Source organism: Haliotis asinina, chromosome 8, assembly GCF_037392515.1.
Source record: "Haliotis asinina isolate JCU_RB_2024 chromosome 8, JCU_Hal_asi_v2, whole genome shotgun sequence".
NCBI lineage: Eukaryota > Metazoa > Mollusca > Gastropoda > Lepetellida > Haliotidae > Haliotis > Haliotis asinina.
This window is the reverse complement of record NC_090287.1, coordinates 55,682,349-55,798,602: the sequence shown is the minus strand read 5'-3', so window position 1 is coordinate 55,798,602 and position 116,254 is coordinate 55,682,349. Positions and strand designations below refer to the sequence as shown.

The window sequence follows — 116,254 nt, the reverse complement described above, 5'->3', positions numbered from 1 at the left end:
GCAAAGACAGCCTCTAAACCCATGGCCATCATTTATATACATGCTATATCCTTGTGTCATGGGTTTTTGGATGGCTTACTTTGTACTTATATTTTAGTGGGGTCAGTCACATTGTACATGTTTCTCCATAAAAATCATCATGTCATCACCACCCCCTTAGCCATAAATAATGAACGGTCCCTTATTCCTTCACCATCCTCCCTAACTCATACAAATGTAAAGTGTATGTTTGCAATACAAGGTATGTACCAATTTGTTCATACTGGGAAGAAGAGTATTCATATGTCCAGTTTAATATGTTGCCTTTTCAGATATGGTAACTTAGGAGAGAAACAATGTCGTTTCCACAAGCAAGCAGACTTTTGTTTGCTGGCAATATGCAGAAATGGCGTTTCATGTCAACATGGCAGCAAATTAAGCATTCACAAAGGGTTGCAAGAGTGTTGATACAGAAGCAGATACAAACTACCAGACCATGCCAGTGGTGCCAGTCAGTTTACTTACATGAGTCCTCGGCTCTCCATGCTGCAAGGAAAGATAACTCTAAGAAAAAACTGGTGAGTAGAGCCCTTGTTGTATGTATGCCATATAGCTGGAATATTGCCGAGTGCGGCATAAAACTAGTTGCTACCTTGCTGTATGTTCAGCTTTGTTTTGTAGATTTAATCAATCTGCTTTTGACCATTTGTTTCGTCAATAAATATGCCTCCCAGAGGTGATCTTTGTGAGAGTTGGCTCTCATTGACCTATGTTTGTTGTCAGAAGCTTCTGAAAGAATCTAACTGCAAAGATGATATTCATTATATCAGTCACTGTTTGGCTGGTTCAGACTAAATCATTTACATTCTGCCGCCATATCGTTGAAATGTGCCATGCCAAAAACAATAAATAAACAAATAAGTGAAACAACCATTGGCAACCTTGTTTGTTGCACATTGGAAGTGAGAGAAATTTGTTTATTAGCATGTTTTGTTATAACTAAAATAGCATTTGAAATAGCATCTGTTGTGATGAACTGCCTTAAAATGATCATGTTGATTCAGTAATGTGTAATACTCATGTAACACGTGGGAAATCACCATTCACAGGTTAAAAGGTTCAAAGTGAACAACAAAGGTGTAAAGTTAAAGGTCGTAACGGTCTTTGAAAGCATGACGGTGGAGGAGCTCGCCCAGGCCATGGACAGAGATTGTGGTGAGTTGTGGGTAATTTCATCAAGATCTGGGGGCTCATTATATTTGGTGTCATGCAGCAACATTTTGGTTGGTCCTCGATGGCTTTCACACCTGACTCTACATTGATTTCTTTGTTCCTGTATAACATATTTCAAGTCATGTTTTGCAACTTTGTGCTTATTATCAAAGGTCACATGCAACGTAAACACAGTTTTGAATATTCTGATATCTTTTTGTATGCACTTACTGAAACAAATCATCAAAAAAGCCAATTCAACTTGTAAAGTTGAAAAAAAATGCGATGAAAAATAGTCTGTGAAATCAGAGTTAAAACGATTCACTACTTTCCCTCTGATCAGGCTTATAAGCCAGCTAAGCGTATTGGAAATGAATCTGTGGTCAATGAAAAGGTTTCGTTACATTTGAGTGCACACCCACCGATTCTGACTGGGTTTGGTATCGCAGCTACTTCATTCGAGGGAGGTAACCCAACTACAAAATATTGCATTTTTGATGTGCGATTAGATGCTTATGATTTTTTTATTTGTTTTTTCTTAATCAGTACTGCACTTTATATGTCATGAATAAGTGATAACTATGTTTTAATAATGTTTGAGTTTTGGGTTGCATGTGACCTTTAAGTTTTAATTCAATACTATTATTGTTATATTTTGACATGTCCCCTATTCCCACTGAGGCTATGTTAATCTCTCTTATCATGCACTCACTGACTTTTTCATTGCTATTTTGAGTGGCATGTCTGTTGTATGTGATCGCTATGGTGGTGATTATTATAATAGATTGGAAATATAATCCAGAGGAGTCAGGTGAATAATATGCTACACAATGTTCTGGAATTTATGACTAACAAAATTAAATTTTTAGGTGGGTACTGTGGATTTGTGTGATTGTCAGAGAATAGTTTCATTTGATTTATAGGGTTGTGTTATTCTAACTAGCCTAAAAGGCTAAGGTTGGTAATAATGAAGGAAAATATTACGGTTGAACTGAGGTATGATTCTCAGGAAAATGAAGGCAGGTTTATGACATTGTTCAGGATGTAACCATGGTAACTGCTGTGCCTGAGAGTCTGTTTTCTGTCCTCAGACCATGTGTTTGAAGTGCTGCTTTACACAAAAGGAGGTGATCGATATGATCAAGAAACATCAGGTTTGTTGTCACCAGCTGTCAAATGCTGTTAGGTGCGGTCAGTCATACATTAGCAAGGGTGTATGTCTGAAAGTCCACATCATGTAATGAAGATCTGTTTTAAAACTGATTTTCAGCAAATGATATTGGACTGAACATTTTCTATTAGTCATAGCCCCAATAAAATTCTACTTTAGATTTGGTGCAACAGGTGCGATGCAAATGTGAATGTAAGTCCCCACATTAATTCTAACATCTACATAAGATGATGTCGTAATACCATGGGTGGATCCAGGAATTTTGGAAGGGAGATGTGGGGAGTTCAGGAGGTTTGAACCCTCCCTGCATCCATAGTGAAAAGATGTTTTGAGTGCTGCTTCAACTGAAAAAAACCTGAAAGTAACTCTCTTTTTTTCCATTTTTGTGTTTGGATTTAAATACATATGGTGTACATTAACTCTTGTGTACAGTACACACGATAAAAACTCTTGCTTGTCACAACAGTCAGTGAGGGTCCAGGACCTCTTCCACAAAGAAATTTTAGTGATCGTATACTTCCTATTTGAACATAGGCTCACACATCACAGTGCTAAGTTGGCTTTGTTCAGCAGGAGAGAGGTGTAGAAATGTTTGATTCATGATGCAGACTGATGGTGAATGCATTTTTGACCAGTCTGTTCCTGTTTACTCTTAGCCAGTTCTTGTTCCAGTTATTGATGACCTTGACATCATTAAAGACATCATTAAGAGATCTGGGATGAAGTATCAGATGGGCAGCAAGGAGAAGAGGCTGAAGGCTAACATGAACAAGGATGTCATCCGACAGTAAGTTCAGTGACCATCATCGATACAGGATTCAGTTACTTCTTATTTATAATGTTTATAATCTATCACTGCAACATTTCGTTGTATATATATGGTACCTTTTATTCTAAAAGAAGATATCAGATGTGAAATGCAATTTAAGTTCTAACCCAAGGATTCTTTTTCTCCTTTTTATCGCAAATGAGTGAGTAGGTGAGTGAGTGAGTGAGTGAGTGAGTGAGTGAGTGAGTGAGTGAGTGGGTCAGATAAGGTGCAAGCATCTAGACTGAAACTTCATACTGAAAGAATTGAAGGAGATACATGCATATAAAGGGGTTTGAAATGTCTGAGGAATGTGGTTTACTTTACTTGTAAACTGAATGGAAAGCCTGAGCAGTTGTATGTTTTTAAACATTGATTTCCATGAAATTCAGGAAACAGACTTAAAATATCTCTTGCTGGTGTACATCTACTTGAAAGTGAGGTTCTTAAAAATATTGTGGTTTATCAGCACATATTCAGCCTTGTTTTCACTCACAAGTGTACAGATCTGAAGGACTGTGCTGGTGATATATAAACTCATTTGTGTTGTGTGTGTGGAGTTAAATATACGGAAAGGCAAAAGAAATGTCGCTGGAGATTATGTAGACGTCCAATGGCTTGTTGTCGTTGATCTGTCGTTAACCTAGCCATAGCTGCAGTGTTCAGAATTGAACCATTGCGATTTGAGCTGGCCTTTATCCCTCAATGCCCACATGATGCATGCACATGCATCTTGATTTCAATGCTGTGTTTGTGCGAACACCTAAAAAAACCAACATTTCTAGCCTCAATCTCAAATGAAATGTTTTTTGCAAAAAGGCTGAACGACCACAGTTCATATTTTCCTCCAACTTGACTTCAAGTTATAGAGAGCATCTAAGAAAACTAAACCTTCCTTGATTTAACCAAGTCTTACATATGTAGTTGTGATGTCCAGGCCGCCTCCGGATCCTGCTGAGATGGTCAGTCGACATCCTGTGGTGACTATCATGGGCCACGTGGATCATGGAAAGACAACTTTGCTGGACTCACTGCGCAACTCGAAAATTGTGGACCAGGAGTTTGGAGGGATCACTCAACACATTGGAGCCTTCACAGGTGAGATTACATGGATTGTAATAATGTTGCAGAGATTCTTGAAATGTTCTTGGTTTTGCTTTTGCATTGCAGAGTTGTGTCCCTTTGTGTACTGTATTTGGTGTTACCAGAGGCCAAGAGCACAAATGACCTCATTTTCTGTTTCACTGTAATTGTGCAATTTTCCAGTTTAGTAATTCCTAAATATAATTTTGATTAATAAATGATAATAATACATCCACATATGTATAATATTCACTAGTAATATAGTAAGGCTCATGTTCTTTTCAGTGAAACTTTCATCAGGTGAGTCCATCACATTCCTGGATACCCCTGGACATGCTGCCTTCTCCTCGATGCGAGCTAGGGGAGCAAAAGTGACGGACATCATCATCCTTGTGGTCGCTGCAGACGATGGAGTCATGAACCAGACCAAGGAATCCATACAACATGCCAAAGAGGCAGATGGTACATCATGTGTTCATCAGTTTTTATCACAAGAAAAACTTAAAGATAGAAAAGAATTCTTTTGATAAATGTTTAAAACTAAGTTCAAACCAAAAATGTAATGATATTCCAATATTTCTAATCAAATTCAGAATTTGAAAGTAAGAGATCTTGTCACTTTTGCGAAGTTATGATATTACCTTTACTGAGGTAATAAGATGTGTTAATAAGTTTGGAAAATCTGTTTTTGTCAAATGTTATAACTTCACAGATGTATGAACTTGTTTCAGTTCCAATTATTGTGGCAATAAACAAGGTGGACAAGCCTGAAGCTGACATTGTAAGTAAAGTTAGAGGCGATCTCTGTGTTAGGACATTGTAGGGGTTGGTTTGCTGTTTAACACCACACTCAGCTGTTGTCAAGATATATGATAGCGGTCTGTGAATGTTTGAATATTGACAAGACAATCCAGTGATCAAGAGCATGAGCATCAATCTATTGACATGTGTCAACCAAGTCAGCGAGCCTGACCACCCCATCCCGTTAGTCGCCTCTTACGACAAGCATGGGTTACTAAAACAGACCAATTCTAACCCATATTGTCATGGGTCCGCAATTTAGGACATGTGTACCCTGAAACATTGGGTAGACTGCACTTTATGGGTTGCCAGAATTGAGGGTTAGGGAATTTAGGATTAGGATAGGATTAAGTTGGGATAGGATTAGGTTAAGGTTAGGGTTAACTGCTGAAAGCAAGGACCGGTAAAGTACAGTTGTCCTGAAACATTAAATATTTCTTGTATTTTTCCACAACATGAAAGCAGGTAGATGATATTGATGGGTTCTGTGTGACAGGAAAGGACAAAGAACATGTTGCTGGAGCAACAGTTGGTTCTGGAGGACTTCCAGGGGGAAGTACAAGCAATCCCCATCTCAGCACTGAAGGTATGTAACTGTGGTGCAGTGATTAACAGAACCAGATCCTACAGTGTATAGTGATGTTTCATTCCCGCTTGGAATGCACAATGAACATTGTTACACTTTGACTCCCAAGTTGAAACACAAAGTTAACCAAAATTCTACATGTAAATGACTTTTTTAGGATTATGAAAGACAAAGAAATGTGATATAATTAGCAGTTGAAAAATTATCAAGTTTCTAAATCAGTGTGATATGATATATGGCTGTAAACACAGTGAGAATAATATTCATCTCTGCATTAGTGTTCCAACATAGGCCAAGGAGTATGAGTATCCATGGTGACCTTCACTGCTGTAATGTGAGATGACCAAGGCAGAGTTGGGCCCTTTATATTAACTATTCTTTCCAGAAGTACTACCTTGGTCAGACTACCCTAGAATATTCTAGACGCTGTCAATCCTTCAAGTCTTGTAGTCTGACTAGACAGACTTACAACCAACCACCGAATCAAAACAGAAACAGTGTAACTCAGTTACAGCACTATTCTACAATGAGTAACACAGCCTCAAAACCATGTACATGGAATTTGTATGATTCCGGGATGAGTTTTTAAATGATTGAAGATAGTTGGAAAGGTCTGATGGTCATGGTCTTGATCATTTTAGGGAACTAACTTGGACTTACTGCAAGAAGCTATTGTAACACAAGCTGAAGTGATGGAATTGAAGGCTGACCCGAAGGGGCTTGTGGAAGGAAGTGTCATCGAAGCCATGACAGATCCAGGCAGGGGGTGAGTGACCTGGGGTCTAGGTGTAGGCAGAAACTATGCAGAAACGACAGACTATCAGAGTCTGTTCCTCTCTGGGTCTGAAGAATTGAGGTAGTTGATGCCATGACAGATCCAGGCAGGGGGTGAGTGATCTGGGGTCTAGTTGTAGGCAGAAACTATGCATTGACTGAGTAACTTACAGACTATCAGAGTCTGTTGCCCTCTGGGCCTGAAGAAGTGAGGTAGCTGAAGCCATGATGCATCACAAAAGCAATGACAGAAGGTGTAGCAAGTGAGTTTAGTTTCGTCTTGCTTGTAGCAATATTCCAGCAATAACAGGGCAGGGGGCACCAGAAATGGGTTTCACACATTTCACCCATATGGAGATTCAAACCCAGTGTCTTTCAGTGACAAGTGAACACTTTGACCACAAGGCTACCTGTGGCTTGAAGGTGTAGAATGTGGGGTTGACTCTATGGTCTGTATGTGTGGAGCCTACTTCAAAGTATTGTGTAGGATGACCTTCATGTCTCATGTCAGATTTCTGTTTGAAGGATAAAAGTTATCAAACCAGGTCATATCTTTTTGCATCTGTAACTGAAACTCTCACTATGTTTCCTTTTCAGGAAACTTGCCACAGTTGTCATACAGCGGGGGACGCTGAAGAGGGGAGACCTACTGTTAGCTGGTACTACCTGGGCCAAGGTGAGACTAGAGCAGACATTCTGCTTCTGCTGCCAAGTCCTGTTAACCTACTCCACTACTTGTGTCTGCATCATTTAATACATATTGGAGTTGTGTGCATGTGTTTGTGTTTTCACCTGTAAAGTGGATTGTATTGAGGCATTTTGGAGCTGTCAAAAGTCAAATGGTTGTTTCCAAGTTTCATAACATTTATAAGGTCTGTCACTTTGGGGAAGTTTCATGTTCAAGAGGACAAACAAAGATTTTTATCACACTTTGACCATTATGATTTCGAGTGATATTATTTAGATATTATTCATTAGGTTTTCATACTGTTTATGTAAAGATGTTCCCAAGATGGGCACCATCCATGCTTACCTACAAAACATTGTCCCTGGTCCAAATCAGTGTTTTTTTATGAGGAAATGCAGATTTCATATCAAATAACAAACTGGAAGTGCTGTTTCATATCCGAATAAATTGATACCTCTTTACTGTACAGGTGCGAGGTATGTTTGACGACCAAGGCCGACCCCTGCAGGAAGCACCTCCTTCTACTCCAGCTCAGATCATTGGTTGGAAGGATCTGCCTTCAGCTGGAGATGAGGTTCTTCAAGTAGAGAGCATGGTATCCACATTAGGCATTTGGTTGCCTCATTCTAGCTATTTTCTTTAGGAGAATTTCAGAACTCTGTATGCTTGTTTTATTTTAAATTTTCCTATTTCTTCACCAAACATTGTACATAGCTTGGTAAGGTGGTGTACTGGTGCCTTTTGGATATCTGAATAAAATATCTTGGCATTTCCATGGCAACAAGTTTAACAGACTGAAATTTCTGGTTGTGATCCTTTCGGGAGTAGAACTTTTAAAACCTTTCATTACTCTCCTTCCACTTTTCTATATACTCACCAAAACATTTTGCATAATCATAACTTGTAGACATACTCATGAAGGATATTTTGCCAGGGGATATTGATGACTTTTTCTTCTTGTTCTGTGTCTCATCCTCTAGGATCAACGGCCCAATAATTTTATTACCTCCCTTTACTGGGTAAGCCCTCTCACAAGAGCCAATCTGATACGCCCTTACAACCAAGCTTGCCAGTGTCAACAAAGATAGTGGTTGCAGCTGCAAAGGTTTGCATGCTGGCTGATTCAGATTTAGGGAAAAATCATACAGACAAGTTGACAGGTCTGAAAAACAAATGTATGCAAGAACTTGTGTTGCCAATTTTAATGGGTTAGATAAAAGAAGTGAAAATGAGTTATTATGGAAGCCTTGTGAAGCCAGTGTAGACACCTGATTGGATAAAAGCAAGCAAAGGGAGCTAATAAAATTGGTGGGCTGAGCCACAGATGCATCCAGGGTACTAGTGGAGATTTACTGGAACACATACCTTGGAAATTATTGAGGATGTGCTATCTGTGTATGAGTAATGAGTGTATGAGTGCACTATTAGATAGGATATCAGAAACATCTTCTTTATGGATGTAGTCGACGCCTCGTCCATCCTTCCATAATCATTTTGCTTCCGGAGCATAACTCATAACCCATTCAATATTTTTAGACCAAACTTAGCAGATATAATAATCTCAGCCTATGGTTGTGCCTTTGGCTATTTACAGAGTTTGGGCATTTTTTTGTTTGTTTTTCCATGGAACATTTTGGCGTTAGTCTAATGGTGGGGTGGGCTTTGTTTTCGGAGCATAACTCAAAATATGTTCAATATTTTGCTGCAAAACTTGGTAGATATATCAATCAGAACCTAAAGTGGTGCCTTTTGCTATTTACAGGTTTTTATGATTTATTATTTTCTCAGTTTTCATGGAAACCTTTCGGACATAGTCTCAAAACTGAGAGGTGTATTTCATTTCCGAAGTAGAACTCAAAACTGTTCAGTAGCTTTGTGCAAAATTTGGCAGATATATTAATCAGAATCTGAAGTGGTACCTTTTGCTATTTACAGGTTTTTATGATTTTTCATTTTCTCGGTTTCCATGGAAATGTTTCGGCCTTGGTTTCAAACGTGAGAGGTGTATTTCATTTCCGAAGCAGAACTCAAAAACCATTCAATAGTTTTGTGCAAAACTTGGCAGATATATCAGTCAGAATCTGAAGTGGTGCCTTTTGCTATTTACAGGTTTTTGTGATTTATTATTTTCTCAGTTTCCATGGAAATATTTCGGCCTTAGTCTCAAATATGAGAGGTGTATTTCATTTCCGGAGCACAGCTCAAAAACTTCCCAATATCTGTCAACAAAACTGGGTAGATATGTGTGGCACACCCTACAGTGGTGCCTTTTGGTATTTACAGATTTTTGTGATTTATCATTTTCTGGGTTTCCATGGAAACGTTTCGGACTTAGTCTCAAATTGGAGGGATGGGCTTCGTTTCCAGAGCGGAACTAAAAAATGTGAGGAGACCCTAAAGTGGTGCAATTAGCTATTTACAGATTTTGGTGATTTATCATTTTCCCATTTTCCATGGCAATGATTCTGACTTAGTCTCACCATGGAGGGATGGGCTTCGTTTCCAGAGCACAACACGAAAACCATTTCATATCTTCCAACAGATCTTGGCAGATATATGAGACAGATCTTGAAGTGGTGCCTTTTGTTGTTTACAGATATATGGCATTTACATTTTTCATGATTGGGGGCCAGGGGGATATGTCATCTTCTGATGACTCTTGTTTTGTCAAGTCAAATATCCCTGTTTTGTGGAGTAGCATGCTCATGGGTGTGGGAGTCACCAAGGGGTAAATGTCTACATGTCTACAGACTGTCCCTTTAGACTCTTCTCACATTATGGTAACAAGCTTTGATGCAACCAAAGTAATAATCAGAGTGGTACAAATGAGACCACACTAGTGGTTTAGGCACAAATGACACCACACCAGTGGTTTAGGACTGTAAGATCGGAAGAAATCACTTTGAAATGTATCCACAACAAAGATATTGTTTTGTGTTGTCAGTTGTATTGCAGAAGTATCAGTAGTAACCTATAAACTCTATCTACTGCTGCAGCAAGTTTTGAAGGATGCATTAGAGTGGAGAATACAACAGGAGACTCTGAAGAAGATTGATGAGAACCAGGTTGTGATTGATGAGAAGAGATCTCAGCATGATGTTGTGTACAAGCAGGCGGTTCAGCAGAGGAGGGAGAGTGGACGCAAGTATGGCATGAGCTCCCAGAAACAGAAGGAAGCAGTCATTGGATATGAGGGACCACAGCTGCCACTAGTCCTTAAAGGTGAGTAACATGGTACATAGGGACCACAGCTGTCACTAGTCCTTAAAGGTGAGTAACATGGTACATAGGGACCACAGTTGTCACTAGTCCTTAAAGGTGAGTAACATGGTACGTAGGGACCACAGCTGTCACTAGTCCTTAAAGGTGAGTAACATGGTACATAGGGACCACAGTTGTCACTAGTCCTTAAAGGTGAGTAACATGGTACATAGGGACCACAGTTGTCACTAGTCCTTAAAGGTGAGTAACATGGTACGTAGAGACCACAGCTGTCACTAGCTTTAAAGATGAGTAACATGGTAGATGGGGACCACAGCTGTCACAAGTTATCCCCCTGGCATGTAATGTAGGTGTGTTTCGTTGCCGGAGCACATCTCAAAAAGTTCCTAATATCTGTCAGCAAACCTTGGTAGATACATGTGGCAGACCCCAATGTGGTGACTTTTGCTATTTACAGGTTTTTGTGATTTAGAATTTTCTGGGTTTCCATGGAAATGTTTCGGACTAGTCCCAGAATGGAGGGATGAGCTTCTTTTCTGGAGCACAACTCAAAACCTTCTTAATATCTTTCTGCAAAACTTGGAAGATATGTAGGGGAGACCCTAAAGTGGTGCCTTTTGCTATTTTCAGATTTTTGTGATTTATCATTTTCCCATTTTCCATGGAAATTTTTTGGACTTAGTCACAAAATGCTCGTTTCCTGAGCAGAACTCAAAAACAGTTCAATACTTTTGTGCAGAACTTGGTAGATATATCAATCAGAATCTAAAGTGGTGCCTTTTGCTATTTACTGTTTTTTGTGATTTATTATTGTCTTGGGTTCCATGGAAATGTTTTGGACTCTCCAAAATGGAGGGATGGGCTTCGTTTCCGGAGCAGAACTCAAAAACTGTTCAATATTTTTCTGCAAAACTTGGCAGATATTTGAGGCAGACTACAAAGTCATGCCTTTTGCTATTTATAAAGTTTTGGCATATTTAATTTTTAACTTACCTTACCATAGGTCTTATGCATATTACCTCTAGCTTCGCTAAACGAGATCAGACAGTCGTTGATTCGCCATCCCCTCGATGGCTACCTCATGTAATCTACGAATGTAGTCACGGAAGTGACGTGATCTCTCCACTCGCGTGAGAGCGCAGAATCCAAAATTCACTTTTACCTTTAGCGTTCGTGCGAACGGACGTGTTGGTTTGCAGTTTTTTCCTACTGTGTGTAGTTTCAATAAAGTTGCTACTCCTTGGTAGGTATGGTTTGTATCCCCTCATTATGTATCAAAGTCAAGTCATACAAGCATTTAATGTGCTTACCTTGCTACCTCGTGCTGTTCTTTTCTCACTCAGGCAGGGCTTGTCCGTGTCGTAGGTGAGAATGGTATGGCGTCCATGGGGGTAATTCATCTTGTTGGTTGTTTGCCCGTCATGTTTCTGCCCATGCTTGGTCATTTTCACTTGTGTTTTCGGTATTTATCATACCATTTTCTGCCATGAATTTCAGCGTAGCGAAGGCAGCCATTGTGGTTGTTGTTTTTCGCTGCCCCGCATTTACGGGTGTGTCTATTTTTTACGTAGGGGTGCAACTACTTTCTACATTTTTATGTAGGGGTTTTTTTCTCCTAGTATTGTATCAACATATCGTCAAGTCTTGGTTTCTTGTCTGTTACAGTTTCTGTGTATGACTCAACACTATTGTACTGTCTGCAAGGGGCAGAAGTCAGCCAAGGACCCACATCCCTGGTGTCCGGATTGTGCGTCCGCTGTTTGCTCCAGCGATAATCGGTGCCTACACTGTCAAGCGTTATCTCTCGCCGATTTCAAGACCTTTTTGGCGGTTCGGAGGAAACGTTTTACACAACGTAAGAGAAGAATGTCGTCGCCAATCCTTCTCTCGGATGTAATCGCCAAGATCAGACTGACGCGGAACCTCCGACTGCTTTTGGTCGCACCCTGGTGGCCAGCCAGATCGTGGTTTCCCGATCTTCGACGGCTCGCCAGCGGAGACCCTTACAAACTTCCAGAGTGGTTGCATCTGCTTCGACATCCACACAGTCGACAGCTGCATCCGGATCCACGGCGATTCCATCTTCACGCATGGGTCATCTGCAGAGAGCATTAAAGGCTAAGGGCTACTCTGCGCACGTGGCGAACGTTATAGCTCGCGCGCATAGAGTTTCTACCCGTTTTTTATATGACGACAAATGGCGCTCTTTTGAGAATTTTTGCGCACGAAGATCTCAAGATCCCATGGCAGCATCTCCTCAGTTTGTGGCACAGTTCCTTCTCTACCTACGGAACTCTAGACATCTCAAAGGCAGTACCTTAGGCACCTATTTGTCAGCTTTGAATTCTGTCCTTGCTATCAAGTCAGATACACAGATCTCCAAGATACCAGAACTTATTGCGCTTCTCAAAGCTTTCAAGCTGGAAGACCAGAAGGCCAAGTTCCGTCCTCCAGCTTGGGATCTTAATGTTGTCCTTCAACATCTCAGAGGGCCGCCGTACGAGCCATTAGAAGAAGCCTCCTTTGAACATCTTTCCAAGAAGATGGTTTTCTTACTATCATTGGCAACAGCGGCTAGAGTCAGCGAGATCCATGCTCTTGACGTTACTCAGATCCGGTTTGAACAGTCAAGACACGGACGTGTTCATTTGGGTTTGCTTTGGGATTTTGTGGCTAAGAACCAGCTTCCCGGGCAGCCTAACAGGCTATTTTCCATCCCTCCTTTGTCTACGATCCTGGGTCATCATGACTTGGAGGAGGAGCTACTATGTCCAGTCAGGGCTCTCAGATGCTATATTAAAAGGTCAGCCTCTAGGAGACGATCCCGCAAAAGATTATTCATTCCCGTTGCCGTGTCCTGCAAAGGCGAAGTAAACAGAAATACTATTGCCCTCTGACTCAGATCGACTATCTTGGCGGCCTATGACGACAAGCACCTGCCTCATCCGGTAGCAAGTAACCCGCACGAGATCAGGGCCTTGGCGTCTACGATGGCCCTCCATCGGAACGGCACAGTACCGCAGATCATGGAGGGCTGTTTCTGGAGGTCATCAACTGTCTTCGGATCCCACTACTTGAGGGACTTGGCAGTTGAAGACGTGGAGGGGTTACAGTCATTTGGTCCATTGGTGGTTGCTCAGCAACTTACCCGACCATCCGCCCATTAGGTAACTACACTTCTACTTACCTTTGGTCTTAAGATTAACCTCACCCCCAGGGTGCGTCGGTTTTTCTTTGGAGTTCTATTGGGTTGCTCTTTGTCCTGTTCCAGGTATTATCCTGAGACCGTTGACATTGGCTTTCCCGTGTTCTCCTGATGCATGTGCACTGTTTGCTGAGGGATGGTCCTCCGGAGTCCACACCACCATCCATCTGTCGAAGCCATATGCATAAGACCTATGGTAAGGTAAGTTAAAAATTTATTAAAATCTAAATATTTTAGATATTTAAATACTTACCTTACCATAGGGCGATGACTCCCTCCCAACGCTGGATGCTCCTCCCCACTTTGGACTCTTCGGACCTTCCGGTTGACGGTAAAAGTGAATTTTGGATTCTGCCTTCTCGCGTGAGTGGAGAGATCACGTCACTTCCGTGACTACATTCGTAGATTACATGAGGTAGCCATCGAGGGGATGGCGAATCAACGACTGTCTGATCTCGTTTAGCGAAGCTAGAGGTAATATGCATAAGACCTATGGTAAGGTAAGTATTTAAATATCTAAAATATTTAGATTTTAATAATTTTTCCTGGTTTCCATGGAAACAATTCGGACTTAGTCTCAAAATGGATGGTTAGGTTTCGTTTCTAAAAAGACATTAAGTAACTGTCAGATGATTTGCCCTTTCAAATATGTGGGGGCTGGGGGGATATATCGTCTCCTGATGACTTGTCTTTAAAGGTGAGTAACACGGTACATAGGGACCACAGCTGTCCTTGGTCCTTGAGGATGGTTGGTACATGAGGACCAACATCTGTCACTGGTCCTTAAATGGTATTGGTATATTTTAGGGACTGTGTTGCTGTGATTCAGTAAGTATGAATATAAATACACCAGACGTTAATCCTGAATGAATCAGAGTGTCATGGTTACAACATCATATCATGGAGATTGGTTGCTGATTAGTGAGTCTTGAAAAAATGGTGCAGCAAAAGTTGTGGGTACAAAATACCAACTGTGTGTGTGTTGGGGTGGGGGGGACAAAACAGTCCTAAGACTGATTCCATTGCTCTACACCTTTCGCCTCCATTACCCCATCTGAAGACATGTAAATTAACTGAAGCAAATATTCATCAATCACAGCTGATGTGGATGGTTCTTTGGAAGCCATACTGGACACCCTGGACACCTTCCACTCCAAGAAATGTCGTCTTGACCTGATTCATTATGGTGTTGGGAACGTCACAGAGACAGATGTTCAGCTGGCTGAAAACTTCGGGGGTAAGTAAACCAGCTCAGCACAGAGACAAGGTGGCATCAATCTGGGCAACTTTAGTTGATTTTCTGACAACTTTAATGAAAAATCTAACACTTTCAGTACTCTTTGCCTGTACTTTGCCAGCGTGGTTCAGACTCAATGTTTTAATGAACTGTAGGCTATGATGGGGTAGTCTGAAGGTTAAAGCATTTGATTGTCACGACAAAGACCCAGGTTTGATTCCCCAGATGGGTACAATGTGTCAATACTCATTCTGGTGTAACCCAGGTGATATTGCTGTAGTATTGCTGTAAACTAACTCACTCAGAAATTCAATTTGACAATTCATTGGTTAATCGAAAGTTTCAGCAAGCAGTTGCTCAACACAAGGACTGATACAGGGGTAAATTGTGTAATAATATTAGACCTGGGGTGATATATCGTAGTTTCAATAATTGTGATACTTAAATTGGCCGATAAATATATTGACACTTTTATTGTATAGTGATACATGTCGTTGACTTAAAATTTTTAGTTTTCATTAGAAATTGACGGAGATATCAAAAAATACATTTTTAAGGAAAATAATTAAAGATAGCATGTCTTGAATCGAATCATATCGTATCGTTCAAAGATATTGTGATAAGTATTGTATCGTGAATTTTCTGTATTGTCACACTTCTAAAAAATATTTATTTAAAATTTAGTAAAAACTTTAACTGTATTTTGGTTTTTAGTTTTTCTTTTAGTTTGGTATGTTTCCTGTCTTTGCTGCAGTGATTAAACAGGTCTAGATTGGTTCCTGAAACTAGAATGGAAGTTATAATATAGTCTGTCTCACAGTCCCTGAACCACGTTAGTTTGCCTACTGCCAAGTCTTGTCTTCAGTGCTAAAGCCTTAAATGAAGCAAGTCTAGATTTCCTCATGTTCAGGGATATCTGGTCTCCCTAGGTCTCCTTTTCAATTAAAATGGGTTTGTTAGTTACTATGAAATTATATATACTCAGACACTAAGCCTTAATATAATTATGACGCTACATTTGTACACATCATTTTGCAGGGGAGATATTTTGTTTCAATGTCAAGACACCTCAGGCAGTTGCCAAGTTGGCGCGGTCCAAGTCGGTGCCAATCAAAACGCACAATGTCATCTACAGCCTGTTTGACAACCTGTTGGACAGTCTTTCCACAAGACTCCCTCATGTAGAAGAGGAGGAGGTTTTAGGTAACACACTTCTATGTATTACAGTATTCTCCAAAGGAAATATTTACTGATACTCAGCAAACCATGCTTGTTATAAGAGGTCACTTATGAGATAGATTGGTCAGACTTGCTAATTATACAGTATTATACAGTAATGTTACATATCATAAAACCTGGCTCAGTGTAACTGAACTGTTTCAGGGGAAGCTGAGGTTAAGAGTGTGTTCGAGGTGACAGCCAGGAAGAAAAAGATACCTGTTGCAGGGTGTCGCTGTATAAAAGGATCTCTCCACAGAAAACAAGGGTTCAAGGTCCTACGCAGAGATGAAGTGATTTACAGTGGTAAGTTATCTTCATAATGGTTCATTTGATTAGACTTTCATTTGTTTAATTCACTTCCTAGTCACTGTATGGGAGGCTTTTTCTAGATATTCCAGTACTAATATTACAAAAGCAGCACATTTGGGAGATAATCCTACGTGATTTGAAACTTCTAGAGTCTAACTCTAGATTAGCTGTCCTTTATTTTAAATTGGTATCAAGAGCTTTGGCTAGTCTTATATGACTGATAATTGTGTGGTCCTGACCTAGTGGTTTTGTGTTTTTCATAATTGTGTGTGCTCTGAAACACATTTGTTAAGTTTAGCACGGATATCGAAAGTACACAGTTCTTATGGGTTATCGCCAGCTGCTGTTGTATGTATTTATACAAAGACTCTCAGTTGTTATCAATGGTTTGTTTGAGAGGGCATATTAATGTTCAGGTGTCAAATGGAATTAGACTCCTGAGTTTAATATTTATTCTTCTGGTCAATCAGAATCAGTAAATTCTGAAAGTTCTTTGATATTGCTAAAATTACAGTTTTACTAGGTGTATTAATTGTATTAATGATTATGAATAATAATGATATTAATATAAACATCAACAACAACTAATAATACTCATAATTGTTAGAACATTATATATATATTTTGTGTCCTTTTGTGATCTCAAAAATGCAGACGTTTGTCTGAAATAAGCTTAAATTTTGCTCCCATAGAAGTCCTAGTTTAGAGAGATTCAACTGTTGCGTGATTTAGCAGCCCTGTCAAATTTGTTTGATCAAAAGGTCCTTTCTAGAGAACTTACCATGATGTCATGATGCTTATTCCAGGAGAAATTGCCAGCTTGAAGCATTTCAAGGAGGAGGTAGATAATGTGAAGACGGACATGATGTGCGGGATAAGTCTAGAAGACCCATCCCTAAACTTCCAAGCTGGTGACGTCATTCAGTGTGTACAGATCAAACATGTACAACAGGACATTGACTGGCAACCAGAATTTTGACGACAAACAGGCTATAGACATTATATTTTTTCACATTATTTAGAAATGCATCCTTCAATATTTGGAATTTGGAATTATGCAATTTCTGATGATTTGTTTTTGTTGTCATAGTTTCTGTACATATGATGTATTGAGGTGAAAGTTTGCTGACAGCTCTGTTTGTGTGTGCAGGGAAAATGGTGTGAATCTGAAAGGATTGCAGCAGTAGTGGGATTGTGGGATTATTAGCAGATTGTGTATCTGGCTGTCCTGCTGAAAGTTTGGTGCAAACCTGATGGTCTGGAATCTTGTGAATATGTAGCATATTCAGTTATGTCAAAGCCACATTTGTGTGTTGCATCAGTTGTTACAACAGACTTGTCCACTGGTGCCTTGTCCTCTCCTTTTCGTTATCCATAACATTCAGCCTTGATGTTTTTGTACATTTCATGCAATAGAAATATATTAGCGTAATATTGGCCATTTGTGGTCTGACATTTTCAGGATTTTTTATTTGGTAACCCACTGAAACATAGCTGAAACATAAAGTCTCATTAACTCTTATGTAGGAGATACTATCTCATACTTAGAACATAGTATCTGCGATGTAGGACTTATTACTTGTCTCCTAGCCATCTTGGGAAGCTGCGGAACCACGGTGAAACTTTTTTAAAAGTCTCATTAACTCTCATGTAGGAGATACTATCGTTACTTTACACTATCTCCTATGTAGGACTTTATGTATCCCATCTAAGGTTCGGATTATGAAGTATGGTTATTAAGCTGAGAAATGTTTGGTTGAGCAGGACGTTAAATAGTAGAAATGCAAGTCAGTGAATATTCATCACATTAACGCATTGTTACTATACAGTGTTATTGTGGGGTTTGGGGTAGTGTATAGAACTGATAGGGAATTCTGGTTTTAACACATCTTCATTTTAGTTTTTGCTTGTCTTAGATGGGGCTAGGCGGGATTTGGATACAACGCTTGTTTGCGGTTTGTTTTTTGTGATTGATTACAAGTTGACGTGTGTGGGGTGGAAAAGTGTGGCATTAAACAATATGAAATTCAAAAAGGCAATAGATAGTTGTTCATTTAAGAATAAGGGAATAAGTATGCATACTTTGCTACCAATATCTAAGACATGTCTGTGCAGGCAGATATGACTCATGTGCAACTCTAATCGTAAATGTAAGAAATAACTGTAGACCCTTAACAGTGACTGAAACAGTGAAAACAGAGATTGTTTGCATGTCTGGGGATTTTAGTCGGCCATTTCAGATTAATGCATATTGACATACATCAATCATCTGCAAAGTCCAACGTAGGAGATAATGAGACTAAAAAAAATTTCACCCTGACTCTACTACGTCTCCGTAGGAAGCTGACTTCCTACTTGATCATGAAGCTTTCACTGCTCTGATTATTGTTTGTATCTGCATGATAGTGGTTAAGGTATTGTTCAAGTATTGTTGATAGTATTGTTCAAGAGAGATAAGGAACCTGGTGCTTTTGTGATCAGGACTAAGATGCCCCAAAACTTAGTATGTTAACACTGATGTCCAGCTCTTATCATTCCTCACAATGTTCTTTCAGTTGGTTATTCTGGTTTCAGAGTGATAGCTAATGGTGTCTTTTTTCAGTGACTGAGTCATACTGATACAGAAATATCCTTCCTGGTTTTATAATTGCGTTAAATGTGGTCTGGATGCATAGACAGGGATAATATATAGAAACTGTTGCGAGTTTACAATACATCCTTTAAGCTCAGAATGTTTCATTGCTCCCATGGATGATGTAACATTGTGTTTTGAGATGTAATATAGACCAGATGGATTTTCTTTTGTACTCATTACTGAGTGTCGTGACATACACTGATAAAAAACAATAGTGAATTTGCAATGAACTTTGCAGATGCGTTTGTTAAAGATGGAAAATGGTGAATATTATGAATGATGATATTTCTTTTGTTTTGGGAAATCTTTGGTTGGCCTCCGTTAAAAAAACCTTAAGCAGCAGTTTTCTTGTTGCATTCATCACAAAGTCATTTAGATTTTAGTTTATTGATTTAAGAGGAAAAATACAGGTTTTGTTATTTTAATAATATTCCCTAATATACATGGAACTATTTTATGGATAACAACTATTATTACTTCTTTTATTCGCTAATACAACACAATGTCTGATGCAACATAAAGATTTATCATTAAAAACTGACATTCACATTGAAAGGAAGATCTAAATAACATGAACTGTCTTGTGTCTACTTTACCGCCTTTTTGTAATGATGTTGAAAGGCCTTCCAGTATTTCCTTGACGTTGCCTCCTTTGTCCTTTGTGGTTGACACATCATCTGTTCCCAGTTGTGCAGGTCAGTGCTCATGCTGTTGACCACTGGATTCTGGTCCAGACTTGGTTACTTACAGACCTCCACCATATAGCTGGAATATTGCTAAGAGCAACCCACTCCTTTGACAAGACGCCATCTGGAGAATAACTCTCAATGGCAATCGTTTTCTGTTTGCATCAGGCAATGCATATCATGACAAAATGAAGCTCAAAGAAAAAACGGTCACAGGTACTGTTTTGATGTGACCTCATCGTAGACTGTGACATCAGTAATGTCAGGTATGGCGTGACTAATGACACAACTGTTTTAGTCAAGATCTGCATGTAACTGACAAGAGATCCATGGTGAACCTACATCACTAGGAATGTCCCACGGCCAACTACATGGTACGAGATGGACAAAGCTGGCATTTGCAGCTTAATTATGAAGAAGGATTCTCCAACACTGATAAGACACAAATTTAGAAAGAACTGTCAGGGTATTTTGAAAGTGCAAGGCAACAAGGCAGCTGATATCATTTAATCAAATAACCCTGTTCCGATCATGAACCATACCTTACCTTCCTATGTAGAATGATAGACCTACGATGTATGTGACACAAACATTGTGTACACTGTCTATCACATTATACCTCAAAAAAGCTCAGTTTGAACGTGTGAAAAGCTATAGGGTTGTGGTTGATTGCCTGAAGGTCATCCGGAAACACAGACACTGTAACTCACCACACGCACCACAGGCAGATGTCATCTGCCCTGAAAGACGGTGTGGATGCAATCTGTGCCCCTTTAAGGCACCTCTCTTTCTGTCATATTTGTATTCAGCTTTAGATGTGAATAAAGCAGGGCGACAAGCAAGGTATGAACAGTGCCATTGTTGTTAGAGGACTCATAGTTTCACTTACAGAGCTGCATCAAGCATCGCATGATTCTGGACTTCTGCAGTCATTGTGCCACGGCGGTTCTGTGCCACTATGGCCCGCGACCTGTTACGGCTGACTGAATACACGGTCCATTCTGGGAGTTGGTATAACGAGGTGGCCCAATCTGGGAGTTGGTATAACGAGGTGGCCCAATCTGGGAGTTGGTATAACGAGGTGGCCCAATCTGGGAGGTATGACACTAACTAATTCAGGAGAGCCAATTGAGCTGGAGAAGCAATGACGAGGAGAGATCGTTCCAGGTAGAAAACAAGGACAAGACATCATACTTGATGGATTTAAGTATAACAAGAAGAGAACTAATAAGGATGGCAGTGTAAATTGGAAGGAGAGCCGCAAAGTCACATTTGAACATTTTTGAGTTGATCTTGCTTATTAGGAATGAACAGTCTAATAAGGAGACTTATCTTTTGCAGTTGTCAGGTGGACATCAGCCTTCAAAACGCAGAAGAGTAGAATCAACTGATGCCGTGTTGTACCGGTTGGGACTAGAATTCATGATATGCGGGAGGAGCATTGCCTCATATCTTTCAGGTTGTGGTGCCGTTGTTGGCCAATTTACTTCTTGATGATAGCAAACCAACACCTTTACTAACATTTGGACAGAGCTTCAGTCGTATTCATGAATCACAACGCAGGTGTCTTCATCACTTCAGTCTACGAAAGGCGGCTCAGGCTATCTTGAACTGGAGCAGGAGGAAGAAGTAGGTCATGAACAGGCCACCCAGCTGAAATGGGAAACAGACAGAAGTAACAAGTATTTCAACCAGATCATGACGAACATGATATAAATGCCCTTTCAAACATTGACAGTAGAATAGCTAGAATATACAGATTTATATTTAAAACAAGCATGGAACCCTAAAACGACGGACCGTGGCGGTTCGGGGTAGAATAGGCCTTCAGAAACCCATGGTTGCCACAAAAGGCGACTGTGCTTGTCGTAAGAGGCGACTAACGGGATCGGGTGGTCAGACTCGCTGACTTGATTTACACGTCATCGGTTCCCAATAGCTTATGTTGTTGATCACTGGATTGTGTGGTCCAGACTCGATTATTTACAGACCGCCGCCATGTAGCTGGGATATTGCTGAGTGCGGCGTAAAACGCAACTCACTCAGCCGAAAACGACATGTTTGTACAGGATACGATGTAAAAGCGGGCAACTGAAGACATACTGAAAACAAAATATTGATGGCTTTTCTGCACCCTGAAAATGTCCTTTGTTCATTACTCTGCCATGTTTGTTGTTACTTGCGGATGTCGATAATTTGTTCCTGGTGTTTACATGTTCCATAAAATAGATTTTCGTAAGCTCTAACAAACATAAGTGCAATAGAGCTATTTTTGTGATATCGACTTGATCCACTATGCAGGTATTCCCGAACACATTATGTATACCTTGCGTAGACACATTGCAAAATGTTTTTTATTGATTAAACTGCTTTATGACATATACGATAGGAAAATGAAACCAGGGAACCACTGACATTTACACGAAAACTATTGGAATTTACGGACTATTTATCACCACATTTAGTCTTCCAATCTGACATGCCAAGGTTTGGTAGAACCCCAGACTGTCGACAGTTGCATGTTTTGCTGTGTGGAGATGCTTTGAATTAGTCACCGTCCCGCCGGCCCGCTAGCCCGTGGCCGGTGCAAATCCAGTCGGGCCAGTAAATCTTTTCAGCCACTGGCCTGACTGGCTAGTGAATTTTCATGGGGTTATTTTTGCAAATATATCACTTCCTCCGACTTCTTGACTTATAATACACTTTCCAATCATTCAGTATTGTGGTCCAAAATGATCATCATATTAACAGCTTAATGATGACATATTTAAGTTATTTCAGCTTATCAGACCTATGTTTTTTTATTTGTTTTGGTGTTTTTCTACCTTTTTGTAATCCTTTGCTTAGTTTCGACATTGAGATTTTGGGCTAATTGATGATTTTATGGGTTAGTAACTTTTAGGCATACCTAGCGTATTATATCCGATAGTCCATAGGTGGTCAGGTGGATACGTCCACGTCGATGAATTTAGTCACTATTTCTTTCAGGCTACATGCTACATACTAGCTTTATGGGATTCGGGCAGAACACTTTTTAGTCAGGTGAATGTGACCTGTTGCCCGGCCCTATCACTCTGCAATATCATTATGAGCTGACTTTACGCATGAGCAATGTTCACAGAGTTGTCAAGCAATACCTACAGTCAGGAGGAACTCTTTAGTGATGACAAAGAAGTCAATAGCTGTGAACCCAATGGATGTGCCTGTCATCTTGGCCAGGAATAGATTAAGCTGCAAAGAAAGAAGAAACAAAATAAATATAGTTGCGCCAAGTGTATAATTACAACTATGGATGATAACGGATCTTTTCAAATGTGTCTCTGCATACAGTTTAAGGTCACAAGATATAACATCGTAGTTTGAAACGAGCCATAGACGTGTTCAAAGTTATGATATGTTTTGATTATTTCAGATAACTGGCACATATTAAAATGTGTATTTCTGTCTTGTAGGCTTCGTGCTTCTTCCTCTAGAAAGGCATTTTGAAATAAAACCCTAAGAAACTGGGCCCTTATTCTCGAAACGTTCGTAGCCCTATGAATTCTTAAATTTGGTCGTAGCCAGTGTGTTAAGAATGGGCTTAAGAACCTCGTAGGGCTACGAACGTTTCGAGAATAGCTAACCAGTGTACGATTTCTAATATATTGTTAGCATTTATGCTTCATGTTAAAATAGCAGTGATGCCAGATGTTCACGATATTGTATAATCTGCCCAAATGGTGGCACAAGTCAAAAACGCCTTCACATACAAATCACAAGTTCACAGGAAGAACACGGGAATATGCGGAACATGCCATTCTGTATTAATGGCATACTGCATACATATTTAGCATCATTGGACATGTTTTTCATCACACAAGCTCTTGAAAACATTGCTTGAATGTTGTAACCCAAATCAGAAGGTACCTGTGCCAACTGCTCCACGGTCACATTTTGTGTCCCGATACTGAATATGTCATCCAAAAGGGAATGAGCCTGAAAATATAACTTTCACATGAAAGAACAACTTCATACTCCAAAGAATACTAGGAAAACGTATTCAATACGTACAAGACACTCACTTTCCTTTCTGCTGGATGAGAAGCCAAATATGTATCTTTTGATAACATTTCTTAACATTTACTAGTACATTCTCTGCAAAACCTCAAATACGTCTCTTTCAATAACTTTTCTTAACATTTACAAGTACATTCTCTAGAAAAAGTGGGCCACTCGAATTTCATCACCGCTTCTCGGCTTCACCCACTATCAAGTACCACTGTAACTGGAACAACTAGTAACAGTTCATTTCATTATGTTTGAGAATGTTCCAGGCCTGCCAGCTCATTCTGTTGCATAATCTATCTCTCGAGATCTACATTGTTGGCCCATTAAATCACACTGATCGATCAGCATTATTATATACAGAATAGGGAGAACATGGATGCCTGATGCTTTGAATTTCTGTGGGTTAAAACATGCTACTAAGAATTCTTACAATCAAAGGATAATTCTGCACTGTGATGATCTTTGATTGGTTATTAGAAATCTGTTAGGGCACGTTTTGTCCATATACTGATGCCATTCCGAGAGTTAATTGTTAAGAGTTATTCATCACAAATCAGCGTTAGTAGTTTGAAGGAATGTCATTGGATGACGCACTCGGCAATATCAACCTACAGCATGGTGACCACACACAAATCTCACTCAATCGTCGTTTAGGGAAATGGGAAATCTGAGCAGACTACAGTTCTCTTCGGTTCGGGGGTTCTTGACGTCAAATGGTTTTCAGAATATTGAACCACGGGGAGAAAGATAACTACCCTCATGGACAAGATGACAAAGATTGGCGGTTAGACTCTTCACACTCACCAGCACCTGATGGTGTTGATAAAACAAGAAATGTGACCAGGGTGAATATTAAATCATACCAACTATTTTCTTGCTTGCGACTCAACACACTGACATTAATCACCACAGAGGGGACTGAAACCCTACCTCACCGCCAAAACACCTATTCGAACCATATTCAACCATCTATTAAATCGTATCTTCATTTAAAACGGCTGTCCCAAACCCTCAAAATTGCACGCCACTTACTGCATCGTGAACATCAGAGCTGCATAATGCTGACACGATGATGCACAAAACACCCCCTCCGAGCCAGAAAACATCAACTGCGATGACAAATGTGTCCGATGATCCGTTAATAATTTGATACGCGGCAAAACAGGCCAGAAACATGTCAAAAATGACACGCACTCCAAGAAGCCATTTGAAGCTTCTGTTCACGATGTCCACAGCCTGGCACAGTTGGGTGTAGTGAAATCTGAGTTCTGGCAGTTGACAGGGGAAGTGTCCATCAGCTTCATCAATCTTCTTTGATAAGATCTTTCCTAACTGTATGAACTGTCCTCGTAGGATTCGAGCAAATATAGCAATAAAGACAACCGGGAAAATCCAAGCCCCCGATTGAAAGACGTGCAGGACCATGTTGAAGATGATCATCCATGCGGACGCTGGGAATGGTCGAGTTAAAGCTTGGATGTAAGCAGGAGAGACTGGTAAGTCGCCAAACAAGAGGACATAGACAGCAGCTATGTTAACTAGAGTAAGCAGCCAGCCAGCTGCGGACCCAGGTCTCACACACTGACACTGTAGAGGAAATATATAACCAGAGGCCATGCTACCTTTTGAAGAATACAGGGAATCCCAATGCTTGTAGAAGGAACGAAGGTGTGTAAATTTCTGACATGCAGCGATTATGATGGTAGCATTAAGAGCACAGTGCAACATCCATGACGTTGTGATAATCCGTAGTGGCAAACTCCCGTCATGAGGGAACAATCCAACTGCACATCGGCCAAAGTTGAACCACAGTAAGAGGAGAACGGTGTAACAGTACAGACGGTTGACGGAGCGCCACCACCCAGGTGGGTTGGCCTTGGAGGCATATGTTTCCGATGGTTCCACTTTGTTTTTCGCTTGTGTTGGGTCGAAGTAAATTCCCAGTATTTTCATGGACACTAATAGCGGTTTCAGTTTGTCCTCTATGGAAGGGAAATGTGTCTTTTTAGTTTGATTCCTGTGGATGCCAACGCCAGATTTTGTAATGGTTTCCACTTCCATCCTTGACTCGTGCAGGCAAGACAAGCCAGTAATGTTCCGATCAAATGTGAATATGCCACTCCTACGTGTAATCAGTATTCATTTCATAATTGCACTTAGTTTCACCCGCCTGCAAGGGTTATTGCCATCAACAGAACACTGCCCCAAACCGTCGCGTCACGTTTGTATAGTTTTAGTTGACTTTTTCTAAACCTGATTAGTCGGTAATTTTCAATATCTATATGCGAATAGAGACAGTCATGGTCTCTCAACACCGCAAAAGAGGCTCAGAAATACGTCCAAGTGTAAAACAAATCGAAGCCCAGCCACAATACATACTGGTGAATATTGCAATCAACATCGATCTCCATTGAGACAATATTGACCATTCTTGTTGGCACACTGAATCTATTAAATGTTTTAGAACATTGAGTTTTGGGATAAATAATGTTTAAAAAGACGATGTAAACGCCCAAATCATCAATTATTCTGCACAGGGAAATCTCATTTGACTTTTTAGTAATGGATAGTAGGTGTTCGTCCCTTGAGTGTTTGGTGACCATATTTTTCTTACTTTAATTATAAGACTCTGACAGTATTATTATCCATCACCACTACACGGGGTGGGGGATAATGGAAATATTGGAAGGCAGTTCATCTGTTTGTCCGAGGTATTGGGAGAGGCAAATATTAGTGAGTGAGATAGAGTCAGTGAGTCAGTGAGTCAGTGAGATAATATTTAACGTCACATCAGTATTTCGGTCATATCGCGACGAGATCATGTTTGATATAGAAAAGGAAGATGTGTCGTCAAAAGACAGCAAAAGAACTAGAGTGAGTGAGTGGGTTTGGTTTTACGCCGCTTTTAGCAATATTCCAGCGATATCACGGCGGGGGACACCAGAAAATGGGCCTCACACACTGTACCCATGTGGGGAATCGAACACGGGTCTTCGGCGTGACGAGCGAACGCTTTAACCACTAGGCTACCCCACCGCCCCAAAAGAACTAGAATACAACAAATACAATTAAAACTAGTGCGTAAAGTTAAAACTAATAGCACTATTAGGGCAAAACAGTATAAAACACGGGCTTATACAGCGCCAATGACTGAAGGTAGATCACCATAGTAGGGACCATGGGGACTTACAGTGCCTTTGCTACCTGCATGGACAGAGGCAAATATTAAAAAAAATAACTGTTGGAAATATCGACAAAATGATGTACTGGTGATGCCTCCAACATTGCCACCTGAGTGGACAGAGGCAAATATTTAAAAAAAAGTTGGAAATATCGACATACTGATGTACTGGTGAGGCCTCCAACATTATCATGGCTTTATTTCCTGCTTGTCATCACAGATCAAACTATGGGGAACTGGGAAGGGATCTGCTCAGAAACTGCTGAAAGTTACATGAAGTTATTCAACCATGTACGCACACATATATTGGACCTGTCTTGTGTATGTCATTCACCTCTCCAATGACATTAAGTGCCGCTTATGCCCTTGACTCTTGACAGATATTTACTGTTGCACGTTGGTTAGGTTTGTCGTTTACTATCTTACTCAACGATATTCCAGCTTTATCCGTTCTGTAAATAGTAAATAGTCCCCGATCAGACAATCCAATCTGTAATTGACGCCTTCCTTTATCGCTGACCAGGAGGTGCGGTCGTAATTCATGACATTTGTTTGTAAGGTGTTTACGTTTGCACACAAGGATGCACGTTTACACACGGGTATGCTTATTTGTACACAGGTATTTACGTTTGTTCACAGGTCACAGTATGCATATTTGTACACAGGTATTTGCGTTTTTACACAGGTATTTGCGTTTTTACACAGGTATTTACGTTTGCACACAAGGATGCACGTTTACACACGGGTATGCTTATTTGTACACAGGTATTTACGTTTGTTCACAGGTCACAGTATGCATATTTGTACACAGGTATTTGCGTTTTTACACAGGTATTTACGTTTGCACACAAGGATGCACGTTTACACACGGGTATGCTTATTTGTACACAGGTATTTACGTTTGTTCACAGGTCACAGTATGCATATTTGTACACAGGTATTTGCGTTTTTACACAGGTATTTACGTTTGCACACAAGGATGCACGTTTACACACGGGTATGCTTATTTGTACACAGGTATTTACGTTTGTTCACAGGTCACAGTATGCATATTTGTACACAGGTATTTGCGTTTTTACACAGGTATTTGCGTTTTTACACAGGTATTTACGTTTGCACACAAGGATGCACGTTTACACACGGGTATGCTTATTTGTACACAGGTATTTACGTTTGTTCACAGGTCACAGTATGCATATTTGTACACAGGTATTTGCGTTTTTACACAGGTATTTACGTTTGCACACAAGGATGCACGTTTACACACGGGTATGCTTATTTGTACACAGGTATTTACGTTTGTTCACAGGTCACAGTATGCATATTTGTACACAGGTATTTGCGTTTTTACACAGGTATTTACGTTTGCACACAAGGATGCACGTTTACACACGGGTATGCTTATTTGTACACAGGTATGCATATTTGTACACAGGTATTTACGTTTTTACACAGGTATTTATGTTTGTACACAAGGATGCACTTTTGTACTCAGGTATGCATATTTGTACACAGGTATTTGCGTTTTTACACAGGTAATGGCGCTTGTACACAAGGATGCACGTTTGTACACAGGCATGCACGATTCTACACAAGGATGCCCGTTTGTACACAGGTATGCACGTTTGTAACACATTTAGGCACGTTTGTTGACAGCTATGCACATAGTTTGCACATAAGCATGCACGTTTAGATCGTCACTGTCTCAACAAACAGAAAAAAATCCCAAACTGATGGAATTAATAAATATCAAACACGACATGACCTGTCCAAAGCACTTGCAGCCGTGAGAATATCCTAGGTACGAGGAGTCAAGCTTTCTATTCCTGATTCAGCTATTGTTGTTCTGGAAGTTACATACCTGGTCCTGCTAAAACCCAGAGTCTGCTTACCAACAGCCACAAAATTGTTCAACAGAAATTCTGTGAAAGCACAGTTTCAGGCACGATGGCATGACCAAGTCTTACATTTCCAGTGCCTGAATTGAGAGTATCTCCCATTATCTTATTCACCACTTGCCGAATGTTCATCCTTTCGTCCATTAGTGTCTCACCTTAAGAATGGCCCAGCGATACACGTTCATGTTACGTTAAAATGCATGTAGTAGGGCGAACACATATTTGTCATTCTTTCTGACAGATTTGGTATGTTCCGAACCTAAGGGTGTATTATTTTCAATCCTACACTGAACTTTGAAACTGGTCCCTAAGGGTGCCCAGTCCATAGCCCCAGTAGCAATGTTAGTTAGTTTTGCAGTTGCTTCATAGAACAAGTCTTATATTTGTAGAACTCGTAACCTGTCGAACATGAATCGGTTAGCTGAAGACGATATACCAACAAGACATCACATTTATGTGGGTTTTGTTTGACATTACTGCCGCCAGGGGAAATGGGAAAAAAGATAATATAATTGATGACAACTGATTTAATGTTGTGTATATCGTCCGTAGTCTGTCAAAACAACAAATGAAGAGAAACAAATCAAGTGTCATAATGAAGCACATTTAATTAACATCTTGGAGTATTTATACAAAGCGTCATGTGAAATACAGTCTGTATCGTATGGAACAACTGGGTGAATCTCAGCGGTATGCGGCGCTTATAGTGAACACGCCAATAGACCTCCGAAACAATGAGAGAGAGAGAGAGAGAGAGAGAGAGAGAGAGAGAGAGAGAGAGAGAGAGAGAGAGAGAGAGAGAGTGAGAGAGAGAGAGAGAGAGAGAGAGAGAGAGAGAGAGAGAGAGAGAGATATTATTTTAGGTCTGTCTTGTGAATTATTTCCGTTTGTTTAACACATGTTCAGCAACTTCAGTAAATTATCAATACTGAAATAGACAAACTGTATGCGAAATGGTTTCTTGCTTGTGACCTGAGATACTGAATTTCATTGCAACAGTAGACAAGGACCTCAAACGTCATCCCACCCCTAAAACACTCTCCATACACCCACTGGAACCATCTCCACCATAACCCACTTACCCGACCCCTCATCTGCTTAATGATAAAACGACTCAGTCCCTCAATGCTCAGTATGTCATATTACTTACTGCTTCGTGAACATCAGCGCTGCACATTGCTGGCACAAGGATGCCAACAACATCACCTGCGAGCCAGAATACATTGACTGCAATGACAAATGTGTCCGATGGTCCGTTGATAATTTGATAGGAGACAAAACAGGCCAGAAATATGTCAAGAATGAAACGCACTCCCAGAAGCCATTTGAAGCTTCTGTTCACGATCTCCACAGCCTGGCACAGTTGGGTGTAGTGAAATCTGAGTTCTGGAAGTTGATCGGGGAAGTGTCCATCAGCTTCATCAATCTTCTTTGATAAGATCTTTCCTAAATGTATGAACTGTGCTCGCAGGATTCGAGCGAAAACAGCAATTAAAACAACCGGAAAAAGCCAGGCCCCCGACTGAAAGACGTGCAGAATCACGTGGAAGATGGCTACCCATATGGACGCTGGGAATGGTCGGACCATCGCTTGGATGTAAGCAGGAGAGACTGGTAAGTCGCCAAACATGAAGATGTAGATAGCAGCGATGTTAATAAGACTGAGAAACCAGCCAGTGGCTGTACCAAATCTCACAATCTGACGCTGATCAGGAACTTTAAAAGCAGACGTCATGTAATATGTTAAATGGCACTGGGACATGGAATTCCAGTGCTTGTAGAAAGAACGAAGGTGTGTAAGCTTCTGACATGAAGCGACTATAATTGTAGCGTTAAGAACACAAAGCAACATCCACGACGTTGTGATAATCCGCAGTGGCAAACCTTCATCAAGAGGGAACAGCCCAACTGCACATCGACCAAAGTTGAACCACAGTAAGATGAGAACGGTGTAACAGTACAGACGGTTGACGGAGCGCCACCATCCAGGTGGTCTGGCCGGTGAAGGATATGTTTCCGATGGTTCCACTTTGTTTTTCGCTTGTGTTGGATCAAAATATATCCCAAATATTTTCATAGAAACTAAAAGCGGTTTCAGTTTATCCTCAATGGAAGGGAAAGACTCCTCTTCCAACTCGATATTACGATTGAATCCAACACTAGATTTTGTAATGGTTTCTACTTTCATCTTTGACTTCTGTGCAGAAAAGTCAATAATGTTCCAAATGCAGATTGTCGACAACTCCAACCAGCCAGCCAGCCAGCCAGCGACACTTCACTTCAGGAATGCACTCAGCTAGACCTACAGGCAAGCATCATCGACATGAGCAGAACACTCCACCAATAAAGCAGAGAACCGTTTGATATATTTGTGTTGACTTTGACCTGACCCACTAGCTTGAATTCATTATCTATATTGTTGGACGGACACAGTCCAGCAAGCCATACATTCTGGTGAATAATGGAGCCTAAAACAATCCCTGTAAAGTAAATATCGACCACTTGTGTTGGCGTATGAAATCTATAGAAAGTTTTATAACATAATGTTTTGACAAAGATTGAAAAGATGTAAAGAACCGGAATATCAATTAATCTGCACAGTGATCATCTCATTTGGGTTTATGGACATGGACAATGGACTTCAGGTTCCGGATATTGATATTGATGATATTAAGTATTATTCGCAGTGAGATGGCGCGGGCGTTGGAAATGTGGGTGTCAGTAACATTTGTCGGGAGGTGTTCCTTGTGGATGGAAGATAAGTTTCCAAAATACCATGGAGAAGAGAACCTTTACCCGCTGATGACAGCTGATATGAAACGAGTCTGACTGATGGGATAGAAGTACATTCTATACTGTTCAGGCCATTGCATAATATTTTGGCTTTGGGAATGTTGTGTGAAACAGCACAAGTTTTCTCAAAGTCTGTACAACGTAGTAATGTTCCTGAAGCTCGAAAATACGTTGAACAGTGAGTGAGATAATACATAACGTAACATCGGCAATACTCTAGCCATATCGTAACGACAAAAGGTATGTAATAAGAAGAATTGTATTTATACTTATTTTCGACTAGATTAACACAAATTGATTAAAACTAGTTGTAGTCCGGTATTAAATGTTAAATTATTTCAAAACAACACAATACAAAATAGGTTTATAGATCGCAAACAGATAGATTACCTTACTTGGGACCATACCACGTTTTGTAGAGTTATGGCCCTTGCGTCATGATTCTAAAGTTAGACTGTTAAAGATAAACTGTGTGAGTTTTCTCGGACACGACTGAACTCACATGACATTTGCATCCTTACTGAAAAGATAAGTATCAATGCCGAGTGCAGAGAGATGTCCCCGAATTATTTCCTGAGTTACACGTGCTTTTTTGTTACACGTATTTTCTTTGTTACGTGTCCCTCTAAGCTGTGCATACACAGTGTTCGCAGAATCTACTGACGTTACATGAAATTACCCAAGAATAACTTAAAAAAACTGGTGCCAGAAATTGATCTTTCCTACCAGTCAGAACTGACTTTGAAATTCTGTTGTATTGAAGTCATGATTATGAATGTGCTGTGTTTCGTGAGGTAAGTGATTTCGGAATGTGCGCGTGTTCGCGTGTGTATGTGAATACCAAAACCTGCACATAAATAGCAATAGCTTAATTGTTTGACGGCTGATAGTATCAAGATTTATACCGCCAAAACACACGCATCTGACCATAAATTCTTGAGTCTAATGAAATGTATACAATGCACAGTATCTTTTTTAGGAAAGTATAGGTTCCGAGAGGGTACTGTCACCATTACTGAATATTCTGCACGCATATTTGTAACACACGCGTATCCGATCCTGTGAAACATTGCACAGTTCTTTCTGACTGGCTCACTGTCAAAGCTGACTGCATAAAATACAGTGTAATCATTATGAGGAAATAGGTCGTTATTAGGCTTTCCTAAATGGGGATCCTGTTGATAGTGTTTACCATGAACCGGTAGGTTCCGTGGAAACAGAACCTTTTGTCGTGATTTCAATATCATTTTTGCATGAAGTGTCGTATGTCAGCGTTCACTAATGGCCTCGCTGCAGGAGATATTTAGTTTCCACTTTAACTCTTGTTCCAGCTCAAAAGTTGTTTGATCAGAGTTGCAATGAACATAGTAGGAGCCATGTCCCTTTTCATTTGTATGAAGGCTCTACGTGTAATGAATATAATGAAAAGCTGCAAACGAAATATCTGAATAAAGTTACATATTCTTTTTATGACAATTACATGTGATGCATTTAATTGGCTTTGGATTATGGAAACATCCCGTGAAGAGAAGTAAGTTGCAGGCAAATGTTACGGTGGTCTGTGTCTTCCTTTTGCGATGTGAGTGTCGAAGTTCGTGACATTGCTACCCATAGCAGTGCCACTCTCGTGCAAGGACTCAAATGATTATGTCACTGTCTTGCTTATTCATATGTTTTCGTAAAGGGTCTTGTGACGTTTCTCACGATATTGAGCTCCTCATGATTTGCCATGACAAACCAACAACCCCTCGAACATTTGGGCGCTCCTTCCAATCATCCACATTTAGATGGTTTCCATCACTTCAGTCTACACAAGGCGACTCAGGCTATCTTGAACTGGAGCAGGAGGAAGAAGTAGGTCATGAAGAGTCCACCTAGCTGAAACAGGAAACAGACAGAAATAACAAGGACAACTGTGAACCGAATACTGACGTTTTTTCCCTCTGAAAATGTTGCTTGTTCATTAGTCTCAGTCAGTTTGTTGATACAGGAATAGAAGTCGATAAATCGTTGTGTTTGTATAAAACCTTTTTTCCTAAGTTTTGACTGACACGAGATGAATGAAACTAGATTCTGATGTTTACTCTTGCATCTCATGGCATGCGAGAACCTCTGACAGTTGGTTCGAATGCCAAATTCCTCCTGATCACGTTCCTGCTTGGTGAGCTCCAGAATCAGGCTGAGTAGGCCAAAGTTAGAACCAACCGTCAATACGACCAGGCACCTTTGTCCAGGTTATACAATCGATTAAACATGGCACGCATAGTACACGTCTAAGGTTTGCATCTCCCTGGGATTTTATCGATGGTCGCACTGTTTGATCTTTATAGCCTCTGGTTTACAAGCTGATACCAAGATAGCAGGCTGACTGTGCCAATACGCAATATTTACCGTGTTATCAAGTCATACTTACAGTGAGAATGAACTCTTTAGTGATGACAAAGAAGTCAATAGTAGTGAATCCAACGGACGTGCCTGTCAACTTGGACAGAAACAGGTTAAGCTGCAAGGAGAACACAAACAAAATAGACATAGCTGTTCCATGTGTATACAGTTACAGCTATGAATGACAGTCCAAGATCATTAGATTTCATTTTGAATGATGAAACGAGACATACCAATGTCCAAATTCTACACAAATTATTGTCTCATTCAGTATGTTGTTCTCAATGACTGTTGTTTGGGTGGGTGTAATGTAAGTGAAATGTTCCCAGTAAGAGATACACGTTTGAAGCACATTCCTAAAAGTACTTTGTTCAATTCCTACTATACTACCCATCAGAAGTTCAGATTCACTTAACACTGTTTGTATGTGGCTACAACGAAGAATTGTTGAAAATCATGGTCAAATACCGTGCCTGTGAACACCTGCGTTTTGGTGTAAACAAGAATTTGATAAAAAGTTTCATCGTTTATTGAACGCATGACAATAATTTTTTCAGCGGTACAAATTAGTTTTACAGGACATCAGTTCATGTATAAGCAGTACCCTTAAACAGTATGGATTAGTTTGCAAAATCTAGTTTAGAACAGTTGACTGAAAGAAGTGGCTACATGTACACTAATGACTGTAAACTTTTGATGGATAGTATATATTGTGGGGTTTAATAAATCATCATGAAACTGTGATGATACAAGATGTTCACGAAAAGAAGGTACCAAACGGTGGTACATGTCAAAATGAAAATGTTCATCTAGAAATACATATGAATATATGACACCGGTAACATGTCTTTGGACATTAACTGGCATTGTCGGTAATCGTCAGTGGCACATCCAATTCAGACGTGACCTCGTCCATCTCAAAAGCTCATAAAAACGTTACTTGAATGTTGTAACCAAAATCAGAAGGTACCTGTGCCAGCTGCTCCACGGTCACATCTTGTGTTCCGATACTGAATATGTCATCCAACAGGGAATGAGCCTGAAAATATAACAACCTGGTACATGACAGAACACCATTTGTATGTATTACAAAACATCCATCACTTGAAGATCTAGTACCTGCTCATTTCTAAATAAATATTAATAATTATTTGGCAGGAAACAAAGCAGGCCAGGAACATCTGTAGAATACGTCATGCTCCAAGAAACCATTAGAATCAGTTCGCTAGAAATACTTAGGGTTTCATCAAAACTGGTGACAATGCTCAAAACCTGCCCAGTCTAAGTAAACTTATCCTCAGTACTTTCTGTTACACTCCACTAATGAGTCTAACAAAACCTTATGGGAGGTCGCGTCAGGTAACCTTTGAGATTGACCAATCAGAACACAGCTTACCAAATCGCGAAAGTGCACATTCGCATATACCTTTTGAACCTTTTATCTCGAAAAAGGTTCGTACCCGAACGATTCCGAATGCTATTTAGCGTACGCTCGCTTCCGGGGGATGCACACAACCATGACAACGGTGAGTAAACAGTCGCTGAAAATAGTGTTTTGGCTATTTTCAAGGATGTCATCTTGCGGAAATATTAGGTAATGTTAACCATGTCAGCAGAAACCCCAAAGCGTATATACCGCAGGTCAAATACCTGTGTTATATGCGGATAGATCTGTGTGGAGAGATCTGTGTCAGTGACCTGAATATTTTGTCTCTCCGATCCCTAAATAGTAGCTGTTGTCTGATTGTTTAAGTCTATTTAAGCATCTCACGTTTGATGTGACGGTCATTGGTGGCTCATAGGTTACCTGACGCGACCTTCTACTAGGTTTTGTTAGACTCAGTGGTGGAGTGTAACGAAAAGTACTGAGGATAAAGTTACTTAGGCTGAAAAGCAGCCCACTCTTTGTGGTGCATAATGGAATCAAATCAGCTATCTACAGTAACTTGCTGTTCATTCTTAATATTCGTTTCAAGTAGATTCTGTTAGAAAGGTACGAAGCTTTTAAGAAAATACATCAGGTTGAATCTGACTCTTTGGATCTATATACACCGAAGCATGCTACTGTGAATTCTATCAGTGAGTGGGTGAGCTTAGTTTTATGCCGTCTGAATTCGGTCAAGACATGGACACCAAGTTTACCCTATCCTACTGTTCAGCTTCCGGTCTACTTAACCTTTTTGAAATAATGTTAGATTCTAACTTCGAAAAAGTATGTATATTTGAAACTTCTGACTGTTCGTGTTAATGCATGAAGTGTTATATATGACTGTGTAGTTTGACTTACTGATATCATCGAGCTGGGGCTTAGTATTTTTACCTGGAAATGCAATGTGTTAAGATTTTGGAGATATGTCGCCATGTCGCCTTGGCGGTTTTAATTTGGGTCTGGAATTGTCCATTACCACTGGAGATTTTTAAGGGAAAGTTGAAAGCAGTTGCTTTTCAACTAGAAAGACAGTACCATGTATCTCTGTATCATAATCACGATTGTCTTTGATTTGAATACAAGAGAGAGATTCCGGGAAGGAATCCTTTGAACCAATATCATGCGATGTTTTACCGGCTCCACACCAGACGCCCCCAACTAGTACCTTCCTATCTGAACCGCACTACCCCCTCTGGTACCCACTGATTGCAGGTCACCCCTCCAACTTTCAACCAGCTCATAACCTTCATCCAACTGGCTCATAACCCCCATCACCCTTTAATCTCATTGTTCATAGATATATGTTTGCAGGGGTGGATGCAGCTTTATGAGAAAGGGGTGTGGGGTTGGGGGATGCACACTTCAATTTCACCAATAGTTATCAATAGTTATTTCACAAAATAAGACAAACCATGGTCATTTTGAAGAATTCTTAGCGAAACAATTTTGCCAAAGCAATTGGTAATTCTCTGTGAATACCATAAGTTATCCATGTATTTTTTAATGTTTAATGAGTTTTATATGTTCCCAATTTCTCATACTTCACTTGGCTTGTTTGCTGTTTTTTTCCTTTATTGCTATTATGTACAAGACATGATGATTTGTAATACAACCGTCCTGTATCAGATTTCCTATGCGATTAGGTATGACGTATTTATAAACTTTTGCAACGTAATTGTTTGACAATATGTGCAGCAATTTGATTAATGTGAAAAGACCTCAAACTCCAAAACACCCTCAGCTTAACCACTGGTACTATATCCAATCTATCTATCGAAATCACCTATGCATCAATTCATGAACCATTATGGCCTTCTCAATGACACATCACTTACTGCATCGTGAACGTCAGAGCTGCACATCGCTGACACAAAGATGCACATCATACTACCTCCGAGCCAGAATACATTGACTGCGGTGACAAATGTGTCCGATGGTCCGTTGATTATTTGATACGCGGCAAAACAGGCCAGAAACATGTCAAGAATGAAACGCACTCCAAGAAGCCATTTGAAGCTTCTATTTACGATCTCCACAGCCTGGCAAAGTTGCATGTAGCCCAATCTCAATCTTGGCAGTTGTTCAGGTAAGTGCCCGTCCGCTTCCTCGATCTTCTTTGATAAGACTTTTCCTAACTGTATGAACTGTCCTCGTAGGATTCGAGCAAATATAGCAATAAAAACAACCGGAAAAAGCCATGCCGCCGTTTGAAAGACATGCAGAACCATGTTGCAGATAATCACCCATTTGGACCGTGGGAATGGTCGAGTTAAAGCTTGGATGTAAACAGGAGAGACTGCTAAGTCGCCAAACAAGAGGACCCCGAGAGCAGCAACGTTAACAAAACTCAGCAACCAGCCAGTTCCTGTGCCAAGTCTTACACATTGATACTGAAGGGGAGATTCAAAACCAAAAGTCATGTTATCTAATAAAGGGCATTGGGACATAGAATCCCAATGCTTGTAGAAGGAACGAAGGTGTGTAAGCTTCTGACATGAAGCGATTATAATAGTAGCGTTAAGAGCACAATGCAACATCCATGTCGTTACAATAATCCGCAGTGGCAAACCATCATCAAGAGGGAACAATCCAACTGCACATCGGCCAAAGTTGAACCACAGTAAGATGAGAATGGTGTAACAGTAAAGACGGTTGACGGAGCGCCACCATCCAGGTGGGTTGGCCTCAGTGACATATGTTTCCGATGGTTCCACTTTGTTTTTCGCTTGTGTTGGATCGAAGTAAAGCCCCAATATTTTCATTGAGACTAAAAGCGGTTTCAGTCTGTCCTCAATGAAAGGGAAAGGATCTCTTGCCATTTCTTTAGGGTCCTTTTCCAACTTGTTATTAGCATCGATGCCAACATCAGATCGTGTAATGTTTTCGACTTTCATCTTGGATTTCTGTGCAGAAAAACAAGGTGGGCCAGTTATAGTCCTATCAAATGCAGATGTGCGACACTTTCAGTCAATCCTTAATCACTTCAACAATACCACTTAGCTTCCCAACCTGCAAGAAATATCGCCATCAGCACAACACTCCACCAATACGGACGCATCACGTTTATTACGTTTTAGTTGACACTGCCAAAATCTGACCAATCAGCAAGTATTCAATATCTACGGCCGGACGGACACAGTCCTTGTCTGTTAGCTCTAGAAAAGTGGCCGAGAAACACGACCATGTGTAAAACAAATCGAAGCCAAGCAGGCAATACATTCTGGTGTGTAATGCAATCAACATTGATCTCCTTAAAGTCAATATTGACCATTCGTTGTTGCACATTATCACTATTAAGTGTTTTAGAACTATATGTTTGGAAATAAATAATGTCTTAAAAACGATGTAAGTGACCATCAGTCTGTTCACTCATAACCTGATACATAATGGGTGTCCGTCCACTAAATACTTTTATGTTATACACTTATGTAATCAGATCAGGGACACTCACACAATGAAGTTGGCCAGGTTGGAACGGTTGTTCCACTCCTCGTGCTCGGTTGTCCAATTGCCTCCAAAACAATGCAGGCAAAAAGTATAAAACACACACACACAAAATATTGAAATTCAATGAGTGAATGAGGTAAAATGTGAAGTCACTTTGGTAATATTTCAGCCATATCGTGACTAAAACAATGTATAGAATAACTATAATGAGAGATATACCATCCTGTCAACGAAGGACATTAAAATAACTAGAATATCACAGATATATAGGTGAAACTAGTAATGAAATCTAAAACATTTTAGCTGTAAGGGACAACGCAATATACAAATAGGCTATACATCTATAGATCATACTAGGGACCATGGGGACTTACTGTACCTTTGCTACCTTCATGGACCCTAGCTGGATTTACACCATCCCTTTAGCCGGTGTCGATTGTACGAAATGTTAGCCAAATTAAAACAACAAGAATACTACGTTTAAGAAGCCTGGTGTGTTTACATTGACTTTGAACTTTCTTCGACTTACGTGCCCTCTCAGGAGGACATTAACTTTACAATAATTCAACCCCCTTTGAGGGTACATCCACTAACAGTTCAATTTCCTAATCTAAACTACCAATCGTTAAAATACATCTATCTACATAACATATTACTCAAACTTCAACAATTAAATCAATTTCCTTTAAGAAACCAATAATTAAATCAATTTCCTTTAAGAAACCAATAATTAAATGAGAACTGTGTTAAAAAGATCCTGAACTGTTTTAACAGTAACATATTTATCCCTTGTGATGGAGAATCAACATTGTCAAGCAGTGTATGCTTGACCGTGAATGAAATTCAGTATGTCGAGTCACGAGTATGAAACTACTTCACATACAGTCTGCTTTAGTATTGATAATTCTCTCAAGTTGCTGAACATATAAGTATTATCTGTTCCTCATGCACGGGTGCACACACGCACATGCACACGCACCAGAACACGCACAAGCGCACGCACGCAAGTACAGACACAGACCGATAGACACAGTGACACAGACACAAACTCATGTGGGCCAATATGAAATAAAAATGTACGAGGGGATTTCAATACGTTTTGAGCCTTGCATAGAAAAACACAAAATATTGGCATGAATCACATTTATTCTTCAACATAGTTCCCTTGTGAGTCAAGACACTTGTTCCATCTTTTCTGCCAGGCGCCATTTTGGTCCTCACACCAAGACTCAGTAGCAACAATAAGCTCATTATCATCCTGAAATTTACAACCACGCAAGTGTTTCTTGAGATATGGGAACAGATGGTAATCACTTGGTGCCAGGTCTGGAGAGTAACGGGGATGCGGCAAGATTCCGTACCCGCATTCTGCAGCAGCGGCTGCAACGCGAGAGGTGTGTACTGAAGCATTGTCTTGATGTACAAGAACACCACGTCTGATCTTGCCCCAGCGCTTCTCCTTGATTGATTGTCGCACTTGCCTTAGCAAGTTAGCGTAATATTCCCCATTCATTGTTCTTCCTTTTGGTAAGTAATATATGTGGATGACGCCTTTGCTATCCCAGAAGACTGTCGCCATTACCTTCTGCACTGATCTGGAAGCTTTGATTTGTTTGGTCCTGGGAGAAGTGACATGTTTCCATTCCATGGATTCTTGTTTGCTCTCAGGATCATAGTGGTGGATCCAGGTTTCATCACAGGTTACTAGCCTAAAGTGAAAATCTTCTGGATTCTTTTTGTATCTGATCAGCATGGAGTTGCTTATGGTGACCCTTGTTTGCTTCATTTCATCTGTAAGCATTCTTGGCACCCATCTTGCGCACACCTGCTCTGTACTCAATTTTATTAATTTTCACTGCCGTGAGGGGGTCTCTTTCTGTCAATGTGAGCTGTTCAATAACTTCTGAGAGTAGGATACCAAAACTTATATATCACATCAGCTACACTCCAAGGTTCAATGTCGTACCATAGGCTCAAAAGTTATTGACATCCCCTTGTATGTTAGAAATAGATGTCCACAAACATACAGATGTTAACACGGTAATTAGTAATGAAATGAGGACAATAGCTATAAGCAGTTCTACTCTCTTTCGGACCACTCAGAATCGGCTGTGAAACTGAACTGAGTTTAATTATGCATGTGCTACTATTTGTGATGTCCGGTATTTCGGTATGGGTACATGCTTGTACATGTGTCTCCCGATAGACTGCGTGCAGCAGATTCTTGTAACAAAACTGCCGTCGATGTGGGGGCAGTTGGTTGACGTCAGTTCATGTGCACATATGACTCTGTAATAAATCTGTACCTGATACAGACTCTAAAATGTTCGGTAATGAAATATCATTACCATTTACATCGCGTATTACTGTAGATATATGCTTCAATTATATTAAAATCGGATTAAATCCAGCGACAATTAGGATGTCAATGGAATTGCATTGGAGTATGACGATTGCGGATATTTGACAAAAACAGTATTAATAGCAGGTGGATTCACTGAAATCCAAAAGGACTAAATAATAATCTTGCAGTGTTTGGCTCTTAAATATCTCCAATAATGAAAACGTGCGATCCCTCTTATATATGGGTTGTATCTCAAAGACAAAATTCATCGATCAGATCAAAAAGGTCGATGGACTGTGAAACACTGAACATCGTTCAGTGACTAATTTTTCATCAAAGTGAGTTAGTGAGTTTGTCGCTTTTAACAATATTCCAGCAACATCACGGCGGGGGACGCCAGAAATGGGCTTCGCACATTGTCCCCATGTCCCGGGTCTTCGGCGTGACGAACCAACGCTTAAGGAAACCACTATGTTACGCTTTAGTGACTGAGTTAGTGAGTGAGTTTAGCTTTACACCGCACTCAGCAATATTCCAGCTATATGGCGGTGGTCTGTAAATAATCGAGTCTGGACCAGACAATCCAGTGACCAACAGCATCTACATCGATCTGCGCAATTGGGAACCGATGACGTATCAACCATGCCTGCGAGCCTGACCACCTGATCCCGTTAGTTGCCTCTTACGACAAGCACAATCGCCTTTTATGGCAAGCATGGGTTGCTGAAGGCCTATTCTACCCCGGACCTTCACGTGTTATGTTACGCTGTAACCACTAGGCTACCCCTGCCGCCCCTTTTCATCAAAGGTGAGTGAAATAACGTGATAGAATGTAATATAGTGAAGACCGATATAAAGCCTCGCCAAAGGTGTTCCTTTGCTGTGTATACAGCATTTCAGTTACAGTGTCAATAGCATCTAACAATTTATGCACTAAGCGTCGTATGCTACCTGATACAAATGGCCTGACCGAACACGGTATTTGTTTTTCATTCCAACGCTTGCTCAAAATGTTTTTATGAGGATTGCAATCTAATAATGCAAACCCGAAAGGCTAGACTTAAGGAATGATTTTTTCATTCCACAGTGAGCGTTTGAAGAGGTTCCTCATATGGCTCAGTTCAACATTGTATTTGGAATTAGAATGTTGGTTTGCAGTTGTTGTGCGCAGATTTCTTTACTTGTTTTTCTATTTTCTTCATAATAACTCCTGAATACTACTCTTCGCAAAAGGCACAACAACGTAAATGCAGGCTTTTGGTAGGTTTTCTGCGACCTGAATCTTTAAACCAAATGATGGGATCAGACAAGATTGTATTCTGTTTCCTCTACTGTCTTTATTATACGCGTATACTGATACTGATACTGGTGCTGATAAAACTGTAAAGTCATTATCCATACCATACACTATGTCGATGATGTCGACATTCGTGTGCATAGTGTTACTAACTTACAGATATCAGCACGCACAATAAACACAGACGGGTTAAGAAAGGCGGAAAATTGATTATTGGATTCGAAAAATTAGACTATGTCTTGTTACCTTCGCATTACGTTTATAATCTACATAAATATAATCTTTACGATATGCAAAATATAGACAAGCAGAAACCTTTGCATTTAGTATCAAGAAAAAGCATTTGCCGATTTAAAGCGATACCTGGTTATATTTGATTATCAAATTTAAGATTATCGTGCATGCGGGAATATTCACGGACCTTCAGATTTTGTAAATTAGTGCTTGTTGTGGGTTATCCTTCGCCAGTTCTATGTTCGTTCATCCTGGAGATGGACTTCAAGTGGACTTTCCCAGTTCGAGCCTTTTTACTCGGATATGGATGTTGTAAGTCCTGCTGGGTGCAATAAGGTAGCGAAGGTACTACAGTTCCCCATTATTGGTTTTATGGTATCTGCATGGCATGGCGATCTGGAGTCCATATATATCGTACTTTAAAGTATCAAGATATATCATTATGGTTTAAACGTTGATAGTGTAATTTTTATGCCGCCTTTGCCTTTCCATAATCTAACATTATGTATCATACATATACAACTTGTTTTAGTCACAATATGGGTGAAATGTGTCTATAATCCTCGCTCGATTCCTCAACATCAGAGTTATCTGACAACTACTCTTCAAAGAAAGTCGCCAACATCTTTATTGTTTCCCGAAATCGTAGAGCTACAAGTTGTTGCTAGAAGTCTCACCGTGAGAAGGCACCTTTACCCCCATTTACTTTCAAATAGGTGGGAGCTTGGTTTTTATGAATGTCAGGCATTTAAACGTAGTAATTTCGTCAGATAGCAGCCGTGACTGAGGGGATGATGTAAGTCCATGCCGGAAGCGAAAGCTGTTAGTACCCATGACTCCCAGTGTGTTGATCTTCTTCCAGCTCTTGACGATGTACGCCATTTGTATATTTAATTGCTGATAATTAATATGTCCTATTCACCTTGTTTAAAATTGCACCTGTGATAGTTTGCGTATGTTTTGTCCACATATTAAGTATCCTACACAACTCACAATATGTATGAAATATTCGCTCACTCTTTCTATACAGACGTGTATTCAATATGTATGAACACCTTCATGGTATGGCAGAAGCTGTCATTCCGTTTTAACCCATTCATTCATTCACTCACACATACCATACGTTAATACAGGCACTATATTTACAAATCAACTATTGTGGTCTGTACTAACGAAGACAACTGAATTCAGAAGTATACTCAGACCTCGTTGTATCGCGGCATTCATGGTATTTCCAAACGTATTTCCGGTTTTCCGGTCGAAACACGCCTCCTAGCGGTCATTTGCATATGTAAATCGGCTTGTTTATATTTTGGAAACAGGCGCGATGCATCGACTCCTCGTAAGTATTATTCAGGAGAAATATTAACATTAAACTCTGGAATCTTTTGGAATATGTTTCACCCCATCCATGAAATGCCTGCAATAATATTTACGTGTCGTTTATGACTCTTCCCACTTGATCTGAACTAGGTCGCCTACATCTTATTGATGCCATATAAGGTAACGGAAGTGACGTTAGGAGCTATATTAATCTACCGGTGAATACCAAAAGTTGTAATTCAAATAAGGAAACAAAATGTAAAATGATCCCTGTTCAATGAAAACGAACTTGCACACTCTAACAAAATAGATAGAGTACACCAAACTTAATGTATAACATCTAGCTGCAGACTTCACTGTCCCTCAATGTGAAAAACATCAACTGACAAACCTTTGAGTGACAATTGGTTTTATGGTTTCCTGAGACGCTGGCCTGAAACCTCGAAACCTGTCAATGTTGCAAGCTCAATATGCTCTCTGCATACATCAGAGAGTTGGCCACCCTCATGACGCTTCATGCCTTACATGGCAAGCCTGAACGTGTCCTTAAATTGGTTGAAACGGGTGTGACAACTGAACACGCACCACCCAACATCGTATGTGATGCTACAAGTCAACCACAGGCTATAACGTCATCAAGGTCCTCAACAGTAACCATCATTGGTGGAGGTAATGCGGTAGGAAATTACATCCCTGCTTCCCCTTCCCATTATGTATCCTTGGAAGTGAATGCTGAGTTATTAAAAGGTGCTCCATCAGGTCCCTCTGGTTCCATGTCAACGAGTGGCTGGTCCAACAGAAATATATTTCAGGACTATCTGACCAAACTCTTGCAGGTATTTCGGCAAATCTGTCCGGGCCCAAGACACTTGTTCTCTTTGACGGTCACAGATCACGTTTCTTTGACGCTAGTGGGACGGGAAAATGCACAACATCATTATATTCGTACTACCACCTCACCCAAGCCACATCACACAACCACTGGATGTATTTGGGCCGTTTAAGTGTATGTACAACAGATAATGCAAGATCTTTCTTCAACAGAATCCAGGAATGAAGATCACAAAGTATGAAGTTACCAAGCTCATAGCTAAACCATACTTGAAAACCCTCTCTCCAGATCGCATCACTTCAGTGACCACCAAACCGAAAAAAGAAGAGATTTGTACCACCATATCTTCTAGGAAACCTGCTCAATCAGACAAAATGAAAACTTCATGAAATCAACAAAAACAACACTCAGAAGAAAGAATTTGTTCCTCCAATAGAGAAAAAGAAACCTTCAATAGCAGTACCAAACACCTCTACTTCCAGTCCACAGCCCGGCCCATCGGCATACCATGTAGACGATTCGGACCTCAGCAGTTCTTCCAAAGCATCTGATGGCGACTCTGAAAAATTGTTGTGTTTGTGGTAAGAACGTCCTCCAGCTGTGAGGTCCCTCCCCTATCTTGGCATAGTGGTCTCAGTGTGACAAGTGTCAGCACTGGACTCATTTGTCATTTTGCACTGACATCAGTTGTGTGAGGCGTCATAGTGAATTTCTTTTTCCACATTGTGCATAAATTCTATTAAATGAACTAAATTGAACTAATTTGATGTTTGGCAAACACTCATTTTCTGTGGAATTTCACCAGAATGAATTCATAATTATGCAAACAAAAATACTGAACATTTATGCATTCATATTTTGGAAGTCTGGTGATTTCCCTGGACAACAAAATAAAAACAAACAAACAAACGAAACCAAAAATAAAATAACCCCCCCCCCCTCCCCCAAAAAAAATTAAATAAAAAATAAAAAATAAAAAAACGCTTTCCCATTGAGGTGAGTAAAGAAATTACATTTTCTTCCCTTTTTCGCCTTGCAATATAAGTTGTTTTAGTGTTTTCAGCGATACGATGGAGTTATTTGCTTTGGTAAATAAAACAGGCTTCGTTCGTCTAATGGCTCTCGCTGAAATTCTAACAAAGTTAAAATAATATTTTCTTCATAAATGTGTTGATTATATGTCATGTTAATCGGAGAACATAATGAAATAGGCATTGTAAGTTCCCAGTTTTATTTACGATTACGGCTATGCCAAGCACCGCGCTACAACGAGGTCGCAGGCTAATACCTTTGGTTCAAAAACTCAATTATTTACGATTGTCTCAAACGTCAATGAAATTAGTGTAGCTTTTAATGGCAAAGAATTTCTATACCGGTAAACCAAACCACCAGAATTTCTCGCTATCGGCTGAAAACTGTGTTAAAGGGAAACGGAAAAACAACACATTGCCAACATCTATTATAATTGAATATAAGTAATCTACAAGGGCAACATTTCCATGTTTTTTACAATTTAAACAACGTTGATGTTCTCATTGCGAAAAGGTATAAATGTTCATCCTGTCGTCTGTCTGTTTAGAAAAAGTATAACCTGTTGATCATAAAACCATTACGGTTCTTTGACTGCCATTTTCAACATGCATACATGTACTGCAGGGTATAATGAACTATGTCACCGGTTTGATGAAGCGATCAGCAGATGACAACACACACTAACGATACATCACTTTACTTTTCCCCTGTTCTTCCGCACATTATTGGACAAGAAATATGAGAGGATACAACAAAGAAGTAACATATTTCATGACAGTTGGTTATAAGCATGGTATATCGTCTTTGGCTTGAGTAAATGCCCCATATTGAGAACACATCTGAAAAATGATCCATGTCCCAGTTAAAGTATTAAACATTATGCATTATACACTCAGAAGATACGGGACTATGAGTGCACCACTATATCTGAGTGCAACGTCAGCAGCAACACCCAACGCAACCCTGTAATTCCCAAGGCTATGCGGTTCCAGAGGATGTGTGGACAGTCTTGACCTATTCCCGTGTTTTCTTCCGAAAGACTTTGATCGCACACAAACCTGTTACAATCGCTCTCGTAAGAGGACGTAGCAAGATATTGAACATCTAGACCTGCTGTGTCGTGACAAACCCACAACCTTAAAATATTTGAACACGGCATTCATTCATGACAACTGTAGTGTTGTCAACACCTCTCTGTGTTCATGCTTGTCGTAAGAGACTAGGGATCGGGAGGCCAGACTCGCTGACTTGGTTGACACATGTCATCGTTCCCAATTGTGCAGATCGATGCTCGTGTTGTTGATCACTGGATTGTCTGGTCCGGACTCGATTATTTACAGACTGCCGCCATATAGCTGGAATATTGCTGATTGCGGTGTAAAGCTCACTCACTCTCTGTGTTCACGCTGACTCAGGCTATCTTGAACTGGAGCAGGAGGAAGAAGTAGGTCATGAACAATCCACTCAGCTGAAACAGGAAAGAAAGAGTTGTATCAAGGACAACTCAGAACAGGATATTGATGGTGTAACTGAAAATGTTCTTGATTCATTACACTGTTCAGTTTGCTGACACAAGAGTGGATGTCGAAGCTTCAATGTGTTCATACCGCAGAATGGTGTTTACATGATCCATACTGTTTTTATTAAACTCCAGCAAACGTCACAGCTATGGATCTTCTTTATGCTTTTTTATGTTTTATGTTATTTACTCATGCATCAAGATGAACTTTGCAGTTGTATGCCCTGTATTGATTACATTACACTCGATTTGACTGTTTCCTGGCACACTAGATGAAGATCTTAAAGACGTAGGTAAAACGTTTCAGTTGAAATTCCTGAATTGTTCATCAGCAAAGTTTAGCACAGTCTTCCTGTGTCATGAGGCACCACTGCCCAGATGGTACCATCTTTTACATACTGCACTGCATGCACACTCGTAAGACCTGCGATAATCCATGATATCCACCCACATTCAGCCTCATATTAATAAAATACTGTTCAAATTAGAGTATGCAAAAGCCGCTCAAGGTTACAGTCTATGTAAACTTATCCTCAGTACTTTTCGTTACACTCCACTATTGAGTCTAACAAAACCTTATGGGAGGTCGCGTCAGGTAACCTTTGAGATTGACCAATCAGAATACAGCTTACCAAATCGCGAAAGTGCATTCGCATATACCTTTTGAACTTTTTATCTCGAAAAGGTTCGTATCCGAGCGATTCCGAATGCTATTTAGCATGCGCTCGCTTCCGGGTGATACGGTGTACGTACAACCATGGCAACAGTGAGTAAACACTCTATCTATGGATGAAAATTGTGTTTTTGGCAATACTCAAGGATGTTATATTGCATATTGGATGTTAATACACTGAGACTAAGTTTACTTAGACTGCTCAAGGTTATAAACCTTCTGTCAGAGTAATTCCCGACCACAAACGTGCTAGTCAGGTGGATGAGGGCAGTTGTACGATCACGATGATGTGCCATTATGGAGCCATTATGAACCATCATGAGTCATTATGAGCCGACGATACCTATAACTGTATAAGTTATACTTACAGTGAGAATGAACTCTTTAGTGATGACGAAGAAGTCAATAGCTGTAAATCCAACGGATGTGCCAGTCAACTTGGACAGGAACAGGTTAAGCTGGAAGATGAGTGATAAGTTGCTCCGTGTGTATAATTGAGATTTTCTGAATTTGATTTATTAAAACGTAACTACAATACATACACATCCTTGTTTAAAGATGGATCTGAGGATGGTAACGCAATGGGTTGTTCAACTGTCACTGGATCCAGAACAATATCTCCAAGATTACCAGACGATAGCTATATTTGTCAGGCAAATGTCATATTAATAGCGGTTATCTATCCACATATCTATATCTATGTACGTATATTCTATCTATCCATCTACACATATACATACGTATACATACACATCAATATATATCAATCTTAACTCACTCATTACCGAAAGAAATGTATGTAAATATATATATATATATATATATATATATATATATATATATATATATATATATATATATATATATATGAGAGAGAGAGAGAGAGTGAGAGTGAGTAGGTATGGATGATGGATGGATGGACAGACAGATAGGTATAAATGTAGACACGCTACCATATTTTCAGGCTATAAAAAGCTCTTGGAATATTGGAATATCCTCGATTATTCGAAATAATTGAATCATATAATGATCTTGACACTGGCCAACAGGACGCCGTCCACTGTTGAGTACCCAGCCATGCGGGAATCTCTGGTAACACGATGGCCGATTATGCTGCTAAAACAGTACTCATCAAATCTGTGACACCATTTTTAGTCCCATACTCTGATTACAAAGCTGTCATTAGATACCATATCAGTGATCTAATGCAAAAGAAGTGGGGCACTAAAGTAGGCATATATATCAATACATTACATGCAATTACACCAACTATCGTTTACACCTACTTGGGCTGTCAGTCCAGATTTGAAGAGGTCATTATATGACTACGCCGTATTAGCAACAGGAGATATACACATGAATTTCTATTGAATTCGTGGATCCTCCGTTTTGTACCGTTTGAGATGAAAAAAGCAGTCAAGCATGATCTGCTTGACTGTGTGGAGTTTTCCATAAGAAGTTTTCCATCTATCAGCTTTAACCCAAGAAACACGTTTGTTTGGCATGGCGTGCGTATTACATGATGTTGATATGCATTTGGAAACAGTCCATAAATACGAAGTTAAAAATTCAGTAATATCATCAGTATGTAATTATTCAACATACGGTAATGAGTGAGTTAAAAATTAACGTCACATCGGCAGTTTGTCAGCCATATCGTGACTAGAACAAGTTGTAAATTCACCATAAATAAATGTAAAGCATAAAACACCTGTCAATCCAACTAGAATATCACACTATTTTCGAAGTAAAACTAGCATCTATCTGTCCAACTGCATTTCAAATTCAGACAAGACAGTGTAATAATGGGCTATAGATCGCCAACAACTGAAGGCGATCACCATACTCATTCGCTAATGATACTGAATGGCTGCCATTAGAAGTGCGGATTCTACCCTATCGATGACACACGTAAAAACATAGCCAAAGAAAGCAAGTACTTTGGAAAAAAGCCATGGGGATATATTGTACAAAAGATGAAATGGCATCAGATATTGTCTTGACATCTGGTGTCAGATATGACAGCCCTCTGCTATTATAAAAGCTCTTGTAGACGCATACTAAATCTTGGTAACTAAATGATAACGTACCTGCCCCAGCTGCTCAACAGTAACATCTTGTGTTCCGATACTGAATATGTCATCCAAAAGGGAATGGGCCTGAAAATAGAACTTTCACGTGTAAGAACAACCTGACACTTCAGTGACTACCACGACCGTGACTGAGCCTTGCAACTTGACTTGGTTCAGTTGTTGGCGATGTATAGCCTCTTTGTATATTGCGTCGTCCCTTATAGCTAAAATGTTTTACATTTCATTACTAGTTTTACATGTATATCTGTGATATTCTAGTTATTTTCATGTCCTTCCTTCGTTGGCAGGATTGTATATCACTCATTATTGTTATTCTATACATTGTTTTAGTCACGATATGGCTGAAATATTGCCAAAGTGACTTCAAATTTTACCTCACTCACTGTATTTCAATAGTGTGTGTGTGTGTGTGTGTGTGTGTGTGTGTGTGTGTGTGTGTGTGTGTGTGTGTGTGTGTGTGTGTGTGTGTGAGAGAGAGAGAGAGAGATACACAGTTTACCAACATCTCTAGACCATCTATGGATAGGTCTTCTAACATGTGAGTTGTGGCCGGAGAGGACAGCGCGATGCATTCAGCAATTCAAGGCATACATTTTGTTTTCTGTTGGCGGCGGAACAAATGATTCTGTAAAAAAGTTTCTAACACATTCCACAATATAAAAAATATAACTTGATAACAGTGATTTTTGAGAACACTTACTGTATAATGAGCGGCTTATCACTAATTCAGGGATACACATACTCGTAACACTACCTCTAACCCTGAACAGATAGGGATAAAGTGCAGCACGAAACAAAACATTCAAGGAACATCTGTAGCATAACACGTTCCAGAACGTCATGCAAAGTCTCTATTTAAGATAGAAGCCATCCATTTTGGCACCCAAGTACCACACTTGGTATGTTCAGAGAAAATGATTAAGTGCGACAGTTCACTATCACTAACTGCACTCATGAAATTCACCTTATAGCAAGCACAATTGCATCAGCATTCCACTGCCGTGACATGTTCAAAACCTGGCAACTCATTGTGGTGCATGATAGAATCGACGAAGCTATCATTATCGAGTAAACAGAGACCTATATGGTTGGCTCAATAAATCCCATTGATCGTTTCAAGTTGGTTTCGGAAGAGGCTTTGATGAAAATATATGATGCTTTGACTTTTGTGATCAAAGGTAATGTCTCACAACAACTGGACCTAGTAAACCGGGGATTACTAAAGATGTCAAAGGCCCAAGGACAAAGACTTCCCGAACATAGAAACCACGTTGTCAAAGTCTGATTGACAAAACTTGTTGACAAAACAAGAAATATACACAAAGTGAATGTTAACATATGCCAACCATCATCTTGCTTGAGACTCAAACACACTGAATTTCAGCACTATAGTAGAGTTGGACCTAAATGAACACTCAACCCGAAAACACCGTTCACCCAACCACTGGATTTCCCCCCCCCCCCCCCCCCCCCCCACACACACACACACACCCATCTATCAAATAATACTGTGGCCGGACCCATTGCAACTGAAAATGATATGTCACTTACTGCATCGTGAACACCGGAGCTGCACATTGCTGACACAAGGGTGCACACAACACTACCTCCAAGCCAGAACACATTAACGGCGATGACGAAAATATCCAGTGGTCCGTTGATTATTTGGTAGGAAACAAAACAGGCAAGAAATATGTCAAGTAGGAAACGCACTCCTAGAAGCCATTTGAAGCTTCTATTTACGATGTCCACAGCCTGGCACAGTTGGGTGTAGTGAAATCTGAGTTCTGGCAGTTGATGGGGAAAGTGTCCATCAGCTTCCTCGATCCTCTTTGATATGACATTTCCTAACTGTAAGAACTGTGCTCGAATGACACGAGCAATAATGCCAATAAAAACAATCGGAAAAAGCCAGACACCAGATTGAAACACGTGCATGACTATGTTGAAGATGATCACCCACTGCGACTCTGGGAATGGTCTTGCAAAAACTTTGATGTAAACCGGTGATATGGGTAAATTGCAAAACGTGATGATACAGAGAGCAACAACGTTGAAAGTAACGAGAATCCAGCCAGTTGCTGTACCAATTTTCAAATAGCGTGCTGGAAATTTTGAACCACAGCCCATGTTGTCTTTTGATGGACACTGGAACACAGAATCCCAGTGCCTGTAGAAGGAACGAAGGTGTGTAATCTTCTGACATGAAGCGATTATAATAGAAGCGCAAAGAGCACAAAGCAATACCCATGTCGTTAAAATAATCCGTAGTGGCAAACCTTCATCAAGAGGGAACACCCCAACTGCACATCGGCCAAAGTTGAACCACAGTAAAAGGAGAACGGTGTAACAGTACAGATGGTTGACGGAGTGCCACCTTCCTGGTGGGTTGGCCTTGAAGGTATATGCTTCTGATGGTTCCACTTTGTTTTTCGCTTGTGTAGGATCGAAGTAAATCCCCAATATTTTCATTGACACTAAAAGCGGTTTCAGTCCATCCTCAATGGATGGGAAGGGGTCTTTTTCCATTTCCTTTTTCCGACTAGTTTGCGTAACATTTCCTCTGTTCATCTTTGATTTCCAGTCACGCCAGGTATGTTCCGATTAGAAGCGGAAATGCGACTCTTCCATGTAATCAGTATTCACTTCATCAATGCCCCTTAGTTTAACCAACCTGCAAGCGTTATTGCTATCAGCTAAACACGCCAGCAGTACAGTTAGGTCTCTTTTATTAATGTGGCTCCGTCAACCTGACAAGGTAGGGGTATTCAGTATCCATTGTTGGAGTTATATCCCTCGTCCATTATCAGAAATGCGACCAAGTGTATAACAAATCGAAGCCCAACAAGCAATACACCTGGGGACTACTTCAGTCAGCTTCGATCCCCATTAAGTCAACATTGACCGTTCTTCATAGGATATTGTCCCAGGTTATTATTGTCTAGGTATGCATTTACGACTGGGCCACCCTTCTAATACACCAACAATATTATTTGTTACAATCAATGCTGGATTCTAAATAGATGAGACTCATTCTGTTATTTTAAATGTATCCGTTGACATGTGACAACATTTATGTTCATCGCCCGAATTACCGTTTCCATTACATTGCAACATAAAAGCCACAATTATCTCTCTCGAATTATTGATGCATTGTCCATACAATTACGATATTTGTGTGCTTGAAGTGCTGGGGACTCATTTTAACAACTGGTGATTCCTTTCTAGAAGAATGGCACGTGGTTGTACTGATATTTTACCTTTTGATACACGACCCGCGAAGGCCCGGGGTAGAATAGGCCTTCAGCAACCCGTGCTTGCCATAAAAGGCGACCATGCATGTCGTAAGACCATGCTTGTCGACTAACGGGATCGGGTGGTCAAGCTCGCTGACTTTGTTGAGTCATGTCATCGGTTCCTAATTACGCAGATCGATGCTCATGCTGTTGATCACTGTATTGTCTGGTGCAGACTCAATTATTTGCAGAGTGCCGCAGTATAGCTGGAATATTGCTGAGTGCGGCGTAAAACTAAAGTCAATCACTTGCCTTCTGATATGCACTGGCATATTCAAGTGTGTAATAGTTATACACAGGAGATAAATAGGTTAAATATGTTTGTAGTCTGTGTCTATCCAGTTTTTACCATATGAACTACAGGGTACCAGCAAACAAAGACCAGCTCACTGTTGATCATAGGGACTTGCAGTACTTCGGACTCCTGCAAGAGTTCCCAGCAGGATTGGAGACATCGGTTTGGTTACTGATAGTTGTAAAACAAGCTCGCCCAAAATTTAAACATGTCAAAATATAAGAAATAAATGTACAATGTGTACAATGCCACGTGGCCCAAAGTACAATTGATTGTGAGGTGTAACACGTGACAGGAATAATATATATGCATCTTTGTGACAAGGAAAACACATGTAGCATGAATATGTAACACAAGTTATAGTTTGTCTTCTTTTTTGCATTGATAACAGAGACACTTTTGTAATTGATACTATGTAAATAAAATGTTCGGATACAAATAATACATGGTACAACATGTACAACTCATAGATTACAACTTGTGCATACACCAACGTTTTAATTAGAACCTGTTTTGCCTCAATAGATTTACTTTAAACGAATGCCAAACAATTGAGAATTTACTGAATACACGAATCAGGGTCTTGTCAATTAGGACCCATGAAGGTCCGGGGTAGAATAGGTCTTCAGCAAACCCATGCTTGTCGTAAAAGGCGACTATGCTCATGATGTTGATCACTGGATTGTCTGGTGCAGACTCGATTATTTACAGACTGCCCAATATAGCTGGAATATTGCGGCGTAAAACTAAGCTCACTCACTCACTCTCGTCACTTAGTGCATAGTACAGTCTGTGATAATGATTTGAATTTGCCTTATTTGATGCATATTTGCCAATAATTTGAAGTATGTAATTTGTACCTTTACTGTGCATTCATAATGTCTAGTCGTTCAGATTTCTGAACCATGTAGTAATACAGGCATGATCATTTTTAGAAGCAACTATGAAAGATCACATTGCACATGGGGATACGTGTAGGATAAAAGACGTCTCCGAAAAAAACGATTTCCTTCCCCTGAAGTTTTACATACTCAACCAAAACCAATAAGTCTTTTATCAAACTTATAAACCGTCAAAGACAACAGAAATTACTCAAAAAGCTCTGAAAATTCAACCACATACAGTCTGAAACGATTACACTGTGGTATAATGAAGATCATCGGGATAAACACCCGCGGTAAAATGAAGAGCATTGGGATCACGTGAATCTGCACGTGCAGCAAGCCGTGTCATGCTCAACATCCGGGTACCTTGACCGCATGGTCTCATCAGTTGACTGAAAGATACGGTAGAGAACATGTCTGACAACGAACCGTTTCTGACACAGTCTATCTTCCGAGGAGATACTGACAGTGATGAAGAAGAAAACTTTTCGTTTCGCCGAAGCTCTTACTGAAGATGACAACGAAAAAGTGATGCTTTGCGTACCTAAAGAAACTGAATACAAAAACGACTGGGTGTTCTCTGTGTTCAGTCGCTGGCAGAAGGAGCCCTGTATCCTCATGAAGGATAATTAAATGCCCTTTCATCTGGATATCTGAAAACTAACTTTGTGGATAAGAACACACTGGTTAAGTTAATGAATTTAAAAAAAATAGAAATTTTACAAATACCATTAATGTACGTCCGATGTGTTTTGCAGGAATAAATCGTCAGTTATGTAATGGCAAATACCTTTTCTCCAGGTCATAGGAGCACTGTTGTGCGAGCCTACAAAAGAAGCAATGACACCAGGAAGGCCAGTCAATAACCAAAATTAGAAACGTGCACGGTGTTGGTATATCACAAAGGGGAAAGTGGAAATGTATTATGTGAAAAGAGGGGTACGGGGTCTTTCTACATGCACCAAGACCTCGTCTTTGTATCGTAACCTTTACACGCCTTTTATGGCAAGCATGGGTTGCTGATGGCCTATTATACGCCGGACCTTCACAGGTCCATCATATATGTAAGTGTTACTTGGTTCATATCCTTCTACCATCAGTGGCAGCCGGAACTTAAGTCCACACATTCAACGTCTACTGAAGCACTCTCACCGCTAACTTTATACATAAGACAATGCACACAATGCCTGAATGAATCAGGCATTGACTGTTTATTTCAGTTATTGCACACATTCCCTGATTGTAGACATTGACTGTAACATCATACTTCACCGTACATATTCCAGAGTATGAACATCCATGAAAACTGTTACCGATAGAGATGACAGACTGAAGCTATTCGTGATATGACTTACCCATGTAATTACCTTAATAAATATCAGAAGATATTATACCCATTTACACGACTTGAAATGCTTGAAAGACTCTTTTGAGTGATCCAGAATATAGGATGTTCTCCGTACATTTTCCTTAGTATATACATCAATGACTAATAGTACAGATGACATTAAAACCAGCAGATAATTTGTAAACACGGGTCAGTTCATACATCCAGCTTAAATGATACTTCTTGTCCCAAAATGACATGACTTCAATACTGTTTCTGCAATCAGTGTGCTTCACAGAGTACCTTACTGAATGTTGAGTATATAAAACTTTTACAAGAAGCTGCGCTGGAAATACATGCCTTACGTCATATATGATACATTTGGGGCGATGTCCTATGAATTTATGATGACAATGTTCACAATCAACGTTTGTATGTTGATGTTTAACATGATCACATATTGCTCAGAAGATAAACAACACCACGTACTTATTGCATTTTGCTATGTGTTGATTATCTGAAATGTCTTAGGTAAACATTCTATACAGCAGGACAATGATACATGCGTTGACAACATATTACAATCCTGAAATCAACCATAGCTGATTATTAGTATTAAGTATAATTCGTACCTTATATCATCGCATATGATATTCACCTTTGGGCAAGGTATCATGACACTCATCCTTTTACCCACAACACACACAGGAGCAGTAGATCTGGATTTACGCGTGCGAAACACGTGTATTATGTGCAGCATGGCCTAGAATTACGCAACACGTAGCACATTACAGCGATACAAGACTTGTGTACGCTGTCGGTGAAATTAAATTAACATAATTCATCAACAACAAAACCCAGCTCATGATCACGTGCTATATAACAAAAAAAATATATAAATACCTTTATGGTTAATGTTTGGATGCACCTTATAAATAAGGCTAATTGTTGTGATCCTGACTCCGACATCTTTTGTCTAAGATAATGGTTACAATCTCATTGTTTTAAGCTTTTCTTCCCCCTTGTTGCTTTCCTAACATAATTTCAGTTGGTTTTTTTCTCTAAAAGCATGTTTTGTTTACCAGATGATAACGCTTGTCAGCAGCTGTACATGAAAACTTTGATCCTCACTTCTTACCACACCGTTTGTTGCTATTATGATTTACGTTCTGTTGATGTTTAGAAGTTGATGTTGATACTGCTCAGTATGGACAAGGGATGGGTATTATTGCAAGATTCATATCCTACAATAATTATTTAAAGTCAATGAGATATATGAACTTATCTAAATCTTGGTTTCTGTACAACAGTTCTACCTCTCTCTTGATCTTGTTCCTCAGTCTACTGCTGTGCTGTGGCGATGTTCACCCAAATCCTGGACCAATATTTACCAGCGATTTGAAGGTTATTCATTTAAATGTAAGAAGTTTGGAAGATAAAATTGATGTTATAGAAGCTGAATTTGAATCTTACGACATTATATGCATAACTGAAACTTGGATACATCCCGGTGTAAGTAATGACGATATCTCCACCTCAGGTGTCCACTATTTAGGAAGGATAGAGCATCCCGCGGTGGTGGTGTCGCAATTTATGTAAAAAGCAGTCTTTGTTACACATGAATAACTTAGATCTACGTTACCTGGAAGCTTCCTGGGTGCAGATGCGATGTAAAACTCGTTCTTTCCTCTTAGGAACATTCTACAGGGCTGAGACCCGTGAAGGTCCGGGGTACAATAGGCCTTCTGCAACCCATGCATGCTTTAAAAGGTGACTATGCTTGTCGTAAGAGGCGGTTAACGGGATCAGGTTGTCACATGACACATGTCATCGGTTCCTAATTGCGCTGATCGATGCTCATGCTGTTGATCACTGGCTTGTCTGGTCCAGACTCAATTATTTACAGACCGCCAGCATATAGCTGGAATATTGCTGAGTGTGGCGTAAAAGCCAGCTCCCTCACTCACTCTACAGGCCTCATAAAAGTGAGGTATACTAGAATATTATGGACAAATCGATTGGACTAAAAATAAACACGATTATTGTAGGAGATTTTAAGATTAGTTTACTTGGTGAAAACAGACAAAAATAGATTATTTACAAGCAGTATATGGACATAAAATTACTGAACCAACGCGAATAACGTCAAACTGTAGCAGCTTGACTGATCTGATATTTGTTTCTTGTACTAAAGACCTACGAAACTGGAGTCCTGGACCCAGTCTGTAGTGACCACTGTCCAATTTTCCTACATATTAGTTACTCAAAACCTGAGGGATATAATTATGAAGGAAATGTTTATGATTATTCACTTGCCGATAATTATGGCATTAATGATAGCATTTCAAATATCGATTGTGAGACTTTATTTAATATAGACGACCCAGGTGTTATTGTTGAAGATATCACATGTAATTTAAATAAAATATGTGACTTGCATATACCTAATAAAGTTGTTACCACTGGAAACCGTGACTCGCCGTGGATGAATGGCAATATGTGTAAGTTGATTCGGAAACGAAACCGCCAACATAAACGAGCTAAAAATAGAAATCGCCCGCAGGATTGGGCAAAGTTTAGGCTTTCAAGAAACAGATCAATTACAGCCATTAGAGATGCTAAGAAAGATTATGTATCGAAAATAGATAAGCAAATAAACACTTCTCGTGACACTAAAATATGGTGGTCTTTAGTTAAAAACTTTCTTAAGAACAAAAACAGAGTTGATGACTTTCCTCCTATTTTTGTGAATGACATTGTTTACGAAGATACAAGTGATAGCACAAACGTTCTAAATGACTTTTTCACAGAACAGTTTGCAGTACCCAAACCAAACAATGAGCTACCACCAGTAGATTTACTAAACAATGAACTCCATAACACATATTGAACTCACTGTGAAAGAAGTATATGATATTCTTTTGTCCGTGGACACCTCAAAAGCTACTGGACCTGGTAGTATCTCAAACAGATTTCTTGAATTATCAGCCGATTCACTATCGCCTATTCTTACGCAGTTATTCAACATTTCTCTCGAGCGGTCTATCTTTCCAAGTACAAGGAAAGAAGCGTCCGTAACACCAATTCACAAAAAGGCAGTGTGAATGAATGCACCAACGACCGCCCCGTTGCTCTGACTAGTTGTGTTGCTCAAGTCATGTGTTTCTAACATGTACAATCTGATTTTATACCAGGGGATTGTACCTCAGATCAGCTCAGATACATTTATAGCTTTATTTCAAGAGCCTTAGACAATGGAAAGGAAATTAGAGCAGTTTTTGTGACGTAAGTATGGCATCAATGCATTCTCCATACTCTTAAATACGAGTATGGTATTCAGGAAAATCTTCTACTCTTCTATTCAGAAAAATTGTTTTATTCGTTGACAACTGCCCGGCGCATCCACACGTGTCAAAACCTGCGAATGCTGAATTTGTGTTTCTGCCGCCGAACACGACATCAAAGATTCAGCCTGTGGACGGGGCATCGTTGCTAACTTGAAACAGCTCTACCGATGCCAAGTAATGGAAGGCATGCTGACAGCATTTGATAACAAACAACATGAAACCACCATCCTGACAGCCATCGAGATGGTCCACAGAGCATGGCATCAAGTGACAGGATCGTGTATCCGGAACTGTTTCCAGAAAGGTGGCTTTGTGATTAGTGATGCACCTGTGGCTGTCGACACTGATGATGAAAATGATAATGTGCCACTGTCTGACTTGAAGAAAAATATGTGGAGTGAACTGAAAAAGGTGTCTGACATTTCCAGCAATGTTACCCTTGAAGACTTTATCTCAGCAGACAATGATATTGTCATTACAGAACGCCCCTCTGATGACGACATTGTGAAGGCAGTATCCGATCAGCGCAATGGAATCTCCCGAGCTGATTCGGAATGTGACGATGATGAAACGAACAGTGATGAACCGGACCAGGCCCTCCTTCATTTGCTGATGCCAATATGGCGCTTCAAACATTGAAGAACTTTCTGTTTCGTTTGATTCGTTAGTGGATTTGAACGAGGCGGTGACATGCATGCAGACGTCCAAGCGTGGACAAAGCAAGATAACTGGCTTTGCAGTGAAATGTATGTAATTGTCATATGAATGAATGAATGAATGCATGAATAAACTGAGTACATCGTAGCTGTATCGTTTTTGTTGTTCTTTCGATGGATTTTCGTGAATAACGAACTACGGATATAACGAACTAATTTCAGTGGTCCACCATATGTGGTGCTGTTCGGGGCACCAGTCATGACAAAATATGAAAAGAAACAAATAGTAAACCCCTAAGTGATATAATATCTTTAAATTAACAACCATGTATAAGGTGACAAACAATTTTGCACCTGATTACCTGTGTGGCCTTCTACCTCCAACAGTTTCAGAGTCCAGTCGTTATAAATTATGGAATTGCAGTAAAATACCAAAGTGCAAAACATCTGCTTATGGAAACTCTTTTCTTCCTGATACTATAAACATGTGAAAAGTATATTAATACAGTCAAACCTCGTTTATCCGAACATTTTGGTTTTTTATTGAATTGTTCGGATATACGAATCATTCGGATGTCTGAATCAGGACCTAGGCGGTCGGCTACACGTGAAAACAATACAACATAGAAGCATAACTATATTGTACACATGTACATTCTTTATTCAACATAACATCTTGCATAGCATAACATAACATAAATTACATTGGCTTGAAAAAGTCTTTGATTGATGATTGTTGGCGGGCAAGAAATCGATAGTAACATTAGTCAGTTGAAGATTCTTGAAGTTGTGACTTGCCACATTGTCAAGAAGCAATGTCACCCGCCTTCCACGTGATCTCATCTGTCGGTCAAAAAACAGCAGCCAATCACGAAAGTGATCTGCTGCCATCCACGCCTTAGAGTTGTGGATGTATCTGGCATAGATCTCGGGATTGAAACCCCTGTCAAAACATCTCGAGCGACGGGATTTGCCATTAACAAAAGGTTTGATTTTTACGAATGAGCCATCCTCTTGAATAGGAGAAGTCGGAAATTTGCAGATTGGCACCAATTTGTGTTACTTTTTCTGTTAACATATCATCACTTAGCCATAAAGTGTATCCTCGAGTTTTCTTCGATCATTCAATCATTCGATCATTCTTGGTAACGGTCGCAACTGCGAAGGTTTGCTCGAAGTGCGACTCAGATTTGGTCGAAATCATACAGACAAATTTATAGATCCGAAACATTTAAAAAATGTCTGCAGAAACTCCTTCTACCTCTTTCAGGGAACCTCTTCACGGTTTGTTTTGCTAAGTTTAATCGGTTATATAATTTAAAAAGCGAATGTGTGTTATGAGTCAAGATAAAGAACTCATATTTGGTTGACATTTGATATATACATGCTCATAATTATCGTTTCGGGGATTACAGCCAATTATCACCCCTACAGTCAAACACATCATCTAGAACAAACATTTATAATGTTTCCGAACCCTCTTCACCACCCAGTAATGAACACCCTTTGAGGCTTCTCAAGCGACTGTCGCAGAACCACATCTATCGAGCGAAGGACATTTTGTGTCACAGATCATTCAAAAGTAAGAGTATGTTAGATGAAAAGAAAATTTTATTAGTGAGTAAAAAGCTTTCTTCATCACGTCACATTTACTGTTCCGCCGGATTATGTCTTGGTACTTTAGAAACAATATGTTCATCGGTAGTCCATTTGGTTTCATTTTATTTATATACCCATCGAAATGCTGGCTACATGTATACTGTGAGCTCCAGAACCCGGTTCCTTTTGTGTATCATTTTACCCATCGGTTCTAGCTGTTTATATTTGTGTGTGTGTGTGTGTGTGCGTGCGTGCGTGCGTGCGTGTGCGTGTGCGTGCGATATATAGATGTAGCTGGAACAGCGTTGAATAACAAACATAACCACAAGTATGAAAAATAATATATCTACAAATGCTCATGAGTTAGTCAGACATTTCACTAGATGTGTTTTCTGCTTTTCTCCGAGATTTCTTATGATGGGGAACGGAATTTGTCGCTATTATTTAATATGGTTCATTAGCTTGGGAAATTTATTTTCTGTCTTTCAAACACATCCAAATAATATTTTGACAAACAGAACGGAAAGAGTGCTAACGATATTTAACACCGTAATTCGTACGTGAAAGGAGTTTAAATAACACACCAATACTACCTGATACCAAGCAGGTTGCTCACCTGTGTCACCGAGATCTTTAGCACTTTAGATCTGTGTGTGTGTGTGTGTGTGTGTGTGTGTGTGTGTGTGTGTGTGTGTGTGTATTATTCATAATATTGGAACGAGTTCTTGGTTTTAGGTTGGCACCGGAAGTTTCGTACCGGAAGTAATTTGGATCCATTTCGCATATCGGAAAAAGGTGCACGGGACCGAGTTAAAAACCGGAAGTAGAACCTCACGAGACTATCAGGGCCTGCTACCCGGAACCTGTTGTGAGATTCAAAATAAGCCCACATAAAGTTGAAAATTCACCCACTTCTACTCCAAACTGTCACTATGTATTTGGAATTGTGTCTGGAATTGTACAGCGTTTGATTATGACATGTACTCACAGCATGAAAAAACGTCCCCTTTAAGCGACAAAACTTTAATCACAAGATTGAAAATCCTGACTTAGCAAGCAATAGACAGCTTTTTGTGACTGATGCTTGGGAGTGGAAGTCTCAAAGTTGACTGATCGATATGTACCTTTATTAGTGAGTGAGTTAAAATTCACTCAGTCACATCGGCATTAGTACAGCCATATCGCGACTAAGAACGTTATATCTTTATGAATGAATAAAAACAAACATACTTATACTATACTTACCTGTCTGCAAAATATGTAGTTATCACAGTTATAAATGTAAAACTAGTATGAAAATCTAAAACGTACTATGACAGTAGAATATGGAAACAGGCTATAGACTGATATCAACTCGAGGTAGATCGCCATACCTGGGGCCATGAATACCTACAGGGTCTTTGCGTGTACCTGCATGGACACCAGCTGAACTTACACCATCACTTCAGATGTAAGAGACCCGTGAAGATCCCGGGGTAGAATTGGCCTTCAGCAACCCGTGCTTGCCATAAAAGGCGACTAACGGGATCGGGTGGTCAAGCTCGCTGACTTGGTTGACACACGTCATCGGTTCCCAATTGCGCAGATCGATGCTCATGTTGTTGGTCACAGGATTGTCTGGTCCAGACTCGATTATTTACAGACGCCGCCATATAGCTGGAATATTGCTGAGTGAGGCGTAAAACTAAACTCACTCACTAAGATGTACGAAATTTTGAAAATCTACGCCTTAGATTAAATTAACACATATTGCAGTTAAGAATAATGCATGTGTATGTGTAAAACAGAATTTTTCATACGATACTGACTTTTCCTTTAGCATTTCTAGATTAACTAAGATCCGCCAATGATATTACTGAGACATCCTGCTTGTAAAGCAGGTAAGTCACTTTTTCCTATCTTTAACAGGTGTTCACGACAAATAGTGTCCGAGTGTGCAACAAATAGGACAGGGATGGGCGTTTCGAGAAACGTTTGCTATTGCTTCTCACCTCGCATTGGCACCCGTGGCGAGCCACCTCCTCGTGGTGGGTGCTGGGTAATGCTAAGAGCTCGCCGACACCCCCGTAGTGGACCCGGGGGGATATTTGGTCCACCAACCCGTTTGCCGTGGGTTGCGGCCCTGAGTCGGTGGAGGAAGGGATCCTGGTGGTTGAGGGCAATAGGAGCTTGCAACCCTGTTCCTGTTGCTCAATACACCACTTTGGCCCTGACTTCGCCTAGACGGGTGGTCGAATGGGCCCGGTTCGACCAATCGGCTGGTCATGCCAAGCCCTGTGCATGGATTATACTTGTATTTATCATTGCACAAATATCATTTGGAATTGGTGTACTTTGGTCTTGGCTTTATTGTGTAAAATATTTGTAATTTGAAATATGTTGTTCTGAACTTTGGGCACCCGTGGCGAGCCACCTCCTCGTGGTGGGTGCTGGGTAACGCCAAGAGCTCGCCGACACCCCCGTAGTGGACCCGGGGGGATATTTGGTCCACCAACCCGTTTGCCGTGGGTTGCGTCCCGTGTCGGTGGAGGACGGGATCCTGGTGGTTGAGGGCACTGGGGCTTTTAACTGCGTTCCATTGCCCAACACACCACTTTGGCCCTTACTTCACCTAGACGGGTGGTCGAATGGGCCCGGTTCGACCAATCGGCTGGTCATGCCAAGCCCTGTGCATGGAGTATATATATCATTGCACAAATTTTATTTGGTTTTTTACTTTCGGTCTTGGCCTATTTGTTCATTGAGCTTTTCGAATTTTAAAATGCATTTTTGAAGTTCTAAATTTTTGCCTAGAGTCTTATGTCCAGAAGGCGGTGGCTCATGGGCCAATCTGGTAGACTAATTATTTCTAATTCTTCTGCTGGAGTATATCATCCGGGTATCCTTGGTGCTGTAAGGTGGAGGCCCGCTTACTTTAGCATTGTCCTTGTGATACTCCGTGGTGGGTGGGGAGCTCGGATGATGAACCGTATTACACTAACCATGGCTTATGAAACTCCAACCAAAAAAACAAAACGTCCACTTGATATTGACCCTGTTGATACTGACCATAGACCGTCTACATCGATTGAGTATTGGCCACGTTTCATTGTGATTGAGACTCCTGATAAGACACCTTTGAAGTTGAACCCCTTTGCTGTATCCAAAGGTATTCAAGGCATTGCTGGGGATGTGAAGAACATCAGACGCTTACGTTCGGGTGCCCTGCTAGTCGAGTGTGGGAAAAAGCAGCAAGCAACAAATCTGATGAATATTAAATCTTTCGTGGGCATTCCCGTCTCGGTTTCTGCACACAAAACCTTGAATACAAGTAAAGGTATCGTGAGAGATAGAGATCGATTGTTTGATGACATGTCGGAACTTGATATAGGATCTGAAATGAAGGATCAAGGTGTTCTATATGTCAAGCGCTTTTCAACTCGCAGAAACAATGAAACCGTCAAAACAAATACGTATCTGTTTACTTTCTCATGTCCAAATGCTCCAAAATCAGTGAAGGCAGGCTACTGCAACATACAAGTTGATACCTACATCCCCAACCCGCTCAGGTGTTTTAAATGCCAGAAATATGGACACGGTGTATCTACCTGCACATTGTCTGTTGTGTGTGCTCACTGTGGTGAGAAGACACACACAACAGAAGATTGTGACAGCGATTATAAAAAATGCACCAATTGCGCAGGCGGCCATTCGTCCTTTTCTAAACAGTGTCCTATTTGGAAAGAGCAAATGGAGATCAATAAAATAAAATTTACACAAAATATCTCTTTTGCGGAGGCCAAAAAACTGGTAAAGACATCTGATCTTACAGAAAGTTATGCAACAGTAGCAAAAACATCATCGGTTTCTAGCTCTAAAACAACATCAACCACAGGCTGCCAAACTACCTTGACTTGGGTAAATTGCGATTCTCCACAGCATTTGTACCCTGCTATATCATCACAGACTGAGGAATCACTTCCTAGTACCTCAAGGTCTTATGATCACAAATCATCATCTCAGTCACACTCAAAGTCTCAATCGACATCTGATAGTCAGCAAACGGTGAAAAGTAAACCGAAGCCAAAGCCTGATGCTTCAAAACATCAAAGTGGTAGAACTCCTAAAGGGTCACAGAACAAAATTCAATTGTTCAATAAATACGGATCTCTTGAAGACATGGACGTTTCTGAAAACGTCCATTCTAGGGCACATAGCTTGTCGCCCTCTAAAAGAGTGCGGGGTAGATCCCCAATAAATCCCCCCAAAAGATAGTTTATTCCAATAATATTGTACAGTGGAACTGCAGAGGATTGAGGACTAATTTACACGAATTACAGCTATTAGTCCAAGATTTTACACCTTCAGCGTTATGTCTCCAAGAGACATATTTAAAACAAACAGATACATTTGACCTTCGTCACTTTAATACATATCATTGTTTTTCACCTCCGGGTGATAGAGCCACTGGCGGAGCATCCATTCTAGTCAGACAAAACGTTATACAAAGCCCCGTTTCACTTAATACTAATATGCAGGCTGTTGCTGTGAGAATTACTTTACATGTAGCATTTACGCTATGCTCCCTCTATATTTCGCCATCTTCGACATTTGCCAAAACTGATCTTCAAGCTCTATATGACCAACTCCCGAAGCCCTGTATTATAATGGGAGACTTAAATGGGCACAACCCACTCTGGGGTAGTGTAAATATAAACACTAAAGGGAAATTGTTGGAGGACTTTTGTTCTGACAATGATTTGTGTATTTATAATGATGGTTCCAACACATATTTACATCCTGGTACAGGGACTTATTCTGCTCTCGACTTGTCAATTACAAATTCAGAACTATTAAATGAATTCGAATGGTCAGTCCACGATGACCTCTGTGGAAGTGACCATTTTCCTACTATATTAAAAGCTGTAACTCCATCTGATGTTCCTCCATCATCAAGACGGAATTTTAAAAAGGCTAACTGGGCTTTATATGAAACACTGTGTGCTGAAAAACTTAAACCCGAACGTTTTATTGACTTTCCTGATGCTATTAAATGTTTTTCTGAGGAACTGAATTCCATAGCTGATGAGTGTATACCAAAGTCCTCTGCAGTTCCACATATTCGAAAACCATGGTTCAGCGATGAATGCAAACAAGCTAGGAAGGCAAGGAAAAAAGCAGAACATTATTTCCGTCGCCATCCTATGGTGCATAATTTAAATAAATTAAAAATTTTAAATGCTAAAGCACGGCGTACATTAAACAGAATAAACGCCAATCTTGGCAAAATTATGTATCCAAAATAAATTCACGGACACCCATGTCCAAGGTATGGAACATGGTCCAGAAAATTAAAGGTAAGGGTACTAAATCTACAGTCCATCATCTTAAACATGGAGATCAGTTACTTAGGGATAAATCAGATATTGCGAATAAACTGGGTGAAACCCTCGCTAAACACTCTTCCTCTTCTAATTATTTACCTAAATTCCAGCAATATCAAAAACAAGAAGAAAAGAAAACTATTAATTTCAATTCAGATAATGGGGAAGATTATAATGAAACATTTTCTATTCATGAACTCCATACTGCTCTTGATCAAGCTCATGACACTGCTACAGGAGCTGATAACATACATTATCAACTCCTGAAGCATTTACCAGAATTCTGTTTAGAGACGCTCTTATCAATATTTGATGATATTTGGACATCCGGGAAATTTCCTTCTTCGTGGCGTGATGCTATAGTGGTACCAATACCTAAACCTGGACGTGATCATACGGATCCATCCAATTATCGTCCGATTTCATTAACCAGCTGTGTTTGCAAGACCATGGAACGCATGATAAATAATCGACTTGTTTGGTACTTGGAAACAAATAACCTTATCACAGATATACAATGTGGTTTCCGGAAAAACAGAAGTACCGTCGATCACTTAGTGCGTTTAGAATCATTTGTGAAAAACGCGCTGATTAATAAGCAACATGCTGTGTCTATCTTTTTTGATCTTGAGAAGGCATATGACACAACCTGGAGGTATGGCATTCTGAGAGATCTACATGATTTCGGTTTGCGTGGTCGTTTGCCTCATTTCATAGGCAAATTTTTAAATAACCGACAATTTCAAGTCCGCGTGGGTTCTACCCTGTCTGATCATTACAATCAGGATCAGGGTGTTCCACAAGGCAGTATTTTGTCAGTCACACTTTTTAGTATAAAGATCAACAGTTTATCAAAAGTTTTAAACGATTCCATTGATGGATCCTTATTTGTGGATGATTTTAATATTTCTTGTCGTGGTAAAAATATGCATACCATAGAGCGGCAGTTGCAGTTATGTTTAAACAAAATAAATAAATGGTGTCTTGAAAACGGCTTTAAATTTTCTAAATCGAAAACTAATTGCATACATTTTTGTCGTAAGTACAAACCACATAAAGACCCTGAACTATCTCTAGATGGCACTCCCATTAAAGTTGTCAAGGAAGCCAAGTTCTTGGGATTAATTTTTGACTCACACCTTACGTTTCTGCCTCATATTAAATCTCTGAAAACTAAATGCCTGAAAGCACTTGATTTGTTGAAAGTGGTATCAAATTCTAAATGGGGAGGTGATCAAGCTACCCTTCTCCATCTATATCGATCACTTGTCCGTTCTAAACTTGATTATGGCTCCATCGTATATGGTGGAGCCTGCAACAGCAACTTAAAAGTATTAGATTCTGTTCATCATCAAGGTCTAAGACTTTGTCTTGGGTCCTTTAGAACCTCTCCTGTTGACAGTCTATATGTTGAAGCCGATGAACCATCTCTTACACAACGTCGTATAAAATTATCTTTACAATATATCACGAAGCTATACTCTAACGAATCTAACCCTGCATATAACTGTGTTTTCAATCCTCTCTACGAGGACTTGTACAACAAAAAGTCTTCTCTTGTTCCACCTCTCGGGCACAGAATTAAACCCTTTCTTTCTTCGGCTGGCATTGAGCTGGAAAACATAGCTCCTTCCCGTCTTCTTTCTTCTTCTCCTTGGCAGTTGGTTAGGCCACAAGTTGACCTAACATTAACGACTTTTAAAAAATCAGAAACGAATGAATTACAGTATAAACAAGAATATAATCAACTGAAACATCAATATAGCAATTACAAACCCTTATTTACAGATGGATCCAAGGACGGTGGCGCAGTGGCTTGTGCCACTGTCATTGGATCCAGAACAATATCTTCTAGATTACCAGATAATAGTTCTATTTTTACAGCAGAAGCTAACGCCATATTAACAGCTCTTAAATATATTCAAAGACACCCGAAACGTAAACAGTATATAATCTATTCAGACTCTCTTTCTTGCCTTCAGGCTATTAAAAATCTTTCTTGTAAACATCCACTTTTAATTGAAATTATTGAACTGTATAATAATCTTGCTACTGGCCAATACGACATCGTCTTCTGTTGGTTACCCAGCCATGTAGGCATTTCCGGTAACGCAATGGCCGATCTTGCTGCCAAGGCAGCACTCAACAAATCTGTGACACCACTTCTTCTTCCCTACACTGATTATAAAGCTACCATTAGATCTTATATCCATGATCTGATGCAGAAGAAGTGGGACACCCAAGTTGGTATAAATAAATTACATGAGATAAAACCTTACATTGGTTATACCCACTTGGCTTGTCAGTCCAGATTTGAAGAGGTCATACTACGACGATGTCGTATTGGCCACACTAGATATACTCATGCATACCTGTTAAAAGGTGAGGATCCTCCATTTTGTATCCCTTGTGATGAGAGAGTCACGGTCAAGCATATTCTGCTTGACTGTGTCGAATTCTCCATCACAAGGGATATGTATTTTACAGTTAAAACGATGAAGGATCTTTTTACCAGCGTTAGTTTTCATTTAATTATTGGTTTTTTAAAAGAAATTGATTTTTTGATTGAATTGTGAGCAATATGTTTCTGTAAAAAGATATATTTTAATAATTGGTAGTTTGGATTCGTAACTAGAATTGTTAGTGGCTGTACCCTCAAAGGGGGTTGAAGCATTGTAAAAATATTGTCCTCCTGAGAGGGTACGTAAGTCCAAAAACATTCATAGTAAATTTAATTCTACCAGGCTTTTAATCGTAGTATTCCTGTTGTTTTAATTGTGGCTAGCATATTGTACACTCGCCAGCGGCTGAAGGGATGGTGTAAATCCAACTAGGGTCCATGCAGGTAGCAAAGGTACTGTAAGTCCCCATGGTCCCTAGTATGGTGACCTACCTTCTGTTGCTGGCGATCTATAGTCTGTTTTTATATTGTATTGTCTGAATATTGATATTAGTTTTAACTTTCCAAGCTAGTTTTAATTCAAATTGTGATACTGTAGTTGTTTTACTGTCCTTTGTCGACAGGTTTTATAACACACATATTCGTTTTCAGTGGTCTGTTCCCGTCACGATATGGCTGAAATATTGCCGATGTGACATTAAATATTAACTCACTCACTCACTCACTCACTCACTGAACTTTGCCTAGAGTCCTATGCCAGAAGGCGGTGGCTCATGGGCCAATCTGGTGGAATTATTAATCTTTTGATTCTTCTGCTGGAGTATATCATTCGAGTATCCTTGGTGCTGCAAGCTGGAGGCCCGCTTGCTTTAGCATTGTCCTTGTGATACTCCGTGGTGGGTGGGGAGCTCGGATGACGAACCAATATACCCCTAACAAAAAAACCAAACGTCAATTGGAAAATGACGATCAGCATCGACCCTCTGTACAAATTGATCACTGGCCGCGTTTTTTGATTATTGAAACACTTGACAAGACTCCTTTGAAATTAAATCCCTTTGCAATTTCAAAAGGCATCTCTGGCATTGAAGTTTGCGATCAGGTTCACTGCTGATTGAATGTAGCAGAAAACAACAAGCTACCAACCTGTTATCAACTGATATGTTTGTCGGAATCCCTGTATTAGTATCTGCCCACAGAACACTGAATACAAGCAAAGGTATAGTTCGAGACCGTGAGCGTCTTCTAGCAGACATGACTGAGCTCGATATAATGTCCGAGATGAAAGATCAAGGTGTATCTTTCGTCAAACGTTTCACAACACGGAGAAATAATGAGACTGTCCAAACCAATACATATTTGTTTTCATTTTCAGCTCCAACACCTCCAAAGTCAATCAAAGCAGGTTACTGCAATCTCAATGTTGACATATATATTCCAAATCCCCTGCGCTGCTTTAAGTGTCAAAAGTACGGACATGGTGTTAATACTTGCACATTGTCTGTTACATGTGCTCACTGTGCTGAAAATACACATGTAACCGAAGATTGTAACAGTATTCAGAAAAAATGTGCAAACTGTTCAGGAAATCATTCATCCTTTTCGAAAGAATGTCCCATCTGGAAAAAGCAAATGGAAATTAATAAAGTCAAATTCTCCAGGAACGTCAGTTTTGCTGAAGCAAGAAAGATTGTACAATCTACTGAGCACACTGAAACGTACGCCTCTATCACAAAAACATCTGAAACCTTATCAAAAGGAACAACTACGCCAGTACTAACTTCGTCAAGCTCATGTCAGACTGACCTCACATGGGTACATTCAGATATTCCTGAGTCTATCTCACCTGATCTTCCACAGTCTATCTCAGAACAGTCAACTCAGACAGATACAGCTCAGTCTACGCACAAGACTATAACTCCTTCGACTACAACTCCTTCACAGTCTGATAGACATGATAAACAAACTGTAAAATCGAAATTCAAGACAAGGCCAGAAACTTCGAAATCAAATCGAGCACCAAAGGGGTCAGATAATAAAATCAAATTGTTTAACAAGTTTGGATCACTTGAAGAAATGGATGTATCGGATCACATCCATCCCAGGGCACATAGCTTGTCGCCCTCCAAAAGAGTGCGGGGTAGATCCCCAATAAATCCCCCCAAAAGATAGTTTATTCCAATAATATTGTACAGTGGAACTGTAGAGGACTGAGGACTAATTTACATGAATTACAGCTATTAGTCCAGGATTTTACACCTTCAGCGATATGTCTCCAAGAGACACATTTAAAACAAACAGATACATTTGACCTTCGTCATTTTAATGCATATCATTGTTTTTCACCTCCGGGTGATCGAGCCACTGGTGGGTCATCCGTTCTAGTCAGACAAAACGTTATTCAAAGCCCTGTTTCACTAAATACTAATATGCAGGCTGTTGCAGTGAGAATTACTTTACATGTAGCGTTTACACTATGCTCGCTCTTTATTTCGCCGTCTTCGACGTTTGCCAAAACTGATCTGCAAGCTCTCTATGACCAACTCCCAAAACCCTGTATTATAATGGGAGATTTAAATGGGCACAACCCACTCTGGGGTAGTGTAAATATAAACACTAAAGGGAAATTGTTGGAGGACTTTTGTTCTGACAATGACTTATGTATTTATAATGATGGTTCCAACACATATTTACACCCTGGTACAAGGACGTATTCTGCTCTCGACTTGTCATTGACAAATTCAGAACTATTCAATGAATTCGAATGGTCAGTCCACGATGACCTCTGTGGAAGTGACCATTTTCCTACTATATTAAAAGCTGTAACTCCATCTGATGTTCCTCCATCATCAAGGCGGAATATTAAAAAGGCTAACTGGGCTTTATATGAAACACTGTGTGCTGAAAAACTTAAACCCGAACGTTTTATTGACGTTCCTGATGCTATCAAATCTTTTTCTGATGAACTGAATTCCATAGCTGATGAGTGTATACCAAAGTCCTCTACAGTTCCACACATAAGAAAGCCATGGTTCAACGATGAGTGCAAACAAGCTAGGAAGGCAAGGAAAAAAGCAGAACATTATTTCCGTCGCCATCCTATGGTGCATAATTTCAATAAATTTAAGATTTTAAATGCTAAAGCACGGCGTACTTTTAAACAGAACAAACGCCAATCTTGGCAAAATTATGTATCCAAAATAAATTCTCGGACACCAATGTCCAAGGTATGGAACATGGTCCAGAAAATCAAAGGTAAAGGTACTAAATCTACTGTCCATCATCTTAAACATGGAGATCAATTGCTTACTGATAAATCAGATATTGCAAATAAACTGAGTGAAACCCTTGCTAAACACTCTTCCTCTTCAAATTATGTACCTAAATTTCAGCAATATCAAAAACAACAAGAAAAAAAACTATTAATTTCAATTCTGATAATGGGGAAGATTATAATGAAACGTTTTCTATTCATGAACTCCATACTGCTCTTGATCAAGCTCATGACACTGCTACAGGAGCTGATAACATACATTATCAACTCCTGAAGCACTTACCAGAATCCTGCCTAGAAACGCTTCTCAATATTTTTGATGATATTTGGACATCAGGTAACTTTCCTCCGTCATGGCGTGACGCCATAGTAGTACCAATACCTAAACCTGGACGTGATCATACGGATCCGTCCAATTATCGACCTATTTCACTAACTAGCTGTGTTTGCAAGACCATGGAACGCATGATAAATAATCGACTTGTTTGGTACTTGGAAACAAATAATCTTATCACAGATATACAGTGTGGTTTCCGTAAAAACAGAAGTACTGTCGATCACTTAGTGCGACTGGAGTCATTTGTTAAAAACGCACTAATTAATAAACAACAGGCTGTGTCTATCTTTTTTGATCTTGAAAAAGCATATGACACAACCTGGAAACATGGTATTTTGAGGGATTTACATGACTTTGGTTTGCGAGGTCGTTTGCCTCAATTTATTGCCAACTTTTTAAACGACAGACAATTCCAGGTCCGTGTGGGTTCTACCCTGTCTGATCATTACAATCAGGATCAGGGTGTTCCACAAGGCAGTATTTTGTCTGTCACTCTTTTTAGCATCAAGATCAACAGTTTATCAAAAGTTTTAACCGATTCAATTGATGGATCGCTTTTCGTGGATGATTTTAATATTTCTTGCCGAGGTAAAAATATGCATGCTATTGAACGGCAACTGCAGTTGTGTTTAAACAGAATAAATAAATGGTGTCTTGAAAACGGCTTCAAATTTTCGAAGTCCAAAACTAATTGTATACATTTTTGCAGAACATATAAGCCACATAAGGACCCTGAACTATCTCTAGATGGCACGCCCATCAAAGTTGTAAAGGAGGCCAAGTTCTTGGGATTAATTTTTGACTCGCATTTAACGTTTCTACCACATATCAAATCCCTCAAAACTAAATGCCTGAAGGCACTTGACTTGTTGAAAGTCGTTTCAAATTCTAAATGGGGAGGGGACCAAGCTACCCTCCTGCAACTTTATCGATCACTGATCCGGTCAAAACTTGATTATGGCTCCATTGTATATGGTGGAGCCTGTAAAAGCAACCTGAAACTTTTAGATTCTGTTCACCATCAAGGTCTAAGACTTTGTCTTGGCTCCTTTCGAACTTCACCTGTTGACAGCATGTACGTTGAGGCCGATGAGCCATCTCTTGAGCAGCGACGTATCAAATTAGCTTTACAGTATGTAACAAAATTATATTCCAGTGAGTCAAACCCTGCATATAACTGTGTTTTCAGTCCTAACTTATACTTATACAATATGAAATCTTCGCTTGTACCGCCTCTTGGTTTAAGAATTAAACCATTTCTTGCTGCTGCCGGCATTGAGCTGGAAAATATAGCTCCTTCCCGTCTTCTTTCTTCTCCTCCTTGGCAGTTGGTTAGGCCAGCAGTGGACCTAACATTGACGAGGTTTAAAAAATCAGAAACTAATGAATTACAGTATAAACAAGAATATAATGACTTGAAACATAAATATAGCAGTTATAAATCCTTATTTACAGATGGGTCCAAGGACGGTGGCGCAGTAGCTTGTGCCACTGTCATTGGATCCAGAACAATATCTTCTAGATTACCCGATAATAGTTCTATTTTTACAGCAGAAGCTAACGCCATATTAACAGCTCTTAAATATATTCAAAGACACCCGAAACGTAAACAGTATATAATCTATTCAGACTCTCTTTCTTGCCTTCAGGCTATTAAAAATCTTTCTTGTAAACATCCACTTTTAATAGAAATTATTGAATTGTATAATGATCTTGCTACTGGCCAATACGACATCTTCTTCTGTTGGTTACCCAGCCATGTAGGGATCTCTGGTAACACATTGGCTGACCTTGCTGCTAAAGCAGCACTCAACAAATCTGTGACATCACTGCTTATTCCTTACAGTGATTACAAAGCCACGATTAGATGTTATATCCGTGATCTGATGCAGAAGAAGTGGGACACCCAAGTGGGTATGAATAAATTACATGATATAAAACCTTACATTGGTTATACCCACTTGGGTTGTCAGTCCACATTTGAAGAGGTTATTCTACGACGATGTCGTATTGGACACACTCGATATACTCATGCGTACCTGTTAAAAGGTGAGGATCCTCCTTTCTGTATCCCTTGTGATGAGAGAGTTACAGTCAAGCATATTCTGCTTGACTGTGTTGAATTCTCCATCACAAGGGATATGTATTTTTCAGTTACAACAATGAAGGATCTTTTTAACACCGTAAGTTCTCATTTAATTCTTGGATTTTTAAAAGAAATTGATTTCATCTTTGAATTTTGATTATTATGTTCTGTAGATAGCTGTATTTTAATTCATGGTAGTTTAGATTAGTAACTAGAATTGTTAGTGGCTGTACCCTCAAAGGGGGTTGAAGTACCGTAAAATTATTGTCCTCCTGAGAGGGTACGTAAGTCCCAAAACATTTGATGTAAATTTAAGTCTACCCGGATTTAGACTTCCACTGTTTTAGTTTATGTGTATTTTTAATTTTTGGCTAGATATGACTAAATTGCTAACAGCTGGGGGGATGATGTAAATCCAACTAGGGTCCATGCAGGTAGCAAAGGTACTGTAAGTCCCCATGGTCCCTAGTATGGTGATCTACCTTCAGTTGTTGGCAATCTATAGCCTGATTTTATATTGTATTGTCCGAATTATGAAATAAGTTTTAACTTTCCACACTAGTTTTAATCATATTTGTGATATTCTAGTTGTTTTACTGTCCCTCGTTGACAGGTTTTTATAGTATCCATATATTTCACTTCAGTATTAAACGTTCTCGTCACGATATGGCTGAGATATTGCCGATGTGACGTTAAATATTAACTCACTCACTCACTCACCTCGCATTCCATCTAAGACCCAAGAAGTAAGTGACTGAGTTTTGTTTTAGGTCGCTTTTAGCAACATTCCCGCCACAATTGAGAGAAGCAGCCATTTTTACGACTGATTGCCACTCATTTATACATCATATTATGTTCTGCTGTGACGGCTATGCGTACGAAACAATGTGAGGCAGGTTCAGATTAAATGATTAGGTGCGACTCTTCACATTCACTCGTGACACTTGATCTACCAGCAAGCGCCACTGCATCTGCAAACTATTACACTGACAATGTTCAAAACCCACTGTGTTGCAGAATCAACAAAACTATCTATATCAAGCATTGTAACAGAGACAGATACCCACATTGTTGGCTCAATAAATCCCATTGATCGTATCAGGTAGGTCTCTTAAGGAGCTTATCAGTAAAACGTATGACGCTTTGGTCTTTTATGGGTACGAATTCTCACACCACCAGGACACTAACGGTCTCTAGCTTATCAGTAAAACGTATGACGCTTTGGTCTTTTATGGGTACGAATTCTCACACAACCAGGACACTAACGGTCTCTAGCTTATTAGTAAAACGTATGACGCTTTGGTCTTTTATGGGTACGAATTCTCACACCACCAGGACACTAACGGTCTCTAGCTTATTAGTAAAACGTATGACGCTTTGGTCTTTTATGGGTACGAATTCTCACACCACCAGAACACTAACGGTCTCTAATTACTAAAAAAAACCCCCAAAACACATTTCACATAATAATGGCGAATGTTCACCCATGCCAATTATTATCTTATTATTATTATTATTATATGGTCGGGATTTTACAACTGAAAATGTCACTTACTGCATCGTGAACACCGGAGCTGCACATTGCTGACACAAGGGTGCACACAACACTACCTCCAAGCCAAAACACATTAACGGCGATGACGAAAATATCCAGTGGTCCGTTGATCATTTGGTAGGAAACAAAACAGGCAAGAAATATGTCAAGTAGGAAACGTACTCCTAGAAGCCATTTGAAGCTTCTATTTACGATGTCCACAGCCTGGCACAGTTGGGTGTAGTGAAATCTGAGTTCTGGCAGCTGATCAGGGAAGTGTCCATCAGCTTCCTCGATCCTCTTTGATATGACACTTCCTAACTGTAAGAACTGTGCTCGAATGACACGAGCAATAATGCCAATAAAAACAATCGGAAAAAGCCAGACGCCAGATTGAAACACGTGCATGACTAGGTTGAAGATGATCACCCACTGCGACTCTGGGAATGGTCTTGCAAAAGCTTTGATGTAAACCAGTGATATGGGTAAATTGCAAAACATGATGATGCAGAGCGCAGCAACGTTGAAAGTACCGAGAAACCAGCCAGATGCTGTACCAATTTTCAAATATTGTTCTGGAAATTTCGACCCACAGCCCATGTTGTCTCTTAAAGGACACTGGAACACAGAATCCCAATGCTTGTAGAAGGAACGAAGGTGTGTAAGCTTCTGACATGAAGCGATTATAATAGAAGCGCTAAGAGCACAAAGCAACACCCATGTCGTTAAAATAATCCGTAGTGGCAAACCATCATCAAGAGGGAACAACCCAACTGCACATCGGCCAAAGTTGAACCACAGTAAGAGGAGAACGGTGTAACAGTACAGGCGGTTGACGGAACGCCACCATCCAGGCGGGTTGGCTCGTGAAGGATATGTTTCCGATGGTTCCACTTTGTTTTTTGCTTGCGATGGATCGAAGTAAATCCCCAATATTTTCATTGACACTAAAAGTGGTTTCAGTCCATCCTCAATGGATGTGAAGGGATCTTTTCTTCGACCAGTTTGTGTAATGGTTCCCTTGTTCATCTTTGATTTCTTCGCAGACAAGACAAGCCAGTTAGAAGCCGATTAGAAGCGGATATGCAACTCGTCCATGCAGTCAGTATTCACTTCATCAATGCTTCTCAGTTAAACCAACCTACAAGTGTTATTGCTATCAGCTGTACACGCCAGCAGTACAGTTAGGTCCCTTTTATCCACGTGGCTCTGTCAACCTGAGAAGGGAGGGGTATTCAATATTCATTGTCGAACGGACATCCCTCGTCTATTATCAGAAATACGAGCATGTGTATAACGAATCGAAGCCCAGCAAGCAATACATCTGGGGACTACTTCAGTCAGCTTCGATCCCCATTCAGTCAACATTGACCATTCTCGGCATATTGTTCTTGGTTATTAATGTCTAGCATGTTTAACGACCGGGTCACCATTCTAATATACCAACAATAGTATTTGTTACCTTGAATGGTGGATTCTAAATAGTCTCATTCTGTTATTTTTCAATGTATCAGTTCACATGCGAGAACATTTCTTGTGTTCATCGCTAGAATTGCTATTTCCACTACATTGGCAACATACAAGCCACATTTATATCTCTCGAATTACTGATGCCTTGTCCATATAATTACGATATTTTCCAAAAGGAAGATGTGTCTGTATGCTTAAGTACTGGGGATTTAAGTGGTGATTCCGTCCTAGAAAAATGACACGTGGTTGCAGTTATGGCGTTTGAATTCCTACATCATATTTTACCTGCTGATATAAACTGGTATGTTCAATTATGTATTAGTTATAGACAGGAGACTGGTTATAATGTTTGTATTCTATATCTATCAAGATCAATATTATAGTTTATACCATATGAGCTATATTGCTACCAGCAAACAAAGAGCAGCTCATTCCTGATCATAGGGACTTGTCATACTGAAGATTCCTGCATAACTCCCAGCAGGATTGGAAACATCAGTTTGGTGACTGGTACTTTTACACAAACGTCGCCAAAAATTTAAACATGTCGAAATATGAAAGATAAAAGTCCGGTTGTCTGCAACGAACTATTTGGAATGAAATGCTATTATTAGAGGATAATGCATTCACGGGAGGTGGGGTAACCCAGCGGTTAAAATTAATGGGTTCGATTCCATACATCTGTACAATGTGTGAAGCCCGTTTCTGTTGTTCCCCACAGTATTATTGTTGGAATATTGCTCAAAACCCAACTCAGTAATTTACGATTTGAACATTGTAGTAATTCAATTTATTTCATCTGTATTTTTGTCATGTGGTCCAAAGTACCATTGATTGTGACGACATAGTCGTAACACGCGAAAGGAAGAACACATGTACATCTTCGTGATAAGGAAAACACGTGTAAAATGAAAATGTAATAGAAGTTCAGGTTTGGAGATGTTTTGCACTGAAATCAGATTGACTTTGAAATTGATACGATGTAAATATTTCGTTTCGAGATCCGCATACCTTTCACATACAAATAATAGTGAGTGAGTGAGTTAAAAGTTATAGTCACATAGTCACGTCGGCAATATTTCAGTCTCATCATGACTACGACAAGTTGTAACTTCACCATAAATACATGTAAATTATAAAAACCTGTCGACGAAGGACAGTAAAACGAACTAGACTATCACTGTATGTGAGAAATAAAACTAGCATCTATCTCTAAAATTGGATTCCAAATTCTAACAAAACAGTATAAAAAATGGGCTATAGCTTACCAACAACTGAAGGTAGATCGCCATACCAGTGACCTTGGAGACTTACGTACATTCGCTTCCTGCATGAGCCCCAGCCGGATTTACATCATCCCTCCAACTGTTAACAATTTACACATATCTAGCCATAAATGAAAATACACATATTCTACGATTAGAATGGTGAAAAGTCTAAATGTACTCAGGGTACTTAAGTCCCAAAACATTTGTCAGGAGGACAATACTATTACAGTACTTAACCCCCGTCGAGGATACAACCACTAACAATCGGCAGCATAAACACAACAGTTTACTTCATGTAATGAACAGTCCGCAGAAACTTTCCTAGAAATAATGTCATTTAATAAATCAATTTCAGTTTTGGGAAAAGATTGACTGGTTTGTTTGATTGGCCTCCGTTTTTTCAAAAGTATAACAGATATTTCATCATAAATAGAGTGAAACAAAATATACACAGGGTTTTCTGAAAGGTCAGCAATTGACTAAGAGGAAGAGTGAGGGTCCAAAATTTCGGGGCCAATTGGCTTTACGCCGGAAGAATTTGTTTCGGGAAGAGGAAATAGGTTCACGCGGATGTCCATTAAAAAGTTTGGGATCTACTGTCACTTGAGCATCCTGCTCATGCAAAGGTTCCTGACGGGCACCAGTTGGGGGTTGAACTGGGTCACGGGGCATAAGATGTTTAAGCCGCCGAAGTTGATCTCGGTTATAATCTCATTGTTTCAGGTACTGCAATCACGAATGTCTGGTTTGTTGAGCAAATCACACGTATCAATTTCACACGTGCACCTTGCCCACCTGGCTGTTCTACCAGCAAGAGCCCCCCCCTCGTACAAAATAGCAAAGGTGACAAGAAAATGATGATCGTTTGTTAAACAACTTTTTTTATTCGGGTGTACCAAATTATGAGACACATCATCAGAGTTGGTCTGTCGATTTCATGTGGCTGTGCAAAATGTGGTTTTTGTTGCAATTATTAGATTTTGTGTTAGTGAGTCAGTTCATCGGTCTCAAATGGAATCAAACGGACTGTGCAGGCTTCTACAACGCTCGCTTCCCACTCACAAACATCCCTAGCACGAACGACGGGTTCCAGTGGAAATCTGTGCATGGTGACACCATCACCCCGACCACTTTGAGGAAGTGACAGCAACGCAAATTTCGGCATGTGTTTGTTGACGTCGAGAAATCAGCAAAGATGAGTTTGCTACACACTTACACGACTAACTGAAAATCCTTCTTCACATTAGGTCACTTTCGCCCCGCTGCAGTGCACAGAGTTACGCCACCCGTCTGTGGTGTCGTTGGCGGGCGAGAGTGAAGCAGACGACTTTTGGGCAACTTTTAATCGATCGTATCACTTAACCAAAACGTTTTATGGAATGAATGTGGTGTTCCGCTATGCACAAGTCTTTCCATGGTTTAAGGCTTAAGACTTAAAAGAAGGGGTGCGTGGGATTGCACACTTCATTTTCATAATATGAATTTACACTCTGGTCACTTTTTCCTACCAGTTTAACATATCTTTGACAAGTGTCCACGACGAATACTGTCCGAGTGTGCAACAAATGGAACAGGGATGGACATCTAGTCTCCACGATGAGCTTGCTACTGCTTCTCACCTCGCATTTCATCTAAATGAGTGAGTTTGGTTTTAGGGTCTTTTAGCAATATTGAGAGAAGCAGCCATTTTTGCGACTGATTGACAAGTCATCATACGATGTTCTGCTGTGACTGCTGTGACGGTAAGTCGCCATGGTCCCTAGTGTGGTGATCTACCTTCAGTTGTTGGTGATCTATAGCCATACTGTTTTAGATATAATTACTAGTTTTACATTCTTCTCTGTGATATTCTAGTTAATTTTACTGTCCTTCGTTGACATATTTTTCAATATGCCATTAATTAATATGCATTTTGTAATTCATCGTTCTCTTCACGGTATGATTGAAATAGTGCCGATGTGACGATAAATTTTAACTCATTCACTCACTCTGCTGTGGGGACGAAATAATGTCAGGTATGTTCAGATTAAATAATTAAGTGCAATACTTCACTTTCTCCCGTAATACTCACCACGTGACACTACATCTACCAGCATGCACCACTGCATCTGCAAACGATTACACTGACAACCCATAGTGTTGCATAATCGACAATACTATCTGTATCGAGCATTGTAACGGAGACAGATACCCACATTGTTGGCTCAATAAATCCCATAGATCGTCCCAGGTAGGTTGCTTAAGGAGCTTTTAATGGAAAAGTATGACGCTTTCACCTTTTGTGGGTACGAATTCTCACACCACCAATACACTGACGATCTCTCATTACACAAAATACACATTTCACATAATTATGGCAAATGTTTACTCACGTCAATGATTATCTTGCTGTAGAATCAAACCTCAACCCCAAAACGGCCTCAAGCCATTCAGTGAATCCATACCCAACCCACCAATATCAATCCCGCATCCATCAAATAAATAATATGGTCGGGAGTTTACAACTGAAACTGATATGTCACTTACTGCATCGTGAACACCGGAGCTGCACATGGCTGACACCAGGGTGCCCATAATACTACATCCAAGCCAGAATACATTAACGGCGATGAAGAAAATATCCAGTGGTCCGTTGATTATTTGGTAGGAAACAAAACAGGCAAGAAATATGTCAGGAACAAAACGCGCACCAAGAAACCACTTAAAGCTTCTATTTACGATGTCCACAGCCTGGCACAGTTGGGTGTAGTGAAATCTGAGTTCTGGCAGCTGATCAGGGAAGTGTCCATCAGCTTCCTCGATCCTCTTTGATATGACACTTCCTAACTGTAAGAACTGTGCTCGAATGACTCGAGCAGTTATGCTAATAAATATAATCGGGAAAATCCAGGCCCCTGATTGAAACACCTGCATGACTAGGTTGAAGATGATCACCCACTGCGACTCTGGGAATGGTCTTGCAAAAGCTTTGATGTAAACCAGTGATATGGGTAAATTGCAAAACATGATGATACAAAGAGCAGTAACGTTGAATAGACCAAGAAACCAGCCAGTTGCTGTACCAATTTTCAAATATTGTTCTGGAAATTTCGACCCACAGCCCATGCTGTCTCTTAAAGGACACTGGAACACAGAATCCCAATGCTTGTAGAAGGAACGAAGGTGTGTAAGTTTTTGACATGCAACGACTGTAATAGTAGCATTGAGAGCACAAAGCAACACCCATGTCGTTAAAATAATCCGTAGTGGCAAACCTTCATCAAGAGGGAACAACCCGACCGCACATCGGCCAACGTTGCACCACAGTAATAGAAGAACAATGTAACAATAGACACGGTTAACAGAGCGCCACCATCCAGATGGGTTGGCTCGTGAAGGATATGTTTCCGATGGTTCCACTTTGTTTTTCGCTAGTGTAGGATCGAAGTAAATCCCCAATATTTTCATTGACACCAAAAGCGGTTTCAGTCTGTCCTCAATGGATGGGAAAGGATCTTTTTCCATTTGTGTAACGGGCCCCTTGTTCATCTTGGATTTCACAGCAGACAAGTCACGCCAGCTATATTCCGATCAGTCTTATTGCTATTAGCTGAAGACGCCACCAGCACAATTATGTCTCCTTCGTCCAGTTTCCAACCAGACAAAGAATGGTTATCCAATATTCACCATTGAATGTACAGTCCCAGTCTATTATCAGAAATACGACAATGTGCATACCAAATCGATGCCCAGAAAGCAATACATCTGAGGAATAGTTCAATCATTATGCAGTAAGTCAACAGTGACCATTCTCGTTGGCACATTGATTGCATTAATAGTTCTGGTTATTATGGTCTAGCATATACAACGACCAGACCATGATTCTAAAACACCAATAATATTATTTGTTACCAGTCAGTGATTAATTATAAATAGATGAGAGACGGTCTATTATTTTCAAGGTATCCGTTGGCATTTAGAGAACACTTCTCATACCACAATCAAATATATCGAATAATTTGTGAACTGTCCGTACAATTACGATATTTTCCGGAAGGGAGATAAGTGTGTATGTACTATGGACCTATTCCGTACTGTTGATTCCGTCCTAGAAGAATTGGATACGTATACTTGCCTATTCTGAATACCATTAAATTCTTAAATGATCTGTTACCTTCTGATATACACTGGAACATTCAGTTATGTTTTAGTCATACACAGAAGATTGGTTCTGATGTTTGTTTGCTGTATCTATTTCAATCACTGTATGCTGTGTGACTGGGCAGGTTTAAATGGAAAATGCAGTCGACTTAATATAGGATGAGTGAGTGAATTCAAAGTAGAGATCACATCGTCAATATTGTAGAGATAGTGACGAGTAGAGTTTTGTTAAATTTATGAATTATCTGATTAAATAATTTGCAATATATATTGCAATATGAGTCTAAACTATTAAAAATGTTAACATTTTCTATCTAACACAAAGATCAACATTACAGGTTGTAGCATTGATCTGTAACTCAATTCAAAGGCATGTCAAGTGTTTATGGAAAAAAAGCATTTGGTGCTTATGCGTCAATTTAGGAAATGTAATTGTAATCTATCACCCATGAAATATTATGAACGCTTTTCTAAGGCCTTGGAAGCTGTAACCCCGATAATGTTTGAACACGAGTCGTTATCGTGGACATCAGGAAAAATTGATAGTTTCATTTCCGCATGCAACCCTTTAACGTTTGAAAACACCCCTGACACTGTAAAAGCAACATGGCTGAATGGCTTACTTTTAGCTAGTCAGACAGGCAGCAGATAGGCTGTATTGGCTGAGCAGTGTTCATCCCTCTTTGTTGTGGTGTCATTGCTGGTATTGCATATAAGCAATGTTTGGGATGTTCAACTCTCCATTACAGCAATTCAACAACAACAGAGATTGTCCCAGAGAATGATCTTCACATACAACGCTGGTCTTCTCGCGGATTTAGATGGAATGTGAGGGGAGAGGCAATATCCAGCTCCAATTATACCAGACAGATTCTGCAATACGATCCTCGTTGCTCTACGATATTCTATAGTTTAGAACCCGGTGGAAGAATCTGTTTTTAAAATAGGCACTGATCCTTATTAAATCACTAAAATCACAAATAGGTGAAACAGTATTGCAAAAGGGTATAACACGGCCTAATAACAATCTATGACATTTGTCAATAAACATGGTAACCAAAGATACAGCTGCAGGCTTACACAGATAACACTTGGGGTAACGGTACGTAAGTCCCAAAACATTTGATGTAAATTTAAGTCTACCTTTTTTTATCGTAGTATTCATATTATTTTAATTTTGGCTAGCATTTCATACACTCTCCAGCGGCTGTATGGATGATGTAAAACCAACTAGGGCCCATGCAGGTAGTAAAGGTACTGTAAGTCCCCATGGTCCCTAGTATGGTGATCTACCTTCGGTTGTTTGCAACCTATAGCCTGTTTTTATATTCTTTGTTATAGTGATATTAGTTTCAACTTTCCACGCTAGTTTTAATGATAATTGTGATATTCTAGTTTTACGGTCCTTTGTCGACAGGGTTTCTATAGTAGACATATATTTCTTTTCAGCGTTAAATGCTCTCGTCACGATATGGCTGAAATATTGCCGATATGAACTCACTCACTCACTTAGGGTAACGCATGGACTTCGGTAGTGCTGTAATTCGGCAATTAGCTTCGCACATAAATATCAATGATCTGATCTAAATTCCCTTTCACTGAATCAACGTGAACAAAGTGGTTAGTGATACCGCCTCGAATGTTTCATATTTAGTGCTAGACATGAACACCCAGAGTGACTAAAATCCTCTACAGGGTTGTAAAAGATGAATGAGGTAGTATTAACAAGATTGCAGAGACGTGACACATAAAACACATTTAAAACACATATAGGAAACTGTCCTAATGGACAGTAAGACATGGACGTTAAGATGAGTTCATGCATCCTCGATGTTGGTCTGTGCTGCTCTCGCACTTCGGGTTGTCGTACAAGCATCGACGGTACATCAAGCCATGTGCTCCTCGTCACCAGTGAACAACTTACATCCCCCCCCCCCCCCCCCCCCACACACACACACACACCATGCTGGAGTGGGACGATCCAGTAGTAATATACAACAGGGGAGGGATATGACGAGGCCTGTTCGCTTCAGCAATAGTCCATGTAAAAACCTCTCTTTCATTTACATGGATTTCAAGTCACTTACAAACTGTGATATACGTAATAGAATCGAAGTCGTACTTTGGGAGCAAAGGTCTTCAAAAGATGTAATATCGTGTGCTTAGATTTGAATCCCGAATTTACTTTATATTCTTTTCGTGAACGGTGCGTCGAACGTCGACTTCCTTGTTCATACAAACACTTAATGCAAAACAAGTAAATTCGAACTGATAGGTGGAATCAGTTAGATTAGAATGATCCACACATGTGAGTCGACCATCCTTGAAACTCTCTGTATTTGAAACCTGATAATACGTATCCATAATGAGAGAAAAGTCTCAGTGTTTATTCTGAAACAAGAACAAATAATTAATGATCTTCCAGTCTGGTATATTCACTGATGAACATTTACAATGGGCTTAATTCTAATAGATTCTGTCCATCACCAAGGTCTAAGACTTTGTCTTGGGTCCTTCAGAACTTCACCTATTGACAATCTCTGTGTTGAGGCCGATGAACCATTTCTTACACAACGTCGTATTAAATTATCCTTACAATACATTACTAAATTACACTCTTATGAATCTAACCCTGCATATAACTGTGTGTTCAATCCACTTCATGAGGATTTGTACGACAAGAAGTCTTCTCTTGTTCCACCTCTAGGGCACAGAATTAAACCCTTTCTTTCTTCGACAGGCATTGACCTGGAAAACATATCTCCCTCCCGTCTTCTTTCTTCTCCTCCTTGGCAGTTGGTTAGGCCACAAGTTGACCTAACATTAACTACATTAAAAAAATCAGACCCTCTTTCTTGCCTTCAGGCGATTAAAAATATTTCTTGTAAACATCCACTTTTAATAGAAATAATTGAACTGTATAATGATCTTGCTACTGGCCAGTACGACATCGTCTTTTGTTGGTTACCCAGCCACGTAGGCATTTCTGGTAACATGATGACCGATCTTGCTGCCAAGGCAGCACTCAGCAAATCTGTGACACCACTTCGTATTCCATACTCTGATTACAAAGCTAGCATTAGAACTTACATCCATGATCTGATGCAGAAGAAGTGGGACACCCAAGTAGGTATAAATACATTACATGAAATAAGATCTTATATTGGTTACAACTACTTGCTCTGTCAGTCCAGATTTGAAGAGGTTATTTTACGACGATGTCGTATTGACCATACTCGATATACTCATGCATACCTTTTAAAAGGTGAGGATCCTCCGTTTTGTATCCCTTGTGATGAGAGAGTCACGGTCAAGCATATTCTTCTTGACTGTGTTGAATTCTCCATCACAAGGGATAAATATTTCAATGTCAAAACTGTTAAGGATCTTTTTTACAAACGTTAATTCTCATTTACTTATTGTTCTTTTAAAAGAAATTGATTTTCTGGTTGAATTTTGAATAATATGTTCTGTAAATAGGTGTATTTTAATTATTGGTAGTTTAGATTTGTAACTAGAATGGTTAGTGGCTGTACCCTCGAAGGGGGTTGAAGTATTGTAAAATTATTGTCCTCCTGAGAGGGTACGTAAGTCCAACTTGCTGACGCCGGAGGGGATGATGTAAATCCATCTAGGGTCCATGCAGGTAGCAAAAGTACATTATGACCAATATTCAGTGTTGCTGAAAAACAGGAGAGTTTCTTTACGGGGTGAAAGACAATGGGCACATATCATGATGGTATTTCTCGATAGCTGCTGCACGTATGTTAACGTTTATAAAAGAAGTCATCAAACAAATGAAAGCACTGCAGAAAATGTACGTGGGTCATCGAAGCTGGCTGTGTGCCACTATGGCCTTTCGATGTGCAAACTTCCTGACGCTACTAGCTTGACAAAAATTCAACAGTGTTGGTCGCAGTTGTAATAAAACTTGTTTTTTTGTCAAATGGAAGTTAAATAATATTCGAAATGCCAAAGGTATCACCACACAAACTGTTAATTGTGTTTATTTCATGAAAAACGTGAAATCCGGAAACAAATCGTGACGGAGCGGCAAAGAGCTCGTTTGTTTATTCTCTGTAAACTGCGTTGCGAAGGTTAAACCACGTCACACGTTATCTGATAGTCAAATGTACATTATTTCACGTGTCGGATCAATCTAGATAAGGTAAATAACAACGTTTCATTGTTGATTCAATTTTTTAACCTCTTTTCTTGAAATTGATGGTAAAAAATTTACCTCTAACAGCAGATTTCAACACGAACAAACACCATCTTAGTGTGTGATCATTTACATGTCCTTGATTGTAGATATCTCACGGGTTAATGTGGAAAAACAATCGCATTTATTCACGTGTTGTGGAAAAACAATCGCATTTGTTCAGGTGTTCTTGATTGGAAGGTGTGTGTTGGGTGGGGTTTGGAGTCGGGTGTGTTGTTGGGTGTGTGCGTGTTGGGTAGATTTTAAAAAAATCCGCGAAAATCTGAGTTAGAACTGATCTTCAGTGACCCATGCTTGTGGTGTGAGGCGACTACCTGGATCGGGTGGTCAGGCTCGATGACTTGATTGATACATTCTTATGCTCTTGATCACTGGATTGTTTGATCGCCATATCGCTGGGATATTGTTGAGTGCTTCTTAAAACTCAAAACCCTAACACAAACCTACCGACCTAAAAAGCTACAGTTTCGCTTAATCCTGAGAGGGTACGTAAGTCCACAAACATTCAAAGTAAATTCAAACTTTCCCCGTTTTAATAGTAGAATAAGTGTCTTTTTACTGTATGGTTAGATTTCCCAAATGCTGACGGCTGAGGGGATGATGTAAAAAATCCTGCTAGGGTCCATGCAGGTAGCAAAAGTACTGTAAGTCCCCATGGTCCCTAGTATGGTGATCTACCTTCAGTTGTTATCAGTCAATAGCCAGTTTTTATATTGTATTGTCCTCTATAGATAAACTGTTTTAGGTCTAATTACTAGTTTTACATTCTTTTCAGTGATATTCTATTCTAGTTGTTTTACTGTCCTTTGTCGACAGGTTTCTATAATACACATGTATTCCATTTCATTTTGATGTTCCCGTCACGATATGGCTGAAATATTGCCGATGTGACTTTAAATATTAACTCACTCACTCACTCACTCACTCAATTCTAATGATAACATTACTTATCTGTCCCAGCTAAGTATAACCGATAAGGTGGGGCCGGTTCCAGCACGGCAACGCCATGAAATTAACATAGACATATAAGCCTTATGTCTATGTCGTTTTAAACACTTCTGTCGAAAGTGTTTAGTGAAATTTTCACACACTCTTTTCCAAGTTCCTTGGTTCGATGTGTGTAAGTCTGCAGACATGAAAGTTAAAGAAATCATTGCTCCCGATTTACATAAGACTGGAGACAAAGAATCTGCAAGGGTCCCATACACTTCTGTTGAAGGGACACTCAAACCGGCACCCGTGGCGAGCCACCTCCTCGTGGTGGGTGCTGGGTAACGCCAAGAGCTCGCCGACACCCCCGTAGTGGACCCGGGGGGATATTTGGTCCACCAACCCGTTTGCCGTGGGTTGCGGCCCTGTGTCGGCGGAGAATGGGATCCTGGTGGTTGAGGGCAATAGGGGCCTGCAATCGTGCTCCTGTTGCTCAATACACCACTTTGGCCCTGACTTCGCCTAGACGGGTGGTCGAATGGGCCCGGTTCGACCAATCGGCTGGTCATGCCAAACCCTGAGTATGTATATTCTAATGCATAAATTTCCGAAACTTTTTAAAGTTTCTCAAATGTCTTGGCTAAATCTTTATATATTTGAATTCAAATGAGTCACTTCAATTGTGTGTTGTAATTTGCCTAGAGTCTTATGCCCAGAAGGCGGTGGCTCATGGGCCAATCTGGTAGAAGATATCTTCTCAAGATATGTTTCTACTTGAGTATACCCTCCTGGTATCCTTGGTGCCATCTGGTGGAAATCCACAGATATGAGGCATTGTCCTTGTTGACACTCCGTGGTGGGTGGGGAGCCAGGAGGATGAACCATACTTAAAACAACCATGGCACCCCCTTACAAAAAACGTTCGCATGATCCTGAAGATTCATTCTCATTTGAGGATGATGATGCTTCACCATCACAAAATAATCAGAAGAATTGGTCTAGGTTTCTGGTCATGTCTGCTGCAGATGGAAATCCACTCAAGTTGAACCCTTTTGCTATAGCAAAGGGTATTGAAGGTTTAGTTGGAGAAGTAAAGGATGTTAAAAAGCTCCGTTCTGGCTGCCTTTTGATTGAATATAAGAAACAAATACAATCAAACATTCTCCTTTCAACTAAAGTACTGGCTAATGTTCCTGTCCAGGTTTCCCCTCACAGGACATTGAATTGTAGTAAAGGCATTGTCCGTGACACAATACGCTGCCTCTCAGACATGCCTGAAAAGGACATTCTGTCAGAATTGACATCACAAGGATTCACTGATGTTAAACGCTTCCTTTAAAAGGAACAATGAAATTTTAAATACCAATACTTATTTATTCACATTTGGTGTCCCAACTCGTCCAGACTCACTTAAAGCTGGCTATTGTAAACTGAGAGTGGATGCTTTCATCCCTAATCCCTTAAGATGTTACAAATGTCAAAAATATGGTCATGGATCAAACTCCTGTCGTAATCCAGCTGCTTGCCATCGATGTGGTGGAACTTGTGAAGATAGTACACAATGTGACAAATCTCCTTCTTGTGTTAACTGCTCGGGTAACCATCCGTCCTCGTCTAAGGAATGTCCCTCATGGAAACTGCAGACTAAAATCTCTCAAGTCAAACATGATCGTAATATAGGTTTTATGGAAGCAAAGAAAATTGTTCTTGCGAAAGAGCAACCAGGACCTACATTTGCCAGTGTTGCATCAGGTGCGCTCACTCATCCAAAACCAAACCTTGCATCTCTCAAAACCATAGGTTGCCAGACTGATTACACATGGGCGAAGACATCTGCACCCACGTTGTTATCTGCTGTAGTGAAAGTGCCGCCTTCACAAGAGACGTTCAGCTCACAGACCGTTCTTACATCACAATCAACTCTTCCTTCTCAGAAATCTTGTGATACGGATTCGTCTTTAAGTGAGACACAGACGTCATCACAGCCAGTACGGCTGTCCAGATCAGAAACAAATGTACAACATATTGCAAAAAACAAATCTAAATCAAAACCCGAACCTCCAAAACAGTGTCAGAGTGGTAGAACCTCTAAAGGGGCTAAAAATCAGGTCCAGCTGTTCAATAAATTTGGATCACTTGAAGAGATGGATGTGTCAGACGCCGGGCATTGTCGGGCACACAGCTTGTCACCTTCAAGAAAGGTGAAAGGTCGATCTCCTGTTCATCCGCCTAAGCGATAACTTCGTCACCACTAGTCCAGTGGAATTGTAGAGGCCTGAGAACTAATTTTAATGATTTACAACTATTAGTTCAGGACTTTAACCCGTCAGCATTCTGCTTACAGGAAACTTACTTAAAGCAGAATAACAATTTTGAGATACGGAACTATATCATTGTTTTTCTCCTCCAGGAGATAGGGCCATTGGCGGATCATCCATTCTAGTCAGACAAAACGTTATTCAAAGCCCTGTTTCACTTAATACTAATATGCAGGCTGTTGCAGTGAGAATTACTTTACATGTAGCGTTTACGCTATGCTCGCTCTATATTTCGCCGTCTTCGACGTTTGCCAAAACTGATCTTCAAGCCCTGTATGACCAACTCCCGAAGCCCTGTATTATAATGGGAGATTTAAATGGGCACAACCCACTCTGGGGTAGTGTAAATATAAACACTAAAGGGAAATTGTTGGAAGACTTTTGTTCTGACAATGATTTATGTATTTATAATGATGGTTCCAACACATATTTACACCCTGGTACAAGGACCTATTCTGCTCTCGACTTGTCACTCACAAATTCAGAACTACTAAATGAATTTGAATGGTCAGTCCAAATAAATTCTAGGACACCCATGTCCAAGGTATGGAACATGGTCCAGAAAATCAAAGGTAAAGGTACTAAATCTACTGTCCATCATCTTAAACATGGAGATCAATTGCTTACTGATAAATCAGATATTGCTAATAAACTGGGTGAAACCCTTGCTAAACACTCTTCCTCTTCTAATTATGTACCAAAATTCCAGCAATATCAAAAACAACAAGAAAAGAAAACTATTAATTTCAATTCTGATAATGGGGAGATTACAATGAAACGTTTTCTATTCATGAACTCCATACTGCTCTTGATCAAGCTCATGACACTGCTACAGGAGCTGATAACATACATTATCAGCTCCTGAAGCACTTACCAGAATCCTGTCTGGAAACTCTCCTAAATATTTTTGATAATATTTGGACATCGGGTAACTTTCCTCCCTCATGGCGTGACGCCATAGTAGTACCAATACCTAAACCTGGACGTGATCATACGGATCCATCCAATTATCGTCCGATTTCATTAACTAGCTGTGTTTGCAAGACCATGGAACGCATGAAAAATAATCGACTTGTTTGGTACTTGGAAACAAATAATCTCATAACAGATATACAGTGTGGTTTCCGTAAAAACAGAAGTACTGTCGATCACTTGGTGCGACTGGAATCATTTGTTAAAAACGCACTAATTAATAAACAACACGCTGTGTCTATCTTTTTTGATCTCGAAAAAGCATATGACACAACTTGGAAATATGGCATTTTACGAGATTTACATGATTTTGGCTTGCGAGGTCGTTTGCCTGAATTTATTGCCAACTTTTTAAATGACAGACAATTCCAGGTCCGAGTGGGTTCTACCCTGTCTGATCATTACAATCAGGATCAGGGTGTTCCACAAGGCAGTATTTTGTCTGTCACACTTTTTAGCATCAAGATCAACAGTTTATCAAAGGTTTTAAACGATTCAATTGATGGATCGTTATTTGTGGATGATTTTAATATTTCTTGTCGTGGTAAAAATATGCATACCATTGAGCGGCAATTGCAGTTGTGTTTAAACAAGATTAACAAATGGTGTCTTGAAAACGGCTTTAAATTTTCTAAATCGAAAACTAACTGTATACATTTTTGTCGTAAATACAAACCACATAAAGACCCTGAACTATCCCTAGATGGGACTCCCATTAAAGTTGTGAAGGAAGCCAAATTCTTGGGTCTAATCTTTGATTCACATTTAACGTTTCTACCACATATTAAATCCCTCAAAACTAAATGCCTGAAAGCACTTGACTTGTTGAAAGTTGTCTCAAATTCAAAATGGGGAGGGGATCAAGCTACCCTTCTCCATCTCTATCGATCACTCGTTCGTTCTAAACTTGATTATGGCTCCATCGTATATGGTGGAGCCTGCAAAAGTAATCTTAAACTTCTTGATCCTGTCCATCACCAAGGTCTAAGACTTTCTCTTGGGTCCTTCAGAACCTCACCTGTTGACAGTCTGTACGTTGAGGCCGATGAACCATCTCTTGCACAACGCCGTATCAAATTATCTTTACAATATATCACAAAACTATACTCTAACGAATCTAACCCTGCATATAACTGTGTCTTCAGTCCTCTTTATGAGGATATATATAGCAAAAAGTCTTCTATTGTTCCACCTCTTGGGCTCAGAATAAAGCCGTTTATTGCTGCTGCTGGAATTGAGCTGGACAATATAGCTGGACAATATAGCTCCCTTCCGTCTTCTTTCCTCTCCCCCTTGGCAGTTGGTTAGGCCACAGGTTGACCTAACATTAACTACATTTAAAAAATCAGAAACGAGTGAATTACAGTATAAACAAGAATATAATCAATTGAAACATACATATAACAATTACAAAACCCTTATTTACAGATGGTTCCAAGGACGGTGGCGCAGTTGCTTGTGCCACTGTCATTGGATCCAGAACAATATCTTCTAGAATTCCAGATAAAAGCTCCATTTTTACTGCCGAAGCAAATGCAATATTAACAGCTCTTAAATATATTCAAAGACACATTAAACGTAAACAATATATAATCTTTTCTGACTCTCTTTCTTGCCTTCAGGCTATTAAAAATCTTTCTTGTAAACATCCACTTTTAATAGAAATTATTGAATTGTATAATGATCTTGCTACTGGCCAATACGACATCGTCTTTTGTTGGTTACCCAGCCACGTTGGCATTTCTGGGAACACACTCGCTGACCTTGCTGCTAAAGCAGCACTCAACAAATCTGTGACACCAATTCTCATTCCACACACTGATTATAAAGCTACAATTAGGTCTTACATTCGTGATCTGATGCAGAAAAGGTGGGACACTCAAGTCGGTATCAACAAGTTACATGAAATACAACCCTACATCGGTTACACCTACTTGCGTTGTCAGTCCAGATTTGAAGAGGTCATCATGCGACGATGTCGCATTGGCCACACAAGATATACGCATGAATATTTGCTTAAAGGTGAAGATCCTCCGTTCTGTATCCCTTGTGATGAAAGAATCACAGTCAAGCACGTTTTGCTTGACTTTGTTGAATATTCCATCACAAGGGATAACTATTTTAAATCGGGAACTATGAAGGATCTTTTTAGTAACGTTAGTAATCATTTAATGATTGCGTTTTTAAAAGAATTAGATTTATTACATGACTTGTAAATAGATAAATATTTTAAGATTGGAAGTTGAATCAGGAACTACGATTTTTAGTGGCTGTATCCTCGAAGGGGGTTGAAGTACCGTAAAATTATTGTCCTCCTGAGAGGGTACGTAAGTCCAAAAACTGTTGAAGTCAGATTTATTCTTCCACTTTTTTAGCAGTAGAATATGTGTCATTTTAATTTGTGGCTAATCTTGCATACAATCGCTAGCAGCTGAGGGGATGGTGTAAATCCAGCTAGGGACCATGCAGGTAGCAGAGGTATTGTAAGTCCCCATGGTCCCTAGTATGGTGATCTACCCTCTGTTGTTGGCGATCTATGGCCTGGTTTTATATTGTACTGTCCAAATAATGATACTGTTATATTTTTATAAGTTTCCACACTAGTTTTAATATGAACTGTGATAATCTAGTGTTTTTACTGTCCTTCGTCGACAGGTTCTACATCATATGCACATATATATATATTTTTATGGCACGTATGTTCTCGTCACGATATGGCTGCAACATTGCCGATGTGACGTTAAATCTTAACTCACTCACCCACTCAAACCATTGTTAGTGTCCATGAAAAATTTGGATCATACTTCCATCCAGTGCCATGCAGGAACAAGGCAGAACATACAGATTCGCCGACAAACTAATCCGTTCCATCCATCGCGTCTATCTGATTCTGTTGTTCAATTTTGGTCGAATTGCAGTCGGGTTCTTCCAACTTGATGATGCTTTGCTTTTCAGGATTATTGGGACCTCGTGTTTATGCGCACACTGAATGCTACAGTTATGATCAATGCATGCCAGAAACTTACTCTCCCACGGTGTTTCGATAGCCACTGGAATTCGGGGCACAATTCTTCCAGTTCCGAAATGACCTTTCCAAGCAGATTTTGAAACGACCACACAGCTTTGGCCGCAGGCATAATCATCGACTAGAATTCTCCGACATTGCATTAAGTACCTTCTGCATGGTGGAGTGTTTCGTGAACATGGTTCTTCTGGACATTTGTAGTTCCGATGTCCATAATTTGGCGAGTGACATATTGTACCCCCTATTATATTACTTGAGGATAGTCTTTCTATCCATCGATGTAATTAACATGAAGATCCATATGGCATTGAATAACTATTAAAAACATTTCAGATGCTATTTTATACTCGGTTCTAAGCATCAGTGATACAGGACGTAAGGATGAAAATGCTGAGGAGTTTGGACAGGTAGGCGACGTTGATATAGATGTATTTAGTGTTTTGTCTTATTTTAAAGAGTGGTAGAGTATCAGAGGGCCAAAGTTTTGACGTATAACTTGATGTTTGATGCAGTTCCCTCTTCTGACTTTGTGTTTCCAAAGTTAAACATGTAAATAACTGGCTAGCGTTTGCGACCTTATGACGGGTGTGTTAGTACAGCAGGACACCTTTTTATGAACGCCCGGTATTATCATTACTTTTATATCGATACATAATGTCTTTGTTTTCGGTAGATTTGTGGATAACATAATGGAATGATCCGTCCTTCAGTCCATCAAGAGTGGTCCCTTTCGGCTTTGACGTTTCCTTCGTTGGATGTCAGATGTTCTTTAGACCTTTCTCCTCCTTAGAGGGTAGGTAAGTCCCGAAACATTTCAAGTACAATTAAACTTTCCACTGGTGTAAATCCAGCTGGGGTCCGTGCATGTATCAAAGGTACTGTAAGTCCCCATGGATCCTAGTGTGGTGATCTACTTTCAGTTATTGGCGATCTATAGCATGTTCTTATATTGCATTGTCCAAATAATGATATGAGTTTTAACTTTCAACACTAGCTTTAATACTAATCGTGATATACTAGTGGTTTTACTGTGCTTCGTCAACAGGGTTTTAGTTTCTGATGATTTTGGTATGCAATGTAATTTAAATGTTCTCATCACGATATAGCTATAGCTGCAATATTGTCGATGTGATATTAAATATTAACTCAACCCACTCTTTAGACCTTTCCATCTTGCATAAATATAATCAGTTTAATGAAGTCTACACATTGAAGTGAACTTGGAATGACAGCGCTACACAAAAAGCCCACAGTCTTGCAGTTCTACTTGTTTGCATCCAAGCTAACAGGACCGTCCATTGGTTTCTCGGTTTTGCATTTCTTTGTCATCAGTAAAGAGTTCTTGCTGACTGTGAATATGACACTTGGATATATGCAAAGCAATGTTCATAGCTTTTGTTGAGTTGATGAAGAACGATGACGTTTTTGGAATCTATGTTGAAACGTCACCTTTCACAGAAATAAGAAAGTTGCATATCCATAAATATTGTCATCCTTCTTCTGTGTTTGGTTGTTAACTTATATGTAAAACAGATATTGACCTCCCTATACATTTCTTGTTTCAGCTGGGAAGACTTTGCTCCCACGGTGTTATGGATGTTACAGGTAGAAGACATTGCAATGTGTAAGTTCTTCTGCAATATGATCTGATGCAGAGGAATCATTGAGAGATTGGATTCAAACTTCCTCATTATTTTGGTTGGTAGATGAGTATTCTGTCATTATTACAGTTTGTTGCTATCCCTTTCTCTCCACGTACCTTGTCATTTAGTAAAATTGTTTCAAATGATTCAAATGAAGCTATTATAGCTACCCTTTGTATCATCTGTTCTCAGTTATAAGGCTCCTGATAACAATAAACATTTGTCTTGTTTTAATTCTAGGGTCCATACAATAGATGCTTTGTTGTTTGGGGTATATATGTGTAAAAAAGGCTGACAGTCTACCTATATTGCGCCTTTTCTATGCAAGTGAGTGAGTTAAAGTTTAAAGTCACCTCGGCAATATTTCAGCCATACAGCCGTACATATACAATAAATACAAGTCACCGACGGACTGTAAAATAACTAAATTACCACACAAAAGTGTCAAACTAGCTAGCATATGTCTTCAAAAGAAGGAAGTTTTTTTAAGCAATACAATGTTGATCGCCAAAATGTTCTGTGCAAAATGTTTAACAGGTCGACTGATAAGTTCTGTCCAGAAACAACGTAATCATTCCTTTCCGTTGATTTCGTTCTCGGTAGGATATGACTGCAATATTGCCGATATGACGTTATATATTAACTCACACACTCACTCCAGCCCCGTTGCTTGTTGGCAGGTTACTGTCACATTATCTTGCCTTGTGCATGGTCATGGAGGCGATGTTTTTTCTTATTTCAAATGTTTGATATGGTGTATTTATTTGATGTTCAAATGGTATACTAGTATAGAGGGCAGCGAAATAAAGGCCTTGGGTATGTGGAACATGGTCACGTTTCAAGGGACCAAGGCAAGGTGATAGTTCGTGGTGGTTCGCAAGTGTATTTTTTGTAATAGTAATACACCTATTGTTCGATGTTAACGTTCTAGCACTAAATACCCACGCTTGATTCCCCAGGGTTCTCACGATGTCTAGGTACCGTTGTGTGTTTCTCTCTGACATTCTAGGGCCGATGCGGTAGTCTAGTGGTTAACGCCATCGCTCGTCACACCGAAGACCTGTTTTCGATTTCCCACACGGGCACCACGTGTAAAGCCCATTTCTAGTGTCCCGTCGTGATATATGAAAGATAGATAGATGAAATATTACTAAAACCATACTCACAAATGAGTAGCAGGACGATAAAGTGGGAGATGAAGCATCTTGCTGGAATATTGTTATAAGCGGCATAAAACTAAACTCACTGTGGTTGATGTTTCGAACATCACCAGTCGTAATTGTAATTATCATGTGTCTTCAATACGCCACAATTAAATGGCCGCCATTACTGACATTGTTACTGATGTTGATGCACCATCCCTGTCTCCTGTCACTAGGTATGGATGGTGTCAATGAATTTGTTTTAGTAAAACATTGATCAGTAAATGACCAAATATTGATTTAAGAGAACCCTATAGTGCAATGTCCATTTGAGCGGTCTTTCCGAACCATAAATATTTCAATGTCAAAACTGTCAAGAACCTTTTTACCACTGTTAGTTGTCATTTATTCACTGTTTTTTTTAAAGGAAATTGATTTAATTGTTGAATTTTGAATAACACATTCTGTAGATAGATGTACTTTAATGATTGGTAGTTTAGATTTGTAACTAGAATCGTTAGTTGCTGTACCCTGAAAGGGGATTGAAGCACTGTAAAATTATTGGTCCTCCTGAGAGGGTACGTAAGTCCCAAAACATTTGATGTAAATTTAAGTCTACCAGGATTTTAATCGTAGTATTCATGCTATTTTAATGTTGGGTAGTATTTCATACACTCTGCAGCGGCTGAGGGGATGGTGTAAATCCAACCAGGGTCCATGAAGGTAGCAAAGGTACTGTAAGTCCGCATGGTCCCTAGTATGGTAATCAGCTGTTGGCGATCTATAGCCTGTTTTTATATTGTTTTGTCAAGCCAGTGATATTAAATTTAACTTTCCACTCTACTTTTAATAATAATTGTGATATTCTAGTTGTTCGTCGACAGGTTTGTATAGTAGACATATATTTCTTTTCAGTGTTAAATGTTCTCGTCACGATATGGTTGAAACATTGCCATTAAATATGAACTCACTCACCCACTCACTCTTTACGAATATCATACGCACAACTTGTGATTGAAATATGTTCAGTAAACATCGACAACACCGCGCGTGACAGGTTATAATCATAAGTAATTTTCAAAAGGGGATGTGTGTGTGTGTGTGTGTGTGTGTGTGTGTGTGTGTGTGTGTGTGTGTGTGTGTGTGTGTGTGTGTGTGTGTGTGTGTGTGTGTGTGTGTGTGTGTGTGTGTGTGTGTTCGAACCCCCAGCTCCGACCTCTGGATCCGCTAATGTAATGTACGGAGCAATTGTTTATATTCCATACATTGCAAGTGTCCGGCCTTCAGGCAGGTTGTAAGGGATAATAAGTCTTTTATTGCACCAATAGGAGGCTAAAACGATTGCGTTTGCACAAATACAGAAAATTTAAAAAAAAATACTGTCAAAAATGTATGAGTGAGTTAATATTTAACGTCACATCGGCAATGTTTCAGCCATATCGTGACGAGAACATCTAATTCTGAAATGAAATATGTATAATATAAAAACATGTCAACGAAGGACAGAAAACCAACTAGAATATCACACTTTGAATTAAAACTAGCGTGTATTTTTAATTTTTGGCGAGATGTGTCTAAATCGCTAACAGCTGAGGGGATGATGTAAATCCAACTAGGGTCCATGCAGGTAGCAAAGGTACTGTTGGTCGCTAGTATGGTGATCTACCTTCAGTTGTTGGCAATCCGTAGCCTGTTTTTATATTGTATTGTCCGAATAGTGATATTAGTTTTAACTTTCCACGCTAGTTTTAATTCAGAGTGTGATGTTCTAGTGTTTTTACTGCCCTTCATTGACATGTTTTTATGTTATACATATATTCCATTTCAGTGTTAAATGTTCTTGTCACGATATGGCTGAAATATTGCCGATGTGACGTTAATTATTGACTCACTCACTCACTTGCCTCGAGTCGTATGTCCAGACGGCAGTGGCTCATGGGTCAATCAGGTGGAATAGCTACTTTTGTATTATTCTGCTTGAGTATATCATCCGGGTATCCTTGTTGCTGCAGGCTGGAAACCCGCCTACTTGTAGCATTGTCCTTGTGGCGGGTGGGGAGCTCGGATGATGAAACAACATGGCTTACGAAACACCCCTCAAGAAAACAAAAACGTCTTCTTGATACTACTGATCCTGATGTTGACAACCAAGGACTCTCTACATCCACTGACTATTGGCCATGCTTTATTGTAATAGAGACCACTGACTAAACTCCATTAAAACTGAACCGTTTTGCTGGGTCAAAAGGCATACAGGGCATTGCAGGTGATGCTAAAAACGTTAGACGTTTGCGAACAGGTTCTTTGCTTGTTGAGTGCAGTAGGAGGCAACAAACAACCAATCTCCTTTCAACAAAATCATATGTCGGCATTCCAGTGTCAATCTCTGCTAATCGTACTCTGCACACTAGTAAGGGTATTGTGAGAGACCGTGATAGACTTTTTGCTGATATGCTGGAAATTGACATCGCCATGAAGGACCAATGTGTGTTATTTGTCAAACGTTTCACTACCCGAAAAAACAACCAGATCCAACAAATCAACACCTACTTATTCTCATTTTCCACTCCAACGGCCCCAAAATCAACAAAGGCTGGTTACTGTCACATCAAAGTGGAATCTTTTATTCCTAATCCACTGAGATGTTTCAAGTGCCAAAAGTATGGTCATGGTGTAAATTCCTGCACATTGTCTGTTGTGACAGTAGTTACAAGAAATGCACCAATTGTTCTGGAGACCATTCCTCTTTCTCAAAAGAGTGTCCGATTTGGAAATAGACAAGATAAAATTTACTCAAAATATTAGTTTTGCCGAAGCATAACAACTTGTTCAGAGGTACGACCCACAAGAACCATATGCTTCAAAAATCAAAACACAATCTGAACCATCCTCTAAAGCTTCTACATCTTCTTCAGCTGCTCAAACAAACTTGACTTGGGTGCACACTGATTCCCCAGAGGTTTTTTCACCTGCTATATCCATTCAGACTGTTGAACTACTTCCTCGCATGTCAAAAAGTCAAGTAGGGTCAGCTTCGGATCATGATCCATCATCACAGAATTAAGCTTTATAACAAATACGGATCACTTGAGGACATTCTTGTAAAGCAGGATGTTATCCATAGTCCAGTAACACCCACAACCAGTCTCCAAGCTGTTGCAGTGAGACTAACTCTTCACGTTACCATATTCCTCCTTCTTCAGCACTCCAGCAGTCTGATCTTCAAGCTCTCTATGACCAACTTCCTAAACCTTGTATTATAATGGGTGATCTCAAAGGCCATAACCCGATTTGGGGTGGTACAAATACAAACTCTAAAGGTAAAATACTGGAAGGTTTTATACACAATAATAACCAGTGTAGCTCTTAAAACTAACATCCAAGCCGTTGCAGTGAGACTTACTCTTCACGTTACTTTTACACTATGCTCTTTGTATATACCACCCTCCTCAGCACTCCAACAGTCAGATCTGCAAGGTCTCTATGATCAACTCCCTAAGCCGTGTATCATAATGGGTGATCTCAATGACCATAACCCGCTATGGGGTGGTACAAACACTAACTCAAAAGGTCAAATACTGGAAGATTGTATGTTTATACAATGATGATTCAAGCACTTATCTGCACCCTGCAACTGGCACCTACTCTTCTCTGGACCTGTGTCTTGCAGGCTCTTCTTTACTAAATGAATCTGAGCGGTCAGTTCACAATGACTTATGTGGAAGTGACCACTTTCCAACTATCTTATCCATCTTATACGAGATGGAATTTTTCCAAGGCAGACTTGTCGTTGTTTAAAACGTTATGCACATCCAAACTACGGTCGCAGTGTTTCCTTAATGATACTGATCCTATATCTGACACTTTAAATGAAATCGCTGATGAGTGTATACCAAAGTCCTCTACTGCTCCTCTACTGAACCATGGTTCAATTCCGATTGTAGACCAGACAGAAAAGCGAGGAAAAAGGAAAAAAATATTTCCGCCGTCATCCAACTGTCCAGAACTTGAATAAGTTTAAAATGCTCAATGCCCGTGATCTACCTTCGGTTGTTGGCAATCTTTAGCCTGTTTTTACATTGTACTGTCCAAATAGTGATACTATTATTTTTTTAACTTTCCGCGATAGTTTTAAATACTTACTGTGGTAGTCTAGTTACTGTCCTTCGTCGACAGGTTCTTCATCGACAGGTTCTTCATCTACAGGTTCTTCATAATATGCATATATATTTCGTTTTTATGTCACATATGTTCTCGTCACGATATGACAGCTATATTGCCGATGTGACGTTAAATATTAACTCGCTCACTCTGCATCAGATCACTGATGTACGTTCTAATGGTAGCTTTGTAATCGTAGTATGGAATAAGAAGTGGAGTCACAGATTTGTTGAGTATTGCCTTGGCAGCAAGGTCGGCCATCGTGTTACCAGAAATGCCCTTTTGGCTGGGTAACCAACAGAAGACGATGTGGTATTGGCCAGTAGCAAGATTATTATACATTTCTATTAAAAGTGGATGTTTACAAGGCAAATTTTTAATAGCCTGAAGGCAAGAAAGAGAGTCGGAATAGATTATATACTGTTGATGTTTAGGATGTTTCTGAATATATTTAAGAGCCGTTAATATGGCGTTAGCTTCAGCAGTGAAAATAGAGCTATTATCTGGTAATATAGAAGATATTGTTTTGGATCCAATGACAGTGGCACAAGCCATTGCACCGCCGTCCTTGGACCCATCAGTCTATATAGATTTATAGTTGCTATATTTAGTTTTTAATTGATGGTGTTCTTGTTTATATTGTCATTCATTAGTTTCTGATTTTTTAAATGTGGTCAATGTTAGGTCCACCTGTGGTCCTAACCAACTGCCAAGGAGGAGAAGAAAGAAGCCAGGCAGGAGCTATATTTTCCAGCTCAATGCCGGCCGAAGAAAGAAATGGTTTAATTCTATGTAATGGAGGCGAAACAAGAGAACAGTTCTTGCTGTATAAGTCCTCATAAAGGGTGTTGAAAACACAGTTATATGCAGGGTTAGATTCATTAGCGTATAAAAGATGTATGACATGGTGCCTTGAGCTACTGGCAGTACCTCACGACCTCGCCTAGATTGTTACTATAAAGCAAAATCCCTGCTGTTTGTCAATCTGTAAATAATTGAGTCGTTACCAGACAATCCAGTGATTAATATTGTTACAGTGCAAACAATTTCTGTGAGCCTTTTTACCGGATTAAACGAACTAACTTTTTAGTTGTTTCAATGGCATAAATATGCCTTACGCTCACCGAAGTGCTCCTTTGTGAGCATTTTGTATCCCCTCTGATAATAAAAGTCCCCCCTTGGCCGTTAGCCGAATACAGTCAGAGTGAGTGAGTGAGTTTAGTTTTATGCTGCACTCAGCAATATTCCAGCTATATGGCGGTGGTCTCTAAATAATCGAGTCTGGACCAGACAATCCAGTGATCAACAGCATGCGGATGGGTCTACGTAATTGGGTACCCATGACTTGTACCTTCACCCCTATTTTACCCCCTGACCCTCGCGGGTCTTGCTGGCTTCGTAATCAAGTAGATAGACAGCCTGTACAGGGAAGGTAAGCCGTCAGGTCCTTCGCTACACTAAATTCTAGATTGTCTTGCAAAAACATGATATTTGCAACTCTGTTTCCGTGTCAGTATGGAGTGGATAAAAGAAGAACTGGTCGGCTCGGAGTATATGACATGTGTGAGTGGTTTTGTTTACTATTGGCACCCGTGAAGCTCCAGATTAGAACTGATCTTCAGTAACCCATGTTTGTCGCATAAAGCGACTAACGGGATCGGATGGTCAGACACATGGTTGACACATGTCATTGTATCTCATTTGCGTAGATGGATGCTCATGCTGTTGGTCACTGAATTGCCTTGCCCAGGCTCGATTACTTACAGACTGCAGTCATATTGATGGAATATTGCTGAATGTGGCGTAAAACTAAACTCATTCACTCGCTATTAATCACTGTTCCTTTGTCTAGACCTAGTACAAACTGCCACATATGCACGTCCCCATTATGTGTGTGTATGATGCTGAAACCACTGGTTGTGACAAGGTTCCAGATCGATGCATAGTCCTTTTGTATTTTTTTACCAACCCGTAAATGATTTCTGATTTTATGTGCCACACGCAAGGCAAGTTTCATTTATTACTGTTTCAGGGAGTACAAATTAATGTAAGAACAGTTAATGTCCCGCTGGCATTAATTTCATTTTCGACATAAATCATCAGACTGCATGGTCTTTGATTCTGTACACATATGAAAAAACATCGCCAGACAGTTTATTTTAACGGCCACGAGACCGTTTAGATGAATATCATAATTATGTTTGTGTGTATAATTGTTCGGCATACAATGATTATCGATATGCACCTGGTGTGAACATCACAACCAAAACGTGTACGTCATTAAGCAAATACGAAGTTTCAGTAAACAGTTCATAGAGATCGATACCTTGGAAAAGCAATTGATTTCCTTGTTGATAGGCAAATATTCCACATCTTCGCTTGTCGTCCTAAATCGCCTAAAATCAGCCGCGTGTAGAGCAAGACGACCTATCAGGTGTCCATAGTTAAGTAGTATGACTAGATTGGTGTCATGCTCGACGTCACTGAAATTTGAGGAAAGCCACTGGTCGGACGGAAGTCGCTTTCTTGCTCATGACGTCAACTTTATCGTCACATTCAACGTATGATACAGGAAGATAAAGACGTATTTTTGTAGGTAAATTATACACTGAAACATGTCCCAGGAGCAATTTGGTGCCTTCAGTGAAATCTACGTGTACATCGTAAAAAAAAGCGTCGAAGTGGTTAATTGAATAAACAAGATATATGCTACAACTGTCAGCAGTTGAACGTTGTGGTATGCTCCAGATGGGGCGATACGCACTAACGTTGCAATAACCTTCGACTGCACCCGTGTAGCTGTCTCTAGACTGCTGTAACGTTACAGGGCAGACTAAAAAGTTGGAGACCGCGGGTAACAACACCAGCTGAGGATAGGTATTTGAGGACGTTTCACCCGCCCGTTCCCTGATGGTAACGTCATCAACTGCGAATTCCCTGATCACCGTGTCAATAGATACACGGTGGCTAGACGTCTTCGGGCAGCAGGTATCAGAGCCTACAGACCTTTCAAAGGACAGGTGTTGACCCCTGAAAACAGACTTCACTGAGTGCGTTGGGCCTGAGCTGTTCGTCGTTGGCAGCGACGAGAGGAACAAAGTGAACGTTCTTCAGTGGCCAGTACATTCTCCAGACATGTCCGACCCGTGAAGGTCGCGGGGTAGAATAGGCCTTCAGCAACCCATGCTTGCCATAAAAGGCGATTAAGCTTGTCGTAAGAGGCGACCAACGGGATCGGGTGTCAGGCTCGCTGACTTGATTGACACATGTCATCGGTTCCCAACTGCGCAGATCGGTGCTCATGTCGTTGATCACTGGATTGCTTGGTCCAGACTCGTGTATTTACAGACCGCCGCCATATAGCTGGAATATTGCTGAGTGAGTTATTAGTTAACGTCACATCGGCAATATCTCAGCCTGATAGAGCATACGTAGAATGCCCTAGACAGAGGCGTGGGAATGTGCCGTAACCCACCACAGAATAACTAGCACAAGCACAAGCCCTCCAGGTCGAATAACGTTGCATACCACATTATCTTGTCCGACGTCTGACGTCTTCGGCTAGAAGGAGACTTCGTGCCTGTATTGATTGGTGTGGACATACAGAATACTAAAGTGATGGTAGAGAACATTAATTGCTGCTGGTGATCATTAACCCGTTTTTTTTATTGTATTGTTCTCTATAGTGATATGCTTTTAATTTTTTTCTCTAGTTTTACGTTTCTCTTGTAGTTTTATTATCCATCGTCGACAGGTTCGAGATCGCCCATCTTCAAACTGTATTCATTTTTAATGTAAATTGTTCTAGTCACGATCTCCCTGAGATATTGCCGATGTGACGCTCAATATTAACTCACACACTCTATACACAAATCACACACACAAGCAGACACTCACATAGACAGATTTACACGCACAGTCACAAACAACTACATAACACAAGACTGATTCCATACATCCTACTTGCAATACAGTCAACATGTCTCCATTAAAGTATCTCGTTTATCTCTAATGTCAATCAGTTAATACACCATGAACAACACGAGGACTCTAGGAAACACGATCATTAGTAATCTAAAGCATAGGCTTACCCGGCTGTTGGTAAAGCACTTACGTCCTGCACAATTCGAAAGATCAATTATCACTAATTTGCACACTGAATCATGTTTTAGTTCAAACACATCTGTGAATAGAAGCATCTGAAGCGGCAGTTGAGTGGGCATGACGTGTTGAAAATCTGAAACACAAATCAAACACAAGACTCTGTCAAACAGACAGCAACCGTCTCATTAGCGGTTTATATAATACACATACATTCCATTTCAGTGTTAGATGTTCCAGACACGATATGGCTGAAATATTGCCGATGTGACGTTAAATATTAACTCAGTCACTCACGTCTCATTAGCGACGCCATATCTGTGGTCAGCGATCACGTCCCCTCGATCGGTAAGCCTATTTGCTCTTCAAATTTTGTTTGGTTTGGATTTTGTTTAAAAACGTTTTAAGTAATATCCCTGCTATATAACTGCGGCCAGTAAATAATCGTGTCAGGGCCAGACAATCCAGTGATCGACAGTGGGTGATGGGCGTCGTTCTTCGGTTTTGGGAACCGATGACGTGTCAAATTAGTCAGCGAGTCTGACATCCTTGGGTTCGGCTGTCAGGATATGTCCGGGACACGTACCTTTTCAATATCTCAGTCTGAGGCAGCCTAGTGGTTAAAAATCTTAACTCTGAAAATTCTAAATGCTTTGTGTAGCAGGGACGTGGAGTCATCCCACAAATCACATCCTTACCGTGTCAGCTTCCAGACGGGGTTAACCTCTCTGTCGTCAAGGCATCCAACTTCGGAGCAGAAGGCACCCGTGGCGAGCCACCTCCTCGTGGTGGGTGCTGGGTAATGCCAAGTGCTCGCCGACACCCCCGTAGTGGACCCGGGGGGATATTTGGTCCACCAACCCGTTTGCCGTGGGTTGCGGCCCTGTGTCGGCGGAGAAAGGGATCCTGGTGGTTGAGGGCAATAGGGACCTGTAACCGTGTTCCTGTTGCTCAATACACCACTTTGGCCCTGACTTCGCCTAGACGGGTGGTTGAATGGGCCCGGTTCAACCAATCGACTGGTCATGCCGAGCCCTGAGCACTAAATTTCATTGCTCGATCATTGTTTGGCTTGGTGTTGATTTCAACACAATATTTAAATATACATATATACATATGCTATGATACATGTGTTTTTTTTGTTTTGTTTTTAAATTGAGAAAATTTGCCTAGATGCCAGTGTCAGAAGGCGGTGGCTCATGGGCCAATCTGGTAGAATTATTAATTATTGATTTTTCTGCTGGAGTATATCATCCGGGTATCCTTGGTGCTGCAAGTAGGAAACCCACTTGCAATTAGCATTGTCCTTGTGATACTCCGTGGTGGGTGGGGAGCCCGGATGATGAATCAAAATAATCTTACCATGGACTACCAAACCCCTACAAAAAAAACAAACGTCAGCTCGACAATGATAATGAACAGAGGTCATCCAACTCAACAGACAATTGGCCACGTTTCCTGGTTCTCAGTACTGTAGACAAGACACCACTTAAACTAAACCCTTTTGTAATCTCTAAGGGCATATATGGCATTGCAGGTGAGGTGAAGAATATAAAACGTTTGCGTTCAGGATCTTTTCTGATTGAAAGCAGCAGGAAACAACAAGCCACTAACTTGATGAATACAGAAACGTTTGCTGGAATCCAGGTTTCAGTTACTGAACACAGAACACTGAACAGCAGCAAAGGTATCATTAGAGACAGGGATCGTTTGTTGGCCGAAATGTCAGAACTGGACATCGTTTCTGAAATGAAGGATCAGGGAGTCACATATGTCAAGCGATTCACCACCCGGAAAAATAATGATGTCATTCCAACAAATACGTACCTCTTTTCCTTCTCTTCACCAAATCCTCCTAAGTGTGTCAAGGTTGGTTACTGCACTATGTCAGTTGATGTTTACATTCCAAATCCTTTGCGATGTTTCAGATGCCAAAAATATGGTCATGGTGTCAACACGTGCACAAAGCCAATAACATGTGCTCACTGTAGCGAGACTTCACACGTAACTGAAGATTGTGAAAGTACGTTAAAAAAATGCACAAACTGTTCCGGTAATCATTCATCCTTTTCCAAAGACTGTACAGTATGGAAAAAACAAATGGAAATCAACAAAGTTAAATTTACTCAAAATATTAGCTTCGCTGATGCTAAAAAGATTGTTGAATCAACAGTACCCAATGTTTCATATGCATCAGTCATTAAGACACCGTCTGAAAGTTTGTCAAGAGTAAATTCGGCAGTCACTAGTTTTTCCATAGAGTGTCAAACAGATTTGACTTGGGTAACAGCTGACACCCCTCACCTTCTTATACCTGAAGAACAGTCTACTCAGACTTCGGAACCATGTATAAACAGTCAGATCCAAGTTCAGGATCAATCACAGTCATTGCCTCAGTCCACTCAGAAGACTCGTCCAGAAACAAGTTCAAAGAAAACAGTTAAAAATACAGTCAAGACTAGGGCAGAAACAGTGAAAAAAGGTGTCAGAGCTTCAAAGGGTTCGGAGAACCATCTTCAATTATTTAACAAATATGGTTCATTGGAGGACATGGATGTGTCAGAAAACATCCATCCCAGGGCACATAGCTTGTCGCCTTAAAAAAAGCAAGGGGTAGATCCCCTATCCATCCACCTAAAAGATAGGTCATTTAACTAATATCGTACAGTGGAATTGTAGAGGTCTAAGAACTAATTTCAATGAACTACAGCTTTTAGTCCAGGATCTCACACCATCCGCATTCTGTCTGAATGAAACACATCTGAAACAGACAGATAATTTTAACTTACGCCAGTTTAACGCCTATCATTCTCTTTCCCCTCCAGGTGATAGGGCCACTGGAGGTTCTACTATTCTTATACGGCAAGATGTTATTCATAGCCCTGTTATACTAAACACTAATCTCCAAGCTGTTGCAGTGCGACTGACTCTGGGTGTAGCATTTACACTATGTTCTCTGTATATTCCGCCTTCTTCAACACTTCAACATACTGACTTTCAATCACTCTATGACCAACTCCCAAAACCATGTGTTATTATGGGTGACCTAAACGGTCACAACGCACTCTGGGGCAGTACTAACACTAACACTAAAGGCAAAATAATTGAAGATTTCATTTCAAATAATGACCTGTGCATATGTAATGATGATTCAAGCACCTATCTGCATCCTGCAACTGGCACTTATTCTTCTCTGGATTTATCTCTTGCTGATTCTAACCTCCTCAATGAATTTGATTGGTCAGTTCATAATGACCTTTGTGGAAGTGACCACTTCCCAACTATCCTCTCAGAAATTACTCCATCCGATTCTCCATCGTTTACAAGATGGAACTTTTCGAAGGCTAACTGGTCTTTATATCAAACTATGTGTCAATCAAAACTGCGACCTGAATGTTTCAGTGATGTAACTGATCCAATTCACACTTTTGCTGACATTCTAAATAAAATAGCTGATGAGTGTATACCACAGTCCTCTACGACTCCACATGTACGAAAACCGTGGTTCAAAGCAGATTGTAGACAGGCCAGAAAAGCGAGGAAAAAGGCAGAACATTATTTTCGCCGTCATCCAACTGTCCATAACCTAGACAAATTCAAAATACTGAATGCAAAGGTGCGTCGTACCTTTAAACAAAACAAACGACAATCGTGGAGAAATTATGTCTCCAAACTTAATTCACGTACGCCAGTGTCCAAAGTATGGAACATGGTTCAAAGAATTAAAGGTAAAGGTTCAAAATCTGCCGTACGCCATCTCAAAGATGGTGATAGTTTAATTACTGACAAATGTCAAATTGCAAATAAAATTGGCGAAACTCTTGCCAAAAATTCTTCATCAGCAAATTATGTCCCTGAGTTTCAGAGATATCAGAAACAACAGGAGAAGACAAGCATTCATTTTGAATCGGATAACGGTGAAGACTATAATGAAATATTTTCATTACATGAGCTATATACTGCTCTTGAACAAGCTCCTGACACAGCAGCAGGTGATGACAATATTCACTATCAGCTGCTGAAACATTTGCCTGAACCATGTCTGGTCACACTTTTAGATATCTTTGACAAAATATGGACATCTGGAAACTTTCCTCCTTCTTGGCGTAATGCCATTGTAATCCCTATACCCAAACCTGGTAAGGATCATACTGATCCTTCCAATTACAGACCGATCTCTTTAACCAGCTGTGTCTGCAAAACCACGAATGGTAAATAACAGATTAATTTGGTATCTGGAAACCAATAACCTCATTACAAATATTCAGTGTGGTTTTCGGAAGAATAGAAGTACCATTGATCATTTGGTACGTTTAGAATCCTTTGTCAAAAATGCTATAGTAAATAAACAACATGCTGCATCGATATTCTTTGATCTCGAGAAAGCGTATGATACCACCTGGAAGCATGGCATTTAAAAGGATTTACATGTTTTTTTGGGTTGAGAGGTCGTTTACCTCATTTTATATCACAGTTTTTAAAAGACAGACAGTTTCAAGTCCGAGTGGGTTCAACCCTGTCTGACCATTATAATCAGGATCAGGGTGTTCCACAAGGCAGTATTTTGTCTGTCACATTATTTAGTATTAAGATAAACAGTTTATCCAAGGTTTTAAACGATTCCATTGATGGATCACTTTTTGTGGATGATTTTAATATTTCTTGTCGCGGTAAAAATATGCATACTATTGAAAGACAATTGCAGTTGTGTTTAAACAAAATAAATAAATGGTGTCTTGAAAACGGCTTTAAATTTTCTAAATCTAAAACTAATTGTAAACACTTTTGTAGAAAATATAAGCCACATAAGGACCCTGAACTATCTCTAAATGGCACTCCCATCAAAGTTGTAAAGGAGGCCAAGTTCTTGGGACTTATTTTCGATTCTCATTTAACCTTCTTACCGCACATTAAATCCCTTAAAGCTAAATGCCTGAAGGCACTTGATTTGTTGAAAGTTGTTTCCAACTCAAAGTGGGGAGGGGATCAAACTACCCTCTTACACTTATATCGATCACTCGTCCGTTCAAAACTTGATTATGGCTCCATCATATATGGTGGAGCCTGCAAAAGCAACCTTAAACTTCTTGATTCTGTCCACCATCAAGGTTTAAGACTTTGTCTTGGATCTTTTCGAACTTCACCTATTGACAGTCTTTATGTTGAGGCCGATGAACCATCTCTGACACAACGTCGTATAAAATTGTCTTTACAATACATTACTAAATTATACTCTAATAAATCTAACCCTGCCTATAATTGTGTGTTCAATCCCCTTCATGAGGATTTGTACGGCAAGAAGTCTTCTCTGGTTCAACCTCTAGGGCTCAGAATTAAACCCTTTCTTTCTTCTGTCGGCATTGAGCTGGAAAACATAGCTCCTTTCTGTCTTCTTTCTTCTCCTCCTTGGCAGTTGGTTAGGCCACAAGTCGACCTAACATTAACTTCATTTAAAAAATCAGAAACTAATGATTTACAATATAAACAAGAATATAATCAATTAAAAAGTACATATAGCAAGTACAAACCCTTATTTACAGATGGTTCCAAGGACGGTGGCGCAGTTGCTTGTGCCACTGTCATTGGATCCAGAACAATATCTTCTAGAATTCCAGATAACAGCTCCATTTTTACTGCCGAAGCAAATGCAATATTACCAGCTCTTAAATATATTCAAAGACACCCCAAACGTAAACAATATATAATCTTTTCTGACTCTCTTTCTTGCCTTCAGGCTATTAAAAATATTTCTTGTAAACATCCACTTTTAATAGAAATCATTGAATTGTATAATGATCTTGCTACCGGCCAATGCGACATCGTCTTTTGTTGGTTACCCAGCCACGTTGGCATTTCTGGGAACACACTGGCTGACCTTGCTGCTAAAGCAGCACTCAACAAATCTGTGACACCAATTCTCATTCCACACACTGATTATAAAGCTACCATTAGGTCTTACATTCGTGATCTGATGCAGAAAAGGTGGGACACTCAAGTCGGTATCAACAAATTACATGAAATACAACCCTACATTGGTTACACCTACTTGGGTTGTCAGTCCAGATTTGAAGAGGTCATCATGCGACGATGTCGCATTGGCCACACAAGATATACGCATGAATATTTGCTTAAAGGTGAAGATTCTCCGTTCTGTATCCCTTGTGATGAAAGAATCACAGTCAAGCACGTTTTGCTTGACTGTGATGAATATTCCATCACAAGGGATAACTATTTTAAATCGGGAACTATGAAGGATCTTTTTAGTAACGTTAGTAATCATTTAATCATTGCGTTTTAAAAAGAATTAGATTTATTACATGACTTGTAAATAGATAAATATTTTACGATTGGAAGTCGAATCAGGAACTACGATTGTTAGTGGCTGTATCCTCGAAGGGGGTTGAAGTACCGTAAAAATATTGTCCTCCTGGGAGGGTACGTAAGTCCAAGAACTGTTGAAGTCAGATTTATTCTTCCACTTTTTTAGCCGTAGAATATGTGTCATTTTAATTTGTGGCTAATCTTGCATACAATCGCTAGCAGCTGAGGGGATGGTGTAAATCCAGCTAGGGACCATGTAGGTAGCAGAGGTATTGTAAGTCCCCATGGTCCCTAGTATGGTGATCTACCCTCTGTTGTTGGCGATCTATGGCCTGTTTTTATATTGTACTGTCCAAATAATGATACTGTTATATTTTTATAAGTTTCCACACTAGTTTTAATATTAACTGTGATAGTCTAGTGGTTTTACTGTCCTTCGTCGACAGGTTCTACATAATATGCACACATATATATTTTTTATGTCACGTATGTTCTCGTCACGATATGGCTGCAACATTGCCGATGTGACGTTAAATCTTAACTCACCCACACTCACTCGGAGCAGAAGGTCCATGCTGCGAATCCCAGCATGGGAGTCCGAAATTTTGTGGACTCTGCATTGTAAACCTTTGATATTTTGGGGCAGATTACTTAGATGTAATGTCATTTAGAAAGTGTTCAAAAGTAACATATCTCATATTTAGGATTTAGGAGTAACAATTCCAGTACTCATGTCGAGTCGAGTCTCATGTCAGGAATGTCGATCAGTGTTATACGATAAAACGCTCAACGCTGCAAACAAGCCCGATGCAAATGTAGTGATAACAGTTTTTCGAAAAACCCTTAAGCTCACTCTAGCCCTCGCCTCTCTGATATAGATCCAGATGTGTCACAACGGGATTCATTCGATGTCCACTCTAACCAATGGCAGTGTCAAACTCCTCCTGGAGAACACATGAGGGCAACGCTGCTATTATATCCAATTTACGAAAGCTGGTTTGAATAGAATTAGCATACCTCCTTTTAAGTTCATAATGATTGTTACACTTAGATCACCATATACACTGCTCACAAAAAGTAAGGGATACTGAAGCTGAAATCAGTGGTTACACCATAGGAATGCATGTTCCTCTGATTACTTTAGATATGCTTGAGAACAAACACTGCGCTACCCTGACATGATGCACTTTGATCTCGGGGTGTTCTGGGGTTATGAAACGTACCAGGTGGTGGGTCTAAAATCACACAATGTTTCACACGTACATTTGGCCAAATGATGGCCAAAGATGGTTATAAATGCTGTTCTAAGACCACGTCCTACCATCCTTCCACCAATTTGCACAATGCGAAGACTTCGAGAAGACGAACGATTGACAGGCTGAGGGATGCTTCAGGCCGGAAGAACACAAGCCTACACAGCAGTACAGCTTACAGAGCTTCACATTCTGTCGTCATGTTACCAAGCAACTGGTCGAGTAGCCGACCGACCACGAAGTGGGCGTCCCAAATGTACCACCAAGGGTGATGACCGACGGATCATCACTGAAGCCCTTCGCGATCGTCGACAAAATGCGACACGGCTGCAGCAGGTACACAGACAGACCACCGGGAATCGCATCTCAACACAGACGATACGTAACCGTCTTCATGCTGTTCACCTCCGATCACGGCGACCTTACATTCCCTTGCCCCTAACAGACCGAACAGACAGGTCCGGAGAGAGTGGTGTCAAGGTCATCAGAGGTGGACCAATGGCCGGTGGTCCCACGTTATGTATAGCGACGAGTCAAGGTTCACGTTGGACTTCAATGACTGTCGTCATCGGGTCTGGCGTCGCCGTGGGGAACGTCACCAAACAGCTGCCATGATTTCAGCAATATGAGCAGTATATATGAAATACTGATTCAAAGTTTCAGATGTGAGATCACGGTTTCCTCACAATTTGTTTGTTGCTTAACGCCATATACCTGGTATTTGTGAGTCACGAGTCTCGACCAGACGGTCCAGTGATTGACATGAACATATGGGTAAATCATTAGAAGGGACCTGGGTGATATTTTAACGATATCGGTTCATTCCACCTACCAGGAACTTTATTTTTACGTTCTATTCCCGTGATGGTCCCTAGTATGGTAATCTACCTTCTGTTGTTCGTGATGTATAGCCCGTAGTTTATATTGTATTGTCCAATAGTGATATTAGTTTTAACTTACACACTAGTTTTAAAAGAAACCTGTGACATTCTAGTTGTTTCACTGTCCTCTGACGACAGGTTTTTATGGTCTATGCACATCTCATTTCAAAATCAAACACGTTCTCGTCACGATATGGGTGAAAATTTGCCGATGTGACGTTAAATATATACTCACTCACTCACCCGTGATGTTTCGTTTTCCTTGCTTATTGTTTAACGCTGCACTCGGCAATATTTCAAGTACGTGACGGATGTCTGTAAATGATAGAGTCTGGACCAAACAATCCAGTGATAATCATCATGAGTAATGCAATTGGGATACGATGACGTGTCAGCCAACTCGGCCAGCCAGAAGAAACCGATCCCGTTAGGCGGCTCTTACGGAAGGCATGGGCTATTGACCCTGATCTTTACGTGTCTTGAATCAAAGACTTCCTCCAGTGTGACACCAGTATGCATTAAATAGCATAAATGGAGGGGTTTTATGTACGGTACCCAATATTAAACAGCATTGAACGTTGTCCCTTTTCGCTTACTTGGGCACTGACATGTTCTGTCATGTGTATCGTAAATGTTGACAATCATGTTGTAATGATCATTTTATGAACGCTTATTAAATTTGAAGAAAATCTAACCTACTAAAGTGTCTTTTCAGCCACTCGTAGTTCGATTAACATTTTCATTGCTATACGGAGGAAAGGTTAGTTGAATGTATAACTACTTATTTGTTCTTCTACTTGGCATTTAGATTTGTTTCACCATGAATCAGAACCAGACAATCTTAAGGAAAACCAATCTCTATGTAACGTCAACTTCTTTGTAGCAATAAATGTGACGCCTCGGTGTAAATACTAACACGGTTATCAAACAAGTGATGACGCCGAAACGTCGCATTCATTACAATATAGAAGTCGGCTAACAACCTGGTTTTCCTTAATCTCTAGTTCTAAAGTGCCTCTAAAAGTCAGACAATATTATGACCAATATTCAGTGTTGCTGAAAAACAGGAGAGATTCTTTACGGGGTGAAAGACAATGGGCACATATCATGGTATTTCTCGATAGCTGCTGCACGTATGTTAACGTTTATAAAAGAAGTCATCAAACAAATGAAAGCACTGAAGAAAATGTATGTGGGTCATCGAAGCTGGCTGTGTGCCACTATGCCCTTTCGATGTGCAAACTTCCTGACGCTATTAGCTTGACAAAAATTCATCAGTGTTGGTCGCAGTTGTAATAAAGTTGTTTTTTTGTCAAATGGAAGTTAAATAATATTCGAAATGCCAAAGGTATCACCACACAAACTGTTAATTGTGTTTATTTCATGAAAAACGTGAAATCCGGAAACAAATCGTGACAGAGCGGCAAAGAGCTCGTTTGTTTATTCTTGGTAAACTGCGTTGCGAAGGTTAAACCACTTCACACGTTATCTGATAGTCAATTGTGCACTGTTCCACGTGTCGGATCAATCTAGATAAGGTAAATAACAACGTTTCATGGTTGATTCAATTTTTTTAACCTCTTTTCTTGAAATTGATGGTAAAAAATTTACAACACGAACAAACACCATCTTAATGTGTGATCATTTACATGTCCTTGATTGTAGATATCTCACGGGCTAATGTGGAAAAACAATCGCATTTGTTCAGGTGTTCTTGATTGGAAGGTGTGTGTTGGGTGGGGTTTGGAGTCGGGTGTGTTGTTGGGTGTGTGCGTGTTGGGTAGATTAAAAAAAAATCCGCGAAAATCTGAGTTAGAAGTGATCTTCAGTGACCCATGCTTGTGGTGTGAGGCGACTACCTGGA

General features: G+C 40.0%; 7 protein-coding genes and 1 pseudogene across 7 annotated transcripts; 2 read left to right on the top strand and 6 right to left on the bottom strand.

Moving 5' to 3' along the window:
• Positions 1–311: 311 nt before the first annotated feature.
• Positions 312–19,501, top strand: LOC137293844 (translation initiation factor IF-2, mitochondrial-like). The gene is made up of 16 exons (XM_067824615.1): positions 312–557; positions 1,089–1,194; positions 2,283–2,345; positions 3,035–3,149; positions 4,108–4,268; positions 4,539–4,715; positions 4,985–5,034; positions 5,551–5,640; positions 6,282–6,406; positions 7,012–7,090; positions 7,572–7,697; positions 10,099–10,324; positions 14,629–14,766; positions 15,805–15,969; positions 16,150–16,290; positions 17,103–19,501. Exons 1-16 carry the CDS (start codon positions 336–338, stop codon positions 17,273–17,275), a joined length of 2,157 nt encoding a protein of 718 aa, XP_067680716.1. The 5' UTR covers positions 312–335; the 3' UTR covers positions 17,276–19,501.
• Positions 19,502–21,015: 1,514 nt separating this feature from the next.
• Positions 21,016–25,725, bottom strand: LOC137295420 (gustatory receptor family protein 3-like). The gene is made up of 4 exons (XM_067826784.1): positions 24,697–25,725; positions 23,524–23,592; positions 22,759–22,848; positions 21,016–21,270 (listed from the first exon to the last, which is right to left on the bottom strand). The coding sequence occupies exons 1-4, from the start codon at positions 25,723–25,725 to the stop codon at positions 21,214–21,216; spliced, it is 1,245 nt and encodes a 414-aa protein (XP_067682885.1). The 3' UTR covers positions 21,016–21,213.
• Positions 25,726–29,872: 4,147 nt separating this feature from the next.
• On the bottom strand, positions 29,873–31,592 carry LOC137295303 (uncharacterized). The gene is made up of 2 exons (XM_067826617.1): positions 31,540–31,592; positions 29,873–31,016 (listed from the first exon to the last, which is right to left on the bottom strand). The coding sequence occupies exons 1-2, from the start codon at positions 31,590–31,592 to the stop codon at positions 29,873–29,875; spliced, it is 1,197 nt and encodes a 398-aa protein (XP_067682718.1).
• A 1,765-nt stretch (positions 31,593–33,357) lies between these two features.
• On the bottom strand, positions 33,358–38,314 carry LOC137295302 (gustatory receptor family protein 3-like; the record flags this gene model as incomplete). Its single annotated transcript, XM_067826616.1, is given in 5 exon segments — positions 33,358–33,414; positions 33,950–34,039; positions 34,892–34,960; positions 37,186–38,274; positions 38,276–38,314. Coding segments are annotated over 5 exon segments (1,344 nt in total), but the record flags the coding sequence as incomplete, so codon positions are not given.
• A 6,047-nt stretch (positions 38,315–44,361) lies between these two features.
• LOC137295301 (uncharacterized) lies at positions 44,362–45,216 on the top strand (annotated as a pseudogene).
• A 1,324-nt stretch (positions 45,217–46,540) lies between these two features.
• On the bottom strand, positions 46,541–52,842 carry LOC137295016 (gustatory receptor for sugar taste 64f-like). Its single transcript, XM_067826267.1, has 4 exons — positions 51,696–52,842; positions 50,142–50,210; positions 48,420–48,509; positions 46,541–47,327 (listed from the first exon to the last, which is right to left on the bottom strand). Exons 1-4 carry the CDS (start codon positions 52,713–52,715, stop codon positions 47,271–47,273), a joined length of 1,236 nt encoding a protein of 411 aa, XP_067682368.1. The 5' UTR covers positions 52,716–52,842; the 3' UTR covers positions 46,541–47,270.
• Positions 52,843–76,525: 23,683 nt separating this feature from the next.
• Positions 76,526–77,572, bottom strand: LOC137295300 (uncharacterized). Its single transcript, XM_067826615.1, has one exon. It carries the CDS (start codon positions 77,570–77,572, stop codon positions 76,526–76,528), a length of 1,047 nt encoding a protein of 348 aa, XP_067682716.1.
• A 4,112-nt stretch (positions 77,573–81,684) lies between these two features.
• Positions 81,685–82,809, bottom strand: LOC137295299 (uncharacterized). The gene has a single exon (XM_067826614.1). It carries the CDS (start codon positions 82,807–82,809, stop codon positions 81,685–81,687), a length of 1,125 nt encoding a protein of 374 aa, XP_067682715.1.
• Positions 82,810–116,254: the final 33,445 nt, after the last annotated feature.

What these genes read in the sequence shown, in the direction of transcription:
- LOC137293844 (XM_067824615.1), top strand. Translation starts at nt 336, where the DNA reads ATGTCGTTTCCACAAGCAAGCAGACTTTTGTTTGCTGGCAATATGCAG. An exon ending in GGCCATGGACAGAGATTGTG is followed by an intron (nt 1,195 to 2,282) that starts GTGAGTTGTGGG and finishes TTCTGTCCTCAG; the next exon opens with ACCATGTGTTTGAAGTGCTG. An exon ending in TCCCCATCTCAGCACTGAAG is followed by an intron (nt 5,641 to 6,281) that starts GTATGTAACTGT and finishes TGATCATTTTAG; the next exon opens with GGAACTAACTTGGACTTACT.
- LOC137295420 (XM_067826784.1), bottom strand. Translation starts at nt 25,725, where the DNA reads ATGGAAGTGGAAACCATTACAAAATCTGGCGTTGGCATCCACAGGAAT. An exon ending in GCTCTGATGTTCACGATGCA is followed by an intron (nt 23,593 to 24,696) that starts GTAAGTGGCGTG and finishes TTATATTTTCAG; the next exon opens with GCTCATTCCCTTTTGGATGA. An exon ending in CTAAAGAGTTCCTCCTGACT is followed by an intron (nt 21,271 to 22,758) that starts GTAGGTATTGCT and finishes TTCCCATTTCAG; the next exon opens with CTGGGTGGCCTGTTCATGAC.
- LOC137295303 (XM_067826617.1), bottom strand. Translation starts at nt 31,592, where the DNA reads ATGTACTTCTATCCCATCAGTCAGACTCGTTTCATATCAGCTGTCATC. An exon ending in ATATCAGCTGTCATCAGCGG is followed by an intron (nt 31,017 to 31,539) that starts GTAAAGGTTCTC and finishes CCTGAAGTGAAG; the next exon opens with TGTCGCTGGCTGGCTGGCTG.
- LOC137295016 (XM_067826267.1), bottom strand. Translation starts at nt 52,715, where the DNA reads ATGAACAGAGGAAATGTTACGCAAACTAGTCGGAAAAAGGAAATGGAA. An exon ending in GCTCCGGTGTTCACGATGCA is followed by an intron (nt 50,211 to 51,695) that starts GTAAGTGACATA and finishes TTCTATTTTCAG; the next exon opens with GCCCATTCCCTTTTGGATGA. An exon ending in CTGTTGAGCAGCTGGGGCAG is followed by an intron (nt 48,510 to 50,141) that starts GTACGTTATCAT and finishes CTCATCTTCCAG; the next exon opens with CTTAACCTGTTCCTGTCCAA.
- LOC137295300 (XM_067826615.1), bottom strand. Translation starts at nt 77,572, where the DNA reads ATGAACAAGGGAACCATTACACAAACTGGTCGAAGAAAAGATCCCTTC.
- LOC137295299 (XM_067826614.1), bottom strand. Translation starts at nt 82,809, where the DNA reads ATGAACAAGGGGCCCGTTACACAAATGGAAAAAGATCCTTTCCCATCC.